At 38.7% G+C, this 129,165-nt stretch overlaps 1 protein-coding gene, 1 non-coding gene and 1 pseudogene across 2 annotated transcripts; 1 reads left to right on the top strand and 2 right to left on the bottom strand.

Annotated features, from left to right (window-relative positions):
• Positions 1-9,681: 9,681 nt before the first annotated feature.
• Positions 9,682-114,425, top strand: FUT10 (fucosyltransferase 10). The gene is made up of 4 exons (XM_049772366.1): positions 9,682-9,762; positions 20,482-20,773; positions 79,287-80,122; positions 114,201-114,425. Exons 1-4 carry the CDS (start codon positions 9,682-9,684, stop codon positions 114,423-114,425), a joined length of 1,434 nt encoding a protein of 477 aa, XP_049628323.1.
• On the bottom strand, positions 15,829-15,934 carry LOC126008485 (U6 spliceosomal RNA). The gene has a single exon (XR_007495813.1). It is a non-coding gene; the product is annotated as a U6 spliceosomal RNA (small nuclear RNA).
• On the bottom strand, positions 88,318-96,040 carry LOC126006156 (RNA-binding protein FUS-like; annotated as a pseudogene).
• Positions 114,426-129,165: the final 14,740 nt, after the last annotated feature.

The following is a 129,165-nucleotide window of genomic DNA, read 5'->3' as shown; positions in this document are numbered from 1 at the left end:
CACCCAGAAACAGACTTTTCTGGGTCCTGGGACGCCGCCTGCCGCCTCCGGAGAGGAAGGAAAGCGCTGTGCGCCGGGGCCCGAGTCGGGGCCGGAGTGTATGTGTGTGCCAGAGCTGCATGAGTTGAGAGTTTGGGAAGGGAACCCCGGAGCATTCTTGGGGGAACCCTGGGCGGTGCTTTCAGCAGACCCTGCCTTTGTGGCTGCTGGAAAAACACAGGTGGGAGCCAGGTGATGTGATTGATGCGCGCGCAGGAGCCACGCGTGCCCGGAGATGCGCGTGTGTCCCGCACCCACAGTGTCCTAGCCCTGCGGGATCTGAGTCGGCTGCTCCGTCCCCAAACCTCTCGGCCTTCCCCTTGAGCCTCCACCCGCTTTGGGAACCCCATGTTGTTGGTGTGGGGTTCTCTGCTCCCCTCTTTCCGCACCTCTACCCCGAGAACCACTTGTTGATGCAATTGTTGGCAGAAGCAGAAGCAAAAGAGAGTTCGCCTTTCCAGCTCCGGGCAGTGTGTTTTGCAAAGTGGGGCGCAGCTGTCCCTCCCTACAGCAGCCCTCTAGCTTGTTATCAGCGAGTATGCAAGTCATCTTAGGTATTTTTGTCTGCGACTAGCGCCCTCCATACGTTTTGTGTAAGCAACAGAAATAGCACTGGCGTGACTATAAATCTCTTTTTTGGGGATCTTTAAATTATTTTTTTATATGGACTTCATACTATGCAACATGCCTTTTTCTCTAGTTCTGAACACCACTCCCTACTCTCTGAAGTTGTTGGGGGGACATACAAGATACTATGCATGTCTTAACTATAGCGAATTTTATTTATTTAGGGATCATGTTATTTAGAGATCATGCGCACTCTCTCTTTGGGGCATGGGTCTTTGGTTTGAAGGATCTTATTCTTTATATACATATGTAATATATATCATATACATATATGATATACATATACACATATATACACATACACACATACATATATACTGGCATACAATACACACATATATGATATATATACTATACATATCTTTTTTTTTTTTTGGTTTTTGGGCCACACCCGTTTGACGCTCAGGGGTACTCCTGGCTATGCGCTCAGAAATCGCCCCTGGCTTGGGGGACCATATGGGACGCCGGGGGATCGAACCGCTGTCCGTCCTACGCTAGCGCTTGCAAGGTAGACACCTTACCTCTAGCGCCACCTTCCCGGCCCCACATATCTTTATCTATCTATCTATCTATCTATCTATCTATCTATCTATCTATCTATCTATCTATCTATCTATCTATCTATCTATCTATCTATCTATCTATCTATCTATCTATCTATCTATCTATCTATCTATCTATCTATCTACCTATCTATACTCAGAAGGAGACAATCCAGGAGCTCTGGTCTTGGGCTTGCTAGCTATGTAGCAGGACAACTATGACATGTGTCCCTCTGGCCCATCTTGCTGTTGAATGGAGAACTTGCAAGTGGATACTGGCCATTGACGTTAAGGGGTTGTTACACTAAATGAATCTAGGCGCCTTGCCTCAATTTTGGAACATTTTTTCCCCCTGCTGCCTGTACACCAGAGGTGGTGTATGGCAACATCAGAGGGTCCCTAATATCTGCTCTATTTTTTTTTTTTTTTTTGGTTTTTTGGGCCACACCCGGTAACGCTCAGGGTTTACTCCTGGCTATGCGCTCAGAAGTTGCTCCTGGCTTGGGGGACCATATGGGACGCCGGGGGATCGAACCGCGGTCCGTCCAAGGTTAGCGCAGGCAAGGCAGGCACCTTACCTGTAGCGCCACCGCCCGGCCCCATATCTGCTCTATTTTTGACGTTGCTGTTGCAACTTCCTTTTGCTGGCTTCCAGCTAGGTGGCAGTATGTAGCAGGAAATTAAGATCACTATTACTGTTATGCTTCATTTTGTATTCTTCAGTTAAAAAATGAGTAAGTTTTCAAGTTTTAACTTACTGGCAATATATTTAGAAAAAAAATAAAATTCAAGTTAAATTTAGGAATAAAATAACATTTGACCAAGAAAGTGATTCATAGATAGGAATATGTGTTGATATTTTTGTAAGTATTGCTTGGTATGCATAAGTGTCTGTCCCATATTGAAATGCTTTCTAAACTTGGGCTGTGAAGAGTTAGTTTCAGTAAGCAATGCAATACCTAAGTCAGTGGACATTAGTCTATAATAATTTGTTTTACTATTCCTAAACATGACTTTACTTTCTTATCTTTGTTTTTCTTTTTTCTTCTCTCTCTCTCTCTCTCTCTCTCTCTCTCTCTCTCTCTCTCTCTCTCTCTCTCTCTCTCTCTCTCTCTCTCACCTTTGGGGCCACACAAGTGCTGAAGAACTACTTTGACTTTGTGCACTGGGGTCACTCTTGGTACTTGTTATTTAGGGGATCATGAGGTGTTGGGGATCAAACCAGGGTTGGTCATATGCAAGGCATGTTCCTTAACTCTTCCTGTTCCCAGATGTGAGCTTTAAAAAAATGATAAAAATTAAATTTGACATTGTGTGTGTGTGTGTGTGTGTGTGTGTGTGTGTGTGTGTATTTCTCCCAAGGAGTGCTCTCCCAGTGATTTTTTTTTTTTTTTTTTTTTGGTTTTTGGGCCATACCCGGTGGTGCTCAGGGGTTACTCCTGGCTCCATGCTTGAAATCACTCCTGACAGGCACGGGGGTGGGGGGGTGGGGAGGAGACCATATGGAATGTCGGGATTCAAAATGCTGTCGGTCCAGGATTGGTTGCGTGCAAGGCAAATACCCTACCTCTGTGCTATCTTTCTGGTCCCTAAAAGTTTTTTTTTCTTAATAAGTTTTAATTGAATCACTGTTGTTACGAGGTTGTTCATGGTTGAGGTTTAGTCATACAATGTCCCAGTACCCATCCCTTATTGAATGCACATTTCCCATCACCAGTGTTTCCTGTTTCCCTCCCAAACGTGTGTGTCCACTTCTAACCTGCCTTGTGGCAGGTATTTTTCTTTTCTCTCTTTCTTCCTTTTAGGCAAAGTGGTTTCAAATATTGCTACCGAAGTGTTATTGTGCCTATTACTTTACCTCCTTTCAGCACCTAGTTTTTGAATGAACTGTTTTGTTTTTTTTAATCAGTTCCCAGAATTCCTTGTTTCTGATGACTCATTGATTTGATTATTCTCTGTCTACTTGATTATTTCTTATGGGGAGAGTTTTTGCTCTTATATGCTATTTATGGCATGAAAACCCTAATTTTGTAGATGGAACTTGGTGAGATTAACTGGGTCACATCTTTCTCTTTAGGGGTATGAAATATGAGTTATTGCACTCATTCCTCATTTATAATTCAGTAAGTCATCAGAGCAGGTGAAGGATTTTTAATTCATATCCTCTGCCAGGGAGAAAAATTGTCACAGAACAACCTAAGAAAGAGTAGACCTTATGTGGAAAAAAGGTAAAAAAGAGACTTAATTAGGGAGCTGCTTTAATTTTTAGAATGATAGACTTTTTTTTGTTTTGGTTTGTTTTTAGGTCATGCCTGGCAGGCTCAAGGACCATATAGGATTTGGGGGATCAAACCTGAGTCAGCTGTGTGCAAGGCAAATGCCTTAGTCGCTTTGCTATAGCTCCAGCTCCAGAATGCTAGAGATTATTGTGTTATGTCCCAATACTCTATGATAGACCTGCTCTTTTTAAATTTTTCTTCTATTTTGGATTTCTGTTTATCTTTTGGGGATTATGGGCATGTTTTTATATACTTTCCATGTTAAGTAGAACCACGAAAAGTGATTGTGTTATTATTATATAAAGGATTTTTTTTTTTTTTTGCACACCTGGCAGTTCTTAGGGACTACTCTTGGTTTTGCGCTCAGAAATTATTCCTGGGGCCCGGAGAGATAGCACAGTGATGTTTGCCTTGCAAGCAGCCGATCCGGGACCAAAAGTGGTTGGTTCGAATCCCAGTGTCCCATATGGTCCCCCGTGCCTGCCAGGAGCTATTTCTGAGCAGACAGCCAGGAGTAACCCCTGAGCACCGCCGGGTGTGACCCAAAAAAACAAAAAACAAAAAACAAAAACAAAAAAAAGAAGAAATTATTCCTGGCAGGAACCTGGCTTGGCTGCATGCAAAACACCCTACCCACTATACTATTGCTTCAGCCCCATGTATAATGTTTTGGTGTGTATCTGTCACTTAAAGAATTTAAAACCAGGGCTGGAGGGATGTTAAGGCACTTGATTGCCTGTGGCAAACTTGGGTTCAATATCCAATATTGTATATAGTCCCATCCCTTTATCCCTGGCTGGAGTGATCCCTTGAGTTTAGAGCCAGGAATAAACCCCGAGCACCACCCAGTGTGGCCTCCTTTTTTCTTTTTAAAGCAGTACCAACAATTCAGATATAGGCCAGTGAAGTAACTGGGGCTATACTTCTCTTTCCCCATTAATTTATATTTTAGGTTTATGTGGCTGCTAGTTTCCCCCACTTTTTTTTTCTCATTGTTCTCTATTAACTTTTCTAAAATGTGCACTTAGATGAAGGGAACAACTTTCTTAGAGATTTGCAACTCAGAACACTCTTTACCTAAAAATAAATGCTTATTTTTAATAAAATATGGTGTCCATTGGTGAAAGTGAAAAACACAATAATACAGATGTCACTAGAGTTGAGGACAGGTAGAAAGTGTGCCCAAGGACTAGTTGCAGACAATAAGAAAGTCTTCTACCAGTTGAATATGCAAACATTTAAATGTTTCACAACTTTTATCTTGGTCTATTTTTATTTTTACTTCTGTGCCCCCTATTCTGTACTCAGGGAACCCTGGGGCCTTTCCCAGTTATTCTCAACCAGTTGAGACAGTGGTTTAACATAAGGGCCCAGGGAAGCGGTTCTGCACATGCCTTAGTGTCAAAAATTATCTGAGTTCTTTCACAAGTGCTCATGGTCTTTAGGGTCTCCCACCAGTGTTGGGGAACGCCAGAGCTATATCTATATCAATAACTCTGATCTTGAGTTATTGGTGGTCAAATTAGGGTAGTCTGTACACAAGGAATGCCTCTTACATACTCCCTTTACTATCCTCTGATTGCTGAGAATTATTTTTACTGCACCCAAGAAAGCAGCTTTGGAAAAGTTCTTAAAACCACACATTTCCCTGTAGTCAGTGCCCTGACTGGAATACGCACATAGTGATACATCTCCCCATTGACATGTGGAAAGGCTAAGTAAGGCTTACCAGAGCAAAGAGTCTTGAAAGGCTTGAAGAATGGTTTTATAGTGAATGTAGTGTGGATAATATAAGGTAGGCCCAAGAAGCTCTGTGATAGGAAGATCAGGAACAATTGTATGTGAATTGTAGAAGGAGGAAAGGTTGTTAAAAAGTGGAGTAGAAGCTAGGCTATATTGTGTTTAAAACACAATATAATGACTTTAATATTTATCTTTAAATGGCTGGTTTAAATCAAAGAGATTTACAGTGTATAGTTCAGAAACTTCAACTGGGTGGGTAATGCAGTGGGAGCCAACTGGTTGGAACAGCAGGTGGTGTCTTTGGAGTAAACATGAAAATTGAATGAGCGGCACTTACGAGGGGAAATAGAACTGAAATGGGGTAAATGTTAAAAGGTAATTGTGGAAGGCTGAGCATGTGGTTTTAGTAATAGAGCACAGCCTCAGCTGTGGGAAGAAATCCTGATTATATTACTTAATAATGTCTCTGCTCCTTCCCCTTCACCTCTGGTTGTGTACCTGATGGTCCTTGAGTTATTTTGGACCCCAGCATCACAGATTACAACCCACACAGAAATTTGAAAAACAAAGCAAAACAAGTTGATTGACAGCTCTTAGTTTTCTCAACAGCTTTCCTTATCTGTCATCCTTAAAAAGCCACTAGTTAGGGCCGGAGAGATAGCATGGAGGTGAGGCATTTGCCTTGCATGCAGAAGGTTGGTGGTTTGAATCCTGGCATCCCATATGGTCCTCTGAGCCTGCCAGAAGCGATTTCTGAGCATAGAGCCAGGAGTAACCCCTGAGCGCTGCTGGGTGTGACCCAAAAACCAAAAACCAAAACAAACAAAAAAAAAAAAGGCACTATTTAAAGGATGTCCTGAAGATTAACCAATTCTATATGCTAGCAAACCTTGGAAGAGTCTGTTCTCTTCGATAGGTTAAAGTTTAGTGTGAATAATCATATTAGGTCATTGAAAGCACCACTTTTATCACTACTTTAAGTTACCCTTGTGTAACCTTAAGACTAGTTAAAATAGGACTTTGGGATGAGGATGTCTGGGAATGAGGTTTGGCAGTAGTGTAAGCTTCTATGTCTGAGGCTCTGAGTTTGATCTTTGGTACTGGATACAATTAGAAAAGAAAAAAAGAGCTGCTTATTGATCCAGCTGATCATCCATTTACTAGAGGAGAGATGGTCGAAGGAACTTTTGGGAAACTGGGGACATTGGTGTAGGAAAGAGAATTCTAGATTCGTGCTGACACGGTATATGCCTGAAACTCTGTCCTGAATAACCTTTGTAATTCTGTAATTCATGGTGATCCAATAAAATAATTAAAAGAAAATAGGAATCTGGGCAAATCCCTTAGGTTTGCTAAGATCATTTTCCTAATATCTAAATTTTTGAAAACCAAAAGCATTAATGTTTAGTCTATTTAATGAAGTGGCTATTAGGAAGATTGAGTAGAGAGCATTATCTAAACATATTTTGAAAACAACATAGCTTTATACTTAATTCAAAGTGATAAGATTTTATTAGATTGGCTAATTTAGATTACTTATAGTTAAGATATTTTTGTTTATAAAGTAAAACCTTTTTTCTTTGTTTTTGGCTCACTCTTGGCAGTTTTAAGGACTTAGTCCTATACTTATGCTCAGGGATCATTCCTGGTAGGACATAGGGGAACCTGGAATTTGAACCTGGGTCGATCATGTGCAGTGCAATTGCCTTATCCTTGTCCATCTCTTCAACCCTGAAAATTTGATTATATTAGTTATGCAAGAAAGGGCAGTTAACATTTATAGAAGAAACAGTGGCTTAGAAAGATTTCGTTATTTGGTGCTAGGAATGTAGTTCAAATGATAGTGCATTTACCTTACATGTGTCAGCCATTATGTTTGATTCCTTATACTACCAAAACAAACAAACAAACACAAACAACAAAAACCACCAAAGTCAAACAAACAAAAAAGGAATGACCTAGTGTTTTCTATTATGATTAAAGGAACGGTTAGATGGAACCCAAGTGCCAGCTCCATATTTTAAAGAACTAATAGCTATTAGCATCAGCCCAGTAGCAAGAAAGGCACTTTCCAGATTCTTAACTACTTTTGTCATTGTTTCCCTCTGATATACCATCTGATAGAAAGCTATTCTGCACAAATGTTTTGTGATTCAGGCAGATAACCCATGAGTAGGGACGGTATGTAGCATTATTTTACTGATTTAGATTTATAACTTACAATAAAATGTATGAAGTATGGAGTCCAACCAGCTTTTTAATTGTAGAGCTTACCAACGTTATATTCTTAGAGAATAACATGCATAAGGTCTGGAGACCAACCAGCTTTTTAATTGTAGTGCTTATCAACGTTGTAGTCTGGGCAATTTATGACTGTCATATTCAGTTTTCTCATCCTTAGAGGAGGCCAAGAGCCTGAAAAATCGTACAGATATTAAAGTGTATGCTTTGCATGTGGCCAACTCATTTTAGTTTCTGGCACTGCATGGCCCCTTGAGCATTGCTGGAAACAATTGGAGGTCCACACGCACTGCTGATGTGACCTCAGGAGTCCCCAGCACTGCAGTGCTGAAGTGGTCCTACATTCTTGGATCTTGCATTGAACTTCTGGTCTCGTTCGCTGAAAATCAGAGGGAATGTCCTTGCGCATTGCTTGGGAGGCCTAAAATAGAAAGGGAAATTCAAAATAAGAAGATTGGAACTGCTACTTTATGAAGTTATTGAGAGGAGGACTGAGTGAGCTCTTATTTGCTATTAGTTGATCATCATATGCCAGACAACAAATATTAGTCATTCCCTTTCCTTTGGTAAAGTATTTCACTTTTTAAATTCTATTTGATTAGAAAGCAGCATACATTATATGAATTCAGCTTCACTTTTCATTAAGTATTGGTATTTAAAAATAAGGATGGAATGATTGGGGTTTTTATTATGGGCCAGATTGAATAAGAAGTGTTTACTAGTCTTGCATCCTCCTCTTAGTTGTCTCTGATTAGGCATTGTAGTATTTACTTTTGGAAACTGAACTGTGGAGATGCTAGTGGGAGAGTTGAGATGTAATTCCCGGCAGACTGACTCTATGTCCTTGTTCTCTTTATTACTGTGGATTTTGAGAATTCCATAGGTAAGAGAATAGTGAACTTCTAGTGGTTTATAATACCAAGATCTTTTTGTTAATGTAGAAAAGTGTCCTGGATTTTCAAGTAAGTCAAGGTAGATCCATGAAGAAGGAGTACACCATTAAGGTTTATAATATAATTCTACATATATTTTTTATTTTTATTATCTCTTTAATCCTATATTCTAGAGTTGTGTAGCAAGTCTGATCTTGGGAGCACTGTAGAATCACCCTGTGCATTTCACCAGAATGTCATTTTTTTTTTAGGTGGTGGTGATAGGGTTAGTTTGGGAGTTGAGCCACACCTGGTGGTGCTCAGGGTTTCCTCCTGGCTCTGTGCTCAGGACCACTCCTGGTGGTGATTGGTGGCCCATATATGGTGCCAAGTATTGAATTTGTGCTGGTTGCTTGCAAAGCAATCTTCTTAACCCCTATCTCTCTGACCTAAATACCTACATATATATATTTTTTTGTTTTAGGCTCACACCTGGCAGTGCTTAAGTATTATTCCTGGCTCTGGTTAGAGATCACTTCTTTAAGTGCTCAGAGTACCATATATGGTATCAGAGACCAAATCAGCTGAATTTGGGGATCAATTCAGCTGATCAGCTGAATGCAAGGTCTTATTAATTGATCTATCAATTAATTGATCTATTATTCATTTTTGATCAGTGACACACCTTTTATTTTTCTTATTTTTTTTACAGGAGTAGATGGATAATTTCTATTTCTCTACCCCATTGCAATTTACAAGAAAAGAAAATTCTGCATGTAAATGTTTTCTGGAATTAAGTCTTGAAGTGAGAAGATTTGGTAAAATCAGAATAAAATCTCCAGACCTTAAGTGGAGACCTCTCACTTATCTCCTGCCCTCTGTAACCTTGAGTAAATCAATTCCCCTTTCTGACCTTGTTATTTTACATGTGAGTGAGGTATTGGGACTGCATGATTTCAGATATCCCTGTTAGTTTTAATGTGTTGGGTATCTACATGCTAACCATGTACAACTCCATTTATGAAATATTCTGCACAATGGATAAAAGATTATTCATTTGTTACAGAATCTTTTGATGCCTTCTGCCACTCTGATGAATCTCCAGCTGCTCTGATGATAACTTATGAAGACTACATGCTGTTCTCTTTTGATGCCAAGCTGGGATCACTCAAAACCACGGATCTCAGTGCTTCATGGAGACCAGATCTCAGCAGGAATGGCCATGGAGGAAATTGGCGCCCAGATGGCACCTCTGTGTGAAGTTGTCTCAGTCAATAGACTAACTAGAGAATACCTGGTAGCCAGTCTAGCTCTGTCACTCACCTGGAGCAGGGCAGCATGGTGCAAATTCAGAGGAGGAAGGTACTGGCATCTTGCCTGTGCCTCGCAGCCACTGTGTTTCTGCTCATCACCCTTCAGGTATCAAGAATTCAAGTTGTACAATGTTGCCTTTGGGCCTTTGCCACCATTCTTGCTTCTCAGCTCCTTTTCTAAGGACTTTAAACCCCCATCCCTGCCCCCTCATTTTGCCTCATCTGTCAGGACCAGAAGTTTGTTGAGAGAAGGAACAAACAGTTTTTTGTGGGGAGGGTGGATTTCGACTAAACCTGATGTTACTAAAACTGATATTACTCCTAGCTCTGCACTCAGGAATCACTCCTGGCAGGCTCAAAAGACCATATGGATGTCGGAGATCTAATGGGCCAGTCGAGTCATGTACAAAGCAAGCACCCTACCTGCTGTACTATCTCTCTGGCTCTGGGAATATGAATTTTAAACAGATGAAGTAAGTTTAGTGAATGAATATGTCAGGCAGGAACAAGATCAGTGAGAGCATCAGTTTGGGATGATATTCAACTTCATTACCTGATTTTCAATTAGAGTAACAGTGGTTCTGTAATAGTAAAATTGTGGCTGAGAATTCATATATTTTGCATTCATTCAGGAAGCAATGGTTTAGTGTGCAACGTCAAGGTCTTTTAAAGGTTATTTGTGGCTGTGATATTGGCTGATGGAAAGGAAGATGTGCTCTGGCTTTTTTCAAGCTGCCATATCAATCTTCCTTCTTGATTAGGATTGAATGAGATCATGTTTATAAAAGAACTTTGATAAAGGACTTGTGCTGTCCTTCTGTCACCTTTTGCTGCTGAATTGGTCTTCTTTTTTAAAGTATTTTTTATTTAAATCCTTGAGAATTACAAAATTGCTCATAGTTGGGGATTAGACATACCATGTTTGAGGACCAATCTCACCACCAGTGTCCACCTTCCTCCACCAGTGTTTCTAGAGTTCATCCCACTCCCTATCCTTCACCCCAGCCTGCCAGCACAACAGGCCACCAATTTTGGTTGTTACAGATTGACTTATGATTTCATTGTTGTTGACTCTGGCCTTGATATTTAGTTCTGTCCTTTCAAAACACAACACATGCACCAGAGATTCCTTGGCCTCTGTCTCCTGTCCTTTCATATTTGTTTTCTCCTCCTCCATTCAATATTTTTCCTTTTCCTCACTATACTCTGGGGCCTAGAGTGTTTTTGATAACCCCCCTTTAAACTTTTGCATTTCTTTACACAATTATTCTAAATACCACATATAAGTGATATCCAGGACTTAGCCTTTTTTTTTTTTCTGACCTATTTCATTTAACATACCTTCCATTTCCATCCATGTTGCAGCAAAATTCGGTAAGCGAATAATTGCAAAAACTGCAATATTTGAAGGCCGGCCGTGGGCCACAAAATGTTGTATGGAGGGCCGCAAACGGCCCGCGGGCTGCGAGTTTGAGACCCCTGATATAGGTATTTACCCTTTGCAGTATTGTCCGCAGCACCCTATATATCAGCTTTCTTTCCTTTCCTATAGAGGAGGTAACCATGTGTTTTTATTTGACATGGATTGAATTGATGGTAATGAGGAGGAGAAGGTGGAAGAAGAGGGAGACAAGAAGAGAGAAAAGGGAAAACAAAACAGAACAAAACAAACCAACAATTAAATAACAACAACAACAACAACAACAACAAAAATATGAAGTAATGAGAAGAGAGGGTAAAAGAGCAAGGGCATGTTAGTTTGTTTGAACGTGTTCGATGCTTAGGCCCTGTAGTAAAAATCTGTAGGTCACGGTTGTCGCTTTGGTGGTCTGGCTGGTCATGCTAAAGAGTTTTATCCGGACATTTTCACGATGCAACCTGAGTATGGTGCCTCATGTGACTCAGCACACGCTTTGCAGTTTTTTGTTTTTTTTTTTTGGTTTTTGGGCCACACCCGGTGACGCTCAGGGGTTACTCCTGGCTATGCGCTCAGAAGTCGCTCCTGGCTTGGGGGACCATATGGGACGCCGGGGGATCGAGAACCGAGGTCCGTCCAAGGATAGCGCAGGCAAGGCAGGCACCTTACCTCTAGCGCCACCGCCCGGCCCCACGCTTTGCAGTTTTTTAAAAACCTTTTCACCAGAAAAGTTTCTTCTGTTCTGTTACTGTATGTCATGAATTTGTTAAAGAAACTGGTTCATTTGTAGTCTTGAATTAACCATATTCTGAATTTGCCTGACTTCTCCAATAGTTTTGTTTAATACGTTTGTCTATCCCTTATGTTTGTTATATGATGCCTAGTCTTAGTAATGTTTTTGAAAGCTCTTTGGCAGAAAAACTCTCCTTTGGATTGACAAAGGGCTGTGTGCATGCTTTTCATAAAGGAGAGCTGGATTGATCCCTGAACAAATGGTTCCCTGAGCATTGCTGAGAGTCCTTCCTAAGCAGAGTCAGGAGTAGCTCTTATAGTATATAATACATAGTAGTATATCACCAGGTTTGGCCCAAAAGCCAGAAAGGAAAAACATTTTCTATTTTTTGGAAATTAATTTATATCACACATAGTAGACATAAATTAGAAATATAGAACAAGATTTGCCTATAAAATTGTTACTTATTTTCTAAAAGCCTTTTAACCATTCTTATTATTTTTATTGATATAATTATGATTCATGGGACTGTGTGTGTTTCAAGGGTACCTCTTCAAATATATGTTAACATATATATGTTGTATATATATTCAAATATATTTTAGCACCCTATCTATTATCCAAGCACAGATATCTTTCCAGTACAATACGTTGTGCCCCCTCCTCTATTTCTTACCTTCTCCCTTCTTCCCAGTGGTTGGTTTTCATTTGGCTTTTTATATTCCTTTGTTTTCATTTTTTAAAAAAATCTTTAATATTGGGGCCAGAGTGATAGCACAGTGGGTAGGACGATGTTTGCCTTGTCGACCTGAATTTGATCCTTGGGATTTCATATGGTTTCCTGAGCTTGTCCAGAGTGATTCCTGAGTGCAGAGCCAAGAGTAATCCCTGAATACTTCTGGTACGGCCCATAAACAAATAGACAATCAAAAAAACACCCCCAAATTTTTTAATATTGTGGGTTGTATATTTGCAGAGGAAAGTACCAGGAAAAGATAGTTTGTGGCTACAAGTCAACTATTCCATCAAACTACTGGGAAAGTCATATTATTATATTATCATAAAAATGCTGAGATAGCTATTGGCAGGAATTCATTTTCTTTAGTTTTTAATGGTTATATTGCTCTCTTAATGCTTTTTTGTCATAAGTGATCCAATTTTTTAATGTTAGCATAATTTCTTATTCCTTTTAACTTTCAAACAGTAGTTTTTATTTTATTTTTTACAAGTCTTTCACAGTTATATTTAAGGTACAGAGTGACAATAAATTAGGGCAATTCCCCATCACCAGTGTGTTGCCCTCCCTTTGCTTCTGTTCCCAGCATGCATCCCTTACTTCCTCCCTTTGCCCCCTGGATTCCTTGTGTAATTGGTCCCCTTTGTATATAACTTGTAGATCTTGATTCTGTTGTTGACTTTGGGTTTGGTATTTAGGCCTGATCATTATTTCCACTCAGTGTTCATGTGACTTTTGCTCCTGGTACCATCCACTTTTTTTTCCCTCTTAATTTATGAGGCAGAACAAAATGATTCAAGATCTGTGGTTCTGTTGGGGGAAAAAATGCTGGGAGAAATCCATCTAGGAGCTATCAATATCAATTTAAAAGAAGAAAGAAAGGGGGAAAAAACAATGAAGAAGAAGAAGCAATGGCAAAATACACAATAGCCACTACAAACAACAACACAAAAAAGAAAAAAGTGGGAGGAGGGCTGATGTGGCCGAGTTTTTTTGTGCCCTTTTTTTTTTTTTTTCTGCATAGGCATAGTAAGTAATTGAGAAAATTCGAAAAGGAATTTCCTTGGCCTATAAGATACAGGGTTTCTCCGTCTTTGAAGCACACTGTTATGGGAACAACTACAGGTTCTAGATATGCTCATTATCGAACCCCAAAGTCTTTTTCCAGTGCCAGGAAATATTTTGCTTAGTGTGGCTAACGAAGTCAGTCCTCTGTAATTAGAGATCTTGGTATTTGCACAAGTCATAGGACACAGTCTAGGATAGAATCTTTATGTTTCTAGAAGTTCTGCTCCATCACTGTTGTTGTAGTCAGTTTTCTGTAATTAGTGTTCTTGGTTATTGCATAGATTTTAGGACGAAGCCTAGAATATAGTGTTTCCTTATGATTCTAGAAGTTCTGCTCAGTCATAGTTGTCAAAGTCAGACATCAGGAACTAGAGATCTTGGTTTTTGTTCAAATCCTAGGATGAAGCCTAGGCTAGGGTCTTTCTTATTGGACCCATGAAAAGTTCTGCGCAGTTGCAGTTGTCAAAGTTAGTCTTCTGTAATTAGTGAACTTGATTTTGCACATATCTAGGACTTAGTGTCTTCTGATTTCTTTTTAATATATAGATGTTTATTTAAGCACCATGATTACAAGCATGTTTGTAGTTGGGTTTCAGTCATAAACAGAACACCCCCTTCACCAGTGTAACATTCCAACCACCAATGCTCCCCACCTCCCCCGCCCCTGCCTGTATTCAACACAGGCATTTTACTCCTCTTATTCTTTTTTGTTTGTTTGTTTGTTTTTGGGTCACACCTGGCAGCTCCTGGCTCTACGCTCAGAAATCGACCCTGGCAAGCTCAGGGGACCATATGGGATGCTGGGATTCAAACCACCGTCCTTCTGCATGCAAGGCAAACGCTTTACCTCCAAGCTATCTCTCTGGCCCCACTCCTTGTATTCTTTAACATTGTCATGCTAGTTGTTAGTGTAGTTATTTCTCTAACAGCGTTCACCACTCTTTGTGGTAAGCTTCGAATTGTGAGCCGGTCCTTCTGGCCCTTCCAGCCCTTCCTTAACTCTGTTGTCTCTGGGCCTTATTACAGTAATGTCTTTAATTTTTCTTAAAACCATAGATGAGTGGGACTATTCTGTGTGTCTCTCTCTCTCTCCCTCTGGATAATTTCACCCAGGTTTTGTCCTGAGCATTTATCCCAAACAAGACTTTTTCTTCTAGAATTTCATACCAAGCAGAACTCAAACAAGTGAAATTTATAGATATGTATATATACATATACATAAATAAATAATTATATATAGAAATTAAAAAATGAGAATATAAGAAACTTAAGAAAATTTTAAGAAAAGAGGAGGGAAAAAAGGGGATGGAGGAGGCTACTTCTACATTTGGAAATAAACACACTGAGATATAACTATTGATGTATTAAACATACAAAGAAAATATAGATATCTCCATTAAGTCTTTTGAGATATTCTTGGGGAGGGTAAGATTCAGGGCCCATTTCCATCCCACACTGTGGTCTTGTTGAGTTTGAGACATGGTTTGCAGCAATAAGGGATCCAGTAGTGTCCTTGAGCTGGGGTTCCTTCTGGGGCTGAATTTGGTAGGGTGCAACAGTCCACGTTTAGGAAGTGTATATGAGAAGGAGTGTCACAGAGAATGAGTCTGTAGGAGTGGTGGTTGCAGCTTCTTGCCAGTGCCTGAGATGTGGGACTGAGAAGGTGTCCTTTTGCTTTGAGAGCTGGGTGGTGGCTTATTGGAGCTGAAGGTCGGTCTCAGTAACTAATGAGTTAAGAATTGAGGATAGGGCCCGGAGAGATCAGCTGATCCAGGACCAAAGGTGGTTGGTTCAAATCCCGGTGTCCCATATAGTCCCCCGTGCCTGCCAGGAGCTATTTCTGAGCAGACAGCCAGGAGTAACCCCTGAGCAACACTGGGTGTGGCCCCCCCCAAAAAAAAGAAAAAAAAAGAATTGGGGGTAAAGAGGGTTAAATAGTGAGATCTTAGAGGCTTTGTGTTTCCCCTTTTTTTTGCTTGACTTGATTGCTTCTACTTGCTATATCCTAGCACCTATGGTGTTCCAAAGTTCTACCATTTGGAATGTTGTGTTTCTTTATCAAGTATTATATGTATATTTGCTTTATATGTAAATGTCTCAGATAAGTGCTATCACTCTGTATTTATCTTTCTTCTTCTGGCTTACTTCATTTAACATAACATTTTCTAGTTCCATTCATGTTGCTGCAAAATCCATGATTGTATCTTTTTTTTTTTTTTTAAATATGGAACGTTTCCTGAATTTGCGTGTCATCCTTGTGCAGGGGTATGCTAATCTTCTCTGTATCGTTCCAATTTTAGTATATGTGCTGCTGAAGCAAGCACGATTGTGTCATTTCTAACTGCTATGTAAGTATATAAGTGTATATAAGTGCCACATTGTGTATAAGATCCACTGATCTGTTATTGTACGTCGAGGTTGATTCCATATCTTGGCTATTGTGCTGAGTGCTGCGATAAATAGTGGAGTGCATACATACTTTTTTGGAGGGCATTCTGGAGATGCTCAAGGATTACTTGTGGCTTAGTGCTCAGAATTGCTCCTTGTGGTGCTCAGGGACCATATGGAATGTTGAAATTGAACCTGGGTTGTCTGTGTGCACAGGAAATTCCTATCCATTGCACTTTATCGGTCCAGTCCACTCACACAGTAGATCTTAGTACATTTTTAGTCTTTGTTTTTCAGAAAGCCCAGTGAAAGCTTTGAGCCTTCCCCAGGAGTCCAAAATACTCTTATTTGTACCTGCCATGTTAGGGTGAAGCAAGTGAGGCCTCAAGTTCAATGGCCATTATCATTCCACTTGGCCTAGAGCCAATGTTTGGGATCTTTGATGCTTCAGCAATATGTGCAATTGCTGATGCACTGTAGCTAAAGTGTATGATTCCTGGTTCTTTCATAAACAACAGCAGCAGCAACAGTAAAAACAAAGAGAAAGGAGAGGAGAAAAGAAGAAAGTACCCAGATAGATAGAAAAGTATAGAGACACATGCCAAAAAAGAAACCATATTTTAGGACTACAAGCTACAATTGGGAAGAGATTTCTAAGGCATTGATCTTACCCTGGAGAACACTTTGTGGGTTATGCTGAATATCCAAGAACACAGCCCTACAGTCCAGCATAGTGGAGACAAATCCCTGAAATCCCTGCATTAAGGGCTAAAAGAGTGTAAATTCAGGTAAGCCTAGGAAACAGTAGAACCTGTGATCTAGCTGTCAATAATCCCATCAACGGAGCTGTCTGAAATCCAAAGCAGAAACATACATGAGTCTGAAGAGCACCCCTAGGAAGTGATTCCAATTACCATACTTAAAGCATTAGTATGAGAGACAAGAAACTACAGGGAGTAAATTAGGGTCAGATTTATTCTGCAGGCACTATTGGATGATTTCTTACAACCTGATAGCTGTGCTCGTGGATGCCATATTAGAATTCACTCTCCATTTTACTATACTATGAAAGCAATTCTTGAGAGACAAGCTCTCCACATGTGTGTAGTGAGTAGTTGAGCTGAATGACAGTTATCTAGGGTGATCATCCCAGACACACAACAGTCTTGGCCTCCACTAATCCTTACTTGCCTGCACTTGAATGCTCAGGATAAGTAAATTGGATCATTTGAAGCAGAGGGACCCCCCCACTGCTTGCTCTGGTCTTCTATTGCTTATGGCCAATTAGATTCCATTTCTAACCACACCTGTAGTGCTTTTACACAACTAAAGATACTATCCTTAAAAGGAAAAGACATTCTACTAATTAGGATAAAATACTTTCATAGCACGAAAGTGACAAAGAACTAATATCCAAGATATTTAAACTTATGTCAATAACCAATAACCATCAAAAACTGGAAAAAGTTGAATAGTTACTTAAACAACTCTTCATTCTTGAGCTGCACCCTAGGTCCCTCACACCTTATCCCTATTCACAGCTTATATTTGGCTCATGTGACCAGGGCCCAGAAAAATAGCCTGTGTTTTGAGGAACTTGAATTGCCCCCAACAACTGTCTGCCCTCTGCAAGTCCAAACACTACTCAGGGAACCTTGGGGCCCATCCCTGTATGGGTGGGACCTTTAAAGAGTGATGGTTATGTCTTTTGAGATATGTATGAGTCTACTTGCTACTCCCTTTGTGTCTAGGTCTTAGGTCTTAGATATCAGGTTTCCTTCCAAGCTCCTGACTCCATACTCCTTCCTTCCTTCCTTCCTTCCTTCCTTCCTTCCTTCCTTCCTTCCTTCCTTCCTTCCTTCCTTCCTTCCTTCCTGCCTTCCTTCCTTCCTTCCTTCCTTCCTTCCTTACTTCCTACCTTCCTTCCTTCCTTCCTTCTTCCATTTTTTTTTTTTTTTGCCACAACTGGAGATTCTCCTGGCTCTGCACTCAGAGAGTTTTCCTAGCAGGCTCAGGTGTTCATATGGATTGCTGGGGATCTAACTGGCTGTTAGATCTGGCTGTGTACAAAACAAATGCCCTCCATGCTGTGCTATTGCTTTGATCATCTTTCCTTTGAGGTTTGTTTGATTTTGTTTTTGTTTTATTTTGTCTTTTTGGGCCACACTCGGTGACAGGGGTTATTCCTGGCTTTGCACTCAGAAATTGCTACAGGCTCGGGACCATATGGGATGCCAGGGATCAAACCCAGGTCCATCCTGGGTCAGCTGAGTACAAGGCAAATGTCCTACTGCTGTGATATCACTGGTCCTCCTTTGAGGTTTATATATATATATATATATATATATATATATATATATTTAATTTAAGTAACATGATCATAGTTGGGTTACAGTCACAAACAGAACACCCCCTTCACCAGTGTAACATTTCCCCCACCCCCCTTTCCATTCCCTGCCTGTATTTGAGACAGGCATTCTACTACAGTTATTTGTTTTTAAGTTTAGTATATTGTTTTTTTTTTCTTAAAGGATAAGATTAAAAATATATAGTAAAGGTGTTATAGTGGCAATCACTGTTGTTTGCATAGGTCCAGAAAAATAAGGGGAAAATGGGAAAAAAAATCCTTGGCCTGATTACAAGAAGGCCTCACCTCAGAAGTCTATTGGCATAAGACCGATTCTGGGTTCCAGGCACACAAGTCTGTACAACCTGAGTCATTCTCCGTGGTCCCAGTGAAACTTTTTCACACTTTAGTTATTGTTGGTATCAGGTTCTTATATTTAAAGATTCTGGATTCTATGCATTTCTTTCATCGATGTCTGGTTGATGTGGAGCATCCTCTAAATTCAGCATACCATTAAATGCGGAGCAATCTGCCCTGCAAGCAGGCTGTTGCTGAGAGCAACAGTGTGTGTTGAGAGCACTCTTTGGAGTAAATCAATGCAAAGCAGTGGTAAGTCTTCCCTGGTAGAGGCTTGGATCCTGTAATGTTATAGACAATTGTGGTTGTTTTCATAGATGGTACCCATTGTTCAGGTGTGGTACCCATTCTTCTGAGGCCTAAGCCAAATCATTATGCCAATGTTCAGAATATAAGGCCTAATTACATTACCAAATTTGTGTTCCCATCTCTATTAGATAAGAACTTGTTTGCATACATATTATTTTCCCATTTTAATGTGTCTATGCAAAAGAGAAGCAATGCCAATGCATCTGGGGGCCGACGAATAAAGCCCAACATTCCCTGTAACTTGGTTCAAACATGAATTCTATACAGAGATACTCTTCTACCAGTATTGCTTATAAAACAGATCTCAAAGGGAAAAAATCAAACAATCAAATAACAAAACCAGTGGGCAAAAATTGTCACTTTATGAGGATATTCAAAAAGAGTTATAGATGTTAAGGGAATACATCTGAGATATAAAAAGGAGATACATGTGTCCCTTTTATATTTTTAAGTAAAAGAATCTCTTGCAAGCAACAACAAAACAACAACAACAAAAAGAAATGGCTGTTACCAACATGTAAAAAAAAATGTCCCTACCACTGATTATCCAAAAATGCAAGTCAAAACTACTATGATATTACTTCTTCCTGTGACAATGGTCTAATTAAAGGGACCAGAGCTAGGGTTGGGAGCAAGTATAGCCGGTAAAAGAACATTTGACACAGTTCTGATCTCCAGTACCCAATATGGTCCCCCGAGCCTGACCAGAGTGATTCCTGAGTGCAGCATCAGGAATTAGCTCTGAACATCTCTTGGTTTGTGGCCCACAAACCAATAAAACAAAATAAAAAGAAACAGAAAAGTGTTAGGCTATAGAGAAATAGGGATCCACAGACACTGTTGATGGAAATATAAATTGATTCATTTTGTATGAAAAAACAGCATGGAAGTTTCTCAAAATATTAAACCATATGTTCTAGCAATCTCTCCAAAGAACACAAAAGAAACCATTAAAAAAAGTTATATGTGTACCTAAGTTCATTGCAGTGTTATTTATTATCGCCAAGAACTAGAAACAACCGAAGTGCCCCACAATAGGTGAGTAGATAGAGAAGCTGTGGTACATATATGTAGTGGAATGCTACTTAGCTATATGAAAAGAGGAATTTTGCTTTTTTAATGGTGACATGGTTGGAACTGCAAAGTGATAGTAAGTCAGAAGGAAAAAGACAAGTGCCACAAGATTTTACTCAGATGGATATAAATAATTCAAAGTGGGAAGGTGATATAAACAAGAATTAAAGTAAGGGAAAATTCAAAGCAAAATTCAAAGCCTTTTAGTTCTTACCACAGAACAATGAGAGGAATGAGGGACAAAAGCCTGGCTGGTCCAGTGGTGGTGAGGATGGTCTTGTGATGTAGATTTGAAGAGGTGCGAATCTCTACTCCTCTGTGATCCTGTAAACCAGAGTCTTCTCAATGCAGTACTGTGATGCAAAAATAAACAAACAAAAATGTCTTCTTTTTTAGGTAGTAGTTGAACTGGGAAAATTTGAAAGGAAGAATTTAAAAAGTTCCAAGTTGCGAGGTGTATCGTCAAACACCATGAAAAAGACTACACACTTCTCTTCACTCCATAAGAAGGAATTACGGACAAGTAAGAGATCAAAATCGGAAGCTGAGACCTACCCCATTATGCTCTGGTGGTCTCCACTGACAGGAGAAACTGGGAGGCTAGGCCGGTGTGGAGCAGATACCTGTTTTTTCACCATCAACAAGACATACCTTTATCATCCCAACACCAAAGCATTCCTCTTTTATGGTAAGCAGGGATTTCCTTCTCTCTGCTGTCATCTTTCTTCAAAACTGAGTAAATAATTATTTCCCTAAGGAAGAGATGGTAGAGAAATTTTATTCCTCTTTCCTGGTTTATGCCTTAGTTTTGATACATTCTGAGAAAGATTCTTGCAAGGTAAGTTCTTGGCAACTTAAGTTTGAAAGCATATTTATTTTACTCTTAGCTCAGTATTCTTTTTTTCTCAGAATTTTGAAGACATTTCTGTCTTTCAGTTTCTAGTTTTAATTGTGGAAGAATTTAAAAGTGTCTTGGTCCTCCAATTTTTGTGTATAGTATGCTTTCTCCCTGCCTCCATCTACCTTCTCTGTAAAACCATAGGTTCTTCTCTTGCCAGTTTGAAAATTCAATACTGATTGCTTTGAGAGGTATAAAATTCCTTTTATTGAAGTTTACACTCAAATATCTGATTATCACAAAGTCTACAAAATAGTATTTTGGTTTAGTAATTTTTCTAGGACTTACATTTTCACCCAATTGATTTTGTGGTTATTGTTGACTTTTTTTTTTTTTTTAACAAGGCCCAGCTGTTTTCTGGGTTTACTCCTGGCTCTGTGCACAGAAATTACTGCTGGTGGTAGTCAGACCATCTGAAATATCAGGGATTTAGTCTGGGACAGTTGCATGCAAGACAAGTTCCTTACCCACTATACTATCTCCAGCCTCTTCCCCACTTAAATTTTGTTTGTTTGTTTTTGGGCCACACCTGGTGATGCTCAGGGGTTATTCCTGGCTATGTGCTCAGAAATTGCTCCTAGCTTGGGGGACCATAAGGGATGCCGGGGATCAAACCCAGGTTCGTCCTGGATCAGCCGACTGCAAGGCAAATGCCCTACTGCTGTGCTATCACTCTGCCGCCCACCCCACTTAATTTTATCAGCATACTTAGATATTATATTTCTCTAGGTCTTTTTTTCTTGCCAAATTCCCAGAAGACTGATGTATCAAACAAATGGTTTTTGTTTTCACATCTTTGATTTTATTACACTGCAGTTCCTAAATGAATCTCATAGAGATTCAGAATCAAAATATGCCATTTGAATACCCTTCCAATTGAGTGTATCTTCTACTAGCTAAACTTAACTCATGTGATTCAGCCAAAGCTTAAATACAGTCAAACTGAAGTAGTCACCATTTTAACCTTAAGCTACAGAAGTTCCTATCTCAGTACCATTATTCATTTTAGTTTTAGGATCTTTTTGGTGGGGTTTTGGGTCACAACAAATATCACTTTGGATACTCCTGGTTCTGCGGTCAGAAAAATACTCCTGGCAGACCGGGGGGACCATATAGGATGCTGGGGATTGAAACGAGGTCCATTCTGGGTTGGCCGCATGCAAAGCAAATGACCTACTGAGTGTGCTACTGCTCCAGCTCCATAGGATAATTTGTTATATCAAAAATAACCTATAGAATACCACCTACCACTTATTTGGCAATGAGGTTGAATATTAGTTTTTGATGCCCAGGATTATTTTAAAACCAAGATTTTATGCAACTACAACGCAAAGATAAAGGATAGATACACTGAAAGAGGTATGTCAACAAATCTTGGGAATTTTATTTTATTTTTGGAGGGGCACACTTGGTGATGCTCAGGGGTTATTTCTGGCTCTGAACTCAAGAATCATTCCAGGCAGTGCTTGGCCACCATATAGGATGCCTGAGATCCAACCCAGGTTAACTCTGTGTAAGGCAAATGCCTTCCCTCCTATTATTTCTTTCTGGCTCTTCTTGGGTAATTTTAAAGAAGAGAGATATCACATTTGATTGAAAGAATAAGGAAGGATTTCATAAGCTTCTTTCAAAATAAATATAGAAAGAAAATTGAAACTTGAAGGAGAATGGAGTTAGATTGTGTTGAGATTGGATGACATTCCAATGTGAAGAATGACATGAATGGGGAATGGGAGTAGCAAATCATGGGTAAGAAATGAGACAAAACTATGTTTTATTTAGTGTAAGAGAGAGATAATGTTGAAGCATATTTTGGGAACAGTATGGAGAATTTGAAGCTCTAACATGATTTTGCATCAGATTAGAGGATGATATCAGGAATCCTCTGTAAACTGAATGTTTTTTTTTTTAAAAACAACTCAAGTATAATACCTGTGATACCCTTCAGTTTTCCTTCAGTAAATATAGCCTCCATTCACAGATTTCCACAGGATTGCTTTGATTTCTTTTATGCTACCTAGTAGTTTGTACATCTACTATAATGTCAGCCATAGTGTCAGTCCTGAAGAATAAAGAGATAAATTAGGTAATTATGGCAATTGTGTTCTGTATAATTTCACTAATATTGTTTCTCCAGGATTGTACAAGGTCCTCAGGTTACTTAGTTGAGTTGAGCTTGGTGCCGGGGGCCACAGGGTTATACTTGGCAACACTAGCAGGCTTGGTAGTATGGGAAGCAAGTGCATACAGTGCTGGAAATTGAACTTGAATCTTGTAACACTTTGAGTTATCTCCCCAGGTTCAGTATACAACTTCTGATGACAGGACAATGTCAAATTCACGTCTGTGCTTTTCCCATTCCCTCTCTATATAGAGCAGAGTAGAAAATTCTCAGCTGTCCTGAGACTTCAGTAAAGGATTTCAGAAACTAAAGTCTTCTTTGTCCATATAGGAAGATTGAAGCTCAAGAAAGTTAGGATGTGTCAAGATTACAATGGATTTAACAACTGATTTAGGGAACCAAGTGGCCTTGTATTCAGTGCTTTTACCTAGACCATATTTGAATGTTTACTCCTGAGCATATAGCAAAGTATACTCATGCATGAGTATTATACTCATGAGTATAATTAAACTTGGATACTTGGATTTTGGAAGTGCTGAAGGTATATTGTTTTTAACGAACTGAATTAGAAATTTAATTCATTAATAAGGTCTATTGAGCAAAATTGAATGACGATAGCACACGTTCAGTCTTCGGGTTCCAAATTCTAGTTAAGTAGGTTACTTGAAACTGCAAATAGGACTCTGGTGCTGCAGGAATTAAAAGGAAAAGACTGGAACAGGATTCTGGAATCAAACACTGACCTAATTAAGGGAAATGAAAACTTGAATGATTTTGACCTTAACAGAAGTTTTGTAAGCCAGAATATTGAAAGTTTTGTTATTTTAGTATCCTGCTTTCTTACTTCTCTTTGTGAAGATGGTTTATTACTTATTATAAACATTTTATTTAAAAAATTTTTTTAAACACCAAGATTTACAAAGTTATCCATAATACAGTTGTTTCAGGAATTTAATGTCCCAACACCGATCCCACAACCTAGTGGGACCTTCTCTCCATGAATGTTCTCAATTTCTCACCCATTTCCCCAAGCTTGCTCCCTTAGCAGGCACAAATTTGTTTTATATAGCTTGTTTCAACAAAATAGAAAATGGTATTATCAGAAAATAGACATATTTCTAAATGTCATAGCTAAAGACTCTTACCAAATAAAGTATAGTCCACTTTTTGTGTGTTGTTTAAGTCAGGAGACAATGCCACCATTTATCTGTTAACAATACTCTGAAAAAGAAATCAGTCACAGTAAATAAATTATTGTCATGATTAGTTAATATTTACTAAATTTAGTCCCCAAAACTATTACCTTAGTGATTTAGGAACATAGTCTGCATTTGTCAACTGTTTTATTGAAAAGTGTCTGTCATGAGAGAGAGAGAATTGGTTTCTCATGAGGCTGAGGAGAGTTAGCATAGGAAGCTAGGGAACTGCTCTTATTTTTCTGTGAGTCTTTTCCTTCCTTCCTTCCTTCCTTCCTTCCTTCCTTCCTTCCTTCCTTCCTTCCTTCCTTCCTTCCTTCCTTCCTTCCTTCCTTCCTCCCTTCCCTTCCCTTCCCTTCCCTTCTTTCTTTCTTCCCTTCTTTCTTTCTTTCTTTCTTTCTTTCTTTCTTTCTTTCTTTCTTTCTTTCTTTCTTTCTTTCTTTCTTTCTTTCTTTCTTTCTTTCTTTCTTTCTTTCTTTCTTTCTTTCTTTCTTTCTTTCTTTCTTTCTTTCTTTCTTTCTTTCTTTCTTTCTTTCTTTCTTTCTTTCTCTCTCTCTCTCTCTCTCTCTCCTTCCTTCCTTCCTTCCTTCCTTCCTTCCTTCCTTCCTTCCTTCCTTCCTTCCTTCCTTCCTTCCTTCCTTCCTTCCTTCCTTCCTTCCTTCCTTCCTTCCTTCCTTCCTTCCTTCCTTCCTTCCTTCCTTCCTTCCTTCCTTCCTTCCTTCCTTCCTTCCTTCCTTCCTTCCTTCCTTCCTTCCTTTCTTTCTTTCTTTCTTTCTTTCTTTCTTTCTTTCTTTCTTTCTGTTTTTGGGTTACACTCTGCATTGTTCAGGAGTTATTTTGGGCTCTGCACTTGGGATCATTTCTCAAGGGGTGGAGGACCATCTGGGATGCTGAGGCACGAATCTTGGTTGGGCACATGGAAGGCAAGTGCCTTACCCACTATACTATCTTTTCAGCTCACCTTTTAGTTGAGTTTCTAAACAGAAGTTTTAGTCCACAGAGGCATATGGATTACAGAACAAAAGACAGCCCACTAAATATTTCCCTTGCTCAGAGATATGTCTAATTATACACCATCATGAAGTCTCCTGTTTGAAGAGGTGGGTGTGAGGTTGGAGAACAGCAACACATTTCTCCAGGACTTGGTCCTGAATGAACTCAGTCAAGAAATTTGGAACTTTCATGAGTGTAATCTCATTTCTTAATAAAACTGGAATAAATAGATTGGAATCATATCTATTTTAGTTGTTGTTTCTTTATTTTTTTAAGCCACATCCAGCTGTGCTCAGGATTTACTATGCTCAGTTATCACTTGGCTCAGGAGGGTTCATGAAATTGAACCCTCATCTGCTGTGTGCAAGGCAAATACCATACCTGCTGTGCTGTCTCTTTGGCTGTGGAGTCATATCTGTGTTAATGAAGAGGAAATTAAAACTTAGAGTTCAAGCACTTATAAGAGTGATAGGATACAAAACTTTCTCCTAATGGAAAATTGTGAAATAATATGGTCCAGATTATATTTCCAATGTAGTTGATTCAGAGAAGCTTCCTAAAGGACACTATTATGAGGAATATTTTCAGAAAAGAGTTTACGGATACATAAGATGAAGGTGGATAGACTCAGTCCTGGGAGCAACAGAAAACAGTGTGATAATGGATTCTGTGGTCTGAAATGTTAAACGGGTGGTAAATTGTATCTTTTTTCACCTGTGTAAATTGTGTCTTTTTACACCTTTGTTTTACCAATTCTGAGCTGTAACAAAATACATTTTGAACATTCAGGTATCACTTCTGCAGATAGTGAGTGGTTTTGTTTTTTGAATTATGCTGTCAACTCAAAATTCCAACATTCAGTTGTACGGTGCCTGTTTAGAGTCACCATTTGCCAGGCCTCTTGCCATTGTTGGAGAAGCAGTGGAAATAGACAAGCGTTATTTGATGTGATTAGGTAAAGTTGATGTCTTAACAGCGTCTGCCTGTTTCCTTACTTGGCCATTGTTGGGCCTGTTGATTCTGTTGGGGAATCTCCTCTGTTTTCCTGGGTGACTTACCAGCAACTCACTGGATCGAGATTTCTGTTGCTCGCACTGATTATATGTTAGTTCTTGCTAGTTCTCTCTTCAGGTTGACTAAATTTATCTCAGGTTCTTTTGAATGTGCATAATAGCACACCACGTGAAGACAGGAGATAGCTAAGAAATAGGCTTAGATGGACTGTTATGGAAGTAGTAAAGTTGAATATAAAAAAGAAGCTCATGGGGTTGGAGCAATAGCACAGTGTTATCTTGCACATAACAGGTTTGATTCCTGGCATCCCATATAGTTTCTCTAAACCTCTAGGAGTGATTCCTGAGCATAGATCTAGGAGTAAACCCTGAGTATCACTGGGTGTGACCTCAAAACAAAAAATATTCAAAAAGCACACAAAAAAGCTCATAACTTATTGATAAGTTATATAGATATATACATGTATACCATATATATATCAGTATATATACATATATACATATATCATACTCTGCAAATATATCTGTTCCCAGAGAAATTTTTGCTATAATTAATCCTTTATTTTATTTTAATATTTTGGTTTTGGGTGACAGTGATGCTCAAGGGTTGCTTTTAGCTCTGCACTCAGGAATCACTCTTGGCGGGGTTTAGGGGACCTTATGGGATGCTGGGTTGAATCCAGGTTGGCAGTATACAAGGTATACGATATGTCATAAACTCTTTAAGTGCAGAAGAGATTTGGGGTGCTATTTTCCACCTTTCTGCCTTATTTGCCAGAAACTTTCAAAAGATGGAAATAAATTTGACAAAAGCTGAAAGTATGATCCATCTTTTATATTGTATGAATAAAAAAATTCAATCACAAGTCCCACTGAAAGGGACGAAGCTTTGTCAACAACTCTGACAACTGAAGACCAGGTATGTAAGAAAGCATACATCTGTTCTATATCTGTACTATATCTCTGGCTCCAAATCCCTTATTTTAAGTAGACATCTTGTTTTTGCATCATTATTTGCAGGGCACTTTATAGAGGCAAGTCCACCCTTAGAGCTCTCCCTTCTCTCCCCAGTTACCTAGTCCCTCCTGATTGTGTTTTTAACGGCTGTTCTATACTCCACTCAGGCTTCTTTGTAGCCAGTGCTCTCTTATTTACTCCTCTCTCCACCAAGCTGCTGCCTCTCAAATAGGAAAAGCTTTTCCCCAGCCTCACAGCCTTTCCCTGGCCCTTTTTTCACTTGGGATGTGATACCCCAGCTTTTTCTTTCACTGATCTCTGCCTCTGTTTCTTTTTCAGAGCAGCCTTTTCGTCCTCATCCTTCTGTACTGGTTCCCACACCTCTTTTCTGTGGCAGAAACTCTTACCTTAATTTTTTTTCAGCAATCACTCCTCATTGGCCCATTGCCTCCCTATCCCTACATTGCATTTCTTGTACAGGAATAAAAGAAACCTTGTTTTGTTGATTGTTGTTACCTCTACTGAGAGGACCCAGTGCAGGGAAGAAAGCAGGCTTGAGTAAACCTTCTTGAATGAAAGTATAAGGGAAACTGGCCTGATTCTTGCCAGGGAAGAAATGAGAATGTTGGTACATTTATCCTCACTGGGTCTTTTTTTTTTTTTTTTAATCTTTGTTTTGGGGGTGGTCCCCAGCTGTGCTCTGAGACTTCTCCTAGTTCTGTGCTCAGGATCACATTTGGAAGTGCTCTGGGGTCTTGCTGGGGTCCTGGGGATCAAACACAGGTCAGATGCATGCAAGACAAATGCCCTGCCCTTTTTTACTGGGTCTTTTTTTTTTTTTTTTTTACTAGCTCTTGAGATGTTATATAAGTCTCCCTAGTTGTATCCCTGGCATTCTTGAAGGAGTTCACCGGACCCTATGATTAAACCTTTGATTTACTTAAATTACACTGTATTAAATGTATTCTCCTACACAGTTAAACACCGTGTACAGGCCTATTTAAGAGAAACAGCTGACTCTGCCCTCATTTTCCAGTCCCTGGAAACTATCACTTTCCACCCCTTTAGCTATTTTCTTAATAACATGCTTATATTGTTACTTCCTAATTTTGTAATTTGTAAGATTAGGCTTTATTCATTGACTCCCCAAGAAGGAATATGAGGATTTCAATTATTTGGTTACTCAGTATTTCCCACTATTATAACGACATAATTGCAGGTCACAGTTAAGCTTCACAGGCTGGTGGCCCTCCCTGTCAGTATTTTTAGAGGTGTGATCTTGGTCTGGTAGGTTTCCCAGAGAGGATTACTCTTTTAGTTCTCTGCTGAGAGGATATAACAGAGTTGCTAAACTTCCGGAAGCAGAGTGTGAGAAGACAATGAATCTTTTTAATTCTCTGTCTGTAAAATATCTTGTAGTCTCCTTTTTTCACTATGACATCACTGATCCTCCTCAGAGCCTGTTCCTCCAGCATGGAGACCCATCTCTGACCTCCTCAGAATAAAGACCTTTTATACTCTCACAGACTGGGGAAGGGCAAGGGTCTCAGTTAGTCAGAATAAAGATTCCTGGCATCTTTCTCTTAAATTAGCTTTTAAATAATCTTCACTTTTACTTTCAGATATACCCATTGTTGTCAAGATCTGGAGAGTTTGAGGGTCTCCTCAGTAAATTAGGTTGTTCATTGACTTACCTCAGTGAGACTAAGCCAGGAATGTTTATATCACTATGCTTTCCAACATGATTGCTATTTAATTGGTCATTCTTTGCTGTTTGGCTTTACAGAGGTCACACATGAATATAGAGCCAGAAATTGACCCTAAGCACCACTGGGTGTGGCTTAAGTCCACCCCAGAAATGCTAAAAAAAGAGTAATTTGTTGTTGTTGTTTTTGAGGCCCAGTTAACTTACTGGTACTCAAAGCTTATGTTTGGCTCTGTGTTCAGAGGCTCAGAGATCACTCCTGATGGGCTCAGGGGACCAGATACGGTGCCTAGGATTCAACTCCCTAAGTAGAAAACCCATAATTTATATTAATGAACTCTAATTGTGCCATCTCTATAAATATAGTTTTATTAATAATTTGTCAGGGAAAAAATAAGGGCATGATAAAGTATGAATTGTTTTGTTAACTTCTGGAAAAGAAGAAAGAACATTCCTCTGGGCTTTTTCCCAGTCTTGACACTTAGGATGAAGGCCATATTACTGGCATTGTTTGGCAGGATGTCATTGTGGCCACTTGGAGACAGTTGTATTGCAGTCTTTATTACAGAGATCAGCAATGATGATTATCACCTTGCACAAGAAGCAGTAGCCAGTGGCTCTTAAGAGAACAGATGTATGCCTTCTTACATACCTGGGCTTTCGGTGTGAGGTTTTTTTGACAAAGCTTTGTCCCTTTCAGTGGAACTTGTGATTGATATTTTTTATTCATACAATATAGAGGATGGATCATACTTTCAGCTTTTGTCACATTTATTTCCATCTTTTGAAAGTTTCTGGCAAATAAGGTAGAAAGTTGGAAAATAGCACCCCAAATCTCTTCTGCACTTAAGAGTTTATGACATTCTTATTTTGTGATTGATGAGTGGTTCTCAAACCTAGTTCATCTGAAATCATGAGATAAGAGCAAGCATTAAAAGGAAAATACCAATTCCCTGAACCCCTCTTCAAGCTTATCATTAATCTCTGCTGTTGGAGATGCAATCTGTCAATTTAACTTGGTTAGTTTGTCTACACAGCAGATTGATTAGTTTGAAACAATTTGTAGATTTTGGGAAAGTATGAGAATGTGGGCCAGAGTTTGGAAAATTTGCAAGAAAGAAAAATGGAACAAGAACACATTGCAAGCAGTATTTATAGTTGTTAGTAATGGAAGCTGGATAGTCAAAGGTCGGTGAGCAAGGAAGACAAATATGAGGGCAAAAGGTAACCTAGGAGAGTTAAAATTACATCTTCCACAGTAGATAGACAATGGATATTATTGGAAATTGAAAGCAATCAAGAAATAGCATATTAAACAGGTGACATATCTTTTGAAATTGTAAATATATATATATATATATATATATATATATATATATATATATAAAATACCTGAAAGAAGTGGAGTGATGGTCTTCTTTTGGCATAAAGAAATAAGGAAAAGAAAGGACTTATGTTGTTGGATTGATAAGACCATTTCACTTTTTTGATTTTGTTTTGGTGTTTACACCACACCTGGCAATGTCTAGGATTACTCCTAGGTCTGCACTCAGAAAGTAGGCTCAAGGGGGGTCATATGAGATGCCAGGGATTGAACCCTGGTTGGCAGCATGCAAGGTAAATGCCCTATTCACTGTGCTATTGCTTTGGTTCCAGACCATTTCACTTTTAAAATTAGGTACATGTACTAATATGATACATAAATATACATTTAATTACCAAAGACATTTCTGTCTTAGGAGATAGTTAACTTTAGATAGTAAGACAATCATTAATTATCCTATACCAAGAATATTTTGATTTATTAAGATACTTTTGGGGTAGTGTAATTATTCCAAGATATTCCTTATAGCTAACACTCATTTCCTTATAGCTAACATTTTGATTTATTAAGATACCTTTGGGGTAGTGTAATTATTCCAAGACATTCCTTATAGCTAACACTAATTTCCTTCCATGAAAAATTTGTGTATTAATATGACTTGATTTTTTTTATTTCTATAATCAAAGGAGTTTTGCTATATTTTGCTGAGTTTAAGTACAAAGGCTTTGGTGAACCTCATAGTTTTCAGAGTTGTTCAGTGACAACCTTTCATTCTCTTTGCCTTGTTTCTGACATACTGAATGTTTCTGACATTTATTCCCTTTTAACTTCTTTGTTCATCTGATGATAGAAAAATTAAAAGAAGAGCAAGAGTGGCTGTAAATTAGAAAGCATTTCTCAGTTTGACCTTTAAAGTCTAAATCTAAGGACCAAAGTGACCCATGCCAAATGCCTCTGGCTGGCATCAGGAGGCAGGGACAGATTCATTACTGCAGCCTCAGCAGTTTGGCCAGTGGGATATTCTGGCACCAGTCCAGTTCTCAACAGATTCTCTGACACTCAGAAATGCTGCAAGACAAGCTGGCAGTTCTGCTCTTCAATGCAGGCAATGAAATCGCTCCCTAAAATCAGGCTTGCAAGATAAAACCATGCACCATGCAGCTATAATCAATGTATCTTAAACAATGGACATCCCAACCCCCTTCCCCCAAAAAGAACCCCACTTATCCCCAAGAATTGCCTTGGCAGACCAGACAGTCTTCTCAGTTCTGTCCACTCCATCTGATCCAGAGAGAAGTGACATATAATGCCATGTCTGTCTGTCATTAGTGGTGGGAGGATGGGGTGGGGGAAGAGAGAGAGAGGCAGAGAGAGAGAGACAAAGACAGAGAACAAGCTTCACTCAGGAGACTTGAGGCAGGATAGTGGCAGAGTTTATTAAGAAAAAGAAAGGAAAGGAGAATAGGATGTCCTGGGAGATGTTGGAAGCAGGCTGGCTCAAGAAGTGGCCTGAGGACTGGAGGGCTGGATCAATTATCCAGCAGGTAAGACACTTAACTTGCACTAGCCAACCCTGATTCTATCCCAAGCATCCCATATGGTTCCCTGTGCTCACCAGGAGGAAAGCCTGAGTGCAGAATCGGGAGTAACCTCTGAGCATTGTCATGTGTGGCATCCAAATAAATAAATAAATAAATAAATAAATAAATAAATAAATAAATAAACACAGGCAAAAAGTGGCCCAAGAAGAAGCTCTATCAAATAAATACACTATGTAGGTTTTTTTTCTCTTTGTTCAATGTTCGGTATTGCCCTAGTTATCCCAATAATACTGCTGTATTGCTTCCCTCCTAGGAAAGTCCTGGCACTAGGTGGTCATAACTCCTCAGGGTGAAAGACCAGCCAGCAGCAAGTAGCATCCTCCACCTCTCAGAAACCATCCTGTTTCATGGCATTCTTGGACTTGAAGTCTTGTAAGCAGACTTAGTTCTGGGCTGTTTCTTTTTCTGAGTCATCATTCCAGAAAGCCCTGGCAATCCTCTCTGCTTATGTAAACCTTTCTCTATTGTGGATTATCTGCTTCAAATTCCATGCTCTGTCTCAGCTAGGGATAGTTACAGAGATACAGGTAAAAAAAATGGCCAGCAATGACCTCTCAGCTGGCTTGATATCTATTTCTGTTGCATGTGCTAGAAATCTATTGAAGTAGCAATTCTGTTAATTAGAAACAAAACTTCACTGAAGGATAAGCTTGAAGTAGAAAGGAAGATAAACTGAAGTACTTCAGCAACAACAATTGTCAGGCAGAAAATACTTAAAGAGATTAAAGAATTGGATTAACTTGATGGCTTTGATCTGTGTAAAATAACCCTCCTAATTCCATTGTTGAGGAAATCAGATGCTACAATATTTATAACTTGAGAGGATTTGAGACTATCCTAGGATATATTCCTTGCTGTTATTTCTTTTTTTGGGTTTGCTTTTTGTTTTTGGGCCACACCCGGTTATGCTCAGGGTTTACTCCTGGCTATGTGCTCAGAAATGTCTCTTGGCTTGGGGGACTGTATGGGACGCCGGATTCGAACCATTGTCTAACCTGGATTGGCTGTGTGCAAGGCAAATGCCCTATTGCTGTGCTATTACTTTGGTCATCTAAAAACATTTATTATATATTTAGTCCAGTGCTAGTTGATGGGATTGTAAAGGTAAACATAATAGATTCTGCCCTTGTGAAATTGATGTGACATATCAGCCATATAAGGTAGATGGGATTAACCATTTTGACTTGGGCAAATTAATCATAGGTTTGTCTAGTACATAATGTTTAAGATTGAGACTCAGAAGGTGAGAGTAGCGTGTTGTATGTTAGTGTGTGTGTGTGTGTGTGTGTGTGTGTGTGAGAGAGAGAGAGAGAGAGAGAAGAGAATGAGTAGAGACTAGATTTTGGACATATGACATAGAGAACAATGGATGTAAACCAAATTGAGAAGGAGGCTCAGAAAGGAGTTCACTGAGGCAAGAATACTGTGGACTTTAAGAAAGAACTGTGTGAGATGAAATCTGTATAGGAAATGAGGCAGGCCATAAAGGGCTCCAGGCAGAGTCAGAGATTTAGTGATTTTCTATATGTGATGGGAAAATATCAGAAGGGATTTCTTTGGAGCACATCTGACCTTGCTCCAGCCTTACTCCACATTGTGTTTGGTTACCCTGTAGTGTCAGTGTCAAGAGTGGCCTCATTTATTTTTGTTGTTGTTTTCCGGCCATATCTGGCAGTGCTCAGGGGGATACTTCTGGCTTTGTGCTCAGAATCAGGACGATATGGGATGCCCAGGATCAAACCCCAGGTAGACCCTGTGCAAGGCAATTGCCCTATCCTCTGTGCTATTACTCTGGCTCCTAAGAGTGGCCTCCTGTATGCGACGCAGGCACTCGTCTCTTTAATCTATCACTCCAACCTTATTTTCTCCCCTAGAAGGGTTTTGTAATTGTTTGTTTTGGGCCACACAGCAATAGTTATTCTTGGCTCTACACTCAGGAATTACTAACCCTGGCTAGAACTTGTGGGATATATGAGGTGCTTGAGATCAAACCTGGGTTGGCCATGTGCAAGGCAAGTACCCTCCGTCCTGCTGGAATTTTACAGCACACTCCCTGCTTATTATCACCATACATTTACAGAAAGTTTTTTGTTTGTTTGGTTTGGTTTTGGACCACACCTGGCAGTGCTCACGCATTACTCCTGGTTCTGTGCTCAGGAATCACTCCTGGCAGGCTGAGGGACCATTTGGGATGCCTGGGCTCGAGCCTGGGTCAGCCAAATGCGAGGCAAATGCCCTCCTCCTCTCTGGCCCCAGTTACAGAAGGTTTTAAAGCAGGGGTAATGTGGTCAGATTTTGTTTTTGTTTTGGAATGTGGAAGAGAAAGTAAGACAACAGCTTCTATTAAGTAAGTGGAAATCGTGGTTCTTCGGATTAGGGAGGAAACTATAGGAGGAAGAAACATGGTTTCGTTTTTGGAAGATTGATAGAATGATGACTTGCTCCCTTACTGATAGCTCTTTCCATCTCTGCAGGTTTCCAAAGAGAAAAACGAATTGTGCATATTTGTAGAATAAAATAATTAACGATGGAGCTGGATGGAGGTGGATGGATGGAGGGATTTTTCTCTGCCATCCCAGGCCACGTGGCTCCGCAATCCCCATTCAGTTGGCTCGTCCCAGGTTTAGGTGAACGGCGGAATCAGACTCATCCAGAGACAGGCATCAGGAAACATCAACTTTATTCATGCCCTATCCACCACATGTGTGGCCTATATCATAATCTTTTAAGCATTCAGCCATTCTTAGCTAGTCCTGCATCATAACTCCTTTCAGCCATCTTCCCTTTGACCAAAAGACCAAAAAGGGACTCATCCCGTCTGGTCAAAACCTTATCTACCCTTTCCAAGACCCCTCCCAGGAAATGGGCGGGGTCTTGCAGGTAAGGTTAAGTTACCTAGGAAGAATGGGGGGATGAGGCTTCACATATTCATTTAATTCCTTGGCCTCTCACATGTACTTTATTCAACCTTGTGTTATCAATTTCCCGCTAGTTTGATGCATAAAAAAATAAATGCACATAAAGGCAGCTATTCATTTCCTTCCTGACGGGTGAGAAAAATATGTTAGTAAATTATTGATCAGTAAATATTTTGCTTTCTCAGGCATATAAATATTTAATCCTCAAGCTTATTGACATCTGCCTATTTCTTTTTTCAGTACAGACATCTAAATTTGTTGTCTAGATCATTGGCATCACTTTATTTTAGTTGCATAAGGGAGCAGGAGTTAAAATCGAAGTGTGCAATTGGTAGTTACCTAATACACTGCCCCGAATTTTAAGGTAAAAATGAAAGTGCATAACAGCTTCTCAGACTCCTTTGTTTACCATTTAAATCTGGGTATTTAATCAGTAAATATCCCCTTTCTTTGTGGTTTGAGAGGGACTGATCTTTCAGTTCATTCTTTGTCCAAATCTGTGTTCTCAGAGGTAGAACTTTTCTGGGTCCTGAAAAGCAGTTCTAAAAGGAAAAGGGAAGTGATGCCTGGAAGAAAATTGAATTCACCAGGAAACATAGCTGTTGGAAGTTCCAATGGAACTTAATAAATTGAGACACTGTATAGAAACTTATGTGGGGTAGGAGAGAAACATTCTCCCCATCTCGTTGTTTGGCTCATCAAATTGTCCTCAGAGAAGATAGTAGAAGAACAAAGGCAGTTTAATTACATGCAAGAATTCCACATATATGAAGAATTCCAATGAAAGTGAGGCAAGATGGAGGCATATATTTTCAGCTCAGGCATATGAGGTGGGCCCATGACTGCAAGGAGAGAAGAAGGAAACTCACAAGACAAGGTAATGGAGACTCATGACAAAGAGCAGATGTTCTATAATAAAATAATATATTTCCTTGCTGGATAAATTAGCTGTTCAGATAGATAAGTTAAGGGTTCGCAGAGATAATAGTTATGTAACCCAAACATAAAAGGATTTCAGGATTTAACCTGAAAAGGATTTAGCTTACATAAAGGGTAAGGTTGTGCTTGCCATGCACTCGGCCAAGCTGATTTAAATCCCTGGCAGCACATACAGTTTCCTGAACACCTCACAGAGTGATCCTTTTTTTTTGGGGGGGGGTGTTTATTGGGGGGCTACAGCCAGCAGTGCTTTGTGCTCAGGGGTCACTCCTTCTGGGCTCAGTGACCATATGAGTTGTCAAGGATCAAACCTAGATCTGCTATGTGCAAAGCATGCACTTTTCCCACTATAATATATCTCCATCCAGCCCCATAGGAGTGACACTTGAGCCCAGGTAGAAAGGTTATTTCTGGTAATAACACTAATTCTAGGTAAGCATACTATCCTGTCCCACCTCCTAATTTCCATGCTTTCAGGTAGGTCAAGGAGTGATAAAAATGTCTCATGAACCTTCAGAACCTTGACTGACCTCAGTTCCAAATACTCTGCATGCTGACGTGGTTCCTGGGCAGCCTATTCTCAACACCTTTACTTGGAAGTGGGAGGAACTTGTCAGTTCTTGTCAGGAAGGAGAACTGTGTGTCTCCTTTCTGTCTTCTGTGGGTCAAAGTTTGCCCTTGGTTCTTTGGATCCTGTTACTTGATGCCTTGACAGCTGATGGGAGAATTAGATCCAGTGACAGAATCAAGAGCAAGAGCTAGTTAGCAAATATGCAGAGCCAACCTCAAAGTGCCTGCTTCATCATCAGAATCGGGAAGCCCTATAGAGGGCACAGGCCTGGTATGGGTTTGCCCTGGAGCAACTAAAAGGCCCTGGATCTCCACTGTGAAAGGTAGAGCTAGGAACCATGAGCCCCATTACATAAAAGAGGACCTTCATTTTTTTTGGTCCATGAGATGTGCTGATGTTGTATGGTATTCCCATAAACCATGGCTGAGGGGCTCTGCAGAGATGCTGAAATGTGGTCCTACTGAATCAATGTAGTGTAAACAGGTGGATAAGAGTGAGGGTGGGAAGAGATAGAGCTTAAAAGCACAACTGAGAACCACAACTCAGAATTTTTGTTTTTATTATTATTATGTTTTCTAATATTTTAAAATTTTATTTTATTGAAACAGTTGTGATCTACAAAATCCTTCATAGTTGAAGTTCCGATATACAATGAGTCAGGGCCTTTTCCATCACCAGTGACAACCTTCTTCCACCAATGGACCCAGAGAGCATCCTACACAATCACCCTTTGCCCCCTGGCCTGCCAAGTATAACAAACCCTTTTAAGTTTAGGCTGTTAAAGTTCAGGTTCGTTGATTCTATTATCATTGACTTTGGCTTGAATATTTAGTTCTATACTTACTTATTTCCCCAACAATGCATCTGAGACCATTTGGCTCTTGGCTCCTAGCCTTTCTTTATTCCTTTCTTCTTAGTTCTATAGAAAATTGTGGAAACAAAGAAATCAGTGTCCCAAGGTTCTATGAAAAAGGTGGGAGCTCCTATTTAAAAGTCAAGAAATTAAAAAATGAAATGAAATAAAAAAAAGTGTGTGCACAGTAGGTTTTTTTTTTTTCCATAGGCACAGCAAAATATGGGGAAAATAGAAAGGAAAAACCTTTGACCTAAAAACATGGAGACCTTATCCATGAAGCATTTTGCCATAAGACCCAAATACAGGCTCCAGGCATACTAAGTTGTCTAACCCCAAGTCTTTCTCTGTGGTCCCAGGAAAAGTTCTTCATAATCATGGTGGTCACGGTCAGGTTGCTGTAGCTAGAGATCCTGGTTTTTGTACAGATCCTATGTTGAAGTCAGGGTCACACGGAGCATCAGACTTACTGTTTTTAAACAATACATTTGAAAATGGAATTGAACATTAGATTCTGGTAGCAGAATCAGCAAAGAAGTGTCCTTCCCAGCTGGACTTCTCATAGTTCCCTCTCTGGTTTCTTTACTCGCACCAGCTCGACCTTCAGTGTCTTTAAGGAAGAGGGAGATGGATAAGGAGATTCGGAGAGATATGGTTAGGAGAGAACAAAATAATTCAGCATAGCGAAACAAGATGATTAAGGGAGCCAGCTATAAGAAGTTGCTACAAATAAGATATTTACTTGGACCTGCTGCCTGGCTGTTTTTTAGCAACAAAAAGTCTGAGTAGTATATGATTTTAAATGTATTTGGCTGTGAGAAGTCTGAGAAATGAATCATTTTAAATGCTCATATATGTTTTAAGAAATTGATCAAAATTCAAAGTATCAGTGCAAATTTTCTTTAAAGACCTTATCTAGGACTTTGCTATCCTAGTTATCATCTTGAAAATCTGCTTAAACTTTTAAAAAATGCAAATGGCGTTTGTTCAATATTTTATGTTTATGGAAGCTAAGTATTGCTACTTGGGCAAGTTTATAATTGGTTGCACTATTTTTTGTTTGCTTGTTTTGGTCCAGTGCTGCTTGGAAAGTTGTTCACTGTGGTGCTGGGGATCATGAGTTGTTGGGTTGGAACCTGGGCCTCTTGCATGCAAAGCATTGAGCTATCTCTCAATATGTGGGCTATATTATTTTTTGGTGGTTGTTGTTTTGGGGCCACATCTGTTATGCTCAGAGCTTACTTCTGGCTCTGTGCTTAGGGATCACCCCTAGTTAAGGGCTGAGGATCAAACTCAATTCGCCATGTGTAAGGCCAGAGCCACTTGCTCAATTATCTTTCCAGCCCCTATAGTCTACATTTTTTAAAGCATTCCAGTACTATGGTTTCCACACGGTTAGGTTTTTGTATCAGTCACATAGTAGTTAGGATTCTGTATCACCAGTTTTAAATCCTAGAAGAATTTTAGAAGAACTACAACAACCACATGGAAAAATGCCTTGTCAATGAAGCGGGCTGACAGGCTGGACCAATAGTGCAGTGGGTAAGACCCCTATTTGGTCCCCTGTGCACTGCCGGGAATAATTTCTGAATGCAGAGCCAGGAGTAACCCCTGAGTATCTCTAGGTGTGGCACAAAAACCAAGGATGAGATCTAGTTTATTTTGTCACATTCAGCTTCACTCAGGGGTCACTCCTGGCTGTGCATTCAGAAATCGCCCCTGGTAGGCTCAGGGGACCATATGCAATGCCTGGGATCAAACCACCATCTGTCCTGGGTTGACTGCATGCAAGGCAAACGCCCATTTGCTATGCTGTCTCTCTAGCCACTGAGATCTATGTTTGAAGTTACTTATGCAAACTAAAGCTGTTCCTGTAACCCTTTCAGAGCAGTGAGTCTCACATCTGCATGTACATCAGAGTCAGCTGGAACATCGGAAGAAAACGAGCCTTTGTATCCCAGAACCCATGGTATTTTAAAATTTTTTGCAAAGGAGGTCTGGGAATTGGTGCTATATATCATCTTTTCAGGAAATCATGGGGCAGCCAATATCTGGGGAACTCCAGTAAAGTTTTTTTTTTCTTTCGTTTTTAGGCCATACTGATGCTGCTCACCAGTATGACTCCTGACTCTGCACTCAGGGATTACTCTTGGCAGGCTTGGGGGGGACCATATGGGATGCTGGGGATCAAAGCCATTTGGCTGCGTGCAAGACAAATGTGTACCTGTGTCCTATTACTCTGGTCTTTCTTCAGTAAAGTTTTATGATTTCATTTCAAATCTTGAGCTCCAGCATAGGAATTTATAGCTATATCTTTGATTTTAAATCCTGTTGTTGCTCATATATGCTTGTGATTTATTTGATGCTTAGCTTTTGGTAACAGAATATCCAATTATAACATTATACCTTTGGGAAAATAAAATCTCTGTTAAGACATCTGCTTGGTGACAATGTTTCCTTGAATGCTTTAGGTTGAAATTGGAAAACGGTTTGTAATTGAAATGTGAATTTTGATGATTTTGTCAGAAAGAATTAGGCAATCAGGGGCTACCTTCAGCTGCTTGGGCTCAGTTTAATCTTTCAGGAGCACTTAGGTGTTAGGAATATGCAGCATCTGGGATGTATAAAAGTGTCAGAATTGGGGAGCGTGAATGAGAAAGCGATCCTTCTTACTTAGCTAATGCCAAGCTAATGCAAGTTGCAGGAGACTGAGAAGGAAATTCTTCTCTGCTGGTGTGGTATAGCTCTATAGCCAAAGCACAGAATCAACAACAGTGTTGTTGAAGCAGTAGATCTAAATTCCAACAACCACACTGAAACATGTGTCTGTCAAGGAAACAGGCTGACGGACTGGAGCAATAGTGAAGTGGGTAGGGCTCTTTTCTTGCATGTGCCTGATCCCAGGTTCAATCCCCAGCTCCATAGTTGGTCCTCTATGCACTGCCAGGAATAATTCCTGAGTGCAGAGTCAGGAATAATCCCTGAGTATACCTAGGTGTGGCCCAACCCCCACCCCAAACAGGCAGGTTGGAGACTGGGAGGGGGGGGAAGGAATCTAATATTGGTGGAGGCATTGGCACTGGTGATCTGACAGGCACTGGAACATCATATGCCTAAAACTCAACTATGAATAACTTTGTCAATCACAGCATCTTAATAAAAAAACTGAAAATATTAAAAAGATATAGAAGTGCAAGTATCAGTGAACACATTGTATGAGTGATATAATTTGAGGTTTAGCCCTGACAAATAGTCTAGCTACAAATGTGGAGCACCATAGTGTGTGTATAAACACCAGTGATTACAATAACAGCAAAGGGAAGGGAGAGGAAGAATAAAAATATATGAAAATGGGTTGGAGCCATGGCTCAGCAGTAGGGCATTTGCCTTGCACGCTCTAACCTAGGGTGAACCGTGGTTTGATCCCCAGGTGTCCCATATAGTCCCCCAAGCCAGGAGCAATTTCTGAGCACATAGCCAAGAGTAACCCTTGAGCATCACCAAGTGTGGCCCCAAAAAGCAAAAGCAAAAGAAAACAGGCTATCTATGTGCTGAATTAAGTAAGTCAGCAAAGAAAAATTACCATTTTGTGTGTGTGTGTGTGTGTGTGTGTGTGTGTGTGTGTGTGTGTGTGTGGTATAGAGAATAAGAGGACAAGGAAATGCAAGATATCAAAGGGAGACACATATTGCCCCACTTTCTAGAATATAGAACTGAGAAGGGCGGGGGGTGGAAATAAGCTGAGGGAACTGGGGGGAATAAGAGGAATCAGATAGGGGCCAGAGTGCTGGTGCAGTGGTAGGGCATTTGCCTTGCACGTGCTAACTTAGGACTGATTTCAGTTCGATCTTCCGGCGTCCCATATGGTCCCTTATTCCAGGAGCGATTTCTGAACACATAGCCAGCAGTAACCCCTGGGTATGGCCCCCCAAAAAACCAAAACAAAACAAAACAAAAAAAAAGAATCAGATAGTAAGAATCAGATTCCCAACTATAGCAACCAAGCTTAAAAATGTATCTGTTAAGGTGTCAGGCTGGGAGATGAGAGTGAAACTGGGAGTATTGGTAGAGAGCAGTTGACTTGCGTTGGCATTGGATATACCTGAAATTTAACTATAAATAACTTTGTAAATCTGGTGATGCAGTAAAAAAAAGGGGGGGGGCAGAAAGGTGGTGCTAGAGTAAGGCGTCTGCCTTTCAAGCGCTAGCTTAGGATGGACCCAGATTCCAAGGGGGAGATATTGCTATAAAAGACTGAGACTAGTGAGGCTGAAGATGTAAGACTTCAGGGTCCTACCTGTAATGCAACTGTCTGCCACAGTGCAAAGTCTTTAAAATAATTCCAGCAGAGGGCCGAAGAGATAGCACAGCAGTAGGGTGTTTGCCTTGCACGCAGCTGACCCAGGATGGACCTTGGTTTGAATCTCGGCATCCTGTATGGTCATGTTGAGCCAGCTAGGAACGATTTCTGAACGCAGAGCCAGGAGTAACACTGGGTGTGACCCAGCGAAACAAAAACAAGCAAACAAACAGACAAACAAAAAACCCAGTCCCAGTAATTTTGAACACTACTATAGCCCTATTACCTCAACTATACTAAAAATAGGACAAGACATTTAAAAAATCCGTCTCTTTAAATTTCTTTTTGGTCAACAAGGGTAAAAGTTCCTGTTTTAGCATCTTTGATACATGGTTCATATTTCTTTATTCTCAAGGTTGTGAACTTGTAGCTTTTATTTTATTTTTGGTAGATGACACTATGCAGTTTGTAAGTTTCCTAATTCCATAAGTTGCCTCCATCAAACCTCTAAATCCAGTATTCTAAACATTTCCATGTATATTTTGGGTCACATGTACACAAATGAAGAGTTGAGGCAGAGGGTGAAATGGGCATTTTTTATTTTCATAGCAATTGGTGACTTTTGCATATGCTCATTCCATAACTGATTCTTTCCCCAACATTGCTTTATGTTGAAGGTAATGCTGGTACCTGGTAGCTGGATACTGTTATGTGTATAAGGAGTTGATTTCCAGTCCCTATCAATAATAGTTTATATTGATATTGGTGATGAATTTGGGCACTAGGAGAAGATTGGCCAGAATTAACTATGAGCTGTTCATTTCTTTTTATTAAGGCTACATAATTCTCTGATTTCTTTGTATATCTCTTCCACCATATTTAGTGGTCAGCATTTTTGTAATCATATGTTCTTCCTCCTTAATTGGTCCATACATTTCTTTGCCTTCCCAACAAGCAGTGTTAAGCACAGTGAGGTCTGTGGAGGGGGTTCAGGCCAGACCCTGGGGAACTGTAGTTTCAGAGCCTGTCATGAATCAAGTCTATGTTTAATACTTCAGTTACCAATGCCAAAAAGTATGCTCTTGGGAGTTAACTCTAACATTTCACATAATACATTAACATACACTATTGAATTTCAAGCAGTTTTAACATTTCTTCTCCACCAGATTTGATGATACTACCTACAAAACTATTTAAAATATTATCTGTTTTGGGCTAATGATTCGTACATGAAATATTTTAATGGGATTACTTGAGCAAAGTTTGTGCCTGACCTAGGAGAAAATTTATTAATTGAATTATAAAGACTAAAATGGAATATATATTTTTTTCTTTTTTCTTCCCTTTGCTTTTATTTCCCTACCCTACCTAAAAATTGCTTTGGGGTCACTCGAGTAACTAGGTTTGGGAGTAGGTCATTGCACATTGCAGTGTGCAGCATCCAGCACCAGTCAGCCTGAAGTTTTTTTTAATATAATTTTTATTTTAATTATAGTGGTTTACATATCGTTCACAGTAATATTCCAGGTACATACTTACATTGAATCAGGGGAATTCCCACCACCAAATTGTCCTCCCACATCTGCTCCCATCCTGCCTCCCACATCCTCCACTCTCCCCCCAGGGGCTGCTAGAATGCATGGTCCCTTCTGTGTCTAGTTTATTACTTAGTGGTCTTATAACTGTTTGGTCTTGGTGCCTCCATTACTGCCCCCTCCACTTGGGAGGTGGGATTAGAAAGTTCAAGTTATGTGGTTTTGTTTGAGGAAGAGAAAAGTAATATAATGGGGTAAAAATCGACTACGCCAACTATGAGCAGAGTCATTCTAGAGGCTCTCATCTTTGGTTTGAGGGACGAAGGGGAAAAGAAGAAGGTGAAACACCACAACAGTTCAAAAAGGGGAATCAAATAATATATCCAGTGAGCACTGCAGCATAAAAATATACACCACATAGTTGCCATGGTCTTGAGATAGGAAATATGATGAGGCGCAAAGAGGAAGAAGAGAAAAGAAGAAAGAAAAAGTAATATATAAATAAAAAAAATGGACAACTACTTCAATATCTACCCCAAAACAAAGAAATCGACAAAAACTAGATTAAAAAAAAAAGATTATTTAGGGGTTTTTTTTTGTCTCCCCCCCCCCCCCACCCCACGCATAGGCACAGAAATATTGGGGTCATCTGAAATGGGAATCCCCTTGGCCTAAGAGATACAGGGTTTCTCTACCCTTGTAATATATTGTCATGGGATTATCTATAGACTCCTTTCACTTTCATTTACTCTCCCCTTGGTGTTTTTTGTGGCATATGGAAGACTTCTGCTCCGATCTGGATGATAAAAACAGACCTCTAAATCTAGAGGTCTCAGTCTGTGCACAGGTCAAGGAGTGGAACTTATGATGAAGACTTTCTTTGTGATTTTAGAAGTTCTGTTTCCTCGATGTCATTTTAATCTATCTTCTGTGGTTAGTGGTCTTGGCCCTTGAGCTGAAACTCGGATGGAGCCTGGGATATCATCTTTCGTTATGTTTCCAGAAGACCCGTTCATTTGCAATTACCTCAGTTAGGACTCTGGAATTAGAGGTCATGATTGTTGTGCAGGACGTAGACCAAACCCTAGACTAGGGCTTTCTTGTTGGTCCCAGAATACATACTGCCCGGTCATGGTTCTATCAGCCGGTCGATCACGTTCTTGGCTTTTGCATGGCCCATAGTGTGGTAAGTCTTCTGATTTTGTTTTATCATTAGTTGGTAATGTAGGATAACCTGTTCTTATGTCCATTTGTTCCCAATTTCCTCGTTGTCAGGATATCATATTAGAACTGGCACATGTTGGAGTTCTAGTAGTATTCAGAATGGGCTTTGGTTCCTGTAGCTGTTGTGAAGAACTGTGTCAATTCTATGTCTGGGGTTCAGGATTCAAGCCTGGATGGTCAGTGTCTAATCTTCTGGACTCCAAGATGGATCCACATGACATATTTTCAAGGTGGGAGATTCCCCTGTATTGTAAATAAGTATGAGTTCTTATCCCTAGTAGGTAAGAGCTTGTTTATATAAGTGGGATTTCCCCTTTTTCAGTGTGCAGGAAGAAATGGTGCTTCATTATATTGCCGGTGCATTTTGGGATGAAAAGAATAGAGAAACAAGTCACACACCCAAAAACCATAAAAATAAAAATAAAAAATATATATTTGCTCACATATGTATAGTGGAAAATGATTTTAAGTAAAATGAAATAAAAAATAAAGAGGTAGTGTTATACAGGTCTTATACTTATGATGAAAGTATAGGTTTCCCCATTGTCTTTTGAGATTTTCTTGTGGGGTGTGTGTTCCCAGGCGCCTTTTCATTGCACACCCTGCCCTTCCTGAGATTGGTAAAAGATTTGAGGAGGGGGGTCTTGTGTAAAGTACTTGCATTGGGAGTCCTTTTAGGGCTAAGTCTGGTATCCAGCAACAGTCCACGTTAGGTTAAGTTGGTAGGGAGAGCCACACAGCATGAGTCAGTAGGTGTGTTGGCTGTCTTTTCCTGCCGGGGATGAGGTGTGGGTTTGAGTGGATGTCCCTTCACTTGGGTGCTGGGGACTGGTTCGTTGGGGTAGGAGGTCAGTCTTGATGCCTAATAGATTAAGAACTGAGGATGAAGAGTTTTAATAAGTTGGAAAATCTGGATGGGATTGAGGAGTGAAGGGTTAGTCGGATTTTTGGAAGGGGGATAGGGGAAAGTATTTGGAAGGGGCAGAAAGGAAGAAAGGGAAAATAAGATTAAATAGGGGAAAAAAAAAGGAAGAGGGACTAGTGAGAAGAGAGATAAAAAGAGCAGGGGCATGTCATTTTGCTTGAATATGTTCGATGAGTATGCCCCGCAGTATAAGTCTGCAGGTCACAGTTGCTGCTTCGGTGGTCTGGCTGGTCACATGCTTCAGGTCCTAAAAGAAGGTATGCCCTAGACATAAAGGGTGTTTTAAAAAGTTTTATCGAGACAATTTTGTTGGAATGCAACCTGAGTGTGGTATCTCGTGTGGCTTAACTCTAAGTTGGCATCTTAGCTTGTCCATCCTTTGTATCCAAGAACGCCTGTGGACAGAAAAGCTGAGAGGTTACTTTAAATATATTAAGCTTAAGGCATTAACACCTATTATTTTGAAATATTTTGGTTGGAGTCAGTGATTTCCCGTGGCATTCTTTACCTGTAACCTTGTATAAGATCCCTAGGAGATTATTATGAGCCTTTGCAGTAACAGGCTGATTACATACCTGTTCACTCTACACTGCTGTTTCTGCAGTTGCTGGTTTCTTTATGGTTTAATGTGTGGTCGAAAGTTTATGATGTTCCTCTTTCATGTGTTTTGGGCACTTCTGCCCAGTATATGTGTGGTGTTACAGTGTTTGGAGTTTCTACCCTGTTAAGTCCTGTTATTTGATCTTTGAATATTAGTTGTATATATGGTGTAGTTTCTAGGTGTTTCAGAATAGTAGCCTGAAGTTTTTATTCTGTTTCTTTTTCTTTTTCTCATGAATACCTGTATAGTATAAAAATGAATCAGTTCTGGCACAACACTGCTATGTCATGGCACAAGAATCTAATGATGCTCTCATTTGCTAATGCTTAGGAAACAGTGTCCTACCTCATGCATTTCTTTCAACTTTTGATTATAATTCTTAAACACTGAGGATATTTTTTAAAAGTTTAAAAAAATCTATCCACTTTCCTAGGCTCTACCTTGTCTTTATGCTCCACTGTCACAAATTCTTCCTGGGAAGTTTCAGTGGTTTCAGTTCCCACCCAGTTGTCCCTCCCTGGCTTTTTTGTTTTGTGTTTTGTTTGTTTGTTTGTTTGTTTTTGGGTCACACCTGGTGTCTCTCAGGCATTACTCCTGGCTCTGTGCTCAGAAATCGCTCCTGGCAAACTTAGGGACCATATAGGATGCCAGAATGGAAAGAGGTATGTTCAGGTTGGCTGCACCCAAGGCAAACACCCTACTACTGTGCTATCTCTGTGGCCCTACCTGGCTGTTTTTATGCTCTCTCCTTACTCTAATTTCCAGAGACGTTTTAATGCACTGCTTCCTCTCAGAATTTTCCTCTTTTCTTGTTATTTTGTTAATTCTGCTCACTTCTCCTTTTCAACCTGTGCCTCAGAAACTTCTCTGAAAAGGTCAACATGCTTTGCATAACCTGTTTGCATTCTGTATTTGCATTTAGATGATAACTTGACTAATGCCTACCTTTGCCTCTATACTGGAAATTGTGTGGGAGCTGGGATTCTTCAAGGGTGTGCTTTGTTTCTCTAAGGCCTGACACACTCTACATCATAAGATCTTGACAAGCACCAAGTGTTCTTCAATGATGTAGAAACCTTTTGAAAGTGACTCATTCTCTTGCTGAAGGATAGTACGAATGGTCTTTTAGTTGTGACCTTAATGTGGTATTTGTTTGACCATAAGCAAAACTTGTGAAACTCCCTGAAATTTGTGCACTATTACATTGCATTTTCACTTCAGTGAGAAAATTTAAAAATGGAAAGGGCCTAACTTCAACTGAATAAATATTAAATATGCTATCTGCCTGCCCTGCCCAAATGCTGAATTTTCCTGATACGAGATTTTTGTGTGTGTGTGGCTGACTTGGTGACCTATTCTGTTTTGTGACGAGAGGGGGCAGCAGAGAGCTACCAGAACACAGGCCTGTCTTGGTCAGAAAATCCCATTTGTTAGGAGATTTAACCAGAACTAGGTAAACGTATGGAGAAATGTCAAGTGGAAACTGAGAAACAGAAGAAAGAAAATGGGGCTTGAGTGAGGAACTTTCTTGGAGTAGAGAGAGAATCTGGAAGAGATCATGGTTCACAGTTTGCAACCTGACATACACTTGCCTCTCATAGACCTCTCTCCAGTTGGAATAAATTCTGCTCAGTGTAGTGGAAAGCCATGATGAGGCACATGGGGGTGGAGGATAGTAAAAAACAAAGAGAGAGGGTCCGGAGAGATAGCACAGCGGTGTTTGCCTTGCAAGCAGCCGATCCAGGACCAAAGGTGGTTGGTTTGAATCCCGGTGTCCCATATGGTCCCCCGTGCCTGCCAGGAGCTATTTCTGAGCAGACAGCCAGGAGTAACCCCTGAGCACCACTGGGTGTGGCCCCCCCAAAAAAAAACCCAAAACAAACAAACAAAAAAACCCAAAAAGAAAACAAAGAGAGAGAAATGATTTTTTTTAAAATGTTGCTTGACATCTGTGTTGTATGAGAACATAGTACAAGGCAGGGAGTCTGGGTTCTGTTCTTTGCATGTGGGGTGGGACTGATGGTTCCACAGAGAGAGGAGAGTGGGAAGAAAGAGGCAGGGAAGTAAAGGAATATTTCTATGTACCTTTTTATTACAAGCATTATTATAGCTATTTATTAACAGCTCCAGAGGTCAGTATTTTCTTTATTTGACAGAAGAGAATGCTCTGAGAGTTAAAATAATGTGCTGAGTTTATTCATGGTGGCTAAACTGAGTTTTGAGCTCACACTTCCTTGGTTCAAAAAAAAAAAAAAAAAACCATGCTTTTACTCAGATGTTCTGGAACATTTTGGGAATGACTTTAACACCTACTGTGATTGAGAGATATAAAACCTTTTCAGTTATGAGGTAATCTCATAAAGTTATTCATACAACATTCATACATTCAGACTGCTACCTCTGCATATGAACTTGTAGCTCTTGGAAAGTTGGACATTGATAAACACCACATTTTCTTATTTGAGTTTTGTTTTTTAATTTTTTGGTTTTTGGGCCACAGCCGTTGACACTCAGCGGTTACTCTTGGCTCTGTGCTCATATGGGATACTGGGATCGAACCTCGGTCCATCCTAGGTCAGCCCCTTGCAAGGCAAACGCTCTACTACTGCACCATCACTCCGGCCCCTCTATTTTGCCACTTTTGGGTCACACCCGGCTGTGTGCAGGGGTTACTCCTGACTCTGTGCTTAGAAATCGCTCCTGGCAGGCTCGGGGAACCATATGGGTTGCCGGGAATCGAACTTGGGTCCGTCCAGGGTTGGCCTCACGCAAGGCAAACACCCCACTGCTGTAAGCATCACTTCTTTTTTTCGGTTTTGGAGTCACACCCGGCAACACTCAGGGTTTACTTCTAGCTCAGAAATCGCTCCTGGCAGGCTCGAGGACCATACGGGAATATGGGATACCAGAATTTGAGCCACCAACCTTCTGCATGCAAGGCAAACGCTATCTCTCCAGCCCCAGTAAGCACCACATTTTTATGCTAAAAGTTTGTAATCTAAACAGGCTGCCAACCAAGACTCACATTTTGTAATATTCAGGATTTGTATGAAGTTCTGTAAAGATAAAAAACAATGTAAGAATTGTCACCTTGCTTTTCTGTTGAAGAATACAAATTAACTGTGAAATATTCTTGGTCAAAGTGTATTGAATGAATAGGATCACCTGAAATAGGATCACCTGATTACTGATCAGAAGCTAAAATTAGAATGACTTACAGCTAAAGAATTTCCAACCTTGACATAAGCCTACTGCAGAAGGAAATTCTAATGAAAGCAGCTAAGAGAGAGCACTTCTTTCTTTGTTGGTTTTGTTTTTGGATCACACCAGCAGTGATCAGGTGCTTGTAGGGGATGCTGGGGATTAAACAATGTTGACCATGTGTAATACAGTTCCTGTATTATCACTTGGGCTCCTAAGAAAACACTTTGTTTTGTTATTTTGGGGCCATACCCAGCAGCACTCAGGGGTTACTCCTGGCTCTGTTCTCAGAAATCGCTCCTGAAAGGTTTAGGGGACCATATGGGATGGCAGGAATCGAACCTGGGTCATTTCTGGGTTGGCCGCATGCATGGCAAAGGCCCTACCACTGTGCTATTGCTCCAGCCCTGACAAAGCACTTCTTAACAGAACACAATTTATCTTTTTCTTTTTTTTTGTTTTTTTGTTTTTTGGGCCACACCCATTTGACGCTCAGGGGTTACTCCTGGCTATGCACTCAGAAGTCGCTCCTGGCTTGGGGGACCATATGGGACGCCGGGGGATTGAACCGCGGTCCGTCCTAGGCTAGCGCAGGCAAGGCAGGCACCTTACCTCCAGCGCCACCGCCCGGCCCCCCACAATTTATCTTGTTGCAGGTATTTACTCAGTATCCAGATCTAGGTACAGCCTTGAGTGATAAGCCAGGGAAATGTGGGGAGAAATGACCAGGTCTCCAGCCACAAGTACAACTACCCTGGGGAAGGAACACAATTGAAAGAGAGGGAGGCAGAACACTCTCTTCTTTATTGCCTATCCTAGGGAAATATCTTGGCACTGAATATATGCCAGAATTTGGCAGGGGGAAATATGTGATTTTATCAAATAGTAAATAATATTTGGGAATAAAATACATTTTTTCCCATCACAAAGGAAAGAGTGGTGAAAAGCAATGTGTTGGTTTGGGGCTTTTCTTTTTGGGAGGGGATGAGATTTTAAGATGGACCTTTGGTCCATTTGCTTCCATTTTCTCCAGGAATGTTGTGGATTATGTTGCATGCATTGCTATGACCACGGTCACTTGTGAGATGATTTGATCTAAGCAGTTTCTCCTGACAGTGATAGTCATTCTTCTGTATGATACTTGATCACATAAGAGAATAGTTTTGAGAGCCACACATAACTCAGTCACTTGCCTCACAGGTCAGGCTCCTTTCCAACACTATATTTGAGTCCCTATGTATATATCCTCAAGGAATTCAACAAACAGGTTCCTTTCCATAATTGGTTAGAGGTCATTTGCATTCCTCTACAGAGACCAGGTTCCTAGACACCCCTTGTGAAAGAAAACCTTTTGAATGAAAAATGAAGCCACATTATAAAAATTACAGCTCAAACTTGAGCTATGGGTTCTGGAGATAGCAAATTCCATGGAGATGATAAACGGTACAAAATGAAGTGAGAATGTGACTCTTTGAAGATTTAAGTTATTATAAAATTAATGATGCTTTTCCATAGAGGGACACTAGAGGGCAGTCTATACAGCAAAACACCGTAATGGAACAGGCCCCTAAAAAGTCTTGCCACTCTTAGCCTTTAGTGGTTTATTTTTCTTTTTAATGTTCAAATTCCAATCTTCAATTATTTTAATTTAGTTACACAGAGGTAAAGAGATATTGACAGTACAAAGTAACAGACTATCTTAAGAGGATAAATAACTTCATTTTTGTCTAGGTGAAGAAAACCATATATAGAGAGAGGCCTGGAAGATAGTAAAGGGATTAGACACTTACTTTGTGGGTGATCCCAGTTTGGTATCTGGCACTACATATTGTGTTCCAAGCACCACCAAAAGTAGCCCCTGGGTAATGATGGGTATGATAACCCCACCTCCATCAAGTAGTATATAGTTTTAAAAATAAAAGCAGTTGTAATTTCCTTCCTACTCTTATTCCTATAGTTTCTTATGAAAATTATGTTCAAATTTCTAAGTAATTCTTGTATTTTTTGAGTCAAGTTCTTATTTGGTTTGCTTTTTTAAAATAATTTATATTGAGACCATTGTGAATTATAAGTTTGGTTTACTTTTAATGAATTTCCCTAGAACATATTTATGCTGTCATCAAATCTACGTAATACAGTTAAATTTTGTTGCTCCAGAAATAATTGTTTTCCCTATAACGTAATATTTCAGATTTATATTGTGACACCTTTTATATACAAGTGATAATGAAAATATCCACTTACTCTGTTCAACCTTAGCAATCATCAATTTGTTCTTGTTTGTGGTTGATTATCCACACATACCTCTTCCCCCTTCTAATTATTTAGAATGATTTCTTCTTCTTCTTCTTCTTATTTTTTTTTTTTTTTTTTGGTTTTTCGGGCCACACCCATTTGATGCTCAGAGGTTACTCCTGGCTAAGCACTCAGAAATTGCCCCTGGCTTTGGGGGACCATATGGGATGCCAGGGGATGGAACCACGGTCCTTCCTTGGCTAGCACTTGCAAGGCAGACACCTTACCTCTAGTACTACCTCGCCATTTAGAACGACTTCTAAGCATCTTTTTATCTCATCAGCAGTTTGCATTTTTATCACTGAAATATTGTTGCAGTGACTGCATTTTCTTTTTGGTATTTTATTTACGTAGATCTAATTATCTCTTGAAAATTGCTTATGGTTTTTATTACTTGCCATTAATTTTAACAATATTCTATCAGATATGCCAAACTCACACATATATCTTTTAAATAAGTAACATTTACATACTTCATCGAATATATCAGGTAATTTATCAATTTAATTTTCTCTCTGCCAGCCCCCCTCCCCTTCCCCAGTGAACGTTTGTTTTGTACTCTTCTTCTTAAATTTGAACTGGATTTGTTGCTCTCTAAATCCTGCTGAACATTCATATGAAACTTAAAGGAAAAAAAATTTTGCATTAATTTTTTTTTTTTTGGTTTTTGGGCCACACCCGGTGATGCTCAGGGGTTACTCCTGGCTATGCGCTCAGAAGTCACTCCTGGCTTGGGGGACCATATGGGACACCGGGGGATCGAACCTTGGTCCATCCAAGGCTAGCGCAGGCAAGGCAGGCACCTTACCTCTAGCACCACTGCCCGGCCCCTGCATTAATTTTTAATGACAGGTTCCTTATCCTCTAGGCCGAGTTTCTACTTTCTCAGTGTATTTTGGTTTTGTTTTTGGATTTTGACTGTGCTCAGGGTTTATTACTGACTCTGTGCTCAGGGCTTACTCCTGGTGGACTTGGGGATCATATGACATGTTGGAGATCTTCATGCAAGACAAGTGCCTTACCAGTTGTACTATCTCTCTGGCACTTCACTTTATATATATATATATATATATATATATATATATATATATATATATATATATATATATATATATATATATATAAATATATATACACATATATAAATATATATATTTTTTCAGTGATGGCATTTGGCCACATATGCAGATGCTCAGGGCTTACTCCTGGTGGAATCATAAACAGTGTTGGGAATTGAACTGAGATTGGCTGCATGCAAGGCAAGTGCCTTAACAAGCCCTGTCCTAGCATCTCTCCAACCCCAGAGCTGGTTGGAAACTTTGATGGGAAATACTTATAAGACATAAGGATATTGCAGGAGGATGATTAAATTTGCTTTTCTTTTGGGAAAACAAATACCAAATACTAATTTGGGCAAATTTGAGTCATTTTTCAGATTCAGAAAAGTGACCAATTTAGCCATCATCTCTTTGGTAAGGGGTGGACCCTCAGATTTACTTTTCTTGTTTTAATTTAATATTCTGCATTATATAAATTTGGACACTACCCTGCCCTTTACTATATTGGATGTAATTGTGTGTGTGGCCACTGAAAGAATATTGAAAGAATAGACCTTCAATTTCTGGGTGGGGGTGGACTAGTTGTAGCTCCATGCAAGAAAAGTGGGAGAGATGTGGAATTTTGTTGCTGTTTTATTGGACTCTTCCATTATGCCCAATACTTTCATCCCTCATTTCTGTTTTTCAGAGACCCTGTCACTCCTGAGTTTTGCATTTCAATGTCCCTCCTCCATTTCCAGAACTCTTTTCATGGGATTACCAGCTCCACAGATGTTTCCAGAATGCATCCTTAAAGCTTTCATCTGTTTCAGCCTTATTTCATGTCTTCTTATCCTTTGTCATTTGAGTGCAGTTTGAAGATGGGCAGAAATAAATGTGTCTATACATAGGTGGTCAAAAAATGCTTCCCTGCTGAGCTTGGCACCAAGCTCCACAGTACAAAGGGAGGTGATGAGATTTTCAGTTCCTTTGAATACTACAACAGGGCAACCCAACATCTCTATAGACCTAATCCCAGTTTTACTTACTTTGCTGGTGAGATTAAAGAATTTACTAAAGATAGTGAAGAAGAGTTTAATCAAGGGAAGATTTTTGAGATGAGACCATTGAGTAAAATACCTTGATAAAGCTTTCTTGCAGCAGGTTTGGGCTCATTTTATCCTCTAGTGTGGGAAGTGGCAATCTAGCCATGGAGTTGGTCAGTAAATAGATTACTAAGAGGAACTTTTAGAGGGTGAGAGAGACAGTTTCTGGCTGGACTAACCTAACAGGACTCTTTATAAAAGGCAGAACAAGTGATTAGGTATTACCAAAGGGTTGAGGTGGAGGGTGAGGAAAATTAGCAGGGCTCTTGCTTTGAGAGAGTTGTATACTTGGGTTGAGTATACACACTGATTCCATGTATCAGATCTGCATGGTTTAAATGAACTGGTCAGTGCCTTTAGACAGCTTTAGTGACATTGATCACTCCAGTACTCCCTGATTATTAGACCATTTGCCAATTGGTATTTACCAATTACCATATGGTAATTAGACCATTTGCCAGAATAACTAAAAGACAGTGATTGTGATGAAAGACATTGGATAGCTTTTCAAGGTAGGAATGCTAGCTTCCCCCATTCCCAAGTGCTTTTTTCCTTAGTATAGAGCCCTCACACTGAAAACTGGGGCACTCTCAGGAGGAGGGTTGGCAAGTCCCACCCCTCATCTTTCCTCCCTGCTGAAGCTGCAAAGCTCTGGCAGCTGTAATCACACCCTACAATTGTTGCTTTGACAATGGTGATTGCTTTACCGCTGACTTCTGTAGAGACACCCAATAGTCCAAACTCCAGATATGCAGATATTTGGGCTGATATCACTAGGACTTTGTTGGAGTGATGCATAAACCCTTCCCTGACATCTATTGAACACTTTTTGGCCTGACAATCATAATCATGCTCAAAGCTGCCACTGTATCAGCTGCAGAACTTGTAATTTCTGGACCATGCAGCCACATATGCCCCCAACTTTTTCAATACTGTCACCTAAAAGGAACTTACAATTAAATCTCAAAGTAGCACAAAAGCCAACTAAGTTTAAGAAACAAAACTTTGGTATGTTCAGTGAAGAGATTTGGATTTCTAAACCCTCTGAAGCTCTCCTATACTTCCTTTTGTTCTGACTCTATCTTTAGATGCTATGTTTAGCTTGGCGTATTATTTTCAGTCCAAAATGAAGTACTTTGAAAACACAAATTTTTCCTTTTTCAGGTTTTTGTTTTGTTTTGTTTTTGTTTTTGGGTCACACTTGGCAGTGCTCTGGGGTTATTCCTGGCTCCAGGCTTAGAAATCGCACATGGCAGGCTCGGGAAACCATAAGGGGCACCAGGATTCGAACCAATGACCTTCTGCATGCAAGGCAAACGCCTTACCTCCATGCTATCTCTACGGCCCCCCTTTTTCAGTTTTAGTGCTCTACCTAGTGATGTGCAGGGTTTACTCCTGGCTCTGCACTCAGAAATCACTCCTGGAGGGCTCAGTGGACGATATGGGTTGCTGGATTAAACCTGGGCTGACCGTGTACAAAACAAGTGCCTACCCACTGTACTATCACTCAGGCCTCTGCTTGCATTTGTCCTGCCTTACAACTCGTGGTCATATGTCATGTTTTAGTTTCAAATAAGGCCATTTAAAGAAGTTGAGACCAACACATCCTCTTTGGCATATATCTGTTAAGGAGCAGATTAACAGAAAGTAAAAATTCTACTCCATGGGTTTTTGGGCCTAGTTCCACCTGCACTGTAGATTATAATTATTTCAGCATTTCCCTGTCTTGCTCCTTTGTCCTGATCTTGTGTTATTCTGTCTTAATTTTTTTATGTACCTTGGACCAGTGAATGTGCTATTTTTCTCATAACGTCATTCAGAAATGCTAATCCTCTAATTCCTTTCATGCATGCTCAAAGATATCTCTGTGGTGCTATTATTTTTTCCTGAGTACTAGCTCCAAGTTACTGGGGGAGGATTTGTTTTCAATGCTTGTCATTTGAATGGACTGGACCATAACACCCAGAGTCTATCTGGTGTTCCTTATTAGACAGAGGGGACTTGACAGTATGGTAGAACCTGAGTGGAATGTCTGTTAGGGATAATTATGAGCAGTAGGCAGCTTGCCTGAGGATATGGCCTAGGCAAATGGTGCTGCACTGGGGCCCCTGTATGCCAGCTTCACTCTCAGATTGCAAAGTCTAGAATTGGCTCTGCTGTTTCCTTGGGCCAGAATATCAATGCTGAACTAGATGAGCCAGTCAACCCAATAACTTTCTATTTCCCAGTTGGGAAATAATTCTGGGAAGATGTTTGGCTCTATAGGTGCTGTGCAGAGTCGCTTTATTGGTTAACAGGAACCAGCAGATACTTGGCCCATGGAAATATAATGCAAACACACACCCAGAGGCCTATGAGTTGTATCCTTTGCCAACTAGGAACCAAGTGGGACACTTCTGTTTTTTTTTTTTTTTTTTTTTTTCTTTTTTTCGCTTGAGAAATTTTCTGTGCAAGCTCATAGAAGCTTCCTGGCATGCATCTTGAAGGTTAAACCACTTTCTTCTCCCATCGCAGAGTTAGCAAGAGCAAGCAGCAGCATTTCAGCTCCTGTGGCTGCTATGCTTCTAGCTCAGGACTGCTTAGCAGCAAGCAGATCCCATCAGTGACAGCCACAGATGCCGGCTCTTTGCTGTGTGCCCTGATCCTTTGGGCTTGAAGAGGCAGAAAATTGAAAAGTGATGGTGTTTTGGACCAAGGCAACATAATGCACTAAAAAGACTCTTCCTTTGGAAGGTTCAACAGATTCCCTGAACAATATTTGAATCTGGTTTTCTTGGTTTCCTCTTTTCTGGATGTCTGTGCTTTACTATAACTCTCACTAACTCTCATCCATTTATTTGAAGTAAATAACTAGGATGTCAAGGTCAAAATGGAGACCACTTCTTGAACCAAAGCCACTTCACACATTTTTTTAGATTAGGTTCCTTTTACTGGGATTATCTCTGTTCTAGAAGCTGTTTGTGTTGGACTGGTTTAGGAAGCATTAAAATCTTCACCACCGGGGCCGGAGAGATAGCATGGAGGTAAGGCGTTTGCCTTTCATGCAGGAGGTCATCAGTTTGAATCCCGGCGTCCCATATGGTCCCCCGTGCCTGCCAGGAGCAATTTCTGAGCCTGGAGCCAGGAATAACCCCTGAGCACTGCCGGGTGTGACCCAAAAACCACAAAAAAAAAAAAAAAAAAATCTTCACCACCACCTCCCTTTTTCTTGTGCTTCTGATCTTCTATTCTTTAGATGAGTTTCTAGTTAAACGACAAAACACCTAAATGGGAGGAAGGGGAATGTTTGGTTTGCTTTTCTTTAGTTATTTCGAGCGGAGGGATCTATACAAGACCCTATGATGAAAACTGTATACATTTCTTTTTTTTTTTTAAACACTAATATTCTATTTGCTGGTGACAGGATAGGAGGATATATAAAAAGACTACCCATTTTTGAGGAAACAAGAAAAAAATCACCAAAGTTCCCTTGTTTATTAAAATTGTTTCCTGCAATTTGGAGTGGCTCGTCTCTTTCTTCAGTCTGTTTCTTTTTATTTATCATTATATATGCATTTATTTTTTAATAAATATTTATTGTGACCAAAGTGCATTACAAATCTTTCACAGAATTATTTATGGTACATAGTGACAATGAGTGAGGGGTATCCCCACCATCACTGTTGTCCTCCCTCCACCCCTGTTCCCAGCATGTATCCCATATCTCCCTCCTTTACCCCCTAGAATACTAGTGTAACTGGTCTCCACTCTACAGCTTGCTGTAGACTGAGTATCTATTCTGTTGTCATTGGAGATAAAAAGGATAAGAAAATGGGAAGAAAAAATTTGGTAGCAACTAACAAAAAGAGAAAGAAGAGAGAAAAAAAAGAGTGAGTGAAGAAAAAAAATGAACTCGGCAAAGGAAAAATTAAAAATAAAAAAATTAAAAAATCACCAAATAATAACCACAAGAGTGAAAAAGAGAGAGAAAAGTGGAAGAAGAGAGAGAAAAGTGGAAGAAGAGAGAGAAAAGTGGAAGAAGGTAGAGAAAAGTGGAAGAAGAAAGAGAAGGAAAATAAAGTCAAAAACTTAACAAATCAAAACAAGACAAGAAAAAGAAGAGGTGCTGGAGTGGCAGGGTTTGGCATTCCCCCACTCATACATTTCCATGTGATGTTTGAATTGATTTTATACATGGGAATGGTATAATGTGTTATTCAATTCCCTTCTCCCCATTACAATCTAGAAAGTGTGACATTGAAGGAAGTCTGAGCTCTTTGCTCTGCCCATGATACTACTTCTATGCATCCTAAATTTGGGAGGGTGTTGAAGATCTTATTCTTTTTTTTTTTTTTTTTTTTTTTTGGTTTTTGGGCCACACCCGTTTGACGCTCAGGGGTTACTCCTGGCTATGTGCTCAGAAATCGCCCCTGGCTTGGGGGGACCATATGGGACGCCGGGGGATCGAACCTCGGTCCTTCCTTGGCTAGCGCTTGCAAGGCAGACACCTTACCTCCAGCGCCACCTACCCGGCCCCAAGATCTTATTGTTTATAAAATTAACTTTAATAAAAATATTCAATTATTGGGCTAGAGCAGTGGTCGGCAACCTGCGGCTCACGAGCCACATGTGGCTCGTTCCACTTTTAATTTGGCTCTTCTGTGTGCCGGGTGGCCACTCCAGGAGTCAGGACTCTGCTCCGAGCCTCTGTCAGTGCGCGCCCTGTGTGGCTCTCAAAATAAATTTCAGTCGTGGTTTTGGCAAAATTTGTGGCTCAGTTGAAAAAAAAGGTTGCCGACCACTGACCGAGCGATGGCACATTGATAGGGTATTTGCCTTGCATGCGGCTGACCCAGGATGGACCTCGTTAGATCCCTGGAGTCCCATATGGTCCCCTAAGCCAGGAGCGATTTCTGAGCACATAACCAGGAGTAACCCCTGAGCATCACTGGGTATGCCCCCAAACAAAAAATATTCAATTATTTTTAAATCAACTTTAGAAAGGGGAAGTTTGCGTGTAATAAACACATTGTAGATCAAAATATCAATGGCTTATTATTAGTTAAGATATAGAGCATTTTCCTGCCCCATGTAAATCAGTCTTTTTATTCCCAATAACCTCGCTTCCCTTCTACTTTGCTCACAGGAGACTGCAGCCTTGATTCCAAATACTCTGGGTTGATTTGCTTCTTATTTCTAGTTTTTGTCTCCAGTTCTGTTTCCTTTTCTGAACCAGAAGAAACCAAATTCTGGTTCTTAGTACAAGGAATAAAACTTGGCTGATCTTAATTCATACCTCTTCTGCCCTTGGTGATTGGTGAAGTTATTGAAGAGCCTAGACATGATTTGTTCATTTAATAGGATTATGGCAGAGGGATGTCTGTCTAGATGCTTCCAGGTCTTGGTATTCCCAGAATGTAAGATTTCACTGGTAAAACTAGCCATGTCTCAGAAACTTGGAGCCAGGTCATTAGACACTTCTAATTAGTGCTGTAAAGCATATTAGGATAATTGGGCATGAACATGTATACTGAAGTTCTCAGACTTATTTGACCAAAATCGCCTTTTCAGAAGAATAATCACCCAGTTCTTTCCTGGAAATCTATCCTCTTTAAGCAACCAGTTTGCAGAACAAATTCTTCTTTAAGTTTCCTATTTGAACCCAAGGTTTCTACTTCCCTCCCCTGCCCCTTGCCTTCTTCTCCCTTCCTCTCTCCTTCCCTCCCCTCCTTCAGGGACTGGTATTTTCTATCTTGGTAAACACTGATCTAAACAATAGGGTAAGAGTAAATAAGAGATAACATTTTATATTTATTTATATCTTTTAGTTTGGGAACCATACATGGTTGTGCTCAGGGCTTACTCCTTGCTCTGCTCCCAGGGATCATTCATGACAGGCTTGGGGAACCATATACAGTGTTAGAGATCAACCCTGGCTGGCCATATGCAAGCCAAACACCCTCCTTACCTGCTCCGTTCCTGGAAAAAGAGAATATTTTAGGTTCTATCATCTTGAAGCTTTTAGATACAAAGTACCCAGGTTTGTGGGGACCGCTTGGGAAGCCATCTTCAGAAGCAAGCCTCAACTACCTGATTTCAACAGATTAAAAAAAATAACAAAACCTTGTTTATGGTTTAGTTTCTTATTTTATTAAGGGCATATTTTGTTTTATTACCTTTCTACTTTCCAGAATACTATTTTAAAAGTGTTGACACTGCCAAAATTTAATACTTCTTAATATAATCAAGATTATGAAGTGCATATTTGAAAGCATAAATGAATTATAATAATTATTATTTCAAGGTGCATGGCTTGAAAGACTCCAGCTTGATTATTTTGATTTATTTAATTGAAAAACAATCCAATCCATTTCTGACAGCATTATAAGACTTCTTTTTAAACTGACTTCACTGAAGATGCATACTAATCTCACCTTTACATCTGAAATCACTCATTAGGTGCATGTTTAACCCAACACATTCACCTGTTGATGTTCAAGTGAACTATAACCTGCCAGCATTTATTTTGGAGCAGATGAAATTGCTGGCAGTTAACTGTTCCATGCAATTTCCTATATAAATTCTGAAATAAGATACTCTCCAATGCATGGAAAATTTTGAGGGCGTTAGTTTCTAAGTAGTATGATGGAGAAGAAGTTTCTCTCTTTTTCCTTGGGTTTCTTTTGAGTTGGTGGGTTAATCAATAACTTAGCAGAAACAAGCACCCAATTTAATTTCATGTGGGACCCTCTGAGTATTATGAATCTGAGAAAGAAAAGGTAAAATCCGGATAAATGGTCAGGATTGGAATAGGGTTCTGAGGCTTCAAGGTGAGAAGAATGAGACTTGTTTCTCAAGGAGAGGATATTGATGTAGGTGTAATTAAGTGTCTGCTCTGTCAAACTAAAGGGTGGTTCAAATAGAAAACATATTTTACAAGTAATCCTAAATTTCCCTTCAAACTAGTTCAAGGAATAGGAAAGGAGTTTCATGACCCCAAAGGCCTCAACTTACTTTAGCTGAAAGCAGTTGGCTAACGTGACTCATTTTAGGGAAACCTGGTCTGAAAGACTTTAGCTCTGGGGGTGGTATAGCTATTTAGGGTGTGTCTGATCTTTGTATGTTGCACAGAACTCATGAGATTCTGAAAATGCTTTCAGGGGGTATGTATCTTGTTAATTTACAATTGGGTCCAGAGTGATAATACAGCGGCAGGGAGTTTGCCTTGCACACGGCTGACACTGGACAGACCCAGATTAGCTCCTTGGCATCCCATACACCTGAGCGATTTCTGAGCACAGAGCCAGGAGTAACCCCTGAGCTTCACTGGGAGTGGCCCCGAAATGAAACAAAGGAAAATGAAAAGTTACAACAGACAAGTATGAATATACCATTAAGGAAACATTAAAAAAGCATGGGACTACATCAAATTATAAAATTTCTGCACGGCAAAAGAAATAGAAGCTAAAGTTAAAAGAACTGAGTAGGAAAAATTATATGTACTCAACACATTAAATAAAGGTTGATACCTGGGATATACAAAGTATTCACAAAGATTAGTCTCTTAAAATCTAAAAATGAAAATGTATAATGAAAATTACTTTAGTTTTATTTATTTTCCCTAAATGGACATACATCATAGATATACATTAGATTTCTATTTAAACATGTTTTAAACCTTTTTCCCCCATGTTAAAATATGTTGAAAATACTATTACCTCAATTTTAAAGCTGCACCTGTTCAGTAGTATAGATGTATGCATCTAAATTTATTATTATTTTTAACAGTTTTTTAAGGTTCTGCCATTTAATTGTTGTTACTTTGAACATAATTACATGTTTCTGCATATGTGCTATTATTTTTTATATATCTGAGACCTGAGTTGCTGTGTCAATGTATACATTAAAATAAAATTTAGTGCATATAGCCAAAATTACTTTGAAAAGGCTGTGCCAGTTTCCATTAACATTTAAATATTAAAATAATTTTGAAATAAGGTAGATAATGCAATTATACAAGCTCAAACAGAAAATTGGAAATTTGCTTTATTTTAAATAAAATCATATTTATTAATGTCTTATACATTTGATTCGTACAATACTCAGAAAATTTGACACACATTGATTTATTTTCCAATTATAACTTAATGGATGTCTAATGACTTCAAAATTGTAAATCATTTTAGTGTTTTTTCCATGTCTAATTGCTAATATGTTTCCATATAATAAACACTAAAGAAAGTGTGGTTAGCTTGGTCTAGACTCTAGTCAAAGAATTACCAAAAAGACTTTCTATAGCACAGCTCAGGTTAGAAGTCTAGTTCTTGATAGCTTCCTAATACATTATTTTCCATTCTTACTATTCTTTCTTTGTTTCACAGACACTTAACATTTTTGTTATCAAGAATTAGAAATTGGGTATGAAAGTTTTGCCAAGACTCTATTAATTTTTTATGAGAAAGTATCATAAAGTATAAAACATGTATCAGAGCTTTTACTGCTTTGGCTTAATTTGAAATTTTAAAATATGTTTAATTAAAAGTTAAAATATATTTTATAGAAACTACGCCTGCCCAGTGGGGCTCGACTGTGAAAAATTATGAGTGCTGCCCGTGTGTGTCTTTCTACTATCCTGTTGCGTGAACCTCTTGGGAATGGGCCGAAAAGAGGCTCCAGAAAACTCGCTCTCCCAGAGGCCAATTCTAGGGCGGAAATGCCAAGAAACTGCTCCATAACTTGAAAACGGGATATGCTTTGCAGAAGCCAGGTCCCCTGTTTGTGACATCAGGCTGGGAAAATCCACGAAACTACGCCTGCCCAGTGGGGCCCGACTGTGAAAAATTGTGAGTGCTGCCTGTTTGTGTGTCTGTCTACTATCCTGTTGTGTGAACCTCTTGTGAGTGGGCCGAAAAGAGGCTCCAGCAGAGCACTTTGGCTTCGCTTTGCTACCCGGTCATGCGCTCTTTCTAAGAAAAGAACACCATCGCAACAAGAAGAAAAAAATCACACTAAGAACTGTGCTGGATCACTGAAGCCCAGCATTTCTCTCCGGGCTGTCTTTTCTGCTCTGTGCTCGGGCCTAAGATTTGATCCTGTGTGAGGCTTCATTCACAGAGGACTCCCAAGTCGCCCCATCCAGAAAGGGTGGAGCCAGAGGAGTGTGCTGCCTGCATCATTTAGCCAGTGAATACCACCACAACACATAGAAAAACCCACAATACAAGTGTGACAATGGGGAAACAAAACAGGCCAGCATCAGACATAGAGAATGAAGATGACAATTCTGATGACCAGATAATGACCAACCAACTAATCAATCTCTCATATAAGGACTTTAGACTCTCAATATGTAGATGCTAAACGAACTCAAAGAAACCATGGATCGAGTTGAACAGAACACTAATAAGAACCAAGAAAATATGAAGACAGAAATCACAAAACTCCAAACTGAAACAACATATCAAATAACAGACCTGAAAAAGTAAGGAAACGAAGTGAATGACAAAATGGATAAGCTCTGGGACAGGGTATCAGAAGCTGAGAATAGACTTGGTGCTGTCGAAGATGAGATACATAACAATGCCATACAGCAGGAGAGATTGGAAAAAAAAACTTAAAGCAAATGAACAGACAATGGAAAAATTAGTCAAAGAATGGGAACAGATGAAAATAGAAGTTTATGATAAACTCAACAGAAACAACTTAAGAATCATTGGAGTCCCAGAGACCCAGGAAGAAAATTTCCAGGAAGAATCAACGGTCAAGAACATCATTAAAGAGAAACTTCCAGAGCTAAAGAATATATGTAATCAAATCCTGCATGCCCGAAGAGTACCAACCAAAAGAGACCCCAGAAAAACTACCCCAAGACACATCCTAGTCATAATGACGAATCCCACATATAGAGACAGAATTCTGAAAATAGGAAGGTCAAAAGGGGAAATTACATTCAAGCGAGTATCCTTGAGATTTACAGCAGACCTGTCACCAGAAACACTCAAGGCCAGAAAGCAGTGGTGGGATATTGTGACAAGACTGAATGAAATAAATGCTTCACCTAGAATACTGTACCCAGCAAAACTCAGTTTCCGGTTTGACGGAAGAATACATGGTTTCACAGACAAAAAACAGCTCAGAAACTTTACAGACTCAAAACCAGTCTTAAGAGAAAAACTGAAAGACCTAATTTAAGACAAGACTAAGCAAAAGACACACCAAATTTTGATATAAAGATGGCATTAAATCCCAGGACAATTCTTTCTCTCAACGTCAATGGACTAAATGCACCAGTTAGGAGACACAGAGTGGCTAAATGGATCAAAAAACTCAATCCAACCTTCTGCTGCTTACAAGAAACGCACCTGAATACTCAGAACAAACATAGACTCAAAATAAAAAGCTGGAGAAAAATTATCCAAGGAAACAGCACCCATAAAAAAGCTGGAGTGGCCATACTAATATCAGATAATGCAAACTTTATACTCAGAAAGGTTGTAAGGGACAAAGACGGACATTTTATATTAATCAAGGGGTATGTAGAGCAGGAAGAAATCACTCTCCTAAACATATATGCACCGAATGAGGGGCCAGCAAAATATTTAATACAACTGTAGACAAATATGAAAAATAATATCAATAACAACACAATAATTGTGGAGGACCTCAACACAACTTTGTCAACACTGGATAGGTCAACCAGACTGAAACCCAACAAGAATTTTCTAGACCTGAGGAGAGAAATGGAAGAAAGAGGCCTAGTGGATATATATATGACACTCCATCTCCAGAAACCTGGATACACATTTTTCTCCAATGTACACGGGACATTCTCCAGGATAGACTACATGCTGGCACATAAAACATATCTCCATAATATCAAGCAGATAGAAATTTTGCAGACTACCTTTGCTGACCACAAGGCTCTGAAATTATTTGTGAATACCAAAGGGACTCAGAAGAAAAACTTCAACACCTGGAAGTTAAACAGCATCATACTGAATAACCAGTGGGTCCGAGATGAAATCAAGGAGGAAATCAAAAGGTTCCTGGAAACAAATGACAATAAAGACACAAACTATCAGAACTTATGTGACACAGCAAAAGCAGTACTGAGAGGAAAATTTATAGCTTTGCAAGCACACATCAGGAAGGAAGAAGGAGCTTACCTGAGTAGCTTAATGACACAGCTAATAGAACTAGAAAATGCTCAACAAAAGGACCCAAGAATAGGAAGACAGAAGGAAATAACAAAGCTGAGAGCAGAAATCAACGAAGTGGAAACCCAAAAAACTATCCGAAAGATCAACGAAAGCAGAAGTTGGTTCTTTGAAAAAATAAACAAGATTGATAGACCACTGGCAAACCTAACAAAGAAAGAGAGAGAGAGAAACTTGATAACTTGTATTAGGAATGAAAAATGAGAGATCATTACTGATATGACAGATTTAAAGGGTAATCAGAAACTACTTCGAGAAACTCTACGCCACTAAAAATAAGAACCTGGAAGAAATGGATAAATTCTTCGACTCTTATAATCTTCCATGGTTGAAAGAAGAGGATGTAGCATATCTAAACACCCCCATCACCATTGATGAAATTAAAACGGTAATCAAATGTCTTTCCAAAAACAAAAGCCCAGGCCCAGATTGATTCACTAATGAATTCTTTCAAACTTTCCAAGAGGAACTACTACCAATCCTGGCAAGACTCTTTCATGAAATTGAAGAAACGGAACACTTCCAAATAGCTTTTATAAAGCCAACATCACCTTGATACCTAAACCAGACAGAGATGCTACGAAAAAAGAAAATTACAGACCAATATCGCTGATGAATGCAGATGCAAAGATCCTCAACAAAATCCTGGCAAATAGGATTCAGTGCCTCATTAAGAAGATCATCCACTATGATCAAGTAGGTTTCATCCCAGGAATGCAAGGATGGTTTAACATCCGTAAATCTATCAACATAATACACAACATCAACAACAAGAAAAATAAAAACCACATGATCATATCGATAGATGTAGAGAAAGCATTTGATAAGGTCCAACACCCATTCTTGATCTAAACTCTCAGCAAGATGGGAATGGAAGGAACCTTTCTCAATATAGGTAAGGCCATCTACCACAATCCAGTGGCAAATATTATCCTCAATGGAGAAAAACTAAAATCCTTCCCTCTAAATTCTGGCACAAGACAAGGCTGTCCTCTCTCACCACTCCTATTCAACATAGCACTGGAAGTACTTGCTATAGCGATTAGGCAAGAAAAAGATATCAAGGGAATCCAGATAGGAAAGGAAGGAGCCAAGCTCTCACTGTTTGCAGATGACATGATACTCTACTTAGAAAACCCCAAAGACTCTACCAAAAAGCTTCTAGAAACAATAGACTCATATAGCAAGGTGGCAGGCTACAAAATTAACACACAAAAATCAATGGCCTTTCTATACACCAATAGTAATAAGGAAGAAATGGACATTAAGAAAACAACCCCATTCACAATAGTGCCACACAAACTCAAATATCTTGGAATCAACTTGACTAAAAATGTGAAGGACCTATACAAAGAAAACTAAAACTCTGCTCCAAGAAATAAGAGAGGACACGCAGAAATGGAAACACATACCCTGCTCATGGATTGGCAAGATTAACATAATCACAATGGCAATACTCCCCAAGACATTATACAGATTTAATGCAATCCCTCTAAAGATACCCATGACATTCTTCAAAGAAGTGGATCAGGCACTTTTGTAATTCGTTTGGAACAATAAACACCCTAGAATAGCTAAAGCAATCATTGGGAAAAAGAATATGGGAGGAATTACTTTCCCCAACTTTAAACTTTACTACAAAGCAATAGTCATCAAAACAGCATGGTATTGGAATAAGGACAGGACCTCAGATCAGTGGAATAGGCTTGAATACTCAGAAAATGTTCCCCAGCTAAATTTTGATAAAGGAGCAGGAAATCCTAATTGGAGCAGGGAAAGCCTCTTCAATAAGTGGTGTTGGCACAATTGGCTAGCCACTTGCAAAAAATTGAACTTAGACCCCCAGCTAATATCATGTACGAAGGTAAAATCCAAATGGATTAAAGACCTCAATATCAGACCCAAAACTATAAGATATATAGAATAACACATAGGCAAAACACTTCAGGACATTGAGACTATAGGCATATTCAAGGAGGAAACTGCACTCTCCAAGCAAGTGAAAGCAGAGATTAACAGATGGGAATACATTAAGCTGAGAAGCTTCTGCACCTCAAAGGAAATAGCGCCCAGGATACAAGAGCCACTCACTGAGTGGGAGAAAGTATTCACCCAATACCCATCAGATAAGGGGCTAATCTCCAAAATTTATAAGGCACTGACAGAACTTTACAAGAAAAAAATCTTATCCCATCAAAAAATGGGGAGAAGAAATGAACAGACACTTTGAACAAGAAATACAAATGGCCAAAAGACACATGAAAAAATGCTCCACATCACTAATCATCAGGGAGATGCAAATCAAAACAACGATGAGATACCACCTCACAGCACAGAGAATGGCACACATCACAAAGAATGAGAATAAACAGTGTTGGCGGGGATGTGGGGAGAAAGGAACTCTTATCCACTGCTGGTGGGAATGCCGTCTAGTTCAACCTTTATGGAAAGCGATATGGAGATTCCTCCAAAAACTGGAAATCGAGCTCCCATATGATCCAGCTATACTACTCCTAGGAATATACCCTAGGAACACAAAAATACAATACAAAAACCCCTTCCTTACACCTATAATCATTGCAGCACTATTTACCATAGCAAGTCTCTGGAAATAACCAAGATGCCCTTCAACAGACGAATGGCTTAAGAAACTGTGGTACATATACACAATGGAATATTATGCAGCTATCAGGAGAGATGAAGTCATGAAATTTTAATATACATGGATGTACACGGAATCTATTATGCTGAGTGAAATAAGTCAGAGAGAGAGAGAAAAACGCAGAATGGTCTCACTCATCTATGGTTTCTAAGAAAAATGAAAGACATTCTTGCAATAATAATTTTCAGACAAAAAAGAGAAAAGAGCTGGAAGTTCCAGCTCACCTCAGGAAGCTCACCACAAAGAGTGATGAGTTTAGTTAGAGAAATAACTACATTTTGAACTGTCCTAATAATGACCACTTCACATGTGTTGTTGCTTTAGAAGTGTATGTCCTTGCCTCGTTGTTCTTTGTGAAAACCAAAGTATCAAAGAGGATTTTTACTTTCTAACATTGGGACTACTTCTTCCTTGGAACCATCACTTGTACAGGATAGGGCAGTGGTGGTCAACTTTTTTTTTTTTTTCAGCTGAGCCAAATCTCGCCAAAACCACGATTGAAATTTATTTTGAGAGCCACATTTTTAAAACTGAAAATACATAGGATGGTACACTGTTTTTTAGTTTCAATAAGTTTTCATTGCAAGTATCCACATAGATTGGGAGATACAAATAACACTAATAAAACAAAAACTTTAGAATATTATTTATTGTTGGCCTTGGTTCTGATCAGAGCTGTGTGGAGCCTGCCGCAGGGGCTGCACACAGGCCTCGCACTGACAGAGGCTAGCTGCAGAGTCCTGACTCCTGGAGAGGTCGCCAGGCACACAGTAGAGCAGCATTAAAAAGTGGAAAGAGCTGCATGTGGCTCACAAGCCATGGCTTGCTGACCAGTGCTCTGGGGTTACTCCTGGCTTTATGCTCAGAAATCGCTCCTAGCAGGCTGGGGGTGGGGGAGGGGGAACCATATGTGATGCCGGGATTCGAACCATTTTCTTTCTGAATGCAAGGCAAACGCCTTACCTCCATGCTCTGTCTCAGGCCCAAAAATGACATTTTTTTTCAATATAAAATAAAATAAAATAAATTTCTATCATAAGAAAGCATGATAGTGTAGTTTAAGTGGAAATACAATTATAGTGTCATAAAATACTATAGTATTTTTGTAATTAATTTTTTTCTAGATTTGATTAAATGTAACATCTCTCTCCTTTCTGTCCTTCTTTTTCCTTTTCTCTTCCCTTGTTTCACTTGTTTTAGCCTTTTTTTCTTTGTAAATGTCTAGACATTCATTCATTAAAAATAGCAGGCAAATGAGTCAGACTGTCTCTCGCAGAAGGAAGGGACCTAGATGTCTCAGACATTGAATAGGGAATTATCCTTTTTCTATATTCTTTTTGCTCACTTTGTTTCTGGCTTCTAAAAAATCAAATTCATACAAACTTCAAGACTAGACAACAAATAATTATCCTCTGCGGTTACCGCTTGCAAGACTTTTATCTGACTGTAGTTGTTCTTACCAGTTATAACTAACATGGTAATATTTCTAATTTTATTAAGTTTTCAGTATTAAGATATGGGAAGATGAAGATTTACTCTTCTATACTTTTGGGGGTGAGGTTGGGCCATACCTAGTGATGCTCAGAAATTTCTTCTGGCTTTGCATTCAGGAATCAGTCTTGCGACTTGGGGAGCCACATGGGATTCTGGGGGTTCAGCATGGGCCAGCCATAAAGTAAGCAAACGTGCTACCAACTGTACTACTGTTTTGACCCCTTCTATTATTTCTAACCCAACATGCATACTCTCTGTCTCCACTCTGTCACTGCATTTAGTAGGAGTAGCACTTTGCATGATTACTATGCAAATGATATTCTTGAGGAACCAGATAGTACTCTTTATTTTTCTTGTTTGCCTTGAGTTAATTGGATTTTATTTTTAAAAATTGCTTGCCTTTTTATATACTTATTAGAATTTCAGCCCTTTATGCTGGCCTGTCAAAATAATCATTCTTTTTTTTTTTCTCCTCCTACCTGAGCTATTTGCATTTGTCTTATTTTCCTCTAGAATTCAGCTAATGGTTAACATTTGCTTTCATACTCATGAGATTCTTTAGGGTTTATTTTACTCATTTGTGAAGAAACTTCTCAATTTAAGGATCTCAACTTAGTACTTTACAAATAGTAAGATTCAGTAAAGCCTCGCACTTCAGGAGAGGCTGTTCTTTCAACTAGTCGTGATGTCTTTTGTCTCTGTGTAACATTGGCTGCAATAGAATCAGAATATGAGATGAAGAAACAATCTAACATAGTTTTTAGTGATGAAGAATAAAGCATTCACTTTCCTGGAACAAAATCCAAACTATACTTTGTGATTATGCAGCTTTACGTGAGATTTTCTTGTGAGTTTTCACAGAATATCTCAGTACACCAATGTGGCTTTACATGTCTTCCTCAGAATGGACAGTGCAAATGGTTAACTTTTACACTGATTTCTTTGTCTTTAAAACATAAAATGCACTATTTTTGTTTTTGTTTTTGTTTTTTTTGGGCCACACCCGGCGGTGCTCAAGAGTTACTCCTGGCTGTCTGCTCAGAAATAGGTCCTGGCAGGCACGGGTGACCATATGGGACACCGGGATTCGAACCAACCACCTTAGGTCCTGGATCAGCTGCTTGCAAGGCAAATGCCGCTGTGTTATCTCTCCGGGCCCCAAAAATGCACTATTCTTAATTAATGCTTTGGAATTATGGAATTTCCATTTCGGTTTGAATTTAGAAACTGTCAAGTACATTAATTTGCTGTTTACCTTATTGCAGTTGTGTCTTTGTTTACAGAAAGGTAGCACTTGTGAGAGTTATTTGCTTTATTAAACCAATGACTTAATCCAAGGCAGGAAATGAGGACAGAGGTCTCTGTTTCTGTGATTTTTAGCTACAACTGAGAAAATCAACCATAGTTGTGATTTATGAATGATCTACATGGGGTATGTTTTACCCATCAGATCTTAAACTTAAATATCGTTTTTACTGCAGAGGTTTTTTTTTTTTTTTTTTTTTTTAAATTCATATGACTTTATAGGAAAGCCCTTTGCATCAAGAACTTTATTTGTTTTTGCATTAGATGTCAGGAAAGGCAATGGAGAAGATTTGTGATTTGTGATAAAATTTAGCATGTGTTCAAGTACAGTTTTACTGGAGACCTTCACTTTGACCTCATTATTCTTTGCAATTCTCTGGTTATCAGCATTATGTGTATCATAATTACCAGCTCAGGGAAAATTCACAAAATGCAATATGCTTTTGGTTTCAAGTAATTTGTTGGTTCCTTTCTGAAGGGGAGACTCATTTCCTGATTTTATATTTTCCCTACTTACATAGGTGGCTTGCATTTTTTTGCCACTCTAATTTCACCAGATGGACCAAGAGAAATAAGTAAAATACTACTTCTCTGAGAAGAATTAGAAGCCTTGGATAAAGATAACAAAAGGACAGAATTGTGAAGAAGTATCAGTTCCACAAAAATCCTGGAGCAAGAGACCACAAGAAAACTTTCAACAGAACTTGGCATAATTGCAATCAGATGGAATTTTCAAATCTTTGAAATTGGCTCTTGACAGAAAACAGAATTTTTTCTAAATATTTCAAAGACTAGGAATTTATTAAATGACTAGTTAGAAGGAGGGTTTAAAGACCATCAGAAAGGGATGAGAAGCTTATAAATTTTGAATTTTCTCCAAAAACCACCACCACCCTAAACTAGTGAAGCAGAAGAGGAATTTGCATTGCCTATGGTGTTCAGTTACTGGTCTCCAAAACTCTGCTGTTGGGATGAGCAGGAACACAAATTAGAACCCCTGAGCTGGTGTTTCTGGCCCACTGGAATTCATCATGGTTAATGAATGGTATCTCTAGCACACTGGATGTAATTATTGTCCCCAGTGCTGCCTGCCATTCTCTCCAGTATGAAAAATCTTTCTGAAGAGGTGCCCTCTCTGTCTCCTACTCTTCATTCTTCCAGTGCTCCCACTGGTGCAACCTAATTGCAAACATGTTGACTAAATAACCTGAGTAATTAGGTGTACAGGGTCTCACAAAGTACAACACAGAACTGAGTACATAAAGGAGCTATGAAACTAACCAATGCAGTCTCCTTTTAGTAAAAGGATGGGATCTTCTGGGATCATTATGATTGGCTCACAGGAGTGTGATCGAGGGCAAATCTGTGGTTATAACAGTAATACCTTGTGTTTAAATTCTAACAGAAGGCCTAATTTTCAGGGGTCATTTAAGTATCTGGAAAATATAAAAGATCCTACATCACAGGAAAAGTCTCTGCTTTGAATGTTCTGCCTACATAAAGGACTTCTCTAATATTGAATCCACTTGGTAAAAATTGTTTTGAAAAAGAAAAAGGCAGATATTGTATAAAATATTTTTATTTTTCATAGGAATTTGGAATCTGTGTACTTCAAGTATGACAATAACCACTCAATGGAAATTTTATTTGGTTTCAAACAGTGTTGGTTAGGAATGTGAAAGTTTAAGTAACCTACCCATGGGCACACAAATGTTTGGTTCTCTGTGTCAAGGCTCTGAGCAAAGGCCTTGTTGTATCTTCTGTAGCCTGTGTTGTAGTTAACTCATTTCTCAGGCTTATACTTGATTTATTGAAGTCATGAATGACTTGGATGACTTCATGTAACAAGGATTATGATCAGTCCAATTATATGTACTTGAGGTATATTTTGGAAAAGAAAAAGTGAAGGAAGGTATTATGCTCAAAGTAAGAGCACCTAATTTACTATGCAAGGATCTTTCCTAGTGGTGGTCATATTTAGTGGAGAAAAGGAGATGTGAAAGGACTAGTTTAGCTTGCCTTTGTTTATTTGTGCTTGTCTCTGGGCTATGCAAGCTATTCAACTTTCATTTAAACTTAGGGGAATGGTCTATAATATATATATATATATATATTTAGAGTCTGTCAGTAGCAAACCAAAACCTGAATAGGGATGGAACAATCTTAGCAAATTCTAAATAAAATATTGAAAAGAAGTCACTTTGCTTGAATGTATAAAAAACAGTCAGTTTTCATCTTGCAATTTTTATGCTCAACTCTATTGGATGTCACTGTAAGAAGATTTTTTGTTTTTGGGCTACACCTGGCAGTTCTCAGAACTTACTCTTGGATCTTCGATGAAGGATCACTTCTGGAAGGGTTCAGGGACCATCTGGGATGCCAGGTATTGAACCTGGCAGCATGCAAGGTAAATATTCTACCTGCTGTATTATCTCTTCAGCCTCTATTTATGACCTGGACTTGAGAAATTATCGAAGTCTTTGTTTAGTTCAGAATAGGAATTTGAGGTGTATTAAGGAGATTGTTTAGCAATTTAAATTTGGGCAGAGAAATCAATAGACTTATCGAGAAAGATCAATGCTAGCCTTCCCACAGCCATCTCTTCACACAGGACAGGGATTTCATGGGCAAAGGTCACGGTCTACCTTGACCATTGAGCTCATGTATCACATACTTCTAAGTGCCTGTATTTTAACACCCAAGTACCACAGTGTTCTCCCTGCCACAAAGCTCTGGAGCCCACTTTTAGTACCTGCATTAGCTCTTTCCCAGGTTTATAACCCCAAGGGCACAAACAGGGCTAATATAGTGCACAATTAGGTTTAAAGTTGGTCAAGACTAGACTTATCAAGGGGTGGGCTGTAAAAGAAACATATTGCCCTAGAAATTTGTAAAATTACAAGGTAGATTGTGTACTGTAGAAGGGAGACTTCTGTATAGAACTGAGTTCAACTCCCAAAGATAGCAGGATTTAAAGCCAACAGAGTGGAGGGTCAGTGGGATGGAAAGTTACTGAGAAGGTATCAAGGAAAACATGTTTCTTGCTAAACTAGCTTATCAAGTTTCTTGATAAAGGTAGGTCAAGTGTGGGGAGAAGGAACATGATCAAATATCAAGGATGGTGGATTTTCCCCAGTTTTAGGCAATCCTGGCCAAATGCTGTCTCAAATTAAGGCCAAAGTTTAGTGAGAAGAGGGTTCAGAGAAAATTTATTAAATTCTCATTAGGGAATGAGCCCTTATAAGGATTGTACTTGAATTTGAAGGTTGTGGCACCCATGTCTGTGTCCTCCACCTGGGTGTGGGTATGTCACACTATGGGAGAAAAGGAAAGAGGACCCATCACAGCTGAATTCTAGCTTGGAAACTCAAACTTAGTTCACTTGAACTTAGCCTTCCAGGTACAAATTGTTTAAGGGCCTAGAAAAGTTGGTGGAATGGGAGAGGCTGTTTATTGGGACTAAGCTCGGGAGAAACCTGGGAGAAAACATACATAGATGCTTCAGATCAATATTAGACAATGGGATGGTGTGCTGTTTCCTTCCTCAGGGGAAACAGAAAATGGATGTTTTTCTTTGGTGGTCTTGAGTGGAAGGGAAGGAATGTCAGACTAGATGAGGATGAATCAACAAGCAAGGGAGAATTCTTCCTACTCTTCTCTCAACATAAGAATTGTGATTTGGGGCCAGACCAATAATTCAGTGGGTGGGGTGTTTGCCTTACTTGTGGCTGACGCTTGTTTGAGCCCGAGCATCCTATGTGGTTCCTGAGAACTGCTAAAAGTAATTCCTGAGTGCAGAGCCAGTGGTAACCCCTGAGAACGGCCAGTTGTGGTCCAGAATTAAAAAACATAAAAATAATAAAAATAAAAAACAATAAAAAGATTTATGATAGAAAATAATGATAATTTTGAATACAACATTTGCTTTGTACTATTGCTTTGAACATATTTTAAAATTATGCATGTGTGTCTATAAGATAAGAGAATATAACATTTGACAGTTTACTCAATTGATTGATGGCTTTTTAATATTTAAGCATGTGGCAGACAGGACTCCTATTTGTACTCTGGCCCCAGGCTCTGCACTAGTAGGAAAGGAACTGCAAGGTTATTGACTGCCTTACAGTGCAGGCTTAATATGGGGACTTGAGAAATTACCATTTTAAGAGTACAATGGATAGCTGCCTAATTGGATATGCATAATTGAGAGAGGGCAGTAGCATGTATTATTGAGTGCAAGTGACGTGACTTGGAATTTGATTCAGAGACAGGTAAAAAAGAGTCAAGAGAAGTGACGTAAGAACATGGAAGAAATAGGAAGGAAGCTTTAGTTCTCTCTATTGGGAAAGTTTTCAGGCCTACTCAGGTGTTCAGTAGTCAGTTCTGGTGATATAACCAGGGTTCATATGTGGTGCTGGATCTATCCGGGGTCAGCCAGGTGTAAGGCAAGTATCTTAACTTCTGTGCCCTCAAGGTTTATTTTTAAAAAGGGAGAGTACACTTGGAGAATATTATGTGGAAGCACATTTCTCTTTGCCAAATTAAAGCCTATCATTCTTTCAAGCAATTTGAATTTAAAGATAAATAATATCTTTTTATGGGTGTATTTGGGAGTGTTAAAGGTAAGCTATTCAATAGAGTCAATGTGGTGAGGCCAGTGATCTCTCTGGTCCTTAACCACAAGCCTGTTTGAAAATTCTGCTCCCCTCAGGGATTTCTGGATCCAGACAAGGGACTCAAACTTTATTGTAGACTGGGTTAACAGTGCATGTTGCCTTCTGTTACCAGTTGGGGGATATAAAAGAGTATATGGCCCTACAGAAAGAAAGAGGCAGAGGAACACACCCCATAAAGTATTATCACTTCTGCTTATCTGCTATTTCATATTCAGTCTCCATAGTGAACAATCTGGTATCATTTGCCTGCATTAGTTTTATTTCATTTGTATTCCAAGTTGCAGTTCCTTTTACTTAAGATCTCTCTGTCATCTGTTATTTAAAGGAAGAAATAAATTTGTGAGTATTGTAAACACAAAGTAACCCAAAGAAATGAAGATTTGAATCTGAAATTGCTTCTTGTAACAACTAGTAAGGCAAAGCATCAAATTAGTGAAACTGCCACACATTTTTATGGTTTTACCAGAGGTTAATTGATTTTTATAGTTGGGGGGCTTGGATATTGGTGGAGGGAAGTGGACACTAATGAAGGGATCGATGGTGAAACATTGTAAGTCTGAAACAAAATCATGAATAACTGTAAGTTCATTATGAATACATAAAAATAATTTCTTAGAAAATAAAGATTTGAGGGGCCAGAGAGATAACATGGAGGTAGTGAGTTTGCCTTGCATACAGAAGGACAGTGGTTCAAATCCCGGCATCCCATATGGTCCTCCGAACCTGCCAGGAGTGATTTCTGAGCATAGAGCCAGGAGTAACCCCTGAGCTCTGCTGGGTGTGACACCCCCCAAAAAATAACAAGAATGATGCATTTTAAGTTTTCTTTTGTGTCTTTCTTTTTTTTATTTTAAATAAATTCTTCAATTGAATCACCATGATATGCACAGTCACAAAGGTATTAATGAATGAGTTTCAGTCATACTATGTCCCACTCCCTTCCGTTCACCAATGCACATTTTGATCACTAGTATCCTCGAATTCCCTCCTGGCCTCTCTCCTGCCTGCCTCTGTGGCAGACATTTTTCTCTTCCCCTTCTATCTCTCTCTTCCATTTTTCCTTTCAGATACTGTAGTTTGCCATATGGTTACTGAAGGAGTATTATGTATATTACTTTACATTTATCCAGAGTTATCATTTACAAATATCATTGTAATAGTGGTTTCTTATTTTTCCTAACTGGACTTCCTTGCTATTTGTGGCAAGCTTCCTACCATGGATTGGTCTTTCTGATCCTCATCTCCATTGTCTTGGGAATTTTTACCATACTATTTTTTTATATTCCACGAATGAGTGTGATCATTTGATATCCCTCTCCTTCTGACTCATTTTTCTCAGCATAATACTCTTCATATCATCTATATAAAAGCAAATTTCCTGAGTCATTCAATTGGATAGATGTACCATAGTTCCTTTAGCCACTCAGACTCATACACAACATACTCAGACTGTTTTTGTGAACTTGGTTGTTTCCAGATTCTGGTTATAATGAATGATGAACAAATAAATTGCAGAGGGTTTTTCTGCATTGTGTTTTGGGGTCTTCACTTCTCTCTCCTTCCCTCGCTCCTTTCCCTTTCCTCTCTCCCTCCCCTGCTCTCCCCTTTCTTCCCTTCTCCTTCCATTTCCTCTGCTTCCCTTCCCTCCCCCCTTTCCCTTCCTTCCATCAATTTTCCTTCCTATTCCTTCCCTTTCCTCTCCTTTCTTTTCCTTCCCTCCCCTCCTCTCCCCTCTCCTCCCCTTTCCTCCTCTCCCCTTTTCTCTCCTCCCCTTTCCTCCCTTCTCATTTTCTTTCCCTTCCCTTCCTCCCCTTCCCATCCCCTCCCCTTTTCCTCCCCTCCCTTTCCCTCCTCTTCCCTCTCCTCCTCTCCCCTTCCCTCCCCTCCCATTCCCCTTCCCTTTTTTCCCCTCTTTCCCTCCTCTTTCCTCTCCTCCTCTCCCTTCCCCTTTCCTCCTCTCTTCTCCCCTTTCTTTCTCTCCCCTTCCCTCCTCTCCCCTTTCTTCCCCTCCCCTTCCCTTCCCCTCCCCTTCCCCTCTCTTTCCCTCCCCCCTCTCTTCCCCTCCTCATACCCTTCCCCTCCCCTTCCCCTCTCTCCCATTCCCTTCCCTTCTTTTCTTTTGTATATATTTCCAAGAGTGATATTGTTGGATCATATGGAAGCTCAATTTTTTTTTTTGAGGAATGTCCATATTGTTTCCCCAAAGACTGAACCAATCTACATTCCCACCAGTAGTGAATGAAAGTCCCTTTCTCCCTACATTCATGCCACCACTGGTTTTAATAGTTCTTTTTGATGTGTGCCTTGCTGTGCTTCTAATTTCAGTGTTCATGAATAATATGTTCAGAAACACAAGACTGAGTGGGGGAGCTCACTGGTGAAAGGACAAATGAGGGAATAGAGATATAGCTCAATAGACTAAGTTTAGGCTTTGCATGTGGAAGGTCAAATTTCTATCAAGGCACCACATAACCCCTGAGCACCACCAAGAGTAACTTCCAAACATAGAGTAGGCAGTATTTCCTGAGACCACTGTGTATGGCACCCAAACCAAAAATAAAATAAAAAAAAATTAAGTTTGTATCAAAGGTTTTGCAGAAAATCACAGAAATGTATCTGATTGAAACTTTATGTCCTAACTTAAGTTTCTGGGTTCTGGTTCAAATCATTGACCACAAGACCAACATAGAGTCTTCCTGAATATCTTGCCTTTCTTTTCAGATTATTTTATGTCAATTACTCTGTTAACCTTTACCAACTATCCAACTCCAAATGGTATTAAATGTAAATATGTGAGTACTTATTTTTAGTTTGGCTGTTGGGACACACACAGCAGTGTTGGGGTGTTGTTCTCAGTGGTTCTCAAGAAATGATTCTGTTCATTTTCATTGAAAATGAACATTCTTTTTGAGACTGAAGATCAAATATAGCCAGTGCCAAATTAACAAATATATACCCATTTTTAGATGTTAGTCTTTCATCCTGATCACTAACAATGAAAGCCTTTTAACCAGAAGGTTCTTTCTTTAGGATTTTTTTCTGTGCTCATGAATATGTCTTTAGTTGTTTTTTGTTGTCTTTGGTTTTTAGCTTTTTAAAATTCTTTCTTGATTAATTAATTTCTTATTGATGTACTATTGGCACCAACACCAGATATTTAAGAGAGTGTACTGGGGTTAAATAATTAATTTTTATGATTTCTGTTGGAGAACATTTTATTCTGCTATAAGAATTTATTTGGTGGTGTTCCCCCCCCCCTTTTTTTTTTTGATTCTGGAAGATGAATTTCTTTTATCATTCCCTTATAGTTAAAAACCCAATTGGGTCACAACATAAGAATCTTAGATATTCTTTTTTTTTTTTTTTGGTTTTTTGGGCCACACCCGTTTGATGCTCAGGGGTTACTCCTGACTAAGCACTCAGAAATTGCCCCTGACTTGGGGGGACCATATGGGACGCCGGGGGATCAAACTGCAGTCCTTCCTTGGCTAGCGCTTGCAAGGCAGACACCTTTCCTCTAGCGCCACCTTACCGGCCCCAAGAATCTTAGATATTCTTATTACAAATTGTGATACTGTCTTAATTATTCTTTATCAGAGAAATAAATTCTTTCTGATTGTATCTTCATTCAGAGTCTGGAATCAGTTGCCTACCACATTCCGTCACTTCTGTCTCCACGAGATCATGTTTCAAATGTTTCCCAATTAATCTCAGGGAAACTAGAATCACTCATAATTATAACCTATTATGCCCTTCTTTATTTCTTGATGTGCTTGTTAGTTCGGGTGCATCCTACAGTGGTCTGTAATATAGTGCTATTATCAGCTCTTTTGTCTTTAAAAGCCTCTTGTCTACCATTGAGACTAAGATTGATTAACTGCACTTTGTTGAAATCGATCATTTTTGGATTTTAAAAAATCTATCCTGTATATCTGGTCTTGTTACTTTTGCATGGTTTTATTTATTTATTTTTTCCTGTTAATCAATCTGTCAAGTTGGTTACTTCTCCTTTTTTGGCTTTATTTCTCTTACATTTTTTTTTAAAGAACTATTTTTGTTTTATTTTTGGTTCAGACCTAGTAAAGTTCAGGGCTTACTCCTGACTTTGTGCTCAGGGATCACCTCTGATGGGATTTGTTGGAGTATATGAACTCCTAGGACTGGAACTCAGGTCTGTGGCATTCAATACAAGCACTCTATTTGCTATACTATCTGTCTGGCCTCAAAGCACCCATTTAAAAAAAAAATTCTTCTGCCCTTTGTTGGCAACACCTTCAGAAAAATAAGCACCAATTGCAAGAAATGAAACAAATTCTCCCTTCAGAACCTGGCTCCATTACGACTCCCATTTGCCTTCTTATAAAATGAAAAAGAAGACTCCCTCTTACCATTGTGATCTCTCTTAGTAGTTTTTGGGAGATGAAGGATTTAACACTCACTGTCAGTCCTTTGCAGACACTGTAATATGCTTTTTATTTATAGTCTCAAACTCTGCATGTGAACCTTATTCCTTGAATTTATTTTGTTCCTACTAATATTTTCTTTCTTTTCCTAGGAACTGACTTTAACATAGAGAGTCTACCTCTGCCTCGAAAGGCTCATCACGACTGGGCCCTTTTTCATGAAGAGTCTCCCAAAAACAATTACAAGCTCTTTCACAAGCCAGTCATCACCTTATTCAACTACACAGCCACCTTTAGCCGTCATTCCCACTTGCCACTAACTACCCAGTATCTGGAAAGCATAGAAGTACTCAAGTCACGTCGCTACCTGGTCCCTTTGCCATCCAAAAATAATCTTCGAAAGAAACTTGCTCCACTAGTCTATGTGCAGTCAGACTGTGACCCGCCTTCCGATAGGGACAGCTATGTTCGAGAGCTGATGTCTTACATTGAGGTCGATTCCTATGGAGAGTGTTTACGGAACAAAGATCTCCCTCAGTCGCTGAGAAATCCAGCTGCCATGGATACTGATGCTTTTTATAAGATCATTGCACAGTACAAGTTTATCCTTGCTTTTGAGAATGCTGTATGTGATGACTACATCACGGAGAAATTCTGGAGGCCTCTGAAGCTGGGGGTTGTCCCTGTGTATTATGGATCCCCGAGCATCAAGGACTGGCTGCCAAATAACAGAAGTGCTATTCTCGTCTCAGAATTTTCTCACCCGAAACAGCTGGCAAGTTATATCCGGCAACTGGATTATGATGACAAACAGTATGAGGCCTATATACAATGGAAGCTGAAGGGTGAGATCTCTAACCCAAGACTTCTCAAAGCCCTTCGGGAGCGGACCTGGGGAGTGCAAGATATCCATCAGGATAATTATATCGATGCCTTTGAGTGCATGGTGTGCAACAAAGTGTGGGATAACATCAGGCTTCAAAAAAAGGTAAGTGAGTCAAGAGTTGCCTCAAAAGTTCTTGGGTCAGAGCTGGAGCAATGGCACAAGTGGTAGGGCATCTGCCTTGCACATGCTAACCTAGGACTGACCGCCGTTCGATCCCTAGGCATCCCATATGGTCCCCCAAGCCAGGAGTGATTTCTGAGTGCATAGCAAGAGTAACCCCTGACTGTCATCAGGTGTGACCCAAAAACTAAAAAAATAAAATAAATAAATAAAGTTCTTGGTTGGCTGTTTTGTCTTTCTGCATCCTTCTTTAGTCTCACTCACCACTGCTCTTGCCAGAGAGACCAGGCCATGAGAAAGATTGAGTATTTATTGACTCTTTAAGGACTTTCATGAAGTTTGCTAGTTAGTCTTTCTTTCAGAAAACCTCCAACTCTCTTTATGTTTTTTTTTTTTTTTTTTTTCCTGGAGCACACCATGCTCCACATGCTAGCAAGGGCTGCAGAAAAAGGGAAGAAAGCGAAACATTTCTTTAAACATGTACTTTCTGAGATCCATATGCCAATCCTTGAACCTTGTTATTAGTGCTGGGGGTTTTGCCAGACCCCTTATAATCAGAATCTGAAGGCTTCTGGTTTGAAATTTCTTTCCTTTTTATCTACTTAATCAGTAAATTCTCCCTCACCTTTCTCTCTGATTCTTGTCCACCATCTTTGTTGCTTGTTATTACACAGAGGGGAGGCATGTAATGATGAGGATAATCCTTAAGGAGCTTCATTTAAAAATATAGAGGTATGGGGCCAGAGCAGTGGCACAGCAGTAGGGTGTTTGCCTTGCACGTGGCTGACCTAGGACGGACCGAAGTTTGATCCTCCAGCATCCCATATGGTCCCTTGAGTCAGGAGTGATTTCTGAGCGCATAGTCAGGAGTAACCCTTGAACATCACCGGGTGTCCCCCCCCCCCCAAGTATATAGAGGCAGAACTGATAACTCAGAGTATCATGTCTTTTCCTTGCACAAAGCTGAACTGGTTTTGATCCCTGGAACCCCATACGACCCCTAAGCCTGCCAGGAATGATTTCTGAGCTTAGAATAAGCCCTGAGCACAGCTGGATATTGTCTAAATACCAACACAAAGTTTTTAGTAATGTCTTCAAATTTTTAGATTTTCTTAACATTCTTTTATTTACTTTGTAACAGAATGTATATTCTGAATTACATATATATGTATATATATGTACATATTATATATGTACATACATATATACATACATATACATGCATATATATACATATATATGTAATTCAGATAGAGACCTCTGAAATAATTTATTTCATTTTTGGTTTTTGGGTCACACCCGGCAATGCTCAGGGGTTACTCTTGGCTCTTCACTCAGAAGTTGCTCCTGGCAGGCTCAGGGGACCATATGGGATGCTGGGATTTGAACCGAGGTCTATCCTGTGTTGGCTGCGTGCAAGGCAAACACCTTATGGCTGTGCTATTGCTCCAGCCTCAGATACATTGAAATTTATTGGGAAAAAAGATTACTTTGAATTTAGACAGGTTTTTAAAATGCTATGGCCCACATGTAGCTCTTGGCTATACCCATCATTTATTTCTTTGCCTCACTTAAACATTTAACTTACGTTTTATGCAAATACTACAAAAGCGCATAATTTCTGTTTATTATTTAAGTGCTTATTTTGATTAATAATATTAATTTCAGTTCAAATATATAAAAAGTGTGTGGAATTATTTTGACATATTGTGAGAATATGAGACTTTTATATGCTAATTGTGTGTGCTTAGATTCAGTTTAACATTTTCCTAACTTTAATTACACACATTTATAAATATTTTGTAATCAATTTTCTCATAAAGTCATTTGTTTTATGCTGAATGTCTTAGTCAGTAACAGGAACACTAAGTATTACATCATTCCTCTCAGAGTACTTCCTGGTTTTCACTGACTTCCTGTATGACCTGATTTATAGGCCATATCACAGCAGAAACCAAAGTACATGCATTACTCTAAAAACACATAAGAAGAGTAGTAGATACCACATTAATTGCCTTGCTATACCAATCATTTATTCTTGAGAAATCTCAAGATATATCAAGGTAGAACACAGAATCTCTGAGGATGATCATTTTTTCTGTGCTATGCGTCATGATATTTTCCAGACACAGAGATGATAACCACAAAAAACTAAAAGCATCCAAGCCCTGCTTTTCCTGACTGCACTGGGACCCCAAAGATCATCTTGACTCTCCAGCTCCCCAGTACATATAGGAAAATGGCAGGCAAGGCAGTGTGTGCATAGAACTGTGTCTTCTTTACCATTTTAAAATAAAATGTCAACAAATGGGTGGGGGTGAAGTATGCAAACCCTATTCCTGTATCTTGCAGAAGCCCTGAAATTATTAGTAGGGACTAGAAAAAGGTAATAAAAGTTGATAAACAGCTTTTTGAAAGATAAAGGAGAAAATATACAGTCCTCTATTTTCAGAAGAGATTGCTAATCATAGTATTTCAGAGTTCCTAAAGTTGATAAAAATGGACTCCCTTCTCTTGGGAGTCTTTGAGGAAACTTAGATGGAATGAGCTCTCATGTTTTCTTTCTTCCCAGAGAAGTGGTTGACAAAGAGTATTAGGAGACTTGTCTTACATTTTGATGAACTTGTTAGAGTTCTCAAATGCTAATGTGCTCATTATTGAAAAGCAGAGCAAAACATGCCATGAAAGTGAATTAAAGAGTTTAGACCATTTATTTTCATTTGCAATTTATTTTACAAGATTTGCTATACTTTTTATATGGCTTGCCTTAAAGTAAGCTACTTAAGTGTAAGTTTTTCAGTTTTATTTCTTTTCAGGCAAGCTGAAAGAATTTGATTCCTCTCTGACTCCATTTTCTCTTACAGTTGATAATAGTTTAAATTATTGTGTTTGGTGGTGGGAAATACTATCTAAATATCAAATGAATTTTCCTCACTCTACTTTCCTTTTTCTTCTTTAAATTCCTGGTATAGCTATTGCTGGTAGCTATACCATCAAAAATATTATCACAAACATAGTGGCATGAAACAACATATGTTTGTCACCTCACAGATATTGTGGATCATGATTCTGGTCATGGCTTAGATGGAACCTATGGAAGGCTGAAACCAAAGTGTCAAGATGAGGTTCTCATCTGGAGGCTCAAGTGGGTTTAAGTCTCCATTTAATCTCTCACATTTGTTGACAGATCCAGTTATTTGAAGTAGAAACAATGAGTATTTGAGTATTTTGTTGGCTGTAGATGAGAGTATGTCTAATTCCAGAAGGCCACCCAAGTTCTTTGTCCTCTGATTTTCCCCAACATACCTACTTTCATCCCCCAAGCTAGCAAAAGAGTGAGAGATTTCAATTGGTCACAATACCACTGTTATATATCTATATCTACATCTATATTTCCAGATTTTCCTTCTTTATATAGGTATAGGTACAGGTAAAGGCATAAGTATATATACATATATATGTGTATGTATGTATATATATACATATATATATTAACCTAATTCCACACATCTTCTTGTCTTTGCTAAGTTCTTTTGTTCAAATCAATATGAAAAGGACTAAATTCCAGATGTGGGATCTTTGAGTTCTGTGTTTGCCTTCACATCCAGTCAGTCTGAGGAGTCATTCTTAGCATTGTATTTTTTTTTAGATAGGAGAAAGTCTTTCAGAATTGAAGAGATCAACACATGAGTTGATTTAAGTTAGAAAACTTTTATTGATGAACATACATTATCAACTTATTTCTTGGTATTACAACTCACTGTGATACATTTTTTAAGAAATTAAAGTCTTTATATGAACATATGCTTTCATTTACTTCTGTAAATACCTAGGAGTGGAATAACTAGGCTACATAGCAGATATATGTTTAACATTAGGAAATAACATTTGTTTTCCAAAATTTTATCTTTCCCCCATCTCAACATTGTCTGAAAGGTTTATTTATTAACCAGTAGGTTGATCTTATTTTTTCCTTTATTAAAGTAGGTATTTAGTGTTATTTAACTTGATAATCATTTAATAACTAATATTTATATTTTATTTTTATATATATCTTTACCTGTATATTTGTTACCAATATTTTCTGACTTCGATTAGGCTATTTTGTTACTTTTGATACTTAAGAATGCTTTCCTTTTCTAGAATATCTCATTGTCAATTATACAACTAACAACTGTTTTCTTCCAAACTGTGTTGTGTTTTTATTTTTCTTGACCATGCATTTTGTTTTTAATTATTTTCTAATTAAAGAAATTGGGGGATCATTCCCGGCACTATTAATGTTGAATGACAGTTGCTTGCACGCAAGGTGCCCTAACCATTGTACTATCACTTTATCACTGAAGTGTAATTTAAAAATTACACTTATTTAAAAATTTAAAAATTCTTTATGAAGCCTAGCTCATCAAATTTTATTTTTACAATTTGTGATTTCTGTGTTGTGTTAAGAAATCTTTGTCTACAGGGGAATTTTCTTTCTAATTTCCCCAATATTTACTGTGTCTATGCAAAAAAACAACATAAAAAGAAAACAAAATATAAAAACACTTGCCACATTAGCCCTTCTTTTTTACTTTTTCTTCTAAATTTATAGCTTCTAAACAGGGGCTCACAACAGCTTTCTTATCTCTTTTCTTCTTTTTTTAACAAAACCATAGAATATGAATCATGTTGTTCTGCCCCATATTTCTTTTTCATTTTTTAATATAATTTTTTATTTAAGCATCATGATTACAAACATGATTGTAATTGGGTTTTAGTCATAAACAAAACACCCCCCCCCCCTTCACCAGTGCAACATTCCCGCCACCAATGCCCCATCTTTCCATCCCCTGCCTGTATTTGAGACAGGCATTTTACTACAGTTATTATTTTTTTTTATTCTTTTTTTCTTAAAGGATAAGTGTTAAAAAATACAGTAGTAATGGTGTGAGAGTGGCAATCACTATTGTTTGCATTGGCCCAGGAAAATATGGTATGGGGAAAACAGAAAAAAAAAAGCCTTAATCTAATTACAAGGAGGCCTCACCCCTGAAGTTTTCTGACATAAGACCGACCCTGAGCTCCAGGCATATCAGGCTGCCCACCCCCTGAGTCATTCTTCGTAGTCCCGGTGAAACTTTTTCGCACATTAGCTGTTGTTGGTGTCAGGTTTCTGTAGTTAAAGATTCTGGTTTCTGTGCATTTCCTTCATCGAGTCAGGCTGATGTGGAGCGTCCTCTAGTTTCACTTTACCATTAGATGAGGAGAGACTTGCCCTGCAAGTAAGTTGTTGCTGTTGCTAAGTAGTCTGGGTGTTAAGAGAACACTCTTTAGAGTAAGTCAATGCCAGAGCATTGATAGGGTCTTTCTTGGTAGAGGTTTATTTCCTGGTAATGTATAGAAATTTGTGTTTTTTTCCATAGATGGTATCCATGGTTCAGGGGTGTATGGGCAATACTCATTCTTCTGAGGCCTGAGCCAAGTCATTATGCCAATGTTCAGGGTACAAGGCCTAACTGCATTACAAAATTTGTGTTCCCATCTCTATTAGATAAGAACTTGTTTGCATATGTAATATTTTCTCATTTTAATGTGCCTATGCAAAAGAGGAATAATGCTACAAGGTATTATTGGTGCATCTGGGGGCCGAGGGAAAAAGTCCAACATTCCCTGTAACTTGGTTCTAACATGAATTCTAAACAGAGATATTCTTCTAACAAAATTATTTACTGAACAGATCCCAAAGGGGGGGAAACAAACAAACAATAAATACTAGTGGGCAAAATTGTCACTATATAGGAGGATATTCAAAAAGAGCTATAGATGTTAAGGGAATACATCTAAGATATACAAAGGATATACACATGTTCCTTTTATGTCTTTAGAAATAGTCGGGGGGGGGGGGTTGTTGAATCCTGGACACCACTTTGGTCTGCGATTTGGCCATCTGGAGTCTGCAAAGGACTCCCAGCAGTCCCATATCATGAAATGTATTTGAGTGGGGGCTTCTCAGAAACTGAATATGATAGCAAGCACAGGTACACAGTGAAGGAAGGTGGAGGATAGGAGGCCGCTGAGAGGAGATAAATAGGAACAAAGTATTCTTCTCAGGGTGAGAGTCTATTTTTTTCAATTTGGAGCTGGCTGGCAGTTGACCTGAGTGATGATAATGATCTGCTCCATGAAAAGCGAAGAACTGAGGGTAAAAATGGTTAAATGTGAGGTAATAGGCAGTGGGGCTGAGAGTAAAGGACTAGAAATGAGCCTGTAAGGTGATGAGCCAATGGGGGAAGGAAAGTATACAACATAGACATTCTGTATATTGTAAGCATAGATGAAACACTATGATATCTTATTAAACTATCTATACGCGGGGGCACTAGCGTTTGAGAATGGACACTAGTGGGAAGGAAAATTGCCAGCGACTTCCCCAAGACAGTACTACTTGTGTGGGTGGGGGATGGGGAAAAACTGGGGTTCCCTTTAAATTGCTCCCCGGCACCCACCTGGCTCAGGGATAGCTCGGGAGTTCCAGGAGGAAGGAGAGAGAAGGCTGTTGGTGCGGAGGGCAAGCCCCATAGTCCCCCCTAAGCTTGGCATAAGGGCCTTCAGCCTGGAGCTATACTATTTCCCATGCTGGCCAAAGCTTAAGGTCCCAGAGAGGAAGTTAGTTGCTTAATTGTGCTGGAAGCCGCAAGTTTGTCAGCCTGCTCCCCACCCCCACTCCATTCTTTTTCATTTTTTAAAGCATCATTACAAACATATTTGTGGTTGGGTTTCGGTTATATAAAAAGAACATCTTTCCTCAGCAATGCAACATGCCCACCACCAATGTCTCCTTCTCCCTCCTCCCCCACCCCTTGCCTGTATTCAAGACAGGCTATGTCTTCCTACAAATTGAGAGGAAAGAAATGGATGGTACCAGGAGCAAAGTGGTCTCATGAGCATTGAGTGGAAATAAAAAATGATCAGACCTAAATACCCAACCCAAAGTCAATGACAATAGAATCAAGAGTCTCAAACTACAACGAGCTATAAACAAAAGGGACCTGTTACACTACAGTCCAAGAAGCTAAGGGTGGAGGAATGGGATGAATGCTGGGAACAATGGCCGAGGGAGATCAACATTGGTGGTGGGAATTGACCTAACTTACTGTCACTATATACCCTAAATACATCTGTGAAAGACTTGTAATGAAAATTATGAAAAAGAAATCTTTGCCTAAACCAAGGTCACTAAGATTTACATTTTTTCTAGATGTTTCATAATTTTAACTTCATTTATTTTTGTTTTGCTTTTATTTGGGGTCACACCCAGCGGGACTACGGTTTCTCCTGGCTCTATGCTCAAAAATCACTCCTGGCAGACTTGGGGGACTATATGGGATGCAGAGGATCAAACTTAGATCTGTCCCAGGTCAGCTGTGGACAAGCAAGTGCCCTATTACTTTGCTATTGCTCCGGCCTCATTTCTTCTGTGATATTGCCTGAGTTATTTTGTTACTAATATGATATAATGGCTATGGTTTATTTATTTGAATATCCCATTGTAGCAGTACCATTTGTTGAAAGATTGTTCTTTTAAAAATGTCTTATTTAAAATGTGATTTGTAAAGTTATTAATAGTTGAATTTTAGACATATTATGTTTCAGAACTAATCCCACTGTGAGTGACAACCTATCTCCACCAATGTTTCTAGAATTCATTTCATTACCCCCATCATCCCACCCCCACCTGCAATTATAACAGACACCTTTTTAAGATTAATTATTAAAGTTTGGGTCTCATGATTTTATTGTTGTTGACTCCATGGTTTGGATATTTAGTTCTGTCTTTCCTTAACACAACCAATGTACCTGAATCCCCTTGACTCCTGTCCCCTATTACTTTACATCTGTCTCCCCCTCCACTCTTTTCTTCTTTCTATACTCTGAGGACAAGAGTATTCTAGGCAACCCCCTTCTAAATCATTGCATTCCTTCATGCAGTAATTCTAAATTCCATGTTTTTAAACTAAAACAATGTTTTTTAATGAGAACCAGAAGTATGCTTACAATTACATAGTCTCTCACACACACAAACACACACACACACACACAACAAGTGGGTGACCACTAATTTGAAGGTTTCAAAATAAATGAAAGTTAACACTAGGTACAGGAAGAAAAGCTGCTCTAGAACATCAAAAGCCAGGCTAATACAGCCTCTTTCTGCAATCCTGTCTGTGCCCATCCCTGGAGTCCATCTTGCCAGGGCAAAAAACACTTCTGTTCACTACCCCAGACTCCTCAGAAGCCCTTACGGTCCCCTCCACAGCGTTGGTAGTCACCTCGATCACAGCTTCCTCTACCACGACGATTGTCTCCATAGTTACCCCCTATATGAGAGCCTCCTGGTTCCTCTCTTGGGTCATCTGGTTTAGGGGACTACTACTGGTTGCACTCATTTATACAAGAAAAGCTCATAATCTTGCATGTCAGGTTAGGACACTTCCAGTCCCCAGCTCACTGCTGTCTTCCATCACCACCACCACCTCCACTGGTGAATTGTCTCTGTCCTCCACTGCCACTGCCACTGCCACAACCTCCATATCCTCCCTGACCTATGGATCATCATTGCCCTCATTCTTCATGACCATTGCCACCACCTCTAATGAAGTTTGCTTGGTGAGTAGCAAAAGAGATCTTGATAGGATTCCCAGAAAACTCTTTACCATCAAATCAATCAATGGCTGCTTTAGCAGAAGGTGGGTCATCAAACAATATTGTCATTTTTCTCTTCTGCTCGCTTGTTTCCTTGTTGTGTATATAAATTAATTATGGACTGTCCAATTTTCTTATTTGTCTTTAGTAATACCAATCTGCTTGATGTAATTAGCAACAGACTCAGTTGTAACATTCTCACCTAGGTCTTGCACAAAGATGGGTCTATCTGAATTATCTTGGTCAGAGTCATGATGTGATCCTTGGTCCTGAGGTCCACCAAATTTATTGAAGCCACTTTGGTAACTTCCGCCATACCACCTCTGGATCCATGGACACCTCCATGCCCTCTGGGTCATGTACCTCCCCAGCCATGGCCCCCATGATCCTGCTGGTATCCTCTTTAGCTACCATTACCACCACTTGATTGCCACAATCACCACCTCTATCACTCATAGAGGATTGGTATTGGCAATAGTCACCTCCACCACCACCTCCAGTACTAATTCTGCTGTCCATAACCTTAAAGCTGTTTCACCATAGCCTGAACTCTGGGGATATCCATAGCTGCTGCTTTGAGAACTGCTGTGTAACTCCCCAAGATACTGCTTGGAGCTAGCTGCTGGCCATAATGGGATGGAGGACTGCTGTCCATACAAGGATTGAGAACTCTGACTGCTGCCATAGCCACCAGCTGAGCAGTATCTCTGGGGTGCAGACTGAGTGCTATAGCCTGTGTTCTGGGCCTGTTCATAAGAAGAGCTGTAGCTGCTCTGGCCATCGCCTGAAGCGACCACCAACTGATATCCTGTATTTATCCTTCATCTGGATTACTTCATTTAACATAATATCTCCTAGTTTCATCCATGTTGCAGCGAATTACATGATTGCATCATTCCTATGGCTATATAGTATTCCATAATATATGTACCACATATTCATGATCCATTCATCTGTTGTTGGACTTCTAGGTGATTCAGCTCTTAGCTATTGTATTGAAAGCTGCAATGAATAGCAGTGTGCACATATCCTTTGTAATAAACAGCTTTCTATTTGGGGGATATATACTTAAAAGTGGGATTGCTGGGTCAAACTGAATTCTGAGTTTACTGAGAACACTCTATACTGTTTTCCACAGGGGTTGACTTGGACAACATTCCATTAACCATAGACAAAAATTTCTTTTCATTGTGTCCGCTCCAACATGAATTATTCCATTATTTTTTATTTGTGTCATTCTCACTGGTGTTAAGATTATATCTTTTTATTGTCCTGATTTGAATTTCCCTAATGATAAGTTATGATGAGCATTTTTTCAATGTGCCTAATTGGCCACCTCTCTTCCCAGGGAAGTGTCTTATTCATTTCCTCTTCTCAGTTTTTGATGGGATTTTTAGATTTTGGGGAATTATTCTTTGTGAGTACTTTGCATATCGTGGGTATCAACCTGATCTGATGTATTGAGTGCAGATATTTTTTCCTACTTAGTTAATTAGCTACCTTTTAGTTTTAGCCTGTGTTTCTTTTTGCTATATAGAAACTTTCTGATTTTATGTAGTCCCATTTCTTCAGTTTTGATTCTGTAACTTTTGCTGGTGGTATCATATTGGTGAAGGTTCTTTTGAAGTCTTAGAGCATTCTCCCTATTCAGTATGGTTTTGTCTACATGGGGTCTTTTATGATTCTACACAAACTTTGTAATTCTCTGCCCTAATTCCTTAAAAAATGTTGTACGAATTTGGATAGGAATTGCACTCAATCTATATTGTCATTTAGGGTAATTTTGGTAATATTGATTCTTCCAATCCATGAGAATGGGGTGTTTTTCCCATTTTATGGGTTCTTCAATTTCTTAAATGTGCTGAAATTTTCATGGTATCTGTCTTACCTCTTTGATTAAGTTGATTTCTAGGTATTTGATTGTTTTTGTTTGGGGGCCAACCCCGGCAGTGCTCAGGGTTTACTACAGGCTTTGCACTCAGAAATCACTCCTGGCAGGCTCGGGAGATCATATGGAATGCCAGGAATTGAACCCAAGCCATTCCTGGTTGGCTGCATGTAAGGCAAATGTCTGTGATATCTCTCCAGCCCCTGATTTTTTGTTTCTTTTGTTTTTGTTTTGGGTCATACCCAGCAGCACTCAGAGGTTACTTCTTGTTCTGTGCTCAGAAATCGCTCCTGGCAGGCTCTTTGGACTAGATGAGATACTGGGAATGATTCCTGAGCACAGAATCATGAGTAAGTTCTGAGCACTAAAATAAAAGCTCTTTGTTTTGTTTTGTTTTTGGGCCATATCTGATAACACTCAGAATTTACTCATGGCTATGCACTCAGAAATCACTCCTGGTGTGGGGGACCATATGGGACATAGGGCATCTTTTTCCTGGGTCAACTGTATGCAAAGCAAACACCCTTCCACTGTGCTATCTCTCAGGCTCCTAAAATAAAAGCTTATTTTGGTTGAATTTAGCAGTGAAATCATCAGTACTTTAATTTTTATTTGTGGGAATAATTTTAAGTACAAAATAAATTGATATAATGGGCATAGAGCTATTTCCTTTTGAGCTTTGATGTATTGGATTATTCAAGGAATATCTTTTCACTTGATTAAGTTGTCAAGTTGGTATACCATTGTTATTTATATTCCTTTATCTTTTTAATGTTTATGGTAACTGGATGTGGCCTCTGTCATTTCTGATAATGATTTATTTCTTTTTCATTACATCTTTCATGTGTGTGGGGGCAGAGCCACGGTCTTCTGTCTTTGGTGGCTTAGTGGTATAGGTCTGGCAATGCTAGGGCCTGGTTTTGTAATGGTGTTCAAAACTAGTGGTGCTTAGGGACTCTCAGGGTCATACCCACCAGTTCTCAGGAACCATCTGGTATTCCTTAGCACCACATTAGACTTAACTTTGTACTCACATATGCAAGGCAAATATTCCAGGCTTTTGAAAACTGTCCCTAGTCTTTAAGTATAAATTTGAATAACTTCTTACCATTTTATTGACCTATTTACATAGATTTTGGTTTCAGTAAATTTCCCCTATTTCTCTGTATTAAATTTTACTGATTTCTGCTTCTATTTTTTATTTAATCATAACTTGGGGTTAATTTTCCCCCTATATCCCAGGTTTTTTAAAAGTGACTCTTTTTTACTTTTTTTTTTTTTCTTTTCTTACCATAACTGGAAGTGTTCAGGGCTTACTCCTGGCTCTGTTCTTAGGGATCACTCCTGGCAAAGGATTATGTGGGGATTATATGGTATTGAAGGATTATATGGGATTCCAGGGATCAAAGTCAGGTTAGTTTTGTTAAAGGCCAACATTCTATTGCTGTACCCCTTTAGATGACCCTTGGCTTATTGATTTTAAGCTTTTATACTTTTCTATTGTGTAGATTGAATAGTACACATTTGCATCTGATCATCTTCTTAGCTGTATCTCACATTTAGATGTGTGCATTAATATTAATTTTGTTCAAAATAATTTAGATTGCTATTGCCATTTCTTTATTGACCTGAGTTATTTATTTGTGTGATTTTTTAGATTTCATATTTTGGATAATTTTCAGATAACTTTCTGAGATTGACTTTTTCTCACTGTATCATTAGAATCTTTAATTATTAATTGAATTATTTAAAATGTGTTGAAGCTTGATTTATGTCACAGAAAGAATATGGTTTATCTTAATAAAGTTTGAGAAGTGATAGTTTGGCTAAGTTGGTTGATAGTGTTGCTCAAGTCTTTAATATCCTACTTTCTATTCACTTCTTTTATTCACTATAGGTGTGTTGAAATCTCCAAGTATAATTTTTTATCTATTCATTTAGCTCTGTCAATATTTGTGTCACATGTTTTATAGCTTAACTGTTATACTATGTATATAAATGTGTGTGTATTGTGTGCTTGTTAAAGTGACATTTATTATTTTGTTCTAATCACTTGCCTGAAAAGTACCTGATATTGTGACTTGGTTGCTGAAGGGAAGAGAGCTGTGTCTATCAGTATTCTATATTTAAAGCTGAATATAATTTCTCTGTACTTGAAACAGTACATTTATATATACCCCTCCACAAGATAGCCTGTGTAGAAGACTTAAATACTATAATTTTATTGGGGATTATAATATTTGTGAACCATAGTGAGAAACAAGAAGAGAGAAAGAGAAGAAGGAGTGTGAACCCCTAGATAATCCTGTGCTAGCCACTATTGTAGCAACAGATGGCTTTATCAGTGGGATTGCAACTTTCCTGTAGCTACATCACCCTTCTTAATAGCTTTCTCCATAGGAAAAAAATGAGAATTTATCCACTATTTCTAGCCTTTTATTGGTCATTAATTTGTCTCATGAGAGGTATTAATTCTCTTACATTTCTAGGATATATATGTCCACTTCCTGTTGGTCACAGAACAACGTCATTAGGGAATTGTTAATTCTGAAAATTAGAGTTACTGATTCAGGCCAGACGTGTTATTCTGTCAGGTATGTATCTCTGAGGTCTGACAAACCAATCAAGAGCAAGAACAGGGTGCAATTTATATGAGAGGATCTGAAATTATATGTAAAAAATGTCTAATGCAACTGTCCTTTATACCATGAAGATGTCTTTGTCTTTCCATTATCTTCAATTCTCATACAACAGCTTGTAATAATTATGAAAAGGATGGCATCACCTTTCATCCATGAGAGGAAGCGTAAATGCAGTTAGTCACAGAATTCTTTGAAATTCTTGGCCAGCATAGATCTCTAAATAAATTCAGCCCCAAAAGTTAGTAAAACAATTTTTAGACTCCAGGACTCTAGCTGGAGCATAATAGTGATGGGTATGCATCTTCCTCATTTATCATTTTATTTATTTATTTTTTTCACTCTGCCTATGATTTGTTTGGTATGGTTCCTTGACTGGGGGAATTTAGTCTTTGAAACAGATGAGAAACTTGAATTTCCACTATAGCAACTGACATGAATTTTCACTTTATGTAAACTTCCTTTCCCTCTCCATGCTGATTATATCATTTGAGTTAACAATCTAATTACTCTGCCTGTTTCATCTCACTTTGAAAGATGTCCTGATCTTCCTGGTTTGAGTTCATGCTGTTCTGGCAGTTACCCATAGTTCCTTTGTCCTTGCCATAATAGTTCACTCTTATGTGCCTTTTACCCATTTCCAAATTCCTGTTCTTGTAGGGTCCCTAGATTCACAGGCTTCCTTTCAGAGTTCAACCTAAGATGATACTGCTTATTAAACCTTTGGGGAAAAAAATGCCAGTATTGCAGTTTTCATATTTGCATGATGAAAAAAGTGTCTTCTTGGTTCTCTGATGGAACATAATCAGATGGTTGGTTCTCAGTCTTAATATTAAATAAATCCCTTTTAACTTTCTTAACCCTTGAACCTTCTGGCCTCCTTCCTCATCCTGCCAGGGCAGCTGTGGCATCTTTACCTCATGGGCTGCCATGATTCTACATTTTATGAGGTAATTTAATAAACTATGAGGACTTGCTTTAGATGTTCTTGCCGAAACATTGAATTCCATCTCCAGAGTAATTCTTTGCAGATTCAAAAAGTACTGTTTAGTTTTATAATCCTACCAACTAATTCAACCCTCTCAAGATAAAATTCTACTCATGCTTCCCCAGTTCTTACAGGTCCTTCTTTTGTTATTCAGGTCTGTCTTCTTTACACAGGGACTCTCCTTTCTCATTCATATGCTAAGCATATTCCTCATATTTTACAAATGCAAAGTTGTATTTGTTGTCATCAGGTGAGTAATACTTTCTAGGGCTACTTCTGGTACCAGTTACCTTAACCTTAATGTCACAGAAACAGAAACAGAAGCAGAGGCATTTGTATTTTATTTGAAGTGCAATGCTTGAGAAGAGTGAGAAATAGTTGGGTGAAGCAGTGAAAGGAAAACCTAGGAAGATACTACTGACAAGTGTTTCTGAGTAGAACATTGTCTGGTTCATTGTCAGGATTACACTTCCAGAAGCTTGTACTGCATTTCAGGACAGTTTCTTTAGAAAATAAGAGTGCAAAATTTATTCATTGACTCTGGTATCCCTTTAATTAAATATTTGCACCACTGGGCGCAATTCACTCTCCCTCTCCAGCTACTCATTTCCATGTGTGTTTTGATCAGTGTTTTCCATTGACTTTAATACTTAAATCTCAGAGCGGGAAGGCCTGCAGGTACTGAATCTACTCTAGTTCAGAGACCTACCATTTAACTTTTTTAGGGAAGCATACTTAAGATTTTTCTGGAGATGAAGGAGAACATCAGTTTCTTTGTGCAAAGTAACAATTCAGTCTTTTCTAATGCAAATAGCTAGATAAACTTCTATTTTTTAAAAATAAAATTTACTTTACTTATAGACCATGTATCACATAGTTGACATATTTGATCATAATACATTTGTTTCCAGGTAAGTGGGAGCAAAATTATTAATAAAGAAGAAAAAGAAAAAAGAAGAAAGAAAAAAATAAAGGGTATAGCAACAAGAAAATTTGTGAAAATTATAATATCTCCCAATGAGCTCAATAAGTCATTGTTAGAAGGTTTATTAAGTGCTTGTTGCTAGTTGACCATTCTGTTACTCTTTTGCTTTCTGAACATTAGGTAATTTCAGATACACATTAGTGTCTAAATTGGTATCTTCCTATGGGAATTATAGTATTAAACTAAAGTGGAGTTTTTTTGTGGCCTTGAGGTCCAGGAATTCCAAGTACTAATACTGATACTATGGCTTTTGTGAAGTGTGATTTAGGCTGCCAGGGCTTCTGGAAGGATGAGAAAGCACTCACTCCAAAAAAAAAAAGTCAAAATGATGTCAGCCCAAATATCTGTATTTCTTGTGGTTGTTCTGTTTAAATGTGAGCTTTTTTTTTTTTTTGTTATTGTTGTTTATATTGTAGACCACCCTTGGTGGTACTCAGGGGAAACTTCTGGCCTGCACTCAGAAATCATTCTTGGCAGGCTCGGGAGTCCATATGGAAATTGATCCTGGGTTGGCCACATGCAAGGCAAACACCCTTCTGCTGTGCTGTTGCTCCGTCCCCATACCTGGAGTTTTGGTTAGATTGATGTCTCTGTGGAGAGCCGTAGAGGAGTAGTGATGAAGAGCCTTTTGCAAAGAGCCAATAGTGGCTGATGAGTGCAGCAGGCATGATGACTTCAGCAGGGTGGGGACTTTATACTTTTGTTTTTGTCGCATCTTTTCACTCACTTCCAGAAATTCTTGCTTGCTGAATTCTCATCTATGCAGGGAACTTCAGCAGTATAGACATAGTTGTTTATTTCCATTCCCATTTCTCTTTAGAACTCAGCTTCCTCAAATTAGCTTAATCATTTCCCACTTATGTGTTTACTTTGCAGTTTCCAAATGTTGCTGTTGTTGTTCCAATTAATTTTTTTTACTGATAAATCAATACCTTCACGAAGAAGTCTTCTGTCATTTTAATGATAATGCTAAATTGTCACATTAATAATAACCTTGAGGGGCCGGGCGGTGGCGCTGAAGGTAAGGTGCCTGCCTTGCCTGTGCTAGCCTTGGACGGACCGCGGTTCGATCCCCCGGTGTCCCATATGGTCCCCCAAGCCAGGAGCAACTTCTGAGCACATAGCCAGGAGTAACCCCTGAGCGTTACCGGGTGTGGCCCAAACCCCCCCCCCCAAAAAAAATAACCTTGAGTCATCAGAAGGGAACTGACCAGTACTGATGGAGCTGATTTTCATGGTTTCTTTGAACACACTTACAGCCCTTTTCTGTTCCTCCTTTCTTCAGGTAACCATTATTCAATTGACATTGTCTGGAGGCTTATTTCTATTTCATTTCACTGCACGTCTATTTTATTTCTTTATATTGCTTACATAGATAAAATTATATGGTAGTTGCATTGGTGATTAACTGACTCCTTTACAGATTGGTGCTTAGGGTTAACATTGAGGTAGGATTTTAGATGACAAAATATAATTTGTATTTTCCCTCTCAGATGTCATATTGCTTTATCTATACATCACTTTATGTGTTGACTTTTTTGTATCTATTTAAATAAATAGAACTTAGTGCTAACATAAGGTTGAAGTTGAGGCACTGGGATCAGAGTGATTGCTATGAGAAGAAAATATCGAGTCTCCCAAGGGGCTGCTGAATGTTCCATTGAGGAGGGAGATCTACCTCATCCTCTCCTCTAGTTCAGCGCCATGGTCAGGGCTTCTTCAGCTGTTATCACTTATCCCTGATAAGGTCCAGTCCATATCTGTAGGTGTTGAGACCCAAATATTTCACAGTTATGCAGATGGGAGGAGAGAGATATAGAACTTAGCTTCCTAAGTGGTGGGTGTGGGATTGCATACCTGATGTGGAAGCCGCAAAAAATTTGACAGCGGTAAAAGATTTCTGAACATACAGTGATCAAAAATTGATTTAAAATCAACTGCATAATGAGTCCCAGGTGTTTCTGGAAGCACTCACCTGTGTTGTGTTTCTTGGGGGACCAGGGGGAAGAGGAGAGGCAAATCTCTAGTAAAACAAGTTGAAGAAATCTTGTTTTAAGAGTTGTATATTTAGGGGCCAGAGCAGTGGCGCAAGCTGTAAGGTGTCTGCCTTGCGTGCACTAAGCCTAGGATGGACCGCCGTTCGATCCCCTGACGTCTCATATGGTCCCCCAAGCCAGGAGTGATTTCTGAGCGCATAGCCAGGAGTAACCCCTGAGTGTCACCAGGTGTGGCTCCAAAATCAGAGTGAGAGAGAGGGGGGAGGAGAGAGAGAGAGAGAGAGAGAGAGAGATATGTGTACTTAGATCAGAGATAACCAAGCTAATTTGATTTACTACCTCCCACCCCACTTTCAGAGGAAGAATATTCTGGGTCTCTCTGGAGATCTACCTTTCTTAAGCAAAACCTGAAGTACCCACAATTATTTTGTAGGCTGCTACTGCTTCGCCCCATGTCATTTCACACTCCTCTGGGTGGGGTAGAAGCCCCCACTTTCTAGAATACTAGGTTAGACTGGTCAGTCATCCCATAATAGTGATAGGTGGAAGTGGGACAATGAATTTCAAATTCTTGAGGTTCCATCAGTAAAAGATTTCCTTTCTTTTCAGCCATTTTCATATTGTTAAAGATTGGGCACTTGCTAGATGCTTAAAATTTCAGCCATGGCCCAAGTGTAGAGAACAACTGCTTTGTATCACACAACCCAGTTGCAGAGGTACCTCACTTAACTCCCAACAAAGTCCATCAACTATATTCCCCTTATTCTAGCTGCCTGCACCCAGGGAACACAGGACTTAGCCTAAGACAAGTGTTACTCTAGCTGCCAAGGAGCTGTCCTGGGATGTCAGGCATTCCCAACCTCAGCATGGGCTCCATGGCTGTTTTCTGGATATCTGGCATTTATGGTTGCAAGTTCATTTGCTCTCCTAGCACTCAACCATGGCAAACTCAACTAGGGACCCAGGGTATTTGCAGGAAAACCTCTTTGTTTCCATACTTTTTATGGTGATTACTTTAAATTTAAATTTAAATTTAAACAAAATCAGAAGACATGTCACTTTTTGATCTGTGCAAAAGCCAAGATCGCTATATACAGATGACTGGTTGCTACAACCAGGACTGGACAGTATGCATTCCAGGACCATCACCACCACCACCACCACCACCACCAACAACAACAACAGAAAGCACTAGCCTAGCTTTTGGTCTATGATCTGTTCAACAAACAAGATCTCCAAATCCAGAGGTCTGACTGAGACCATCACAACTGAATTGGTCTTCCAGAAGCATAAAGAAAGACTCTATCCCAGGCTCCATCCCAGGAGCAATGTAATGACGAAGACCACCAACTACAGTAGATGGATTAAAACGACACTGAAGAAGCAGAACTGCTAGAACCACAAAGAAAGACTTCATCATAAGCTCCATTCCTTGAGCTGTACAGACACCAAGATCTCTAGATACAGAGGTTCGATTTTACCATCCATGACAAAGCAGAAGTCTTTTATATACCAAAAAGCACCGAGGGAAGAGTAAATGATCATGCAAGGAGTCTATAGTTAATCCCATGACAGTATACCTCAGGGGTGAAGAAACCCTGTATCTCCTAGGCCAAAGGAATTTTCTCTATAATATTCCCAATAGTTACTGTGCCTATGCAGGGAGAAAAAGATAAAAAAGCACAAAATAATCATTTTTCCACATATAAATTTATTTATTGATTGATTGATCTTTATTTTGGTGTAGATATTGAAGTTGATGTCTCCAATTTTATTTTATTTTATTTTAACTTTCTCTCTCTTTTTGTACTCCGGCATGGTTTGATTTCAGAACCGAGACTATTGAGTGGTGCTTGTCTTTATTGCTGTAATGCTCACTGGATATTTAATTTGATATTTCTTTCTGTATTGATGTGGTTTTTCAATTACCTTTTTCATGTCCTCACTCAAACTGAGGTTGAAAGCCTCTAGAAGGACTCCGCCATGTTCAGCTTATTTGATTTAATTTATTTTATTTTATTTATTTTATTTTTTCTTATTTTTTACTCCATTCTACTGCTTTTCTTTCCTTCCAACAAAACCACGTAACTCAAATTATCAAGCTCCACTTCTCAAATAGAAGGGGAAACTAGGGAGGGTATTAGGACCAAACAGATATATGATCACTAATAGTAAGCTAGACAAAGAGAAGACCACCTATTCTAGCATCTCGGGGGGTGATGGGAGGGGGGATATGGTTGCAGGAAGGGAATGGGGATGGGGGGAGAACAAATTTGGTGATGGGTATTCCCTGAGTCAATGTTAATATGTACCTAAAATACTACTGTGAAAGATATGTAAGCCAATATGATCAAAATAAAAATTAAAAAATACTTTAAAAATAAATATATTCTAAAAATTAAATAAATTTACTTTAAATTTATTGCAAATTACTAAGACTGAGATTACCAAACAGTGGGAGTAGTGGGAAGAGGGAAGCCATGGTCTCAAAGTGACAATGACATTGGTGGAGGGTCTTGGGCCCTTTGGTAATGTGAAGGTGAAATAACTGTGTATCAAAACCATAAGCATTATAACACTATTGTAATCATGATACATAAACAATAAAAATAAACATTTACTTTTTATAAGTAAAAATAAAATGAAAATATACATTACTCTCCATTCTTTGTTTCCATACGTTTTGTGTCTACTAACATTACTGATAAATATCCAAGTTTCTGGTCCCCATTATAATCATGAGGCCTTTTTGTCTCTTGGGTCTTTTTATTCCAGCTCTGTTCACAGCCTCCTGAGGGATGGAGAGATGCACCTAAATCCAGTACCCTAAACATATGGTATCCAGAGCTCTGCTAGGTGTCAACCCTGAATACTACTGGGTATGATCCCCAAAACAAAATAAATCAAAACCAAATGAGTCATAACCTTTCTCTTCTCCAAGTCACTTCCATGACACTCTGGAGATCTTTTTGTTTTGTTTTGTTTTGTTTGTTGTGGGGCTATATGCAGAAATACTCAGGGATTACTTCTGGTAATCTGGGGGAACAATATTTGATACTCAGGGATTGAACTCAAGTTGGCTGTGTGCAAGACAAATGCCTTACCTGCTGTACTTTTGCTTTGTTTTGCTTTTTATCCCTGAAAATATTATATTACAGTTATTTCTGTATTCTGCAATGTTTTCTGCCACTTCTCCCCATGAATACACTGCTCCACTAATTATTTAGTCCTTTCTTAAGACCTGCATTTCCCACAACTTACTCAGTCAGAAATACAGGAGACAAGTCTACTTACTGCCTTTCTTCATTTCGTCACCTTGCTGTGAATCAGACTTCAGCCATGCACCAAGAGCTAACTCTCTTTGAATTTATTTGATATCTGTATGACTTATTCTGAATCATAGATGTCATGATCAAGAGAAGGTATATCTAGGTCAAAATGTTCTTTTTAAAAAATATTTTTATTGAGGCATTATGATTTAAAATATAGTTAATGCTAGTTTACAAAAACTTCTTAAATTTTAATTATGCCAAGGTGGAGGATGAGTTCAGTGGTAAAGCAAATGCCTTGTAAGTATGAGAACTGTATTTGATTCCTGATATCAGGGAAAGAAAAGAATAAGTGCATCTCTTATATGTGAAGTCCTATGTTGTATCAACAAGACACATAGAGTGAAAAGAGAGAGAAATTACAGGAAAAAAGGAATTCAGTGTGTCAAGATTTTGAAAAGCAAAACAATTTAGGAATTTTCTATTTTAGTTAAAAATGAACAAAGCGGGGCCCGGAGAGATAGCACAGCGGTGTTTGCCCGGCAAGCAGCCGATCCAGGACCAAAGGTGGTTGGTTCGAATCCCCGTGTCCCATATGGTCCCCCGTGCCTGCCAGGAGCTATTTCTGAGTAGACAGCCAGGAGTAACCCCTGAGCACCGCCGGGTGTGGCCCAAACACCAAAAAAAAACTTTTTTTTTTTTTTGGTGTTTGGGCCACACCCATTGATGCTCAAGAGTTACTCCTGGCTCTGCACTCAGAAATCGCTCCTGGCATGGGGAACCAAATAAGAAGCCGGGGGATCAAACTGAGGTCCGTCTTAGGCTAGCACGTGCAAGACAGATGCTTTACTGCTTGCGCCACTGCTCTGGCCCCAAACAAAGCAAATTTTATCTTTAGGTTACTTCTATTTTGTCTTTATTTATTTTTTTATTTTTTTTTTTGTGTGGTTTTTGGGTCACACCCGGCAGTGCTCAGGGGTTACTCCTGGCTCCATGCTCAGAAATTGCTCCTGGCAGGCACAGGGGACCATATGGGACGCCGGGATTCGAACCGATGACCTTCTGCATGAAAGGCAAACACCTTACCTCCATGCTATCTCTCCGGCCCCTCTATTTTGTCTTTAGGTTATTACAATTCCCTTAAAATTAGATATGTTTGTAGTAATTTTTTTTTCATTTTTATGTTTTAAATTAAAGATGTGAGGAAACAGTTACCAGTGGTAGATTGCCAGTTGCCTCATGTTTTTCCCTTGTAAAAATCCTACTTCCTTCATTTGATATTTTATTCTTTTTCCTACTTGAATGTTTTGGTTGAAATGTAAGAAACTGCCTAATTTAATATCCTTTCTTTTGAATCTCGGCATTTGCATTGGGCTCAGTTTATATTATATATCTTTTATGAAATTCCCTCTATATTCATATGCTCTACCTTTTCCCACTTGTATGCTTTAACATTAATAATAGTTATTTTGAATTTACTGTCTGATAGTGAAGTACCTGAATCATCTCTGATTTTGGTTCTATTCATTGCTTTACTTTTTGACTTTTTAAGATGTGTTTCATGATTTTTAGGATACGAACTATCATATACAGATATACAGAGACTGCATAAATAAGGTTCATGTTCAGAAATGGGCATGCCTATTTTTTTTAATCAGGATGTTGGTCTGTATGATTGAGTTGGTCTAAACAGAAATTGGTATTGCTACAGTTTCCTGTCATGTTGGATAGCCTTCAAACGATCCCACTAATATCCAGTAATTAAGCACAGATTTTTTTCTTTGTATTTTTTTCTAAATCCTTATATTTTCTACAGTTCCTGCAATGCTATGCTGTAGGGTAAAACTACATGCTGTCGCTTTTCTCTGTCTCTAGTGTCCATCTTTTCCTGCAAACTCTTTTTTGCTTGATACTTAGTGGTAGGCTCACACTAAGTGTAGGGTTGTTTCTTCTTTGTCCTGCTAGGCTTAGGCAGCTTATATGCCTGGACATGGAGCATGTAGTTTTCTCAGATTTCTTGTCTCTTCTTTACATGGTAACAAAAATTCTGATCTATCGTTGGAGAATTTAGATGGAAAGAGTTTTGTGCCTCTTAGCAGTTCACCATTGGAATCGTTTTTTGGATTTTAATTCTAAAATAGTTTCAGTCTCCTCCAACCAAGAATTTGTTTCTATTATCCCTCTTCAAGGCATGATTTGTGGGATCACAGAACTGAGGTTTGCTTTTGCTCTCTATTGACTTGGGTTTTTATCTTTGTGAGGATAGGATTTGGGAAAGGTGATGTGGGATTCCTGAATGTTTCCCAAAGCAATGATTATTCTTTCTGCTTTATGTCAGATAGGGAGTACTGCTCCTTTCTAACCCTGTCCTCTCCATTCCTCCAGGGTATCTGATGGAAGTCTGCAGAAAAGAGCATATCATGAGCTTGAACTATTTATTTATTTATTTATTTATTTATTTATTTATTTAGTTAGTTAGTTAGTTAGTTAGTTTCCACACTTTAAGTATCCTAAACTTTCATGTTGGCACATATTTCACCTTTAAGAATTTGTTAAAATTTGGACCGATTTTTTTGTTTCTATTTGTATGATTGGTACCTCTTTCTTTTCTGTCTTGCCAAGTAGCAAACTGATCTCTCCCTGGAAGGGCTTGGTATTCCTTGAAATTTAATTTTCTTTTTCGCTTTGTGATTTTGTTTTTCTTGTGAATTGAAGAAAAGTTAAGATTTTTCAGATTATATGATTTTCCCCTTATTGTTAGGACCTGTGCTTTCTTTAGAAGCAAAATGTTTGTTAACCATACCGTAGAAAAAGTTTATTTACTCAGGATCTCAGCTGAAAAGCAATTTGGAGTGTGGAAACTTAATTATTTTTAAAGCGCTAAGACAATTTCACCAGAAACAGTTTTTTAGGTCACACTATGAAATATTCCTGAAAGAGCACAAGTTAAAAGAGTCTGTTTTATAAGATTCTTTTTTCTGTGACATCCCCAAATGGAACTTTATTCACGGTTGACTCGAAAGGGCAGGCAAGGAAATAGGATATTATTACTATTTTTCTCATATTCATGGTTATTAAAGGTTGGAATTGGTTGAGTCATTGGTTATGTGGCCAGCATACCATCTGACTGGCAATTCAAGGGTCATAAACTAGTCAGTACTAATTTGTGATGGAACGTTTCAGTGCTGGAGGTTTTCTTATTAAGATAAGATAGCCCATTTTTTCTTTTGTTAGTTTTGTTGTTGTTGTTTGGAGCCACATTCAATGGTGCTCAGGGGGAAACTCCTGGTTCTGCACTCAGGAATTATGTGATTGGGAGACCATATGGGATTCTAGGGATTGAAGTTGTGTCAGCCACATGCAAGGCAAGCCCCCTACCCACTGTACTCTCACTTCAGCGTCCTTTGGTTAATCTTGATGGTTGTATTATTCTTTGTATTAAATTCAAAATGTTTTCTATAGTCCATTTTTAACTACCTGGTTGTGATTCTTTAGTTTTGTGGTATTCAATATTGCATTTGTATCGATTAGTCAATAAAGGTGACTGTGGTATGCCAAGCCTTATTTTTGGTAAATAGCATAGGTCACTTTTACTTGATTTTGTTCTGCTTTTGGTGAAAATATAGCCTCTATCCAAACATAACTGGCTGGAGAAAGCCCAGTTTGAATTGAATTTTGTTCTTTTGCTCTTTGTCTTGGTATTTAGACCCCTAAATTTCTACTTAAATATACCTTGATTTTAAAATGATCTCTCTATTTTCAGGATCTTGTAAGCCAAACTCCCTGATACCTGAATGTTCCCAAGAGAAGGCAGACTTTGGAAACTCTTTCAAAGAAGTCATTGTTTATTTTAATTTTCTTGAATCATCATGGATCACAGTTACAAAGTTACAACATTATTCATATTTGAGTTTCAGGAGTACAATGTTCCAAGACCACCTTCACAATCTCATCACTATAATACATTTACCTCCACTAGTGGTCTCATTTTCTCTATCAGTTTGTAAATTACAACCCCTCCACCCCCAACTTGCTCTGTGGAAGGCACTTCCCCCAACTCTCTTGGCACTATAGTTTTCAATAATGTTACTAATAGGGTATCATTCCTGTCACTTTATCTCCTTTCAGTACCTAGTCCACATCTATTAGGGTGACCATTTTTCTCTATCATTGTAGTGGTCCCTTCCCTAATTCCTTTCTTTTTTTTTTTTTTACAAGTCTTTCACATTATATTTAAGGTATATAGTAACAGTGAATTTGAGCCACCAGTGTTGTTTGTTCTCCTCCCTCTACAATATTCTCAGGATGCATCCCATACTATCCCCTTTTCATCTTGGACTGCTACTGTAACAGCACCCCCCCATGTATAGCTTGTTGTAAATTGAGTATCTTGATTATGTTGTCATTGACTTTGGGTTTGGTGTTTATTTCTGATAATTTTTTGTTTCCAGTCAATGTTCATTAAACTGTTGGCTCCTGGTATCCACTTTTTCTCCCCTCATTTTATGAGGCAGAACAAGATGATTAAAGTTCTGTGGTTCTGTTGGAAAAAAGAAAAGGAAAAAAAAAAAAAAAGAAGGCTGGGAGGAGCCCTTCTAGAAGCTATATATATCAATTTAAAAAAAGAAAGTGGAAAAGAAAAGGAAAAAAAATAAGCACTGGCAAAATACACAACAGCAACAAATAAAAACCAACAATAAAACAACAATAACAGGGGCCGGGTAGGTGGCGCTGGAGGTAAGGTGTCTGCCTTGCAAGCGCTAGCCAAGGAAGGACCTCGGTTCGATCCCCCGGCGTCCCATATGGTCCACCCAAGCCAGGGGCGATTTCTGAGCACATAGCCAGGAGTAACCCCTGAGCGTCAAACGGGTGTGGCCCAAAAACCAAAAAAAAAAAAAAAAAAAAAAAAAAAAACAACAATAACAAAAAAAAGAAAAATAAAGAAAAAAAGGGGCAAATAGGATCCAATACCTCATCAAGAAGGTCATACACCATGACCAAGTAGGATTCATTCCAGGAATCTAAGAATGGTTTGACATACCTAAATCAATCAACATAATACACCATATCAACAAAAATAAAAACCATATAATCATATCAAAAGGTGCAGAGAAAGCATTCGATAAGGTCCAACACCCATTCTTGATGAAAACTCTAATCAAGATGGGAATGGAAGGAATTTTTCTCAGTATAGTCAAGGCCTTCTACCACAAGCCAATAGCAAATATTATTCTTAATGAAGATAAAAAAAAAAGCCATTCCCCTAAAATCTGGTATAAGACAAAGCTGCCCTCTCTCACTACTCCTATTTAACATAGTACTAGAAGTTCTTGCCATAGTGATTAGGCAAGAAAAATATATCAAGGACATCCAGGTAGGAAAGGAAGTCAAGCTCTCACTGTTTGCAGATGACATGATAATATATCTAGAAAACCATCAAGACTCTACTAAAAAGCCTCTAGAAGCAATAGATTCATATAGCAAAGTGGCAGGCTACAAAATTAACATGCAAAAATCAATGGCCTTCTTATATACCAATAATGATAGAGAAGAAATGGACATTAGAAAGACAATCCCAAGAAAGGCAGATCCTTTGTCTGTGAAGGCAGGCGGGAGGAATCTGCTTCTGCTGTGAGATTACCAACTGGGAGAGACTGAGGGGGCTTGTCACTTTGTGTGCGTGTTTCTCTATTCTTCTGTCTCCTAAACCTCTCCTGAGTGGGCCGAGAAGGACCCAGCAAAAACTCTTCTAGAGGTGTCCAAGCCGAAAAGGACAAGAAAGACAAGAATGAGTGAAAGCCGACTATCAGTGGTGCCCTGGCAGAAAGGCTGATCTTTCGTCTGTGAAGGCAGGTGGAAGGAATCTGCCCCTGCTGTGTGATTACTATTGGGAGAAACTGAGAGACTGCCGCCTGTGAATGTTTCTCTACTCTTTTGTATCCTGGACCTCTCCTGAGAGGGCCGAGAAGGGTCCAGCAAAAACTCTTCTCTAAAGGCTTCAGAAGAGCATGGCCACTCTTCTTTGCTTCTCAGCTGTGTGCTCTTTCTAACTACTGAACCCCATATAATACACAGAAAAAAAGTCACACTACAAAAAAAAAATGTGACAATGGAGATATCTCGCAGGCAAACACCATGCACAGAGAATGAAGATGATAGCTTGTGATAACCCCAAAATACCAACCATCTAATTAATCTCTCAGATAAGGAGTTTAGAATAGAAATAATGAGGATCCTCATGGAAATCAAAGAAAACATATCTCTAGCTGAACAGAACACAAAGATAGAAATCAGAAAATTCCAAACTGAAATAACAGATCTGAAAAACATGGTAGCTGAACTGAAAAGCTCAATGGAAAGCCTCACCAACAGGGTAACAGCAGCCAAGGACAGAATCAGTGAACTGGAAGATGAAATGCAGAACTCCATACAGCAGAAGAGATTGGAAAAGAACCTTGAGGCAAATGATCATACAATGGAAAAAGTACTAAAAGATGCCACAGCATGCATGAACTTTTAGGGGAGCTCAGCACACAAGATGTATCCCCAGATTTTCCTGGTGGGGAGAACTGAAATAAACCCCATGGTTTTTGTCAAAAGGCCTGCTGTGGATGCCTTTTCCCCTGTGTGGATAGTTAAAAAATTTCCAAAAATAAAAATTCATACTTGGTATTACATTTTCTGTCATAACTTGGCTATCTCTCCTTTGTAAAATCTCAAGCAAAATTATGAACTATCAAATAATTTGGCTCGGAAATTCCAGCACCAAAGATTACTAAAAGAACCATTTTTCTGGATAATTAGCACCAAAAAGCAAAGACAATATTTTTTTCTCTTTTTCAAATATGTCCTTGCAGTTGCAGTTTCTGGTAATCAAGGGTGTAGCCAGAATATGAATCCTAGGCTATTGACTCTTCTCAGAATAAGGGAACCAGACCTAAGGGGATTTGGCTCCTTCCTTTACTTGACCTCTAAAACAATAGAGCCCAGCTCTGGGAAGACCATGTTCTTAGATATTTTTTTTTTTACTTCCTAATAATCTCTGATTTTGCATTTGAAGTAAGCTTGCAGAGAGCTGCCTTGAATTATAACCTTCTCCTTTGTAACTCAGAATCCTTATAGCTCACACCCATAGCTTAAGCATGCTTACTGTTAAACTTTGCTTTGTGATTGTAATTATTCTTCTCTATACCTATGGCTGGTTTTACAGCTGTAAATCCCCCTGCTTAAAAAAATTAAACTTGTTGCACTCTTGCCAGAAGATGTATTGACCCCACATACTCTGTGTGTGGTTTCATTATTTCATATTTCATATTAGGCCACTCGTGTTATCCGTTTTTCCTCTCGTGAAGGATTTGCTCCCCACTTGAGATGCTGAGACACAGGTATGTTTTATGTTTTATGTGCCATCATGTGGTCTATCCTGCAGAATGTACATTGGAGAAGAATGTGCATCCAGGTTTCTGGGAATGAAGTGTCCTAGATATATCTACTAGGCCTCTTTCTTCCATTTCTCTTTTGAGGGCTAGTATATTTTTGTTGGATTTCATTCTGGTTGAACTATCAAGTGTTGACAGGGCCATGTTGAGGTCTCCCACAATTATTGTGTTATTATTAATGTCCTCTTTCAAATTTGCCAATAATTGTATTAGTGTTTATGGGTGCTTATCCTAGTAGGTAAGAGCTTGTTACTATACATAATATTTCCCCTTTTTTAGTATGCCTTTGCAAAAGGAATGGTGTCATATTATATTGCTGGTGCTTTTGGGGGTAAGAATGATAGGCCATATATTCTTTGTGCCCTGAACTTTTATCCCTTTTGACCTGAACTTATATACCAAGCCTAGACTTTTTATTCTAGAATTTAGTACCAAGCAGAACCAAAAGAAGTGAAATTAAAAAAATAATAACAATAAACAAAAATAATTAAAAATAAAATAATAATAAAAAAGAGATGGAGGAAACTACTTTTACATTTGGAAATAAACACACTAAGAGGTATAACTATTGCGGTATTAAACATACAAAGAAAATATAGATATCCCCATTAAGTCTTTTGAGATATTCTTGGGGGGCTGTGAGATCCAGTGTACCTTTTCATTCCACACTGTGTTCTTATTGATTTTGAGAAATGGTTTGCAGTAGTAAGGAATCATATAGTGTTCTTGAGCTGGGGGTCCTTCTGGTGCTAACTCCGGTAGCATGTGATAGTTTATACTTAGGAGAGGGTATGAGAAGAGAGAATGAGGCAGCAGGAGTGGTGGGTGCAGCTTCTTGCCAGGGCAGGAGATGTGGAAGTGAGAGGGTTTTCTTTTGCTTTGGGAGCTGGGTTGTGGCTTATTGGGGCAGGAGGTTGTTCTCGATACTAAATAAGTTAAGAACTGAGGGTAAAGAGGGTTAAAAAGGGAGGGTTAACAGATCAGGATTCAGGGGATGAGAGAATAGAAGGAGTTCTGAAGGGAAGAGGAGGGATAATATATGAGTAAGAGGGGCTATATACAATATAGGCATGGATTATTTACATTATAGGTTGGGCAGAGATAGAGAAGTCCACTGCATATAAACTCATGCCCACTTATAGACAGACATTAGAGATCTATTCATAAGTTGTTGTTGAAGGCCTGACCCTCATAGGATGGGTCTGAGCACTTAAAAAATAACTGAACTAAGAAAAGATAAATAATTAGCTACAATATAGATTAGGAGAGAAAGAAAAAATGAGAGATAAGAAAAAAAGGAAAAAAGAGTCAAAAAAAATTGGGCTGGCATCTCGGACTGCCTTCCCTAACTCTTTCAAACAGGTTAGTTTACTTTCGTTTTGTTTTATTTTGTTGATATTTTTTGAGGGGCCACACCATGTGACGCTCAGGGGTTACTCCTGGCTATGCGCACAGAAATTGCTTCTGGTTTGGGGGACCATATGGGATAACAGAGGATCAAACCACAGACCCTCCTAGGTCAACTGTGTGCAAACCAAACGCCCAACCGCTGCACCATCGCTACGGCCCCCAGTTCACTTTTCTACTTCTAGTCCTTTCTGATATTTGAAGAAAAGTTTTATGCTTATACAAAATCACCTTTTCTTTAGACATACCATTAATGTCTTATTGTTTCTTATGGCAAGTTTTTTTGTTTGCTTGTTTGAGTATCCAAGAGTGCTCAAAGGTTGCTCCTTACTCTGTACTCAAGAATTATTCTTAGCTGTCTTGGGGGATCATATGGGATGCCTGGGAATTGAATCTGGGCTAATAGCGTGCAAGTCAATTGTCCTACCCATTGTACTGTCACTCTCGTCCTAACCTATGGCAGTTCAAAGGAAATGAAGCCTGTTGCTCTAACCATAGGCAGGCATCAAAATTGTGTTATCTACCAATTGGTTTTTCTGCTCTTCTATTTGAGATGGATGAAGAGTCTAATCCTTATATTTCTGAGACATGATAAACCTATTAATATTTGTCTCTTGGATGTCTAAGTTCATTATGAACCAGTCAGGATGACAGTGTAAATTTCCCCTTTTTCCCTGTTTTTCTAATTTGTGAGATATTTTTACAACTTTGCTTTTAATATTTTCTATTGTTTGCTTCATTTCTGATATCCTTCCTTCCTTCCTTCCTTCCTTCCTTCCTTCCTTCCTTCTTTCTTTCCTTCTTTCTTTCTTTCTTTCTTTCTTTCTTTCTTTCTTTCTTTCTTTCTTTCTTTCTTTCTTTCTTTCTTTCTTTCTTTCTTTCTTTCTTTCTTTCTTTCTTTCTTTCTTTCTTTCTTTCTTTCTTTCTTTCTTTCTTTCTTTCTTTCTTTCTTTCTTTCTTTCTTTCTTTCTTTCTTTCTTTCTTTCTTTCTTTCTTTCTTTCTTTCTTTCTTTCTTTCTTTCTTTCTTTCTTTCTTTCTTTCTTTCTTTCTTTCTTTCTTTCTTTCTTTCTTTCTTTCTTTCTTTCTTTCTTTCTTTCCTTTCTTTCCTTCTTTCTTTCCTTCTTTCTTTCCTTCTTTCTTTCTTTCTTTCTTTCTTTCTTTCTTTCTTTCTTTCTTTCTTTCTTTCTTTCTTTCTTTCTTTCTTTCTTTCTTTCTCTTCTTTCTTTCTTTCTTTCTTTCTTTCTTTCTTTCTTTCTTTCTTTCTTTCTTATGCCTTCCTTTTCTTTCTTTTTTTTTTTTTGAGGTGGGGGCACATCTGGCAGTAGTCAGGGTGCCCGTTGGCTCTGTACTCAGAAATCACTCTGGTAGGCTTGGTAATCCATATGCGATACCAGGGATCAAACCTGGGTTGACCTCATACAAGGCAAACATCCGACCTACTGTATTATGTCTCTGGTTCCTATTTTTCTATTTCTAAGATACAATATTTTGTGTACTCTTTAAATATTTTGTTTTTCTGGTATCTGGTTTGTTTTCATGAACTTTATTTTCTCTCTTGAGAGGGTGTTAGGCAATTTTATTTAATGCTTTATGAAATTTGCTTCTTGCCTAATCTCTATTCTCTCAGTCTAGCTAATTTCCTCAGGTATTTTGTAATCTTGGCAACATGCTCATATTAGAGTGGTTTATTTGGAAGCAGTCGATGGGCATATGGCTGAAAGCTTCATTGTGAGGTGATCTGGCTAGGTTTTTTTTTTTTGTAATGGTTTTTATTTATTTATTTTTTTCAAACAGAAAAAGCCATTTTAATCACACATATACATTCATAGGACTTTAAACAAAATGTAATATAAAATATAAAAAAAAACCAAAACCCCACAACAAAAAAGAATTGCATTTACTTGTAAACTGCTTAACAGCTGGTGGGTTGGCTGACAGGGCTGCCCAAGAAAAGCAAAAGCAGATATAATGAGGTACATTTTCAATGAATAACCACCACAGATCATGTGAACTGCTCTAGCAGCCCAGTCACCTGTTCCCCAATCTCGCCTCCTTAGAGACAAACCAGGGCAGTCCTCCCATGAATTGAGGGCTCCAGCTATATCGATAAGCACCTCAAAGAACAGACAAAACAAACAAACCAGCAAAAAAAAAAAAAAACTAAAACAAACAAACAAAAATCACGCCATGGTCTTGAATTAAGAAACATGGTATAGCACATAACAAAAGAGAAGAAAGGAAGAAAGAAAAAAAAATAAATATAATTGGGGACAACACTTTCAATAATCACACCCAAACAGAAAAATCGACCAAAATAGATAAATAAATCAAAAATAATAATAACAATAATAAATAAAGGTAATATATATATTTATATAAAAAATAACCAAGATTTTGTGCTTTTTGTATTTGTTTTTTCCCTCCTGCCCTGGCACAGTAAATATTGGGGTCATTCGAAAAGGAATTCACTTGGCCTAAGAGATATGAGGTTTCTCTGTCCTTGGAGCATACTGTCATGGTATCAACTCTAGACTTTGCTCATGATCAGGATCCTTTACTTTCCCGTGGTGTTTTGTTTTTTTTTGTTGTTGTTTGTTTTTTTTTTTTTTTAGGGAATTCTGAGTTATGTCCTCTTGGTCATATTGTGCTCTTTATAGAAGGACCTTTCATTTTCCTTTCTGGATTATGAGGTGTGATTCCTAGTATTGTATGAATAGATTGTGAAGAGAGGACAAGTTCTCAATATCTGCTACTCACATGCTAATTGATTCCATTGTTTTCAACCTTGCCTCTTTCTTCAAGTCAAAGATCTCATTTTACTTCACTAGAGAACAGACCTGAGAATAGAGAAAGGAGTGAGTACCTAACTGCTTTATAGCCTCTCATATTTTTTCTTAACTTATTGTCTGCTTTCTACTTCCAGGAGCATCTGTTGCCTCCTAACTTTTTTAGAGTCTTGCATTATAAAACATAATACTTCTCAATCCATCCCACCTCTGTCTCACAATTCTGGGTTGTGATTTTTTTTTTTAATATTCTATTAAGAGGTTTACTATTTTTCCATTTGTTTCCATTTTCCACCATATTGCTTTTCTAACCACTTCCATTCTCCCAGTTTTTATAGCTTAATAAAGTTTCTTAAAAAATACTGTTACATTGATTTTAATAGTTTTTGAGTTAGTTTTGATTTTAATAGTTTTTCAGAAGGGAATAAATTAAGATATTTGTATTCAATTTATTTCCTTATCTTCTCCAGCTATCCTCCCTTCTCCTCCTATACATCTCTCCTCCCTCCTCCCTCTCTCCTCCTCCATTATTATTGCAGAGTTAAAGGGACTTTTAGGCTTGTGTAAGGACATTGTCTTTGGATTGCAATGAAAATACTTGCCAAATATGGCCAGTAGAGGATCAAGAGTGGGCCAGGAGACTAGTTTGGAGACACTGAAAATAAACTAACATAAGCTTGGATCAAACATGCTGCAACTTAGGCCCTTACAAAAGCATTTTGAAAATGGAGAGGCCCTTTGTCAAATGTCAGGTTAATTAACAGGAGGAGTCATTGTGTAGGGAATAGTTGTGTCCCTGTGAATACATTCACAACAAAGAATTAGATGTTTACTTGGCAACAACAACAAAAAAAATCTAGAAACAACATATACTGAAAAAGTAACAATCATAATGGGATATATAATAGTTTATAAGCTAAATGCCCCAAAAGTGAGAACATATTTTTCAAAAAATACTGTACTAAATGTTTTAAAAATGTTTTCTTATATGAAGAAGGGTGGAAGCTGTGGGATATTGGGGGAAAGGAAATGAAATAAATGAACCAACAAACAACTAACACGAGGGAAGAGAAGACGGGACAATGCAAAGATCTAGGTTCAACATAGGTATACAGTGCTTTTCAACTTTTCATATATCTTTTCATAATCTTAGTTTCTATCTCTATAAAATGAGATAGTGTCTATGTTGTTTGTCATAAAAATTAAATGTGGGGCTGGAAAGACAGCTCAGGAATTTAGAGACTATGGGAATTAAGGGACATGCTGTGCTTACTGTGGACCCTGCTTCCACCTCTACCACTACTTGTGCCAAGAGCATCGTGGGGTACAGCCTTTAGCACACCACAGAGGTGAATAAAATAATTCCAGCATCACATAACCCAAGAAGTACTCTATCCTTGGGTTTTGCATTGAACCACTGGGTTAGTTGACTGGGAATTGCTGGAAATAGTCCCTAGAATCTCTGAACACCACTTAGAACACCAGTTAGAGCACCACTTGTGAGAACTCAAAAAATTAAATGAGAAAACTGAAGTTTGCTAATAAAATGTTTAGAGTACACTAGTAGACCAGGGAACTAAGGGTGGAGGTATGGAATGCATGCTGGAAACTATGGTGGAAGGAGGTGTACACCGGTGTTGGGAATGGCCATAATTCACTGTCACTATGCGCCTGAAATACAACTGTGAAAGACTTGTAATTCACAATGGTCTCAATAATTTTTTAAATGTTTGGAGTAAATCAGATTTTCATAAATGTTGGATTTCTTAAACCGATTTTTATTTAGGTATTGGATTTATATCATTGTTATTCATACTTTTCATAGATACTAGATTTTTTTAACTACTCAACAGTAAAACTGTTGGGACTTGTGGAATGAAAATTATGCATGGGATTCTGTTCTTGGAAGGAAGGAACACAGGATTTATGCTTCATTATCACATTAAAATTTTTTGAAACCTTTTCTCTCAACACAGGGCTTACCACCCAAAAGGTGGATTGCAGAAGTCACCCACCTGACTTGTCCAGAACCTACCATGTTTGCCTTCTCACCTGTAGCTCCACGTTGGGGATCTTCACGAGAGATGTGGATACCAAGCTTCAAGCAGTCTAAGAAAGAAGCACGGGCACTGAGATGGATGATTGATAGGAATAAAAACTTCTCATCCCATGAGTTTTGGTCTCTAGTATTCAAAAACTAATGTCCACTAATAATAAAATGATATAGACTAAAGCCTTTTTAAGGTTTTTCTTTAAAAGGCTGCATTACTATTTGACTATAATAATTTTTGGACTATTCCTAGGGTAAAAATTAATTTCTGCAGTACTCATAATGAGCCATATCAAATAAATTTAAATTACCCTTAGGGGTCACTTCTATATTTTTATACTGAAAAAGGAAGTATCTTTTTTGGACACTGTTAATGTTCAATTTACATGTCTGGACCCAAGTACCTGCTGCCTTTGGTGACAATTTACTGTCTGTAGAGTGACAGCGTTCACCTCAACTGGCGAGACAGGGAGAAGCTATGGATTCTTGATACTGAACTCACTATCTGCAATTTATTGGTATTTGGCAGGCACAGTGTCCTGATGCTGAGCATGAACATGAAATACATTAGAACTTGGCAATGAGTGATTCCATATGTTGGTTTCCAGGGACATAAGTGAGTAATAAAAGCTGTGTGGAGTTTATCTGCGATTTACTCTTCCAGTCAAAAAGGGACAGATGTGTGTTTCTCCTTCCTCTCCATGCATTCAGCCACCTCTGAGCTTTAGTTTTTCATCTTATCCTCATCATTCCCCCTTCTCTTCCCCTCAATTTCCTGCAGAGTACAATGTCTTGTAAAGACATGCCTCCTCCTTGTGTCTTTTGATCTGTGAGATGTTCCCAGTCACCCTTTTTTACAGCTGAAGTAGAAGAGTACCAAGAATTGTATGATTTGGGCTGAACAGCTTGTTTGTTTGGTTCAATATGACGATGGAAATAAATGTCTCCAGGAATTCTAATTGGGTGGAAGCTGATTTGGCTGTGCTGAGGATGTAGTACAGCTTGGTGAGCAGTCTTTCTAGTTTGTAAGCATTCTTTTTCATTTCTGATCCTGTCACCATAGTTTCAGCTGTCTCATCTATAGCATATATTGGAGTTGTATGAGATGAGGAAAAGTTACTGGCTCACTTTTCCCTTCCAAGTCTTGGAGTGACTTGGATTATTTTAAAACTGGTTACCACTTGATGTGTTTTGACTTTGCTTGGGAGCTATCCCCAGATTGGTGCTTGGAGGTCACTCCTGATAGAAGACAGTGGGCTCTACTGTGCTGGGGGCTCCACCTGCAAAGCTTAAACTCTAGACCTCTGAGCTGTCCCCTTGGCCATGCCTTTGGTATTCTTCATTTGGAAAAGTCATAAACTTGGAAATTAGGAAGAGTCTCTGATGATCATAATGGGAAAACTTAGGAGACTTTCTGCCACTAACACCCTTTATCACAGGCTAGATAGCCTATGTTGTGCCTGCCATGGCCAAACATTATTAAATCTCTCCCATTCTTCCTCTCTCCCTTTCCTCACTCTCCCTTTCTGAGAAATGAGGACAGAAACCCATACTACCTCTTAGAACCAAGAAGGATCACACTGCTGGTAGGAGACAGTGAGTGTCAATGATTGGGTTCTTTTCAGTCTGAGCACTATCTGGATCTAAACATAATCTTCTACAAATCTTAATTTCTCTTCCTGGGCCTTCATTTTCTATCTATAATCAGTGATTGGTTTTTATCCATTTTCTATCTAAAAGAAGTGATTGACTTTTTTTCAAGGTTCTTTTTATATGAATGAAATTCTTTATGAAAAATTATGATGTTTAATTTTATAAGTATTTTGACTGAGTTATCATTTCAGAGCCACCATATGTTTTTTAAGGAGTGAACAATCTTCATTGGGGCAAGCATTGAGGATGAATTAATATATTTATCTCTTTGTCCCTTTATTTGATAATAGCAACAGAGAAAAATGGGAAAAGGAGTTTTTTTTGTTAAAGGCTGTATTTAAATTTTGCTATTACATGATATTCTTAAAAAATGTCCAAGGTATGATTTATGCTTCAGGTGAAATATTATCATGATATTTCAATTCTTCATAAATACCATCACCAAAATTCTGTGCTTATGTGTTATACATGAGTCTTCAACCTCCACATTTCATGGTAGAAAAAAATTTTGGTTCTTCATCTAATGCATAGAAAAATCTTTCCTAAACTTTTCTGAAATATGTAACTGAAAACTACAGTTAGACAAATCACTGATCACTTAATTTAGTATTTTGTTATAGAAAAGAATGGAAAAGAGTTTCATGAGATTGAAAATGAATAGTATTTGGGGCCAGAGTGATAGCACAGTGTGTCAGGTGTTTGCTTTGCTGACCTGGGTTCATTCCCTGGCATTCCATGTGGTCCTCTGAGCCTTCCAGGAGTAATTTCTAAGTATTGAGCCAGGAGTAACCCCTAAGCATCACCAGGTGAGGCTCAAAAAAACAAAACAAAAATACTTTGAGAAATTTCTACCATTTTTCTTAGAGGCTAAAATCCTGCTGACATTGATTTGTTTTCAATCTTTTTAATATATGCTGTTCTCACTGGTGTGAGTATTCTTGTTTTTTTGATATGCATTTCTCTGGTAATATCTGATGATGAACACACTTTCATATGCTTATTGGCTATGCACATATCCTCTTTATGGAAGTATCTGTTCTCTCCATTTTTTAATGGTATTATTGGGACTTCTCAGAAACTAAGTGGATCTTCCATATAATTCTGTGATTCCATTTCTTTATCATCTACTCTAGGAACACAAAAAACTAACTTGAAAAGATGTATGCACATCTGTGTTCCTTTAGTGTGTACAGTAGCCAAATATGGAAACCACTCATTTGTTTATGTAAGTGGGTAAAGAGAAGGTATATATATATATACATTCATATGTATATATATGTATATATACACACATATATACAATGAAATATTAAATGCCATAAAAAGATGAAATTTTGCTGTTTGTGACAACTTGAATAAACAAATAAAACCTGAGAAATGCTGAAGAAAATCATTACTAATTGTCTTTACTTCCACATCTAAAAATGGAGTTAACTTTAAGCTTTGGACATACAGAAAATACAATATTTCAGAATCTGAATGCAGGTAGGCATATTTGTTGCTATTAAAAACTAAATTCAAGTAACTGAAGAAATAGAACAGTATTCAGGAAACTTGCTTTGCACATTTGGTTTTATTCCCTGGCTCCTCATATGGGCCTCTGAACCCTTCCAGCAGTAATCCCTGATCACAGAACTAGGATTAAGCCCTGAACACCCTCAAGAGGGTCCTGCAAGAAAAAAAGATTCAAGAAACTAGAATATCCATGGATATCATTATGATTAGTAACAAGCTGAATGTATATAGTGTTCTGTGTACTTCTTAGAAATAAAAATCAGAATGTTTGCTCCATAGACTCACATTATGCAGAATAAACTTAATATGTATAGTATATTGTATGCATCCAAATACAGTATAGGCCTGAACTTTGAATGTCCAGTGTGGCATAGAAAGCCTGTCTTGAATACAGGTGGGGGGTGGGGAGAAGGAAGATGAGGGGTATTGGTGATGGCAATGTTGCACTGGTGATGGGGGGTGTCCTTTTTATGACTGAAACCCAATTACAAACATGTTTGTAATCATGATGTTTAAATAAAGATATTATTTAAAAAAAGAAATCTCAATAAGGCTAGGCATGTGACAGACCTGTGTCTGAGTTCCAGCACTGAAGTAGCAATTATCAAAATTTAAAAATAAGAATGATCAGTAGCACATAATTCCTGCTAAAAATAATAACTCATGAGAATTTTGTGCATGCTTTGGTGAATAATGATGATTATCTGAAATAAGATGGGTACAACTGCATAAGTAAACTCTATTTCTTGGAATCTGCAACATATGTAGTACAAAAGTTTATTGGCCAACAGTAATGGTGATTAGTTTATGTGAAGTAACTTTGCAGTCTGCATATTTATTTGGGAAGATATTAGAGATTAAATTCAGGGGCTTACACAAGTGAGCATATGCTGAGCCTCATCTCTGTTTATCCTGAATTTTATATGAAGAAATCTTCATTCTTCTTTAAGAAATTTCTGGGGCCAGAGAGGTGGCACAAGCAGTTAGGACAGACCACAGTTTGATCCCCTGGTGTCCTATATGGTCCCCCAAACCAGGAGCAATTTCTGAGCACATAGTCAGGAGTAACCCCTAAGTATCACCGGGTGTGGCCCAAACAAGAAGAATAAGAAATTTCTGTTATTTTCTTTTTTTGGTAGTTATCAGCAATGGTAATATATTCACTGCTAAGTTATATAGCATTTTTTTTCTTTAGATTATAAAAAAAGATATTTTAAAGAAACCAGAGGAAAGGTGACATGAATTCTGACAAATAGTAAGAAAAACTAGATTTTAGGGGATGGAGTAGTAGCACAATTATAGGGAGTTTGCCTTGCATGCAGCTGACCTAGGATGGATGCGGGTTCAATCCCCAGCATCCCACATGGTCCCCTTAGCCAGGAGCAATTTCTGAGCACAGAGCCATGAGTAACCCCTGAGGTCCACCGGGTATGGCCCAACCCCCCCCAAAAAAAAAACAAACAAAAAAAAAACCTGGCTTTTAGTTCCCATTTTCCAAAGTATCTTTATTACTCATTAAGTTATTTGGTCTTTCTCAGCTTCAGTTTGATTATCTGTAAAGTAGATACTATAATACCTGTTATAATATGCAGCCCTTTGTGAGGCTAGCTATAAAATAAACTGCTAGTCATACTTAATAGGGTAATATCAGTTGTAGTTATTACAGCTTTTTATAGCAACCATTCTTGTTTGTAAAGATATTGATTGAGAGCTATCTAGAAAAAAATAACTAATAATAGTTTTAAATGTTTCTCATTTAATTATTATTATTTTGTTGTTGTTGTTGTGGTTTTTGGGTCACACCCGGCAGCATTCAGGGGTTATTCCTGGCTCCAGGCTCAGAAATTGCTCCTGGCAGGCACGGGGGACCATATGGGATGCCGGGATTCGAACCAATGACCTCCTGCATGAAAAGCAAACGCCTTACCTCCATGCTATCTCTCCGGCCCCTCATTTAATTATTTTACAAATATTTTTTGTGAAATAGAAATTCTATAGATACCCTAGAAAATAAATATATTATTTGTTTTTTTTGTTTGTTTGTTTTTTTGGTTTTTGGGTCACACCCGGCAGTGCTCAGGGGTTACTCCTGGCTGCCTGCTCAGAAATAGCTCCTGGCAGGCATGGGGGACCATATGGGACACCGGGATTTGAACCAACCACCTTTGGTCCTGCAAGGCAAACGCCACTGTGCTATCTCTCCGGGCCCAAAATAAATATATGGAACAAGAGATGTGAAGGTTTGGGATGGCCATTATGATATAATGATGGTATTAAAATCAGGACAGAAGAGGTATGCTTGAATTGTACTTTCTCTTTTCTAATCCATGGCATTTGTGAAGAAATTTTACACAAATTTCCATATAGCAAAATAGAAATAAAACAACTTCTTTATAATAGTTGTACAAACCCGAATCAAACCACTGCAGGGGTCTCTGATGAAAACTGACTTTGAACATATGTCTGAAGTTTAGTGTCTAATTAGGATTAGTAGTGATTTTTCATTTTCCATTTCTCAATCTGGGACCAGATGTTCAGTATATGTATAACAAGAGAGAGGAGAAAAGGGTGACCAGATGTGTACGTCTTGATCCTCTTAACTACTAACTGAAACTCAAAAGAGGAGGGACCTTGGCAGCCTTTCTGTTAGGAGACAAACTGCCATGTTTTTCCTTTTTTAGATTGCAGGAATATGGTGGCAATGAGTGAACACTCACTTCTATAAGTCATAGTAACTTCTCTAACTAATAACATATAACCATCATCTATCCAAGGCATTAAATCAGTGACCCTCAGTGCTGGAATGATATATTAGGTTATGCATAACTTCATGCCTTTTATGTGCAAGATTTTAAATTTGGTCCCCACCATAATGTAATCCTGCCAAGTATGGACCTGGTAGCCCATAGCATCGTTGGGCCAAATCGGTACTATATTGCCAGGCTGAGTATTAAACAAGTTGGCCAGGTATTGATTGAAGTCCACTCAACATCCAAACAAAATAGTGCTCTTTTTGATTTTGGTAGAGGAGAGGGGATCATTACAGATATAGGCAAGAGACTATGGGAGTCTGAAAGGAACAGAAAGACTTCATGATATATGTCATCTCAGTTCCTTGGTCTAACAGCCAGACCTGTACATACCCAGAGGTGTGGCTGTATTCCTAAAAAAAAAATTTAATTAGTCATGATTTAAAGGCATCTCCATTTGTCTTCTTGGGGATTCCTTTTGATTTATATCTTCACTTCTAGAATCAAGGACTTGAGTAGTCCAGTATTGACTGTGGAGCTCTTAAAATGACTCAGAACCACAAACTGAATAATGCCTTCAACATTGGGTCAAACAACTCTTAGATTCTGTTTTGTTTTCTATGCAGACCATTAACACATAATTCAGCCTTGCTCACCAGAAGTTAGTTATACAGCTAATCCAACAAAGCTATTGAATGACTGACATAATTACTGAATATGATACTGATAATCATCTGATGAAGTATATAGAAAAAAAAAGAGCATTACCTAAATATGTCCTTGGTGAAGCAATACAAATAATCAGTTGTATAAGCTTTATCTTCTGAGTGCATGTCTTTTTAATCTGTAAGACAAAACAGCACATGTAAATAAAGCACTTGTGCTGTTCTCTCAAAGCACAGCAGGAATCTTAACGAGAAACTTTTATGAGATTGATTGAATTGTGAGATCAACTTCCTCAGAATTCCATTTTTACCCAAAAGAACATCTGGCAAATGGTAAGTGTTCACTATTGTGTTTCATCGTCTCCATGAAAACAAAGTCAGTCCATCATATTAAGAGAGCATTTTAAATTGTTGCCAATGATAAAACGCCAAGATTCAAATGAAAACTAAACATACAAGGAAATAACCTTCAACACTTGGAATTAAACAATTTTCCAATTACAATTACTTTCCAGATAAAGTTGGTGGTAATATTAACTAACCAATGTTACTTCTTGTGGAATAAAGGGATAGATAGAACTCCCAGCAGTGTTTAAGAGATCAAGTGTTACATTCTATGGTCCCTTAAACTGATCTCTGAAATGCACTGGGACCTGTGCATTCGATGCACAAGTTCTCTAAAGCTTTGAGCCATTTTCCCACCCTCAACAATATTACTTTTGACACCGAATAAAATCAGAGAACGTGACATGTAAGGCTTTTAGTTTATATGTTACAATAATTTGAAGAAAGAGATAGCGAAGAGAGAGCATTTCTTTAAAAAAAAAAAAGATTCTTTTTAGTCAAAAAGTTCCTTGAGGGAAAATAGAACTTAAAATGAGTGATTCCTAAAATTATTTGAAAATTAAGGTGAAATAAAAGGCAACAGGTTCCTTCCTTCCTTCCTTCCTTCCTTCCTTCCTTCCTTCCTTCCTTCCTTCCTTCCTTCCTTCCTTCCTTCCTTCCTCCCTTCCTTCCTTCCATCTTCCTTCCTTCCTTCCATCTTCCTTCCTTCCTTCCTTCCTTCCTTCCTTCCTTCCTTCCTTCCTTCCTTCCTTCCTTCCTTCCTTCCTTCCTTCCATCTTCCTTCCATCTTCCTTCCTTCCTTCCTTCCTTCCTTCCTTCCTTCCTTCCTTCCTTCCTTCCTTCCTTCCTCCTTCCTTCCTTCCTTCCTTCCTTCCTTCCTTCCTTCCTTCCTTCCTTCCTTCCTTCCTTCCTTCCTTCCTTCCTTCCTTCCTTCCTTCCTTCCTTCCTTCCTTCCTCCTTTCTTGTTCTTTCTTCTTTTTTCTTTTTGGTTTTTGGGCCACACCTGGTGATGTTCAAAGGTTACTCCTGACTAGGTGGTCAGAAATCACTCCTGGCTTGGAAAACCATATGGGATGCAGGGGATCGAACCACGGTCCGTCCTAGGCTAGTGTGGGCAAGGCAGATAAATGCTTTACTGCTTGCACCACTGCTCTGGCCCCAACAGGTTTTCTTTCTAATTTTATTATAACATCATGATTTATCAAGTTGTTCATGATACAGTCATTTTAGACACTATATGTTTAAACACCAATTCCACCACCAGTGTGACTATTCTTTCACTAGTATCTCCAGTAACCCACCCACCACACGTCTGTCTCTGTGCAGGTACAAACACATCTACTTCATATTGCTTGTTACAACACAACGGGAACTGAAATTGATCAGATCTTAGATCAACACAGGTCAATCAATTTGAAATAATCGTTATACCTTTCCATGGTATTATTAAAGTCAGTGTCTAAAGATTTACTGGGCTGTGGCTTTTGGTGCTAATGGAGCCTTCTTTTCTACTAGTTAGGCTCACTAAGGTGGGTAGAGTATAACTTTCCTATCAGATTTCCTATGAAACTACTGGGCTGAAAGAACAAGATATTGAGGAACCATGGCCGCATGGTTCAGAATTCATAACTCTAAAACAAATTAGGTAGTTTGAAAATTTGATTAGGTTAAGTCATGAAGCAGGTCCCTTTCTATGAGATGGTGTTGGGAGTGGCATGGGATTCTGTAGTTCATGCAGAAAAGCAAATATGCCCCATTCCTTTCTGAGATGATCACAGAGGTATCAGCCCAGACTGGACTATCTGGAAAATATTGATAGCCATTATTTTCTCTAGGCAAGTATAATTTTTATTAAGTATCAAGGAAGAGACCAAAAAGTGCATTAAAGGCAAGAAAATGCTTTTTAAAGTTATATCAATAAAATTATTGTTGTGTGGGTCTCTCTGTTTTATTACTATATCCAGTATATGTCTATTGACCATTTAAAATGTGTTAGGAATATTCTGGGCCACCAGGATATAATTAGGAATTGGTTTAATTTCAATGATTATTGAGCTTCTGCCTCCATAAGAGCTTGGTTCTAATTCTAGTTGGGCAGTAGAAGTGCTGTTGCAGAATAGACACTACTTTCAGGAAGCTTTTGTTTTCTTTGGAAAAAAGCACCATGAGATGGAACTTAACCTCCTGAATCCTTCCGAGTCCTTTGAAACATGAATGGTAATATAAACAGCTAGTATTGATAGTGCGTATTAAAAAGCTATATTGACAAGATGTGTTAAAAGCACTAAACGTTTACATTTGAAGTGAGTTGTCAAGTTTAGAAACAAATCCTTTCTTTGTTCTTTCCATTCTTTATGCTGGTGTTCCATTCCTGTTCCCCAGAGGAGAAGGCGTTTCTTCTGTCAACATTAGGTGATTTCTGGCAAGAATTAGAACTCTGACTTGGGGGAATGGCAGTGATGATGGTGAGCTCACTGGGCAAGCAGTTCTGCTCTGGCTGAACTACATCTGTTCACCTTATGTACAAGAGCTGAGGCAAAACAATATTTACTTAGTCACAGCACCTTAAGAGTTTTACCTTACAAGCTGCATTCAGTCATCATGTATATAGTTCACACGCCATTAATAAAGAAGACTCATTTCACCACTGAAATAATATTATCTGCTAGATTGAGAAAATCCAGGACACTTAGATGAGCATCTTTAAGTAGGAAGTGTAATCACAGATATCTTCTATTTCCTGTTTTTCTGATGGCATGTCCCCACTTTAGTACACTGCTAGCCTGGAGGCTGTGGAGCAGGAAAAGTGGGAGTGATACAGGTCCACTTTTTATGCCCTTTCTATTAATTTCTTTATGGTTACTTTTGGGATGCCATTAAAAACACATTTTGATAACCTTTATTCTGTGCCTCAATCATTTTTATTACATTCTCATGACTTACAATACTGTTAAGGATAGTTTCATGCATCATCATTCCAGTACCATGACAATCACCTCTGTGCCTGTTTTTCTCCATCCATGTCCCAAGGATCTCTTCTATTCTCCCCAGTCTTTTTCCAAATAAACTCAGTAATTTAGACCAAGACTCCAGTTTCGTTGTCCTTTGCCTCTTAACAAGATATTTTCCTGGAATAATTGTGATAGAAAGTAGGAGCACCTTCTATTTTAGTATCCAAACTGGAATACGGAGTGTAAAATGTTAACTATTTATTAATCCATGACTACAAGTATAATCTGAGATGTGTGTTCATCCTATTTATAGGCACTATCGGGGTAATCAGGATGGGCTTATTATGGGTGTTTGGAGAAGGAAAAAATCTAATATTTTTTAAGATGGGTAATTCAAACAACTATTTAAGGCAGGTTATTTCTCTCTGTGTTTTAACAACTGAAAATAAAATTAAATCTTAAACTTTTCTTCAGTTGATAAAGTCCTTATTTAAGATTTTCCAGGTGCTTTATTTTTTTCTACTCAATAGAGAACTCTGAGTTTGATGGATGAGGATGATCTGTGTGTGCACCTCTCAATCAATGTTTTTATATATGGCAATGTAGACCAACTGGCTTTCTTCTTATGGAGGAAGAGAGGAAAATGTTGCACTTCATTTATGAGAGTAAAGAAGTCTGAGGCAAAGAGTCAGTCTTGATACAAGGAAAACATAAGAAGATGTATGTAAACAGAAATGTAGTCTCTTATTAAAATAAATGTGACTTTATTATCTAAGATAGTGAGATGGGACATATAAACTATCTACATAACTTACTCAATACTATTGTATAAGGTTTCTGTTTTTGTTTTATTTGTTTTGGTACCAGGCCCCACAATCCTTTCCCAATGCTTTATAATTATTGTGACAAATTGAAAATTTAAATCTCATATCTTTGGAACAGGCATGGCCATGGATGTTCAAGGATTACTCCTCTTTCTGCACTCAGAAATTACTCCAGATGGTGGTTGGCCCCAGTGCCACCGAGAGTGATCTCTAAACACAGAACCTGGAGTAATTCCTGAACAATGCCAGGTGCGACCCCTAAATTTCCCCACATGGGAATAAAACATTAAATTTTTTTTTCTCTTGAGAATATGAACTTTTATTTGCGACAGCACATATGCATATGTGAGCACACTGACGGATGATATCTGACCACGTACAATGAAAACCTTAATTGAAAGTACCCAACTTAATTGTAAAACCCATCAAGTTAATATGGCCTTACTTTTTAATTTAGTAAATGTTTTAGGCTAGTACATTTTAACCCAGTTAATATAATAAGATTTCCTCAAATTCAGTTGAACTCATGTTTTTTCCGATTCATTAAAAACATTTTTATTCAACTATTGTTTTTAGACAACTAATGAACCTTTTCTCTATAATTCTTTTTTTTGGCAAATTAGCTGATTTTAATATGTTGCCCTTAATATGTATAATTGCTCTTTTTTGTTTTTTTATAATAATTCACCTTTCATTCTTTTTAGCAGACATTGATTGCTTTGTAATTCTGAGGGGAATAAAAAAAAGCTCAGGTCAATATACCTGAAAAGGATATATATCAGCAAGATTATTCCTAAGTGAAACTTTGTATATTGTGAACTTGTTTTTCTAGATTGTCACTCTGAGACCTAAGCCCAGGCAAATACAGAAGTCTTGTCAGCATTGGTGACAATGTTTATTGATGTCCCTCTCTGTGCCAAGTATAGTTTCTTTTTGTTTTAAATTTTTTATTTAAACAACTTTATTACATACATGATTGTGTTTGGGTTTCAGTCATGTAAAGAACACCACCCATCACCAGTGCAACATTCCCATCACCAATGTCCCAAATCTCCCTCCTCCCCACCCGACCCCCGTCTGTACTCTAGACAGGCTTTCTATTTCCCTCGTACATTCTCATTATTAGGATAGTTCAAAACGTAGTTATTTCTCTAACTAAACTCATCCCTGTTTGTGGTGCGCTTTATGAGGTGAGCTGTAACTTCCAGCTCTTTTCTCTTTTGTGTCTGAAAGTTATTATTGCAAGAATGTCTTTCATTTTTCTTAAAACCCATAGATGAGTGAGACCATTCTGCGTCTTTCTCTCTCTCTGACTTATTTCACTCAGCATAATAGATTCCAAAAACATTAAATATTTTGATAGTGGGAGAAAACTCTGTTCATAAATTAATCTGTTTCTACTATCCATATGATATTGAAATCATCAGTACTTTTGTTTGAATGTAATTAAATACTTGATAAAGCCAATAATAGCTGAATTGTCCTTTTAACTTACAGATGGTAAAAGCCAAAAAATCACTATAGATAGTCATTAACTTTTTAATCCTCAAACTTGTGATTATTTTTTACTTTATGATGGTATGAAAATATGCACATTTCATAACTGAGGTGTCAAGAAACCTCACAGAAATTTAGCCATCGTTGCAGTGGCATAGTAAGTTATAGAAAATGTGAGAGATTTGCAAGAGTTGAGAGGCAGATACAGGATGTTCTTCCTTGCACAGAAATTCTATAATGAAGAAATAAACTACAGTCAAAAGTTGGTATCCTTCTGAAGAACATAACCCATCAACCCATAACCCTTTTTCTAGCAATTCTGAACTTCAGAAGGAACATTGATGAGTCTCTCACTGTAGCAACCCCAGTTTCCAGCAATAAATTTTAAATCAATGTTGTAATTTTATTTATTTATTTATTTGGTTTTTGGACTACACAGTGATTCTCAGGGCTTACTCCTGGCTCTGTATTCAGGAAACACTCCTGGTGGATTTGAGGGGACCATATAAAATGCTTGGTATCGAACCTTGGTTGGATGCATGCAAGGCAAGCAGCCAGTCTACCCATTGTATTATCTCACTGGCCCAAAATCAATGTTTTAAACATTCTCCATGCCTAGTGTGTGCTTTCAACTGTATTTACTAATGGTGAGGACCAAATACACCACTCTACTTCAATATACCATTCTTATTCTCTTTTGGCTTTGTTCCATGCCTGGCAGAGTCAGGACTTACTCCTCTCTGTACTCTAGGACCACACTTGTCAGTATTGAGAGAACCGCATGTCATGCCTGGGATCAAATTGGGTTGAGAGGATGGAGTGATAGAACAATGAGTAGAGCTTTTGCCTTGCCAGGTCTTAATTCTTTAGTTTTTTAAAACATTTGTTTATTTATGCATTCATTTATTTATGTTTTGGGAACACACCCATCGACCCTCAAGGGTTACTCCTGGCTCTGTGCTCAGAAATTGCTCATATCAGGCTTGGGGGACCATGTGGGACGCTGAGGAATTGAACCCGGGTCCGTCCTGGGTCGGTCATGTGCAAGATGTGCTCCACCCACTGTGCTATTGCTCCAGCCCCACCAGGTCTTAATTCTGGCATTCCTTATGGTCTCCTGAGCTCCGCCAGGAGTAATTTCTGAGTGCAGAGCTAAGAGTAATCCCAGAACATTGCGTAATGGATGGTCCTAAAACTAAACAAATTGGGCTGGGGTTGGCAAGCGCCTTAGCCTTTATATTACCTCGCCGACTCCCATTCTAGTTTCTACCAGTCTTAAACAAAAGATACTCAATACTTTTGTAAAACAAGATTTGTGTGAGCTGTCTTTACCTAGCTATTGACTAAAGGAAACACATTCTGAGCATGTTTAAGACAGACCTACCTACAGATCAAAGTGTTTGGTAGATTAAGCTGTATTTAATACACGGTAGCCTTAGCAATATTTTAGATTCATGATGGGTTTATAGGGACATTGCTCTATGGTAACTCAATGAAGATCTATACTCCTGTATTTGAGAAGATTTAGATTTGTTGGTCTCTCAGCTGATTTATTTGCATTGCTCTGCAAGTACTTACCTGTTCTCTTGATAATCTTTAATTTGATTCTCACTCAAAATTTCTTCTTTATAATTTATAATCTACTCCAGTTAGAAAAAAAATTTAATCCTCCTTAAGCAAACTTGATTTTATTCTAATAGATTTTCACACTTTTCAAAAAATTTAGGGGGAAGGACAAAAGATAGAAGGCAATGAGGAGAAGGAACAAAGACATACTTTCTGAAAAGATGTAAAAAAAGAGCGTTTGTTGGTGAGGCTGAATTGTACAGAGAAGCTGACAAACACAGTCATAGCTTCAAGGGAAAAAAGAGGCTTTCTATGGATTTCTTCACAGAGGCCAAGGACTCAGTTTTAGTTTCAGGAAATCCCCAGACAGGAAATAAGATGTTGCAAGCTCTGAGCTTTGGGGACATGCTCGTGAGAGATATAAATTTCAATAACCTAAAAATTGTTCAGTGGCTTGTTGGCTTCTGAGGACATAAAATCCAGCCAAGGTGATGCCACCCTTCCTCTCTCTGTCTACAGCTAGCTCACGTGCCATGATATTACTGTTCAGCATGCCAGATCCAACATTTATAAACATAATCACATTCCTCACCTCTTTTCTGGATCTCCACTTCAGTTGCACAATTTATTAACAAATTGTAGGGTCATCCACAAGGGGCATGGAAAACAAGGAGAAAACAAGCTCTAATCTTGTGTGAAATAAAAAGAATCTGTTTTGGCTAGAACCAGGGAGACACTGCCATAAAAGTCAGGGCTTAAACAGTCTGATTTCAATGCTGGCAGCCTCTGGGATGACCTTGGAAAAGACCTGTGTCCACTTGATCAGAGCCCCCAGACAAAACATGCAAGTTCAGCCAAACATTTAAATGTTTCTAGCATTTTCCTGTTTGACATCATAGAGAAACTGTCTTCATTGCACTAGGCTTCACATTTGATTCTCAAAAAAGCAGCTGTCATAGGGGTCTTTCCCTACTCTCATTTCCTCCATTTCTAGATCTTCATAAGTTATGAGGGAACACTGTTGGCCAATGCAGATACATCAAGCTGTCGTCCAAATCACATATTACCCAGAATACAATGGAATTGGACTTAGATTATTGTGGAGATGCCTGGAAAATGATTCCA

The sequence above is a fragment of the Suncus etruscus genome, chromosome 4 (genome assembly GCF_024139225.1).
Source record: "Suncus etruscus isolate mSunEtr1 chromosome 4, mSunEtr1.pri.cur, whole genome shotgun sequence".
Lineage (NCBI taxonomy): Eukaryota > Metazoa > Chordata > Mammalia > Eulipotyphla > Soricidae > Suncus > Suncus etruscus.
Note: the sequence above shows the minus strand (reverse complement) of the source record. Positions and strands in the feature narration are given on the sequence as shown.

Bases quoted from the DNA above. Each gene is read 5' to 3' on its own strand.
- FUT10 (XM_049772366.1), top strand. From the start codon at position 9,682: ATGGTGCAAATTCAGAGGAGGAAGGTACTGGCATCTTGCCTGTGCCTC. The intron at 9,763-20,481 runs GTATCAAGAATT...CTTCTTTTTTAG, and splicing joins TTCTGCTCATCACCCTTCAG to GTAGTAGTTGAACTGGGAAA. The intron at 80,123-114,200 runs GTAAGTGAGTCA...CTCTCAACACAG, and splicing joins ACATCAGGCTTCAAAAAAAG to GGCTTACCACCCAAAAGGTG.